This window comes from Ruditapes philippinarum, unplaced genomic scaffold (assembly GCF_026571515.1).
Source record: "Ruditapes philippinarum isolate M1 unplaced genomic scaffold, ASM2657151v2 ctg1262_1_1_1_1, whole genome shotgun sequence".
Classification (NCBI taxonomy): Eukaryota; Metazoa; Mollusca; class Bivalvia; order Venerida; family Veneridae; genus Ruditapes; species Ruditapes philippinarum.
Window position 1 is genome coordinate 350514 of NW_026853407.1, and position 105181 is coordinate 455694.

At 31.6% G+C, this 105181-nt stretch overlaps 1 protein-coding gene and 1 long non-coding RNA gene across 2 annotated transcripts; one reads left to right on the plus strand and one right to left on the minus strand.

Annotated features, from left to right (window-relative positions):
* The first annotated feature begins 22496 nt into the window (after positions 1-22496).
* LOC132736794 (titin homolog) lies at positions 22497-73418 on the plus strand. The gene is made up of 28 exons (XM_060724009.1): positions 22497-23058; positions 25344-25586; positions 26172-26399; positions 26689-26820; positions 28839-28984; positions 29431-29566; positions 30826-30890; positions 32107-32243; positions 32696-32753; positions 33605-33740; positions 36283-36428; positions 38210-38345; positions 39054-39199; positions 39745-39880; positions 41602-41752; positions 44316-44482; positions 45054-45194; positions 55064-55140; positions 55405-55475; positions 55698-55889; positions 62613-62812; positions 66917-67011; positions 67860-67982; positions 68361-68442; positions 68751-68888; positions 69410-69539; positions 69633-70336; positions 71587-73418. Exons 1-28 carry the CDS (start codon positions 22497-22499, stop codon positions 71736-71738), a joined length of 4830 nt encoding a protein of 1609 aa, XP_060579992.1. The 3' UTR covers positions 71739-73418.
* A 14537-nt stretch (positions 73419-87955) lies between these two features.
* Positions 87956-91469, minus strand: LOC132736788 (uncharacterized). Its single transcript, XR_009626629.1, has 2 exons — positions 90517-91469; positions 87956-88201 (listed from the first exon to the last, which is right to left on the minus strand). It is a non-coding gene; the product is annotated as an uncharacterized LOC132736788 (long non-coding RNA).
* Positions 91470-105181: the final 13712 nt, after the last annotated feature.

Consider the following 105181-nt stretch of genomic DNA (forward strand, 5'->3'; position numbering starts at 1 on the left):
AGGGTCCATCCGCCCTTTCAGGCACTAAGAGTACGAACCCCGGACATGTCACCAGTCATGCCCTTAAAATCGAAGGTGATGACCTATTTGATTGAAATTTAGTAATTCACTGAACGAGTCCAAATAGAATGCAAATATTTATATATTTTATATATATTCTGAAATAATGCACGGGAGGCAAATGAGACTATTATGTGCATTATGCTTAGATTGTGAATGTGCCTAAAATAAAGGATCAAGAAGTGGACGTGTAAGGTTTACTGACATAGGCCATACGAAGACATGGACACACAGGCAGGCAATGGTGCTTCGGACAGGTGTTCCTCAGGCATGCATTTTGGACAGACAAGTTCACTCCTTCCAGTTTTCCAGCTCTGCCATTGACCATGGACTGCTTCCCTCATCTGATTGATTTTTTCTCGGTCTTCGAAGATATCTTCTTTGACCTCCCTCGTGATGCCTTCTTTGAGAGTGCGACATGTTTAGGGCTCGGTCTTCTCATCCCCTCAGACTGGTCTTCTTCATCCCGTCATGTTGTTCGTTCAGATCCCCTAAATTTTGAGATAACCTCACAGAACCATCACTCACATAGTGATCCATCTGCCGGAAAGCCATTGCCAATTTAGAAATTTAGATTTTAATAAAAGAATAATAGTCCGAAAAGTATCGGTCGGTCAAATTTTGAGTTTTGTTTTGATATTATATATGGAAGGCCACAGAAACATTGTTTTTAGATAAGACAGATTTTCAAAAAAAAGCCATTCTCAATCCATAATGTGTTATTGCCAAGACTGTCGCTATTTTCGTTGTATATGTTTAAACAATATGGTTACTGGCAGTGTCCTTTACAGTCTGTAAAATAACATTCTTATTATATTTTTAAATAGAATAATGAGAAAATCTAACAATTGTTAGTTCATCAAAGCATAAAGGCCTTGAGGAGTGAATATGATAATTGTTTTTTTTTTGACTGGCTTTATTGGATTGTTCTATTTTGTTCAGTTAGTACATACCTACAGGTATTCTGCTACAGGAATCATCTAATCACTATGTGAATCTAATCATTATTTTCTATTTGTCTGTATTTAAATTCTTAAAAGAATAACCTTTGGTAAAAATGAAAGGTAAAAAATCAAAACTATGCATACATATACTTATGTCCATATATTGAAACTGAGAAAAGATAACATCCTGAAGTTATCATTGGGTTCATTATGTCTAATATATGTTAATGACATGTCTGCAGCCCTAATAAGCTTTTATTATATGCTGATGACTCAGGTATCCTTGTATCTGGTAAAATAAATCTGAAGAAATTCTCTCTGTTGGCATGATAATTTTAGTGATTGGTTTATTGACTATTAATTGTCTTATCACCTTGGCAAGACAACTAAAACTGGGTCCTAGCCTCCAGGTCACACGTAATGGTACTGATATAAAGTACACATCTTCTGTTGAGTATTTACGTGCAAGTCTTTATCAAATATATGTTGGCGCCGCCTTTGATGCTTTGCATCAATGCTTTTCTTGTTAAACATTTATAATAAGCTAGCTGTACAGTTCTTTTCACAAATTAGTTCGGTAATGTATTAATAAGACTAGTTCAGTTTTATTTCAATAAAACAATTTAAGAGTCATTCTATATTTTCGTACATTTTTAGTTTGAATATCTTTGATTTTTAGATGTCCATTGAGGATTAAAATTTTTTTGTGGTGTGATTAGGGATAATTACCAATCATGAAAAGTTATTTTTGCGAGCTTAAAATGTCCTTATTTTGTCAGAAGAGCATTTTCTATGACCTGACTACTTCTCTCATGTCACTCCTGTAACACTATTATATTTAACAGCTAGAAAGAGAATATTGTCTCTACAAACCATAGACATGTATCATTCAACAGGTTTGATATTATTATTTTCAAAGAACAATTCATTCATTCATATTAAAAAGGTACCAAATATCAATTTTAGATGATAAATACACCTTGATTTTTAAAACGTAAATATTTATAGTATTTGAGTTTATATAATTATAAATTAGCACATTTGACGTAATTTTATATTGTCTTAAGATGTAAAGATCACCTAAATGTTATAAACTATTACTTCATTACCATCTGATAAGACATCAGTAAAATACATTTTTATGTGCTGTAACATGAGTGACAGGTACTGTAACAGGAAAGACACTTTTGTTACAGCAGTGACTAAGCATGCATGGTTCTTCGTTATTTTACCAAACTTTTATAGAATTCTACTTTATTTTATCTTAAGATAAAATGTGATCCGAAATCTATTATGTAGTGTTTGATTATCATCTGACAAGACCGTGGTTAAATAATAATGTCATTTACAGTGACATTTTAGTTACATGAAAGACATTTCTGTTACAGCAGTGACAAAAATATGCATGCATGGCCCTTCACAATTTCATCAAACTTGTATTAAATTAATTGATACAAGAAGGTACTAAATGTAAGAAATTCATCTTATGTCAAAATCCAAGTGTACTTTCACAATTATTCTCCCCTAGTTTTAAATTGATAAGTATTTCTTAAATGCTAATAAATGATTGAATGTTTATCAAAATAGATTGCTGGGAAGTTATGTAAACATACATTCATGAATGATGAAAATGTAAACTTGAACACTATTACACAAAACGTTAAGAAATTTATGTGTGTTTCAGCTATAATGAAATACTTAATGTAGAATCTTTACATATTGGTTGGAACCTTATTCACAGGATCTAGTTGCAAATGACATGTGGTTGTGGATTATAACTGTAACTAAAGATTCTTTAACACTTGCAAAAATACATGGATTACGAATACGGAATCGATTATAATTAATATTACAGTGTAATAAATACAGAAACTTGTAAACGATATCTACGGACCTATATATCAATCCGTATTTGACTAGATACAATCCGATACACTCGTAATATACGGAATTTTGAGTACGAAGTTCGTATCTTTACGTAATATACGGAATTTTTATGACAAGTCCGTATATTACTAAAATACGAAATTCCGTATTCGTGCAAATACAGATTCTGTATAAAGAAATAGCGAATGATACCGTCAGTGCACAGAACGTGTAAGAGATCCACCTCTAGCATGCAGACGCGGTATTCTAGCTCAACACCGCTGTGTAATAGCGAATACTTTACAATTGCGATTGACGATTCGATAGTACGTTTTTGTATTTTGCATCTATGGTGAATCATGTTATTTTGTAATTTCTTTTTCATTATCATTATATTAATTTGTAATGATGAGCCAAACATGAGAAAATGATAAATTTGAAATTGTGATGTTCAAAACATGAATTAATTATATTAAAATCGTGAATCTGTGAAGTTGAAATCGTGAAAGTTAAAATAATTGTGAAATCTCGAAGATAAATTCGGGATTGTCCACACATCATTTAAATTTTACGTTAATATATCTCCTACAAAAAAATAGGCTATACATAATATAATACATGTACTTGCATATGTAAATAAAAATCAACAATGATATCTCATTCATTCATTCATTCATTCATTCATTCATTCATTCATTCATTCATTCATTCATTCATTCATTCATTCATCTTCATTAATCATTCATTTATTCGTTCATTCATTCATCCATCCATCATTCATTAATTCATTCACTGAATCAATCAACCAATCATTCATTCATTTATTCATTCATTCATTCATTCATTTATTCATTCATTCATTCATTCATTCATTCATTCTTTCATTCATTCATTCATTCATTCATTCATTCATTCATTCATTCATTCATCCATCCATCCATCCATCCATCCATCCATCCATCATTCATTCATTCATTCATTCATTCATTCATTCATTCATTCGTTCACTGAATCAATCAACCAATCATTCATTCATTTATTCATACATTCATTCATCACTCATTTATTCTTAAATTTATTTATTTATTTATTTATTTATTTATTTAATCTTTGATTTCAGGAAACATATAAAGATTTGCGTTTTGCATAGAAATCTTATGATGTTCCGAATTCCCCAATTTTGATTCTTTCCGCGCGGTCTCATTTATGACATAATATTGTGTAATAGCCACGTGCTGTATTGCGATAATCGAAGCCAATACTGATTAAGCCGGATATTGATCCGGATATTGATCATAAACGCAGCAGGGTATAACGAGTGTCGGTTTTCTCTGATTACGTAAGTTAGCGCAATTGGTGTTGAATGTCTTAACGATATTTTTTACTGTTTATTTCTAACATAATTCATGTACGAAATAAAGGAATTAAATTGTGATCTCATAATCGAGTCTCTATGTGATTTTGTTCCAGATATTATAAAGACTCGAACCTGACATGTTAAAATGAAACAGACATAGCTGCTGTATTCTTTTTAATGTTTTTGCAGCGTCGTGTTGTTGTTGTTGTTGTTGTTATCCTTTTATCTGGCGGAATTCGTCATTTAAACAAGACACAATTAAGATTTATCTTAAAGTAAATTTTGAAGTACCCTGCTGCCAGGTCCAATTATATTTAAGTTAACAAGCTAGAATCAGATGGATGTCACTGGGGTGTATGTACATGTATTGTTGATAGATGATGTCAAATTATTCGAAATAGCATTTCTTGAAAAATATCATCATCATCTCCCGAGTTTTCTCGTCTCCCATCAGCCGTGTTTCTGAATAAACGGTGACTTGAACAGGACAGGGGAACATGGCCGTACTATGTAAATTAACATTTGTAACCTGGTTAAAATAAAATTATGTATCTTTGAAACAGTTTTTGTATGAGTAAATTTCTGTTAAAAAAATTATCGTAGTTTGTTTCAAAAAAATCATGTTAAGAACATACAAAATTATATATTGATAGTAAAATTACTTTTTAAATTGGACTTTCGAATTTTTACCGATACTCCAAATATTCATATACTGATAAAGTTTAATTTCAATTATGAAATCGTCAGATAATGTGAATGGATCTTTATATTTCATTTATGTGTATAAGTAAGTAAGTAAGTAAGTAAGTAAGTAAGTAAGTAAGTAAGTAAGTAAGTAAGTAAGTAAGTAAGTAATTTATTTATTTTAATGACATGTGTAAACTTATTTTACAAATCTTACTTTACAACATATCAAATATACCCGGCCCAATGGGCCTATAAATCACCTCCAATAAACATAAAATATTTACATAAAGTCATAAGTGATTATATTAGCCGTGTCATGACAAAACCAACATAATGGGTTTGCGACTAGCATGGATCCAGACCAGCCTGCGCCTCCGCGCAGTCTGATCAGGATCCATGCTGTTCGCTGTCAGTTTCTCTACATGTAATAGGGTTGGTAAGCGAACAGCATTGATCCTGATCAGACTGCGCGGATGCGCAGGCTGGTCTGGACCCATGCTGGTCGCAAACACATTATGTTGGTTTTTGTCATGACGCGGCTCATTATAAACAAACTCATTTGTAAAAATCGAAGATATAACGTAATAGAAGTATTGTATATAATCATCGTGTAATAAATAGTTCATAAGATATGTGATTTATTCAATAACTGTATCTATAAATGCTTTGTCGTATTTCATAGAGTGAGAGAAATGTGCAGTCTGACTGAAACTTGAACCGGGGACTCCGATTGAGCTATTCGGCCGCTTACAAATCTTTTCCTTAACAGTGGTATAATCCCCTGCTTTATTAAATTCACAGATTTACAAGCAATATGCGAACTAAAACTCTTAAGCTATATGCAGCCATGGTGCTATCCGACCATTTTTCTCCTCTAAATAGTGAACAGTTTCTGAAACCGTGACACATATGTCAATATTGTTTCATGTACTTAAGTCAAAAATAATTACAATTTTTCAATGAGTATTACATTTAATGTATATATGTATATATCAATTATGATAACAGATGCAGAATTACATGTGAATATGTATACATTATTTTGTAAGTTTTAAGATAATACATAATACATGTGAATTTGTGAATGTTATTTTGTTTGTGTTAAGATTGTTATTACTATAACGTCAACATTCTTTGGCAGTGTGTAATCAAATAACGTTGAGTGTAATGTACCTGGTAAGAGACTTGTTAGTTTATATATAATTTTGATATTATATGTGTACCTATGTGAAAAATTTGGCAGGTAGTTTCTTTATTCAATCAAATCGATCATCTCCAAACATTTTATGATTGTCGATATAATGTATATATGTTGAAATCATACACTGTTGGTTATTTTGTATGTTTTGTGTCCTCATTGGCTTTAAAGTCTATTTGAATGAAATAACGTGTCTGCTGCATAATACAAACTGGGATATAATATGAATTAAGTCCCAAACAGGACAGTTATTCCATTAGAGCAGATAATGAATAAAAATGTATCTTTTAATATAAGTACTGAGCTTTCAATACACATACATTTACTTAATTACAGTTGTCAAACTAAAATATATGATAAATTTTACTATTAATAATCAATCCTTTATTAAAGCAATTTAATATTTTAGAATTTTGGCAATTCGACTCAAAAAGAAAAGAAATATAAAAAATACATTCTCTTGAAAAGTTATTTCTTATTATTATCAAAACATACATACATTTATTTAATTATAGTTGTCTAACTAAAATATATGATAAATTTTACTATTATTATTATCATTATTATTATTATTATTATTATTATTATTATTATTATTATTATTATTATTATTATTATTATTATCAAAAAATAAATAACTGATTAAGCATTAGAATTAAAGTTTTGCCTATGAAAAAGTATCAATGCTTATGTTATACATGTATGCAAAGTTATCGTTTATGGATAAATGATATTTCCTATTTGATATTGCATTATTTTGTCTTAGTATGCTGGTTTACGGACCTTAATATAAATCCGTGGCATTATTAATGCTAAATGCTTAATGTACAAACGGTATCCAGGCATATCACGCGTTTTCAAAACAGCCAATGAGTTTAAAGCGTTGGTTTTGTATCACGTGAATCCTATCAACCAATCAGCAATAGCGCGGGCGAAATGAAAAAAGAAAAAACGCGATTGGAAATGGATGGTTAATAAAATTCAGAATATTGCAAAACAAGGTAGGTTAAAAGTTATTTTTTATCGTTGCAATATCAATATGCGATCAATAGAATTGTTGCATTTTGTGAACAACAGCTTATTTCAGGGTTAAACTGATTTGTTTTTAGAAAACTCAGGGTCTTTCAAATAGAATTTGAAAGACCCTGGAAAACTGTAACACTTTTTAATCTGTTTCGCTATTCAATATGGCTGCCGGATTAGAAAATTAAAGCAGGATTATATCCCCAAATTTAGACTCTGAGGTTACGAGTTTGTTTTTGATTTCAAAACTGAATCTTGTTTAATAAATGATTTGTCTGAAAAATGCAAAAACAAAAAAAAGAAAGGTTATTTCGTTAAAAATACGTTTAATCATAACTTCCCTTTAGGGTAAAAAAGACACCACGCTAAAAATTACGACATTTAAACATCGAAGATGTCAAGGTATTACAGCCCCTGGACATGGTACAAAAGGATTAATCAGTGTGTGTGACACGACCTATGTATGCTTGATTGGTCAACTGATCGGACTTTATAATAATCTTGAGCGATCTCAATTATCACTTAAAATCAGGGATGCGAGTCAATGCGCAATCAAGCAAGCTGAAAAGACACACTCAAAATACTATTTGTTTTAATAGTACTTTATGAAATTGATAGCCGAAAAATAGTTTTTTTTATCTATTCAATATAATAACAAAAATTATGAGATTTAACAGATTTACATATTTTAAAAGAAAATTGCTTAGTACTTCTAAAAAATATGTTTATAAATTTTTAGATAAAATCGTCTTTCTCAGTCTTGAGTATTCAACGAGCAGAATACTTGTTTTATATTCACAGTTTTATTATTTTATACAAATCCCCATTATTTGATGCAAATATAAGTCACTTTAAAGACTCCGCTCTTTTCAATTTTTTATTCACTTTTTTTAAGTTTCTGTACACATGTTTCTATATATTTCTTATTTATTTAACTAACTATATAAATTAATACAAATCTGAAAACAAAAAATAGCAAACAAATATTTCTTTTTTCATTTATATCATCATACATTTAGATGAATAAAAAAAGAAAATATTTGTCAGAATTTTTTATTTACATTAATACAAAGAATGACAGATAAATACCCTTGATGTTTAAAGATATGCTTATATTTACATTGATACGAAGCTTAGTGTCGGTGTAAAAATTTTAAAACTCGTGCACATAAAATATAGCAACGAACCAGAAGTTTTTAAACGGTTTTGTTTGTATTGTTATAGCAGAATTAGTAATTAGCAAGATCGAGTTTACTCGCAATTCAGGACAGACAACTCTTTTTTCATTCGATATTCTTGGTTATTTATCTACGTTGTTCAGGATAGCACAAAATTTAAATTGTATATACATGAACTGAGTTTTCAACATTTACATTGGATTTTTTTTTGGACAAATAATTAAATTTAAATATTTTTTTCTTATTATAATTAAAACATTTTGTTTAGTTTTTAAGATAAACATTACGCATAAAGTGATATCGCATGGGTCAGTCACAAACACGCGCCTGTTTGAGGAAACAGTTATTTAATATTTCGTTATACATGAATTAACTGTATAGAGCCTTTGTACATCACATTTTTTTCGACATTCTATATTTTGACTTATATTTCACATAAAGCGATATGGTAACACTCGCACGCACGCACGAACACACAAACATACATAACTACACATGCATATAAAAGTGAACACGTTCCTACAGTATTAACACTTTCGCACATGTGATCACTTATGAAATATCTTCAATGTGCTCTTTATCAGTTTATGATGAAGTTATATTATGATTTTTTTCAGGACAGTGTAACAGCGTGTTTAAATCTTCCAGAAATGCAGCTGTGCCCTCTTAACAGCAATTATAGATGAAGCAAAGTATGGTAGCAAGTAATATAGATGTAAGTTCACGTATATACATTGTTTGTATTTTGTGAATAAAATAAGACAATTAACACGGACGTACTGTCTGTAAAGAAAAGTTACACAGACTCATAATTATATTCCCATCCGTACTGACATTATGTGTTTTAATCTTTCTCAAGGAAAAGTCAAATTTCCTTAATTACACGCATTTATTTTGACATGAATAAATGTGGTTAGTTATAAATACATTGGTTTCTCTTTTATATCTTTGGCGGAATGATGCCATAAAATGATGTCAATTAAGAATTATAATCATTATGCAGCGCGTTGAAAATTCTAAAACATCCCTTGCTGTTTAAATGCAAAATCAAATATATAAAATAATATACAACCCAACACACACAATTTTGATATAAATGCAGCTTTGTGCAGCACTTGTATTCTTATTAAATTAGTTTCTTTTCTTTAACAGATACTTATCAACAGAAATGTTTTCTTCACTAGTTTAATAACTTTTATATAGTTACATTGATAGAGTTTTTATTACTACGTGGCGTAAGCGATAAGACGCGCTTTGATAAGTGTGAGAGCAATTAAAATTTCTTCTTCAGTACACTAAGTAACAAACCTTTTGTCTTAAATAGGTAAACGTGTTTCAGAAGCGATAGTAATAAATAAGGAACAGAACTTGAAATTCCTTGATGGGCAAAGTTAGTAGGTCGTTCGAATGTCATACACATTAAATTTTATCACGAGTTCGAGCCTCACAAGTTGTCTCACTTTTTTGCGTTTTTCTTACCATATATTTCTTTTTAATTTTACATTAGAAAAATGAATTGGAATAGAAAGGTAGTTTTGTTATGATATTTAATAATTTAGATATACGTGCACGGATGATAGTGATTTTTATCCTGTATAGTGTATAGTTTGTAGAAGTCATAGTACTTTTGCAGTGCAGGAGTATTTCGTGCAAACTTAACTATAGTTGAAACAATATGTGTACAGTATCATGCATTCCGTATAAATTTGCACCAACTTGCTAAATAGGGCTAAATATAGCTACATTTAAAACAAAATGAGAAGTTAATAGAAAATAGCACAGCATTTATAATCTTTGCAATAAAAGATACAAAACTTTCTTACTTGATTGATAATTATAAAGCAATACTTTTGGGAAAACTGGATGGTGGACTTGACCACCTCGTCAATTAATTATTATAGTTTATACTAAACGCACAGTACTTGTGCGCACGTGAAACATATCATGATATGGCGTTGATACGTAAATGTTTCACGTGCGCACGTAATACTGTCGCATTCGCAGTACATGTATTAACTAAAATATTTACTATGTTATTTTATGCAATTGTCACATATGATACGTATATTTTATTTTCTGAATTTGATTTCATACTATCAGATTAATGCTATAGGCAAGGGAGGATATTTTGATTTATAATTTTTGTGAGAATTATCACTTTATTTTTAGTGATGGCACACTGTAAGAGATTCTATTGCCAACTTACTAGTAAAACAGTCTTAACAATAAAAAAATATTAATCTACACTATTGTATATTGAAGGTATTCATTCGTTGCTGTGAAGTTGTGAAACAATTGAAACTGAAACAAGCAATAATCCAAATTTGTTAAGATTTGCGTTTTTATATAAATGAGAAGTATAGCTGGGTATTCCGCCTGGATATCATTGTGCAAACACGGATCTACATCTGAGTAGCAAATATCTGTACATTTTAAACCATTTTTTTTTTCAAACGAATTGACTCCTACTAACGATACTAATATACATCGTAAAACGATCAAACACATTATGTCAGCACTTTTTCCCAATGCAATGTTATTTTGTTTACATATATTTTTAATTAATAAAATACTCTTTACATAGAACAAAGATACCATTTTAATTTATATTACAAGTGTGAAATAATATATTCGTAAACGTTTCATAACAAATCATATAACTTATCATCCGTCAAAGATTAATCATTTCATTTAAATCCTGTGTAAATGGTTGCTTATAAATGACATCTTTATCCTTATGATATAAGATAATTTTGAAATTTGCGTAAGAAAAAAATGTATATATGTATACGCTTAAAAAATGCTTGTGTATAGACTTTTTGAAAGTTGCGATAACTATTTCATGACACTATTTAAACAGGATTTTAAACTTTTTTTTTCAGATACACACATGCCGAAGAAGATTGTAATATCTGGAGAAAACATTTCCTACGTCACGAAATAGACACCGCCACACTGGCCTATAGATGATTGATATATTTAAGTGCTTTTAAGAACAGTGTTTGAATGACGAATTTCTGTAAATACTGGTTTTTAATTTTAATGCTTATTATTAAAACTTTCTGTAATTATCAATTTGTGCCATGGACTCATTTTCCTAAAGTAACATGTGATTGTTAACACGAGCAAATGATATGAATATATTTAAAATGTTTTATGGTTGTAATATAAGTGGCTCATATGAATCATTGTTAAGATAAATCGAAAAGGACTTCAAGTTAGCATAGTTTGTTCTAGATTTAAACAACATGCAATTCATAAAGGTTACGACTTGAAAATATCGAAAAATGTACATGTATAATTCGATCTCTGTAGAAAATATCGCGGTGCGGATGTTCTGCATCGTGATACGTAATTCATGACTCTGTATTGCAACATACCGGTATTTCGCCGTTCCGTTGCAACGCTACATTAATGTGTCCCTCTGGAATAAGGCTTACAACAATATATGACTATTGTAGCGAAGACATGTTTATTTTGTTATATATATGCTATACATATTGAATATATGTTTATGAAATAATAAATATTTAAGAGTGACTCGATTTGGTTTTTACTTTATCATTTGAAATACTGAAATTGTGAAGATAAAGTTCTTAAGCTTATGACTTTACAGTTCCAATTCACAATGTGTAATCAAACATGTTCTATTGTTCAAGCCTGCATTTCGGTCATGTATACGTGTTACTTATATGTAAATGCATGCTTTTGATAGTATCTGTACCTTCTTTTATCTCGATAATACAGTTATGTATACCCTGTGTAAAACTAAAAAATGCAATTCCGTATATCCCCTGTATATATTGAAAATACGATTCCGTATATCCCCTGTATATGTAGAAAATACGATTCGTATATCTTCTATATATGTAGAAAATACGACTCCGTATATCATCTGTATATGTGGAAAATACGATTCCGTATATCAGCTGTATATGTGGAAAATACGAGTCCGTATATCATCTGTATATGTAGAATAAACGGTTCCGTATATCCTCTGTATACGTAGAAAATACGAGTCCGTATATCCTCTGTATATGTAGAAAATACGGTCTCGTATATCCTTGGTATATCTATAGTATACTAGGGATAACAACCTTGATAAAGTCCGTATACGGGATTTTATTCTCCGTATACTTCAAACATACGAACAAATATACGTACATGTATATGGTGCAAATACGGATTTCCGTATATGCCTGATGCATATACCGACTTCCCGTATACCCGGTGTTCCCTATACGGACTCGTATACTTGGTCCGTATATTCGACAAATACATCCCGTACACGCCCGTATATGTCAAAAATACGGGACCGTATATTCCCGTATATCAGTATATTTTTCGCAGTGTAAAATAATGGAACAATCACATGACACAAATACTGTCAACCACTCAATGATTATCAAAGCATTCTAAATCTATTTTGTTTTTTTGTTCAAATCATCAACAACCTTAAGATGCTTGGACCCACTTATATTCACTGTCTTTCTCATTCTGATTAAGTAGACAAATAACCTTTAATCACTTTTATAAATTGATCATGTTTCTTTGACTGTCTTACTACTTTCTTGTGCCTTACTTCTTTCTGCTGGCTTACTACTTTCTGCTGACTTACTTTTTTCTTCTGCCTGATAACTTTCTCCTGACTTACTTCTCCTGCCTGACTACTTTCTGCTGCATTATTACTACTTTCTTTTGCCAGACTTCTTTCTGCTGACTCACTACTTTTTTTCTGCCTGACTACTTTCTGCTACCTTACTTTTAATTTATTTTGCCTTACTACTTAATGTTGACTAAATACTTTCTTTAACCTGACTTCTTTCTGCTGTCTTACTTATTCTTTCTGCTGCCTTACTTCTGCTTTCTGCTGACTTTCTGCTCTAATGACAACCTTATGCTGTAATGACCTACTTCTTTCTGCTGGCTTACAACAGCTCAGGTTTTTAATTTATCTTAAGACTTACAACTAATTCCATCTGACTAACTACATTTTCAGACTCACAGCTTAAACTTCTGACATAAATTTGTTACAACTTTCTGATGACTTACTTTTTACTACTGACTCCAGAGTTTCACCTTATTTACATCACCACTTTACCATAGCCTGGGGGCGTGGGCAGTAGCTTGCACTTTAAAGGACCATGCAAGAACATTTTAATCAAACTGAGCCTGCAAAATTTTCAATTTCGCGGATTTAAATATTCTTTAGCAGTTCTATTTCTCAAGACTTCAGTTTATATATGTTATACTTAAAGACAATAGTGTAATTGATAAATTAGGTAAAAAATCTATATTACTCATAAATTATAAAGCAAATGTTTTTAAAAATCTGCAATTATTGTCAAATATTGAACTACAATCATATAGATAAAATTATAATGGCAGAAGATGTTACATTTTCTCCCTAAAAGTATCATTTAGTTTGCAAAATCACTTATTGATACTAAACGCTTATACTGTAACATATTTGTCACTCGTGTAACAATGTTTAAGTCTAGGAGTAGCAAACTAACAAATATATCTGAACAATCAATAAATTAGTTCTAAAAACTTTCATTTAGATAGTTTTACATACAATGGATATTGTCAATTTTGGCCACTTCTCATGATAAGATATCATAATTATAACAATAGTAGTAACTGTAACGCATTTTGTCACTACTGTAACATAAATTATGCAAAATGAGTATCATTTTATATCGTATGATTTAAAAAGTAAACCATTATTTCTAATGTATAATCTGCAAATTCTAAAAGGTTTATACAGTAAATTTCGAGGCCTTTTCTACAAAATACACTTTTAAATTAACTGATAATTGTTCTTAATGTATATTATGTAACTTATTTAGTCACTACTGTTACAAAATTAGCTGTAACAGAAGTGACTGTTACATGAGCGACATATTCAATGTAAATTTCAGTAAAAGTAATAACCATGTATCCCTAATAGATGTGAATCGCTCTTAATGACTTTTACCACATATTTTACAAAATTTTCAGTGGGACTGTAAATGCACAGTACTGACGATTAAAACATACTACCCGTTACAAGAGTGACGGGAATAAAAATTACGCAAGAACTTGCCAACAGAAGTATGCATTTTTCAAAATATACAAACAAGATTATCCCATGTGGCACCTCGAGTGTTACTATTTAGATATTGCTCTTTATATTAGAGGCTATGTTTAATTCTTAATAGCTAGGGATCGGTTATTACCTTTACTGATCATGATTATGTTACAGGAGTGACATAAACGTTAGGGACAGATTTCCAATTTTAAAAAAATAATACAAAAACTGTTGTAAATGTGTGTTTTACATCATAGTTGACTGGCTGAAACATAAAATAATGCAAAACGTGTATGTTTTTGACAGTTAAATTGTCATGAGATTTGTAATATTTTCACAAATGCTGTTATTTTTGTATAGGGACAGCGCTAATTGGCTCTAATTGGCACTTCTGATAATTATTTTAAGGGTTTATATAACCGTTAAAAAACTGGAAACTGTTGAAATTATGAGATTTCAGCTAAATATTTCGTGTCCATTTGCATTTTCAGTAAAATCTCTTAGATATACAAAGTTTTGCCCGTAGGACAGAAAATGCTACGAAAATATAGAATGACTCCTAAACGTCAATGGTAATATACTTTCCAACTGATTTAACAACCACAACCGTTGTAATAGAATATGGAAAATGAAGCAAGATACAGTTGTCCTGTCCAGATTTTGTTAGTCTGTGGCACGCTTGACCAATTTATTTTTGTTAATATGTTTTATTAAACACTTAACTATACTTGATGCATGAAAATTATCCATGGTGATATTAAATGCTCGAACATTTTGCAGAAAATAAGAGATTGTTAAAAAATAAAATTATTCTTGAAATATTTAGAATTTATATGATGATGATGATATATTAATGTACAAATTTATTTTTATCTTAAAAGAAGAAAGATGTATTAATATGAGCTGATAGCTAGTTTATAATATATGCATATTGCTCAAGTTCAATAAATGTCTAGCCAACATCTCGATGTTAGGGTTTTTAGTATTTGATTAATATAACTCGAAACAACAAAACAATATGCGTCAATCGAAAACAAGGATAAGTGCAGGAGCGAAAGGGCGGGGCTATCGGCGACAATTTTCACGTAGTTTAGAAAAATGCTTTTGGTTTTGGTTGAAAAATAATGTTGATCATTAAATAGGTTAACGTTTAATAATACGCATTAAGAAAAGTAAATGAGCTGCATCTCTGGTACACATTAACCAAAGTTATACCTAGCAGAAATTTGAGAAAAAAGCAATGTGATTGGACAAAAAATAATGTTGATCATTAAAAATCAGTTATCTGAATTTTAATACCAACATGTTATACATGTCATGGCCGCGCGACTAATTAAATTTTGAAAATACTTAATAATAAATTTTAACCTACTTTGTGTTTTAAATTATTTTTATAAACAGTCGATTAATTAGACTGATTCACAGTTTGCTGATTTAGTAAAATAAATGAGTTACTATTCATTTATAATACTGTAGTAATATTTGAAAAAAAATATTCTAAACACTAAGTAAATCTATAGCATCGCAATAACTAAATCACACACCAACAAAACGTTCAGAAAAACTTAAATTGGCTTCATTTCATTTACAATGTTTTGATGATTGTAAAGTTAAAAGTTCAACGGCTACACTAACGCTACACACACAAAATAATCATAGAATTAAGTAGCTTTTGGCTACAATATAGTGCTTTCAAACACACATCAAATTTTAACGACTTGAAAGGAATGTTTACAGGACAAAACTAATAAATACACCTCTTGACGTCATAAAAAGCATACTTCTACGCTCAATGTATTTTAATATATTTGTACCAATTATCAGAATGAAAAATAGAAATACATATACTTTTGTGGCATAGATAAATAAAACACGATTAAGCATACGGAATTACTGGGTATATATGGTTATAGTATCGCTCCTCTCATTAAAATTACAGTTTAAGATATAAGAATTAAATTTTATCATTTGTTACATATCACCGTTAAATTGTGAATAAAAATAAAGTAAATAAAAATTGAATATATTATGACATATATATGGTTTGTAGTTATGTCTGATACAAAAAAAAATCGACATAATTATTTATTGTATTACATACATTTCATTATAGACCAATTCACTTATGGGAGGTGCTTGACAAACAGCACTACTAATTATTTTAGGAATGGCTTACTACCGCTGATAATATTAATTATTGTCTATGACACTTAACTTTATACAGTTAATGAATATAAATCTTCTATTAATCAAGCACTAATTTAAAGGACCATACAATAATCTAATTAATATAATTCGAACCCCACATATGTCGATTCATATGATACACAGACTTTTAAAATATGCGTGTCAAATGATACAGTTTGCAAATTGAAAATTGACATGTGAATATTGATCTTAAATTGATAACACACTCTCATATATGTCAAAACTTAATAAAATATTCAGAAAAAAATATGAGTAATGTGGTTGTTCGTTTTAATAGTGAAGGTCTTTCTATTGGAGATCCATTTTCTAACTAATTATATTGTACATAACAACTAATAGACTATTCAATATACATCTTACAAAATACCAATTTACTGATAATTCACTAACGACCAAAAAGCAACAGATGAAAAAAGATGTTTCAGTCAATTGGCAATGAGTAAATTTAGGATATTATAAAAAAGTACACCAAAATTTAAGGCTTTCGAGAAATATAGATAAAATTATTTCTGGGGCATAATGGGCCTTTAAAATAAACATGATGGATACTTTTGTCCTAAACCGGTTAAACAGTGATAGCTATACTATCAAGACGTTTTATTTCTCTTTTAGTTTTATTTCTTTGTTTTTATTATTATCGTACATGCATATATATTTGGTTTTATACAACTCTTCCGTATTAAACTTTTTGTTCTCATTTTACCTTGAGTATTATTGATCTATTTCATATTAATGTATGCTAAAGTCACGTTGACGTTACCGCTTGAACAATAAGATAGTATGCTATTTATTTCGTATCAAAGTCGAAACTACATATAGTTGTATGTGTTGTTTTAAATTTTATTATTATATACATGTTTTTACTCCAATTTAAGATTTAATGACGTCCTAATTATCTAAGTAATATACAAAGAATCTGTAACTTTTGGCTATTACTTCGTTACAATAACTTTTGACTAATACTTCGTCATAAACTTTCTTAATGCAAGTCGATGCAATCACCCTGTTTAACTAATGCTATATCATTATATATTTGTTTCACATAAATGGTTCTAAAGCTGATCTACGCATATTCGTAAAGCGTTAAACTTTATGTATCATAACTTCAGTCAAGTAAATAACTTTTAAATAATTTGCATTAGGTGGTTTACGTTGAAAAAAAAAGACAAATTTTACAAGTGACAAAAATATCTTTTCAACTGTGTCTTGAATATCTAAATTAATTTTGTGATTTTGGAAGCTTTGTTTATGTAAAACACCATTATCATAGAAATTATCTATTCCGAATTTTAAATGATACTATCCTCAGACCTGAAAAAATGATTTTAAATCTATTTGTGTCACTAATATAACTTTACTATTTTTGTTTCGCTTTTTTAATTTCAAAATAAAACGTTCATAACATAATCATATCCTTTTCTACATATAGTTTCTCTTTGAATTTGTAAGATATAATGATATAATGATGTTTTAAATTTTCATTGAAGTCAACAAGAAATAACACGATCTTTAATAAAACGTTTCATGCATCATCAATGCATGGAGGAAGATATTGTTTTTTTACTTCATTGAAATAACATAATACATTAAATTTTTTAGATTGAATAAATATTCAATAAAACCATTTAAGCATCAAAATGTTAAATATAGAAACTTTATGTAAGGTAAATTCATATTGGTAACATTAGTGGCATTACAGTTTTGCGAATACATCGGTACCGTATTTTGTCTAAGGTTCTTACTCTCCGGGTCACGTAAATCAGTGGGCAGAGCGATCCCTTCTATGGCGTAATGCCAATTGCTGCCTTTATGACAAATTACTGCATGTTCAGCGCTGTAATCGTATCTGTATGTAATAAAGATATCAGTACGGTGTAGCTTCTATATTGGGGTAACGTTTTATTTACTCTCTGGAACGAATTTAACGGGTTTAATCGCTAAATCACCGTTATGGAAAAATTGGTGTTCAGAAGTGCAATATGTAAATATGTTAGAATGTGGTAGAGTGTTAGTTTTTCATAATCAAAAGGATTGCACATAAATTGACCAAAAGATTTTGTGATTTTTAGATGCAAATTCAATGTTTTTAATTCAGTTTGTCAGTGAAGGTGAAATAATATTTCTTTACTTTGTAGTGATTGTTTATATCTTATTAGTATTTGTTATAGATGTGGACATCTTGAAAGGCTGGCGGTTAATAAGTTGACTTCTTATGTAATATATTGTTCCATGTATATGTACATCGATTCTCTGTCGATTATCGATTATATTTAGACCAAAATCCAAAATATACCAAAAGAGTTACGTTCTTTTGAAAGGAAAAATAAAAAAAGACCAGAAATAGGTATTGTTTGTTAAGAAAAATGAACAGGATTTAGTAACATTTTCTTTATCTCTGCACATTGTAAGAGAATCGATATTATACCTTTAAAAAACAAAAAAGTTAAAAACACACGATATTATTGAAATATCTAGAATAAAATTATTTAAATGCGTTTTTGCCTGTATCTATATTAGGACATGTGAAGAAAATAATAAATAAATACGCTGAAACACGTATCTTTATATAACATGTTGAAATGATACAAATTAGAGACACGTGTAAAAAATCAAACTAGGTCATGAACTTTTTCTAGCAGATAAATTATAATTGATTTCTCAGTTGACCACCTGTTGCATGAGTCCACCCTTATCTCAGCTGTAATGGATCTTACTAATTTATCAGCTTAAACGATTAAAGCGTTCGATTATAAATAAGCGGGGCCATTTCCATACTGTTTTAATCTTTTACACCTGTATGTTATGCTATAACAGCGGGTTGCAAGATCTCTTCATTTCATCGATTCATTAAAGTATATCGTTTTGCGTGCGTCTGCGTATTTCGTTTGGTAAATCGTGCGTGTAACGTTCGTTCGTATAGCGTGTAACGTGCGTGCGTATCTTCCATAGCGTGCGTTTTACGTGTAAACTGCAACGCTCACCCTACTGTAAGCTATGCAATCATATTATGAGAGTTATTTTCTGGTTTATCTTATTTACATTAAAAGTGTAAACTGCTTTTATTTCATTTCAAACTTTGTGATCAATAAAACAAATGATGAAGGTAATACTTGATTGTATTATTAAATAATTAAAATAATGATAATTCAATATTCGTTTTTAGATAAAGGATTTTTAATCTGTAGAAACAAACTTATAGAAGAAATGAACAAGCTATCATACTATACCTAGATTATATGATGTGAACGATAATGTTATTGATTGCCTGACAAACTTCATGTCATCGTGTTTTCCTTATGTTTCTTGTTTCATTTTTAGCAATTATCAAACATTTCTCGAACAATAGATTGCACTTGTATGGTACCAAAAAAAAAATTAAATAAGCGATCGAGGAAGTTAATTTTTAGATACGCTTTTTTAAATAGTAGAAATAGACTATGTAAAGCTCTCATTAATAAATACTCGTACACGATTTGATTTTATCCATTGAAACTAGTCTGGAAATAGATATTTCGCAATAGGTGAAATATTAAAACTTTCATGTCACATTGTGAAAATTAATCCTACAGAAGCAAACTTGAATTTTCTATTTATTACATACATATTCTCTTGTTCGTCATTAGAATTCGAAAGATTTCCTCTTTAATTGTGTGATTTTGGCTGTCTTTGGAAGAATGTAGTCAAAACGGAAACTAGTGACAAAACGGAAATATGTTTTACTGCTGTGAAAATAAAGTCTGAAAGTAAAAACGGAAAGTAAACTTCTCATTTTTATGTATTACTTAGCAATATTTTTCATTATTTCAGAATTTATATTCAGGAATATATAAGAATATAATAAAACGGGATATCAAGGGATATCTTTTTTCTATATTTACGGGATTATCATTCATAGAGTGATATGATTATAAATCTTTCAACAGTAGACACCGGAAAGTTATAATTATTTTATTATAATTATATAATCCATTAATTATAGAAATATATAAATTAAATAATGAATTTCTGTTTATTACATTATTTTTCTCTGCTTAAAATGATAAATGATTACAGCTATTACATCCCTCTTTTTTGTCTATTTTTAATATGCAAATTGACAAAGAAGTTACGACACCAGTGAACTACGGAAAATATGTTACACTGCAGTAAAAGAAAACTCATACAGAGAAAAATACAAAAAAAACCCACATTTCATTGCATCAATAGTATAGTATAGTATAGTATAGTATAGTATAGTATAGTATAGTATAGTATAGTATAGTATAGTATAGTATAGTGTAGTGTAGTGTAGTGTAGTGTAGTGTAGTGTAAGCATGAGAATTAAGATCAACATGTTTATCGATTTTTTAGCTAACCTGAGGACAATGTCCTCAAGGTGAGCTTTTGTGATGGCCCATTGTCCGTCGTCCATAGTCCGTGCGTGCGTGTGTCAACAATTTTTGTAAACAACTACTCCTCCTTAAGAACTCAGGCAAATTTGTTGAAACTTTGCAGGGATGTACCTTGCATGAAGCTCTACCAAAGTTGTTCAAATGATTAAATTCCATAAAGAAACGAACCCAAGAGTTTTTTACAAAAAAATTAAAAAAGAAATTTTCTTGTAAAAAAATAAAAGAGCTAAGATAGAAACATCTGCTAGTTGATGTCTACCATGTTTGTTGAAATAAAACCCCTAGGGTCAAAATTGGGACCGCCCTCGGGTTCATTGATTTTTCTTGTATGTTATTCAAATCCGGTGTTTTTCGCGATGTTTCCATTTTTGCTTTTTCTTCCGGGATGAAAAAGGACTCCACTTTAACCTATTTCTCAGGTGACCGATCCAGGGCCCAGAGCGGTCCTCTTGTATTAGTTTTCGATTTTACTTAAAGAATCAAACGTGTGCGTTTATTTGATAAACATATTTTTGTTCTTAACGATAAAATGACTTAACAATAAGATGAAATATTTAACAGATAAATGTCATCAGTTTTATATAGCCCATTATTTTTTTATTTATTGTATGTAAATTTATATTGGATTTTTTTCAACTTAAGTATGAAAACATGTATTGAAAAAGTATCGAATATTTTCATTAGTTTTAAACCCTCCTATCTCATATTTAAAAAAAGTATTGACCGTCTACAATCTTTTATAAGGCTTTTGTTATCCACATAAATGACAGTAATATTGACTGGTTTAAAAGTATGAGAGATATTCTTCTAATTAGTATGTGTATTCATCAAATAACCTAGAACAACGATTTCCAACATTATCCCTAGAAAACAAACGCATAAAAGATAGCAGAACGGACAATTACAATGTTCTTCGTCGAAGGTGTAAAACATAGAGGTATTATTTACCTGTGTCAACCAACCAAAGACCCTGTTCTATCTTAATTCTATAAAGCACAATTGATAATTTATAATAAATTTATATATATAAAAGATAGGGCTATTATTCCCCTGTGTCAACCGACCAAAAACCCTGTTCCATTTAATTTTTTCAAAGCAAAATTGATAATTTATAATGAATTTATATTATATGTAGTTTTTAAGATAAATGCATTATTTACACAATACAAATTTCTATTTGTTCACAGTCTTAGAACATTCTATTTGACAGTATATCATTTTATAAATGTCATTTACTGACTTTTCAAATTTTAAGTATAGCTCTTGTTAGATGAGTAAAGTTGATTTCCACAAAAGCTATAGAACTTTAGGGTCAAGAAATGGATTGCAGGTGAGCAACTAAGGAAAACTCTAGTTCACTTGTTATTAGCATTGTAGACTTGACGCGGTAATAAATATATCATTTTTGTTCCTTTCACTTAAATTTAGAAAATTTTTAATATAAAAATAGTTGACATTTGAAAGACATTGTAAGGAAGCAAATATAACTTTATTGTTTTAACCTTTGTAGAATGACAACTTTAGATGAAGAGAGATATTGGAGACATATACTGCTGCTTGGCGAGGGTACTTCGTTTGTATTACAGAGCCTTGTATTGCAAGAAGTAGGCAAATCTGGAAAAACCTTAGAGAATCTGCTTCTTAATAACAAAAATCAATTCAATAGCATAATGAAAAAACAACGAGACATTCTTTACCCAGCACCTTTGACAGCAAATTCAGATTTAACTAAATGGAATTTGTCGCTCCTTCTGCTTGTCGTGAAGAGATTATTCTATCCAAAACTACCAGATGAAATTGTATCACATATTCAGGCATTAAAGGCCTATAGAAATTTTATCCAAGAACATCATCATAAGATGTCAATGGACGACACAGAGTTTTTAACAAGTCAGACACATTTACAAGAACATTTGCGAAACATTGCAGGATACCTCGACCAAACTGATCAAATTGATGACATTATCAGACGAATTGCAACAGGCAATAATGACATTGAATCAGTAGTTCGATATGTCAATGAAATTCACGCAAAACGTAATTCTGTAGAAAGTGCTTTTAAAACTATGAAAGGTACGTAGATTTTATTGAAAAACTTCTATTAATAAAATTTATCAAGCTTCAATCTTTTAAAGCATGACACATTGGAGCTTAAGAGACTTGTACATATATGTTTGCTTGAGTTTTTATGCTCCCCAAAAATTTCGGGGGAGCATATAGTCGGCGCCCTGTCCGTCTGTCCGCCCGTCCGTCTATCGTCCGTTGTCTTGTCCGGAGAATAACTTGAAAACCCTTGGAGATAATTTGTTTAAACTTCATACAGTGGTAGAGGGCATTGAGGGGGAGTGCAGTGTCAAAGAACCATAACTCTATTTTGCCCGGTTTTTGAATTATCTCCCCTGATAGAAAAATCTTGTCCGGGACATAACTTTAAAACTATAAGAGATATCAACATGAAACTTTGTAGGTGAATAGATCTCAATAGGTAGATGTGCAGTGCACAAGAACAATAACTCTTTTTGTCCTTATTTGGAGTTATTGCCCTTTGTTAATTTTAACACCTTGAACTTTGATCGGAACATAACTCTAAAACTATAAGAGATATCAAAATGAAACATTGTAGGTAGATAGATCTTATTGAGACAAAGTGCAGTGCAAAAGAACCATAACTCTGTTAAGCCTCATTTTTGAATTATCTCCCCTTATAGAAAAATCTTGTCCGGGACATAACTCTAAAACTATAAGAGATATCAACATGAAACTTTGTAGGTGGGTAGATGTGCAGTGCATAAGAACAATAACTTGTTTTGTCTTAGTTTTGGAGTTATTGCCCTTTGTTAATTTAAACACTTTGAACTTTGTCCGGAACATTACTCTAAAACCATAAGAGATATCAAAATGAAACATAGTAGGTAGATAGATCTCATTGAGAAGAAATGCAGTGCAAAAGAACCATAACTCTGTTAACCTTCATTTTTGAATTATTTCCTCTTCTAGAAAAATCTTGTCCAGGACATAGCTGTAAAACTTTAAGATATGTCAACAAGAAACTTTGTAGGTTGATAGATCACATTGATTAGAAGTGAAATGCAAAGAACAGTAAATCTCCCATACCTAATTTTGGAATTATTGCACTTTGAACTTTTTCCACGGACATAACTACAAGAGGTGTACTTTCCTGTGTCCAAAACCTATCCGGGGAGCATCACCCGGCTCAAACCGGGCTCTTGTTTTACTAGGCGACTCATGTTCTTTCTTGATCTCGAAAATATTAACTCAAATATTATGATTAGAAATCATAAAATATGTACCAGGAGCATGCCAAAAGTTTGTTATATCTGAACAAACAAAAAACAAAGCAAAAAAAACTTAGCGAGTTAGATTTCTTTATGAGAGTCATTTCCTTCACGCGGGGAAGGTCATTATATTTTGAGTCATAGTAAATATTCTTAACGATATTGACCGGAGACATAAGTCTAATTTACTAAACCACAATATTATTTTTCTCCAACCGTGTGTTTACAGTTTATTGTTTATTTTAAAGCTGCCATCCCACACAAAACGGATCTAAAAATTATCAACATTTTTGTTTACAGTTATTAATTATGCATAAAAGTACAAAGAAATATATTTTTTGTCATATTTGAAATATATTACATAATGCCAATTTAGAAATATATGTTTTGACAGGATGCCAAGATAGGAATTCTCAGACTATTTCCAAAATCCGAAACATGTTCGAACGGAAAATAAAATATGATTTCACAAAAGGTAATGCTCCGTTTATGGATTATGTTGAATGCAAAAACCTATTTTATTCATATAAATTGATGAAAAAATAAAATTAGCCAAACAATAAAAATAACAAAAAACAAACTATTAATAAAGAATGTGTGGAATGTGGTAAGAGTTATATGAATATTGAACTGTTTTGGTCGGCCTGTCTGTCTGCAACTGAATATCATTCAATTTGTATTCCCGCCTGACGCGAGGGAACCCTACGGCGTCATACAGATAGTATTAATATATTTGTTTTCATCAAGTGCAAACTATAATAAACATTCTATTTTAAGAAAAGCAATCTTAAAAGTCCATATATGAAGAAGATTAGAGCAAAAGTAGAAATCGTCAAGTTATTGAAATAAATTGCATTTCGTTTAAAGTACATCAATTTCTTCATAATACTCGATTGTTTGTAGACATGTTGCGATAAATTCTAGTAGTGTGAAAACAGTGCCTGACAATGCTTTTTGTAGATATTTTAAATAGCTCTAATAATTAATAATTAATTTATGTTTGATAATATATACACTATCGTTATGAAATGGTCTTGTTTGTACCTTCCCATCTATTTTCAGAGCTGATAACAATTATACAAGCTGATTGTGAAAATGAGGATCAACACAAGAAAGCAAATTTACTCTTTCATTTTGTAAAGATTATACAAGATCAGAACTCATTTAGCGACGATGAGATTAAAACGATCATATCACAAAAGGTTGAATGGTACGGAGAAAATACATATGAATTAATAGATGACTTGATTGAATGGTTCACTGACATAGAGCCTTCGAATCGTCAGAGTATTTTAGCCTCCTATTGTAAGTATTCAGCATGTATAATTGAAATAGGAACGGAAACATTAATTACTTGTCAAGCTTGTTATAAACGATTTATATGTTAATTTAAAGTTTGCTATCCTTTTCTTTAATTTCTTTTAATTAGTCTAATAACATATCGCAGCAATATTCCGGACAAAATTATGAATAAAGTAATCACATAATGGAAGCTGACAACACTTGCTTTTGTTAACATCATTATCTAAGGATAATTAACGTGTATTAAAATAATGCATAAGTGTGTATAAAAAGGTTTACAACATTTTATTATTGCTGTTTTGGGGCATTCGGTAGCTTTAAAGTTTTTGACATTGTTGGTTTAACCTTATGGTAAAGGTTTCATTATAAATTATGAACTTCGTTACTAGCAAATTCATCACATGACAAAATGTACAGTTACGCTCCTATTGCATTGCATCCTCAATTTCAAATAGTCGTGAAAATTAAATTCAATATTTTTCTTTTGAAATGACTTTAAACACGTGCATGTTGTTTATGATTAATTATTATGAGTAACTTAAATCTGTAAATATCTACAGTACTTTGCTTATTCCTTTTTTTCCCAAGGGGACGACATTGGAACAGAAAGTAGCAAAAAGACGTTGAAGAATTTAGTGGTACCTCATGTCACTGATAAAGAACGGTTGATAAATGCTAGGAAAATGTTCAGGGAACAAGAGAGAAACAGCTACTTGGAAAATGTATCTAGGACACTTTCAGCAATGTTTGATGAAGACATTCGTGTTAGGACATATTTGGTTAAAGATCATATACTAGAAACTGTACAAGAAACAGGTTATATTTATTAATTTATTTGTGATTTCTTCGGGCTTCAAAATAGGATACAAATGGAACATGCAAATGAAACAATCTTAAACCAGTTTAAGTACAAATGTAAGATTGATGTTCGCATGAATGTGATAGATCTTCATTAGCTTAAAACTATTTAAACTGATGTACACATTATTAGATATATCACCAACCAATCAGCTCAATAAATGGAAACATTTCCAATGTGTTAATATATTGTTCGGCTCTAGATAATATGCTGTTTTAAAGGTCATTTATTATTGTTTTTCTTCAGGATTAGTGTCGCATTCTTCCGGCAATATGAACGTACATACTTTAAAGTCGCTTGACTATTCTGCTGACGAAGGGAAATTAGAAGATAAGCAGTGTACGCACCTGAAACTTCCTCAACTACATGACGTTAAAGGTATTAATTCCTTAGATAACTAAACAACAGATTGCAGTCTTATCCGATCAGAATTGTTTCAAAATCGACCCGCTTTACAATTGTTACATGAATGAGTCCCACACTTCATTATGACTAAAGTTCAGCTTTATTCATTTCGTACATATAGATCTAAAAACCACCGTATATGTTTTATATGTTTCGCCCTCATTGTGATTTGGATTTTCCGAGAAAGCTATTTTAGCCATACAATCAATTCGTTCTTTACAGATATGAATAAGACGAAGTGTCAAAGTATCGCTCTCCGTGGGAGTATTTTTGTTATAACAAATGTTTGAAGTATTTTTTTTACAAATCTAGCCAAAAAGAGATCATTTCTGCTTTTGATGAATAGGAAGATTATCCATAAATGGCAAAAATTATAGCGGAACGTCTATTTTCGTAAAAAATGAAACTGTAATTCTAATAAGTTAAAAAGTTGCAAAATAGTCTTAATCCTCACTATCTATCTGTCCGTCCGTCCGTATTTTTGTCCATCACACTTCCGTGTCCTATCTATAACTATCAAGGGAATTCAAAACACAAATGTATGTTATGATAAGACGATGTTTTATGTGAAACACCTGGATCCCTACCTATTCAAGGTCCATGGATGAACTGATTTTGAAAAAAATCTTGGCATTAGTGATTACCATTATGAGACGATGTGCGTGTCATGCGCAAAATTCAGTCGCCCAACTCCATGGCCAAGGTAACACTTAGGGGCCGAAGATAAACATGAAAGAATGTTATTAGACTAATTAAAAGAAAGCCCATTACGGCAAAATTGTAAAATGTTGCAGGCTCGGTTTGATTGAGCCTGTTCATTGACGGTACTGGAAAGTGCAAGTTACGGCCCACGCCCAACACAGATATGATAAAACCTTGTAAAGACATAGATGCTACTGTTTTGGTCAAAATATCCAGGAAATTGACAAGAAAAAATGGTTTTGATGATTCCTAGCTCAGGTCCGAAAATGTGTCAAATGGGGTTGAAATATAGGTCACACTGCCCACATGTGGAAGAAAAAATTCTAAAAATCTCGGGGCTACTGTTTTAGCCCAAATATCCTGGGAAAAGGACGGAAAGGATTTTTTGATGATTTCTACCTCAAGTTTGAATATGGATTTCTTGGGGTAAAAAATAAGGTCACATAGCCATACTATTGAACTACCTTTTTAAAACTCCAGGGGCTGTTTCAGTTAAAAAATCCTGGGAGTGGTCAGAAAGGTCAATTTCCTTATTTCTTGCTCAATATCATAAATGGGTCGCCTGGTGTTCTAGAATCTAGGTCACAAAGCCCTAATATAGATAAACATTGTTAACAGTCTAGGAGCTACTGTTTTAGACCAAACATTCTAGAATTTGTCTAGCTCAAGTTCTAATATGGGACATTGTGGGTAAAACAAACTTACATTCAGTTCAAATATGGAAAAAACTTGTTTACATTCTAGAGGTAATATTATTAGCCAAAATATCTTCAAAATTTGTCAGAAAGGTTTTTCATTTTCTAGTTAAAGTTATAGCTAAGTAATGTTGGTCATCTAGGATCAAATAAAGTCACAAAGACAGAATATGGAAGACTTTTACAGCTACACAGTTTTGCCCTCATATCCTGGATTTTTAACAGTGCTTGTTTGCATGATTTCTAGTTAAAGTTTCCATATGGGTCATCTGGTGTAAAAAAACTAGGTGACAGACGATACAAAAGGCATATATGGAACAAAAACTCTTGTTCTATTTCAGGCGCAGATATGAATGTTATGTATCAGTTTAAGTTTATGACATATCTGCTTTTCTTTCATTGCTAACGATATTAATTCAGAGTCTTGATAATCAAGTGAGCGATAGCAGGACCATCATTACTATTTTACGATTTCCTAGTAGTTGCTGCATTATTCTTGTATTCCTTATATATTTATATGTACCATAATATAATTGGTATCACTTTTCCTGTAATATTATTAACGATCATATAACATTGTATTCTACCATATAGAGGCACCGAAGATTGATCTCATAAGTTTGCCTGCCAATAAGGAAGTTCATGTGATGGTTGGTGAACCACTGAAGCTTGAAATTGGTAATTCAGGATCACCTACACCAAATGTGACATGGTTGAAAGATGGGTACCCTATTGAAAGAGTAAGTAACAATCGATTAAATTCATTTTAAATGGAAGAGGTGACCCTATTTTGCATATTGTAAAAAAATTGTACTTTCTATTGTTCTGGCATCTATTTATTGATGCCTATTTAAACAGTAGAGCTTATTGAATCAATTTGGTCATACTCAAGTGTTGTATGTTTGGATTACAATTTTGTTTTGAAAATTCAGAATTTATTTTTTATTCTCAGCTATTGTTATATTTTCAATGTAGTTTGACAAATGCTGAAAATGTTAATTTTGTTTTAAGATCCTAAGAATTTGGAACTAAAAAGATACAAAGCCAATATAGTATAAGTTTAGTACACAAAAAAAAAGTAAGGCAGCTTTGAATCTTTTATAGCATGAAGTAAAATTTTCACACCAATTTTCATTGAAAACTTATAACATTGCCTAATCATAAATTTTGAATACTGTAATTACAGGCGACAGAATACAATAATGATAATTTGGCTAAATTGGAAATTTCTAAAGCCGAACGTAATGACACAGGAAAATACCAAATTAAAGTGGAAAATGAGATTGGTTCGGACACAGCTGTTATCTCTGTCATTGTTCTTGGTAGGCTATAAGTCATTCACGAATTTAGAATATATATACGTCACCAGTATAGATCGCATGCATATAGTAAGGCCGAACTGATTACTGGCTGATGCTGAATGGCATTTTTTTTAAAGCCCCCAATATTTAGGGGGCCCGGGAAAATTAAACAAGGGAAGTGGGAAAAACCCCCTGAACAGAAATAAAACCCCTTTTATAATACCCAGCAGGGAAAAAAGTTTTAAATTTTGGGTTCGGGGTTTTGGGAAAAGCTTTTAAAATTAAAAAATGCTTCTTTATTTTATTTTTCATTAGGAAATTTTTAAAGTTATACCCCAAAGCAAAAATGCTCTTTGGGGTAAAGCTTTTATCGGTACATAAAATTTGTCTTTTGTTTTTTTGCATAGGGATGTTAATTTTCATTTGGGAAAAATTTAAAAATATAAAAGAGAAATAGCAAAATTCCAAAACTTTTTAAATACCTTTGTGGGCTAAACAAAGAAAAAAAAAATTCATTAAAACGGGAAAGGTACGGGTCCCTTGAGTATGTTCGGGTTTACAGAAACATTTAATATTCTAAATAGGTAACTTCAAAGAGCCAATCTACATTTATGTTTAAAGTATCCCTATCCTGAGGATAAAAATTGGGTCTAGCAAGGTGATGATTTCAAGGACCATAATAAAGTCTCTTAAAGTAATTAGCAAATCAGGAAACTTTTAACTCAAAATTTTTTTATTCAAAGTATTAATTTTTTTTTACCTTTTTAACTATTTAATAAAATACAAATATTATGGGACTTGATTTACAAAACGAGTAGGCCCCCGAATGGATGGATCTTACAAGGTTTTCCTGGAAAGGAAGTCCGTGGTGATGGGGTTTGGTGGCCCATTAAAGAGTGTCATTGGGTAAATTAGATCACCTACAACAACTGTGACAATGGTTTTGAAAAGATGGAAACATATTGGAAAGAGTAAGTAAAAAATTGATTAAATTTATTTGAAAAAGGGAAAGGTTTTTGTTTTTTTTTTTCTAATAAACAATTTGGGAAGTAAATCGTAATTTAATGTTGTTCTGACATCTGCGTATCCAGGTTATTTTCAAACAGTGTAGAGCTTGCACATCAGTTTCGGGTCATACCTTAAGTGTTTTTTTGGTTAGATTCAAACTTTTGTGTTTGTGAAGAATTAAGAAAAATTTTTTAATTATTCTCAATTAGTGTGTTAAACTTACAATGTAAGTTTGACAAAAAGCTGGAAAATTTATCAATTTTGCTTTTTAGATCCTAAGCAAATTTGTAAAAAGCGCAACAGATCCTACGGCCAAAAGGTGGATACAGAAGTTTGGGTAAAACAATAAAAGAGAGAAAAAGTAGCGGCGAAGACTTGAATCCTTAAATTGTAATCGTGTAACATTGCCTGTCAGATACATCATAACAGTTTACTGTAATAGGTTTTTTTAACAACAAATCAGCTTATGAGCACACTGAAGTGTTATCCAGATTTCAATGATAACAAAATTTCATTTATAAATCTGGTTGCTGAGGGAGTAAAAATGTTTTTAAAATTGTAAAAGGGGCAAAGTTTTTAAAGTTTAAGGAAAATATCCGATTTTTTGAGAGATTTTACACCCGGTTTTAAGGGGAGAAAAAGGCAAATATTTTGTATGGGCCCGTTTTTTTATGTTTTTTTGGGAAAAAGAGAATTTTTTTGGGTTGGGGGGAAGCGAGTTTTGTTGATTTGTTGAATTTGGTTTGGGAATGTTTTTTGGTGACTTAATTGATCGGGGGTTTTTTGGGGTTTAATTAGTTTTTTGGTTTTTTGAGTTTATTTTCGGGGTTTGTAAAGATTTTAATTGGGTTTTTGATTTTTTGGGGGAAAATTTTTGGTCTGGTCAATTTTATATTAGTTAAAATGCTTTGTTTTAAAAGGGATAATGTAAATATTTGGGTGCCTTTAAGTTTTATGTTTAGGTTTTTTGATGCCTGATTAGAAAGGGGTGAAGTTAATATTATTGGAAATGAATATTTGTTTTACTGTTATCTTGAGTTGTAAAAATATTCATTTTTGTGTTCTTCATTTTGTGGTGATTTTATTGTTTTTTGCTTGGTCATAGGTTGTTTAGAGCTTGGGCTGGCAGGGTTCTAGTTTTTTGTTTTCGTATAGAAGACGTATACGTGAAAAAGATTTTCGGTTAAGTGGTTTGATAAATGACGTGTGTTTTGTTTTGGGTTTAATAATGATCAGAGTTCTTTGTTTTGGGTGTAAATAATAATCAGAGTTTGTTGTTTAAATGTATATGTGGATTTGAGATAGAAAAAGATACAATTCCTAAAAAAATAATGTTAACTATACAAGTACATGCTAGTTTTCCAACTGAGAATATTTCAATTTTATGTCAGGCGGTGCTGCCCAGCCCCTATATCTTGGAAATTGGTTCTAGTATTTATTACTAAATCTTTCCTTAGATTAAATAACACCAAGGCAGTCATTTCTCCTGACATTGCCTTTAACCTAAACAGTAAATATAACATTGATAATAATTTTAGATATTGTAATTACAGGCAACATTATCCATTAATGATGGTGTGGCCAAATTGGAAATTCGAAAAGCAGAACGTAGTGACACAGGAAAATACCAAATTAAAGTGGAAAATGAGATTGGTTCAGACACAGTTGACATTTCTATAACTTGTACTTGGTAGGGTTTATTAAGTGATTTTGCATGAATGGGAAAATAGATCAATGTCACCAGTATGGAGCACATGTAAATAGTTAGGCTGAACTGAGTACTGGCTGATGCTAAATGTCTTTATTTTCATGCAGCAATCACTTTATACTTCACCAAAGAGCATATTAAATTTATTAAAAGTATCTTATCCTTGTTGCAAATTGTAGCAATGTGAGTGATTTCAGGGCCATAATGGCTCTCTAGTGTTATCAAGATAGGACTTTTAATATCAAATTAATTATTCCAATATGTAATTCAATGTTTATAATTTAATTTTTCATTCTTTTAATTACAAGCATATTACATTGTATTCTACCAAACAGAGGCCCCGAAGATGGATCTTACAAGTTTGCCTGACAAGGAAGTCCGTTTTTTTGTGGTTGGGTGAACCCATTAAAAAAGCTGATCTTGGGATATCAAAGGATCACCTACACCAATTGTGACCCCTGGTTTTTAAAAAATGGTAAACGTATTGAAAGAGTACGTAAAAATCGTTTAAAATCATTTGAAATGTAAGAGATGTCTTTGTTTTGCATCTAATAAACCACTTGTACTCTGTATTGTTCTGGCTTCTGTGTATCGAGGTCTATTCAAGCAATATAGAGCTAAACAAATCAATTTGATCATACTCAAATGTTTTATGTATAGGTTACCAATTTTGTTTTGAGAATTCAGACAATTTCTTTTTATGCCCCAACAAAGTGGGAGCATATACCGTTGCACTTGTCCGTCCGTCCGTACGTCCCGAAATCATGTGAACGCAACTCCTCTTAAACCGGATGGCAGATTTTGCTTAAACTTCCAGGGATGAACAACCCTAATGTGTAGATGGTAGTAAAGGAAGTAATTTTCGCTGCGACCAAATTTAACAGCATAATGGCCCTTTGTTGATTTTTTCACTATTTACTATGTAGAAAATTTGTGAACGTAACTCCTCTTAAACCGGATGGCAGATTTTGCTTAAATTTCCAGGGATGAACAACCTTTATGTGTAGATGGTAGTTAAGGAAGGAATTTTTGCTGCGACCAAATTTAACAGAATTATGGCCGTTTGTTGATTTTTAGTTTTCAACTTTTGGCACTTGTAGTCCAAAAAATATTTGACCTAGAGTCATAAGATTGACAGAACAGTGGCGTGTGGGGGCATCCGTGTCCTATGGACACATTTCTTGTTTTGTTCTCATCTATGTTAAACATATCATGTAGTTTTACAAATGCTGAAAATATCAATTTGCTTTTAGATACTAAGAATTTGCAAATGAACAGATCCAAAGCCAATATAGTATAAGTTTAGTACACAAAAAGAGAAATTTTAGATATTGTAATTACAGGCAACACAATCCATTAATGATGGTGTGGCCAAATTGGAAATTCGAAAAGCAGAACGTAGTGACACAGGAAAATACCATATTAAAGTGGAAAATGAGATTGGTTCAGACACAGTTGACATTTCTGTAATTGTTCTTGGTAGGTTATAAGTATTTCATGAATTGAGAATATATCAATGTCACCAGTATAGAGCACATGTATATAGTTAGGCCGAACTGATTACTGCCTGATACCAAATGTCTTTATTTTCATGCAGCAATCTCTTTACACTTCACCAAAGAGCATATTAAATTTAGTAAAAGTATCCTATCCTGTTGCAAATTGAAGCAAGGTGAGTGATTTCAGGGCCATAATGGCTCTCTAGGTTATTAAGATAGGACTTTTAATATCAAATTTATTATGTTTCATTCTATTAATTACAATCATATTACATTGTATTCTACCAAACAGAGGCCCCGAAGATGGATCATACAAGTTTGCCTGACAAAAAGGAAGTCCGTGTGATGGTTGGTGACCCATTAGAGCTGATCATTGGTATATCAGGATCACCTACACCAATTGTGACATGGTTGAAAGATGGTAAACGTATTGAAAGAGTACGTAAAAAATGTTTAAGTTCATTTGAAATATAAGAGATGTCTATGTTTTACATCTAGTAATCAACTTGTACTGTCGATTGTTCTTGTTTTGTATCCGGGCTTCAAACAGTTAAACTTAGCAAAAAGAATTTGGGCTACTCAAAAGTTTTATTAAGGTTAAAATTTTGTTTGGAATTGAAAATTTCTTTTTTTTCTAATTTAAATTTTAAAATTTATAAAAAATTTTAAAAATTAATTTTAATTTTAAATAACAGGCAAAAAAATCCATTAATCTGGGATGGGGCCAAACCCTTTAAAATTTGAAAAAACTGAATGTAGTTTCACAGAAAAAAAACCAAAAATTAAAAATGAAAAAAAGGTTGGTTCAGACACAGTTGACATTTCTGTCACTGTTCTTGGTAGGTTATAAATAATTCATGAATTGAGAATAGATCAATGTCACCAGTATAAAGCACATGTATATTGTTAGGTCGAACTGATTACTGGCTGATGCTAATTGTCATTATTTTCATGCAGCAATCACTTTATGTCCCCAATTTAACAATTGAGTCGAAAAATTCTAATGCTTTTCTATAATATCATTTTTCAGATAATATTTTCACACAAAGTACTCAATGGTGGGCTTTTATTGTACTATTGCCCTTCCATTAGTAAAAAATTCCAATTTTCAACTTGTGTCGCACGTAACTAAACAAGTATTTGACCTAGAGTCATGAAACCTTACAGGAATGTTGCTCAGCATGTGTAGTTGTGCACCTTGGTATTATCATGTGGATATTATAAGTATTTTTAGAGTAATTGCCCTTGACTTAGTAACAATTTCCAATTTTCAACTTGTGTTGCACGTAACTAAAACAGAATTTGACCTAGAGTCATGAAACCTTAATAGAATGTTGCTCAGCATGTGTAGTTGTGCACCTGGGTAATTTCGTGTGGATATTTTTAATATTTTTAGAGTTATTGCCCTTGATTTAGTAACTATTTCCAATTTTCAACTTGTGTTGCCCTTGATTTAGTAACAATTTCCAATGTTTAACTTGTGTTGCACTTAACTCAAAAATTATTTGACTTAGAGTCATGAAACATAACAGGAATGTTGATCAGCATGTGTAGTTGTTCACCTGGGTATTTTTGTGTGGATATATTTAGCATTTTTAGAGTTATTGCCCTTGAATTAGTAAAAAAATATTTTCAACTTGTGTCGCACGTAATTAAAAACGTATTTGACCTAGAGTCATGATACCTTACAGGAATGTTGCTCAGCATGTGTAGTTGTGCACCTGGGTAATTTCGTGTGGATTTTTTTAGTATTTCTAGAGTTATTGCCCTTGAGTTAGTAAAAATTTACAATATCAAACTTGTGTTGCACGTAACTCGAAAAGTTTATGACCTTGTTGGCCTGAAAGTTTACAAGAATGTTCGTCAGCATGTGTACTTATGCACCTTGTGGATTTTTTTCAGTATTTGTAGTATTTGCCTTTTTCTTTATAAAAGATATTTAGTTTTCAACTTGGGCACTTGTAGCCAAAACATATTTGACCCAGCGACATAAGATTGACAAATCGGTGGAGTGTGGGGGCACCCATGTCCTATGGACACATTTCTAGTTTCAGTTATTATTTTAAAGTTATAACCCTTCTAAGCACAAAATACTCAATGGTTAGCTTTTATCGTACATCAAAATGTCTGTTGTTTGTTGTCCATATGCATAACTTATTATCCATTTCTGAAAATTAAATATCAAGAGTATAGCTATTCCTCAAGTTAAATACCTTGTGGTGCTCAACAAAAGTAAAGTAAATCATTTTTATTTGAGGTACAGTGCTTGAGTATGTTCTGGTACAGAAACATGCTAAGTATGCTTATATAGAACTTCAAAGAGCATACTAAATGTAGTAAAAATATCCAATCCTTGATGCAAATTGTAGCAAAATTGGTGATTTCAGGGCCTAAATGCCTCTCTATGTTATTTAGATAGGACTTTTAACATCAAATTAGTTATTCCCCTATGTAATTAGAAGTATATGATTTTATTGTTAACTATTATTTACAATCACATTACATTATATTCTACCAAATAGAGGCCCCAAAGATTGATCATACAAATTTGGCTGACAACAAGGAAGTCCGTGTGATGGTTGGTGAACAATTGAAACTGGTCATTTGTATATCAGGATCACCTACACCAACTGTGACATGGTTGAAAGATGGTAAACGTATTGAAAGAGTAAGTAAAAACGATTATATTCATTTGAAAAGGAAAAGGTGTCATACTCAAGTGTTGTATGTTTAGGTTCCAAATTTTGTTTCAAGAATGAAGAAAATTTTCTTTTTATTCACAACTACGTTGTACATACACTGTAGTTTGACAAATGCTGAAAATGTCAATTTTGTTTTAAGATCCTAAGAATTCGCAATTGAACAATAGTATCAATTTAATTCCGAAAAAGAGAAAAGTAAGGCAGACTTGAATCTTATATAGCATATAGTAAACTTTTGCCACCAATTTATATTAAAAAATAGTAACATTGACCTAAAACTAAACAGAAAATATAACATTGATAATAATTTTGGAAATTACAGGCAACAAAATCCATTAATGCTGGTATGGCCAAACTTAAAATTAGAAAAGCTGAATGTAGTGACACAGGAAAATACCAAATTAAAGTGGAAAATGAGATTGGTTCAGACACAGTTGACATTTCTGTCACTGTTCTTGGTAGGTTATAAATAATTCATGAATTGAGAAAAGATCAATGTCACCAGTATAGAGCACATGTATATTGCTATTACGAACTGGTAACTGGCTGATGCTAAATGTCATTATTTTCATGCAGCACTTCATGTCCCTAATTAAAAAATGGAGTCCGAAAATTCTAATCAGAACAAGGTCCTTTCAAAATATCAGCATGGAAAAAGCTTTATTGATTCAGTTAGGTGAAATGCTATGATTGTCTATATCATTTTTCAGGTAATAATTCCACACAAAGTGCTCAAGGGTGAGCTTTTATCATACATGAAAATGTCTGTTGCTTGTGGTCCATACGCATTATGTCATCTTCCTTTCTGAATATCAAGAGCATAGCTATTCATATTAAATACCTTTTTCGTGCTCAACAAAAGTAAAGTTATTCATTGAACTTGAGGTACCGTGCTTAAGTATGTTCTGGTACAGAAATATGCTAAGTATGCTTATATAGTACTTCAAAGAGCATACTTAATTTAGCAAAGGTATCCTATCATTTTTTTTTTCAAATTGTAGCAAGTTTTAGTTTTTCCAATATGTTATTCAAAGTACATAATTTTATGTTTAACTACTATTTACAATCATATTACATTGTATTCTACCAAACAGAGACCCCGAAGATGGATCTTACAAATTTGTCTGACAACAAGGAAAGTCCGTGTGTTTGGTTTTGGTTTAAAAAAATTGAAGCTGGTCTTGGTAATCGGGGATCCCCTACCCCAAAACTGTGCCCAGGGTTGAAAGATTGGTAAACAAAATCAAAAAGAGTAAGAAAAAACGTTAAATTTTCCCTTTAAAATGGGGAAGAGTTTGTCTAGGGTTTTACATCTAGTTATCAACTTGTATTCTCTTTTGTTCTGGCTTTTGTGTATCCAGGTCTATTCAAACAGTAGAGCTTATAGAATCAATTTGGTACTCAAGTGTTGTATGATTATCAAGTGTTGTATGATTAGGTTACAAAATTTGTTTTGAGAATTCAGAATATTTCTTTTTATTCTTAACTAGGTTATACATCTGGTGTAATTTGACAAATGCTGAAAATATCAATGTCGCTTTTCGATCCTATGAATTCGCAATTGAACAGAAACAAAGCCAATATTGTATAAGTTCAGAACCCCAAAAGAGAAAAGAAAGGCAGAGTTAAATCTTGTTTAGCATAAAGTAAGATATTCACATCAATTTATATTGAAAAATTGTAACATTGCCTTATAACTCAACAGTAAGTATAACATTGATAATAATTTTAGATATTGAAATTACAGGCGCAAGAATCCAATGATGATGATGTGGCTAAATTGGAAATTCCAAAAACAGAACTAAGTGACACAGGAAAATACCAAATTAAAGTGGAAAATGAGATTGGATCAGCCACAGCTGACATTTCTGTCATTGTTCTTGGTAGGTTGAAAGTTATTCATGAATTAAGAATTTATATACATCACCAGTATAGAGCGAATGCATGCTGATTACTGGCTGATGCTAAATGTCAGTATTTTCATGCAGCAATCACTTTATGTCCCTAATTAAACAATGGAGTCGGAAAATTCTTATCAGAATAAAGTCCTTTCAATATATCAGCATTGAAAAGCATTATTGGTTCAGTTAGGTGAAATGCTATAGTTACATTATGTTTCTCTATTTTATGTTTTCAGTTAGTTTTTTCAAGTTATAACCCTTCTAAGCAGAAAATGCTCAATAGTGAGCTTTTATCGTACATCAAAATGTATGTTGTCTGTTGTCCATAGGCATAATTTATTATTCATTTCCGAAATTAATTGATGAAGAGTATAGCTATTCCGCATGTTAAATACCTTGTGGTGCTAATCAAATGTAAAATAAATCGTTCAACTGGAGGTACAATGCTTGAGTATATTCTGGTACATAAACATGTTAAGTATGCTTATATAGTACTTAAAAGAGTATACTGAATTTAATAAATGTATCCTATCCTTGATGCAAATTGTAGCAAGGTGAGTGATTTCAGGGCCATAATGGTTCTCTAAGTAATTAAGATTGGACTTTTAACATCAAATTTTTTATTCAAACTATATGATTTTATCCTTTACTTTTATTTACAATCATATTACATTGTGTTCTACCTAACAGAGGCCCCGAAGATTGATCATACAAATTTGCCTGCCAACAAGGAAGTTCATGTAATGGTTGGTAAACCATTAGAGCTGGTCATTGGTATATCAGGATCACCTACACCAACTGTGGCATGGTTGAAAGATGGTAAACGTATTGAAAGAGTAAGTATAACTTGATTAAATTCATTTGAAATAGAAGAGATGTCTTTGTTTGGCAACTAGTAAACAACTTGTACTCTCTATTGTTCTGGCTTCTGTGTATCTAGGTTTTTTCAAACAGTATAGAACTTAGCAAATCAATTTGGCCAAACTCAAGTCTTGCATTGTCTAGCTTAACAATTTTGTTTTGAGAACTAAAAAAATTTCTTTCTATTATCAAGTACGTTGTACATACAATGTAGTTTGACAAATACTCAAAATATCAATTTTGTTTTAAGATCCAAAGAATTTGCAATTTAACAAATCCAAAAAATAGAGAAAACAGAATGTAGAAAAACATTTAACAGAGCAAAATTGAAAATGTAACGAAGCCAAATATAGTATACGTTTTGTATACACAAGGAGGAAAGTAAGACAGACTTGAATCTTATATAGCATAAAGTGAAATATTTGCATCAGTTTATATTGAAAAATTCTAACATTGCCTTTAAACTTAACAGTTAAATTTAATATAACATTGATAATTATTTAAGATATTGTAATTACAGGCGAAAAGTTTGAAAAATGATGGTGTGGCTAAATTGGAAATTCAAATAGCAGAATGTAGTGACACAGGAAAATACCAAATTAAAGTGGAAAATGAGTTTGGTTCAGAGACAGTTAACATTTCTGTCATTGTTTTTGGTAGGTTATAAATAATCATGAATTGAGAATAGATCAATGTCACCAGTATGGAGCACATGTATATTGTTAGGTCGAACCGATTACTGGCTGATTCTAAATGTCATTATTTTCATGCAGCAATCACTTTATGTCCCGAATTTAACGATAGAGTCGGAAAATTCAAATTAGAACAAGGTCCTTTCATAATATCAGCATGAAAAAAGCTTTATTGGTCCAGTATGGTGAAATGCAACAATTGTATAATACTTTTCTATTACATTTTTTTCAGATAATATTTTCACACAAAGTACTCAATGGTGGACTTTTATTGTACATCAAATTGTCTTTTGTTTGTTGTCCATAAACATTATTTAATCTTCATTTTCGAAAATGAAATATCAGGTGCAAAGCCGGTACCGTGCTTGAGTATGTTCTGATACAGGAACAAGTAAAGTATGTAATTTAGTACTTAATACCTCTAGAGCATACTACATTTAGTAAAAGAACCCTATCCTTGTTGCACATTGTAGCAATGTGAGTGATTTAAGGACAATTATGGCTCTCTTGGATATTTAGAAAACTGGATTTGTTTTTTAAACAACAATTACCTTCACCTTGTTCACAGACACCTGGGTAACAATTCCGAGTTGCGTCTTGATATTGCTGTATCTTAGTCATAGTCACCTGGGTATTTATCCCCAGTAGCGTCTTGATATAATCTACCCACACACAAAGATTTGTATCACAGACATCTGGTTAGCAATCCTAAGATGCCTCTTGATATAAGCTACCCATACACCAAGTTTAGTGTCAATAGGCCAAAGCAAACTCAAGTTATTGAGCTTAAACTGAATTTTTATCTTTAGTAACATTGGCCTTGGTCACAGACGTCTGGATAGCAATCCCAAGCTGCCTCTTGATATAAGATACCCATACACCAAGTTTATTGTCAGCAGGCCAAAGAAAACTAAAGTTAAAGCGGGAACTGAAATTCAATCTTTAGAAACAGTGACCTTGACCTTGATCACAAATACCTTGGTAGCAACCACAAGCTGTCTCTTAAAATAAGCTACGCATACACCAAGTTTGGTGTCAATAGGTCAAAGCAAACTCCAGTTATTGAGCTGAAACTGAATTTTTATTTAAGTAACAGTGACTTTGACCTTGACCACTGACACCTAGGTAGCAATGCCAAGTTGCCTTTTGATATAAACTACTTACAAACCAAGTTTGGTATCAGTACATTGAAAACCTTGTTAATTAAAACTTTTCTACAGAAATTATACTGATAATGAGATGTTTTGCAGAACAAAATTTCGGTCTCTCTGCCCCCGTCCTTGGAATTAATTGATTTATATAGACTTATGAAGGAGTTTTCGTGTCTGGTCTATATCTTTTAACCGGTGTAAGGAAATTGGAACAACTTGGTAGTAATGTTAATCATAATAAGACGACGTGCAGATCGCAGGTTTGACTTTTCACCAAGATCACAGTAAGTCATTTGGTATCAATTTCACAATGTTGTGTCCGCTCTGTACATTTTGAACCTATTGAAAGAAATAAAAACTATTTGGCAGGAATCTTACTTATATTAAAAAGCTGTGCAGAACATGGGTGTGGGCTTCTTGAGATCAAAATTGGCCCTGCCCCTACCATTGGATATTTTTAAAGATGTTTATTTAAAACATAAATTTCAAGTTTCAATTTTATAGCCATCAAATTACCTTGATTACTTTTTTTAGACAAGCCAGGAGCACCAGGTGTACCTAAATGTAAGACAACCACAGAGAACAGTATAACTTTTTCGTGGACACCACCCAATAGAGACGGAGGTAGCCCTGTCACTAGATATGTCCTGGAGTGGAGAGAGAAGGGTGATGATATATGGGAAACGTAAGTTTGAAGTTTGGGTTTAAGTGAAAACATAATATACAAAACATTTACTTTTAGTTTGACTATCATATTTTTATGTCTTAAATAAATGCTAATATGATTCTTTGTTTTGACATAAGAATATATTGATTTATTCAAGTCAAGATTTTTTACACAGCTTTGAAGAAATCGTTTAACATACAATGCTATAGTTTGTATATCAGTTATATTTTCTTTGAATGAATGTAGTGATATTTCATAGATGTAATGCAATACATTTTGTCTGATTGTGAATTTTCTTGATTACTTCCATTTGTTTGAAATAAAAATCCCAATTACTTGAAATGGACATGTTAAGATCGAATTTTAGAAGAAAATGATTCAAATCTACTCACACGGGCGTCCTGGTAGCACTGGTCAATATTTTATGTGCATATTTTGTACAGAATTATATGTTATCAACCGTTCAAAATATTTGCTTGTAACTTCACTTAGTTATTTGAGAACATTAAAAAGATGTCACTATCAATGGACAATTATTTTAGCAAGGATGTTTTACTTAATTTAGGACTTTTATGATCACAGAAAGTTTCATGCACAACCTTTATAATTGCTGAAGGTTTTCACTTGAAACTTAAAATGTGTTTTAGGGATAGTAATTGGAGAATACCATCAACGGCCATCAATCTAATATAGATTTTAGCTCGATTATTCAAAAAAGTAAAGTTTTTGCAGAATAGTAAGGTTATCCTCGTCGTTGCAGTGTTGGCATGGACGTAACACTTTGGCTGACGTTTTGCATGCAACATTCTATATCATCAACCACTGTAACTTTACACACTTATTTAAAGTTCTTCACTCTCAGAGGCATATATCATTTGCAATTGCCTTTCCATGGCAACCATTGACTTCCATAGCAAGCAGTGACATCCTTAGGAACCATTGACTTCCATAGCAACCAGTTATTTTCCAAAGCATTCAGTGATTTCCATAGCGACCAGGTATTTCCAATAGCAACCAATGGGTCACATGGTATCCAGTGACTTCCATAGTGACCATGGACTTCTTTAACACTAAATTACTTTCAATAGCTGCCAGTGACTTTTCTTACCAAAAGTCGACGTCTATAAAAACTAGTGACTCACATAACAACCATTGACTTTTGGTTGCAACCATTGACTACTAAGCACCCATTATCATTCTGTAACATCTAGTGACTTTCCATACCAACCATTTCCTTTCTATGGCAACCCATTGGCTTTCCATAGCAACCAGTGACTTCCTTGCCAATTATTCACTTTCTATAGCAACCATTGATTTCCATTGCAGCCAGTGACTTTCCATAGCATCCAGCGACTTCCATGGCAACCACTGACTTCTCATAGCAAACGGTGACATCACATAGTAACCATTAACTTTCCATAGCAATCAGTGATTTCCTTACCAACTTTTGATATTCCATAGCAACAATTTATTTCCATAGAATCCAGTGACTTCCATAGCAACCAGTGACTTCCCATAGCAAACAGTGACTTCTTTATCAGTAAATAATTGCCATAGTAACCATTGACTTACAAAAGCAACCAAAGTCTTCCATTACAACCTGTGACTTTCCATGGCAAGCAAACTTCCATGGCAACCAGTGGCTTCCAATAGCAACCAGTGACTTCCATAGCAACCATTGACTTCTAAAGCAACCACAGAAGTTCCATAGCAACCGTAGACTTTCAACAGCAACCATTGACTTACATAGTAAACATTAACTTAAAATAGCAATTACTGACTCTCATAGTAACTACTGACTTTCCACAGCAACCATTGACTCTCTGTAAGAACCATTGACTTTCCGTAGCAACTGCTTGCTTTCCATAACAACCATTGACTTCTATAGCAAACAGTGACTTCATAGCAACCACTAACTTTTTTTTAGCAAACTGTAAATTTCCATGGCAACTAGTGACTTACATAGCAAACATATACTTTATACATAGCAACCAGTGATTGCTATAGCAAACATTTTATTTTCTTAGCAATGAGTGAATCTACCATTGAATTTCATAGCAACCAGTGCCTTCTTTAGCAAAGCAACCAGCAATGTTTTTACACATGCACTATTTCAGATAAATATTTCAATTTTATGATATCAGTTAAAGATTTAGATGTTATATGCTTTCGCTGATAGTTCACAATATTGCTTGTTCCTTGTCATTAAAACGAGTATTTATATTCAGGTGAGGGATATAAGAACAATCATGGCCCTCTTGTTATACTTTTGGCTTATAATGTTATGCACCTGGTCATCCGTCCGTCCATCTGTTAGTAATGTTTGTTTCCTGTCTTGAACCGGTGAAAGAAATTACATATACATGGCACAATTTTAACAATAATGTGGCGATGTGAATAGCGCAGGTTTGACTTTTTTAGGTCAATTTAGGTCACATTTAGTAATTTTGTATCAATTTTAAAAAATTGTGTACGCTATGTATAACACTTGAATCCAATTGCATATGGTGAGATGTCTTAAATATCCATTTTTCCTTTATGTTATGTCAGTACTATATCTTTTGTTCATTTTGTTACACAGAAGCAGTTGTTCTGTCAACCTACTCAGTGTCAACCAAGTCACTGAGTTCACAGTAAAGGGTTTGCAAGAGGGTAAAGAATATGAGTTCCGTGTTGCAGCCTGCAATAATGCCGGGACTGGAGAGTTCAGTAACTGTTCTGAACTAATCAAAGTTCAGTCACCACAAGGTATGATTATTTCATCTTCCTAAATTTTATATCTAAGAATGCATGTGATTTAAAAATATATATTTGGAAGCAGATTGTGATGTTGCAGTGCACAATTCATGAAGGCCTTCTATCATATCACAATAAAAATGTGCGTGATAACACTGATAGTTTTTTCGACATAATTTAGTACGTCCTATTCAAATTGGTTTCAGAAAGTATTTCTTTACTTTTATGAAATTATCTCCCCTTTTCTTTTACAAAGTGGCTATAGCTTTGTTATTTACGAATAAATGGCGCTCATAAATGGAGACAACAGTCCTTGGAGATAGACCTTCATGTTGATTAGAGTGACATCGATCTTGATTCATAAATGACCTTTAATTTTTAGGTCCAGTTATAATAATATATTTTAATTTATCATGGAATGAATACTGATGTATCCTGCTAATTTTTAAAAAGTAGATGCTTTATACACGTATATGCTATTATTTAAGACTAATTTTAGTGCAATAATCATGATAAAACATGCTTTGTACATAACACATTAAAACAAAATGTTCAAATGAACGTTAGTCATATTTCTGTTTAGATGCAAAAAGGAACATGCAGGATTCCTGTTTATTTGATGGTCGATTGATACTTATCGATAGCAACCAGATAAAAATGTTGGAGGAATCATTAGATAAAGAGGCCATAGGAAAAGGTCGAATTGGTACAGTTTACCGTTGCAGTAAGTATATATCGTGTTTGTCATTTGAGAGTTTATATCTTCCGCATTTAATTTTGAACGCATCGACAGATGTTTCTAAATTCAAAATGTTAAAATTTCACTGTCGTTGTGTTTGAATGTTAAATTCTGCTTACTAATCTGGTGCTAGCGAGTGGACAGTAACTTGCATTTTTCAATAACGATCAAGAACAGGCTTTATCAAGCCGGGCGTGCAATATTTTCAGTTTTGTCGCTTTTGGTCTGTTTTTAGCTCACCGGAACCGAAGGCTCAGGGTGAGCTATTAGGATCAAAAAGGGATGCTTCGGCATCCCTTGTCAGGAGTCAACAATTGTCTTCTCTGAAATTGCTGGGCAGATTTACTTCAAATATGGTCTGTAGCATCCTTGTGACAGTCACACTTGAATTTGCTCAAGTCATTTCAATAGGCCCCATTTAGGGATCAACAGAGCTAAAAATAGAAAAAAACCTTTGAACATCTGCTTAAGAACGAATTTCTGGATGATCACTACTCTTTGTCTATAGCATTCTTGGGAAGTCTGTTTTCAAGTTTGCTCATATTAATTCGATTGGCCCCTTTTAGGGCTAAAAATGAAAAAACCTTTTAACAGCTTCTTCTACAGAACAAATTAATGGATGATCACCAAACTTTTTCTGTAGCATTCTTGGGTAGTCTTTTATCAAGTTTGCTCATATTAATTTGATTGGTCCCTTCTAGGGGCCGCATAAGCTAAAACTAGAAAAACCTTTAAACGTCTCTTTCTACAGAACTAATTCCTGGGTGATCACCAAACTTTGTCGGTAGCATTCTTGGGTAGTCTTTTATCAAGTTTGCTCATATAAATTTGATTGGCCCCTTTTAGGGGTAGCTAAAGCTAAAAATAGAAAAATCCTTTAAACATCTTCTTCTAGAGAACTAATTGATGGGTGATAACCAAACTTTGTCTGTAGCATTCTTAGGTACTCTATTATCAAGTTTGCTCATATTAATTTGATTGGCCCCTTATAGGGGCCACTAAAGGGAAAGAAAGAAAAACCTTTGAACATCATTTCCTACTGAAATAATTGATAGATGATCACTAAACGTCGCTTCGTAGCATTCTTAGGTAGTCTTTTATCAAGTTTGCTCATATTGATTTGATTTGCCCTGTTTAAGCTAAAGTTTAGATGCCCCATGTCATGGAATTTCTTCAAATCATGTTTAAACATATTCTATGCTCAAATTTGATATTAGAAAATATTGGCAATGGATAATTTCCAACACTGAAAAGCAGTTGTTTCTGGTGAGCGACTCATTGCCCCCTTGTTTCACTGGTTATATAAAGAGTAACAATCATTAGAAATGTATAGTTTTTTTTCATTTTTTGCTCGACATTTAAAAAAAGTGAACAGGGTATTGTTAAGTCACATCAGCATTGCTGTTGACATATCATGGGCTTAGCGCAAAATGGTTGTAACTCTCTTTTTTCTACAAAATAACATTTTTAACATTTTCAATGTATTTTGTGGTTATGCATATCCTCAGTAAGTATTTTAAATGGATTCTGTAAATTAACAAGTTAAATCAATATTTGTCAAAAGGTTAATTTTCAGCGCAAAATGGTTGTATCTCAAGTTACAACCTTTTTGCGCTGAAATTCTGATAGTGCAATGAAAGTAAATTAGCATTCTGTTTGTTTTATTTGAATCATCACATGAAAAGGAGGATATAAAGACAGTAGAAAAGATTTGTTATGATATATCTAAATAAACCTTAAATATTGGTAAAAAACCAAACTAAATTGTGATTCTATATGATCACATATATGATATTATCTTCATGAAATATATTTAGATGTATATAACAGTATTGTTCAATCTCATTAATTGATTCCAATAAATGAAAAAGATCCAATGCCATAATCAGCAATTTTTTGATATTAAGTAAAAGAAATAACTTTCAAATATTGAAGGACAAATGTCCATATCCCCCAAGCTACCCCAATATACATTTTATAAAATGACAAGGTGGACAGATTTAGCCCCTCATGGATCGAAAATTAGCGCCACACTTATTTTTCACAGGGCAGACAAACGTTTCCATATTTTGAAAAATAAGGCAAGTACATATAGATCTAATTCAGAATATCTTCAATTTATGCTCATAGTAGCAAAACTTAAATTGTTGCAGGCACAAAGTCTGTTCATGGAAAATCTAAGTCTAGGCCACCTAGCTCAGACCCATAACTCTTCAGAAATGCTTTTATTTTTATTTCTCAAAAGCTTCTAAATTTAAGTGTTCTTATCAAGAAAGTTACTCATTGCAAATTACCTGAACTATCTTTTTCATCTTTTGCAATTTTACAGTTACACTGAATAAATAATTTCTTTGTGGAAATCAATACTGCCAGTGCTTTGATCACATTTTGTTACTTTTATGACAAAATTATTTTATATTACATTTGTCACCATTTTCTTCATGATACAAGCATCTTACATTCTCAAAAACCATAATATTATTGTGAATGGCTTAGAAAACTACTATAGTATATCATAAAGGTATGATTAAAAATAAAAGAACGGAAGAGGATATGGGACCAAATTGAAGAGAGGGAGGTGGGGGTGTAATCTCCAACTTTACAGACTAAAGACACACTTTGAAATACAATGAGGAAAAACTGAGAAGGGAATGGACAAAGTGGAAGGAACCAAGACCATTGTTAAAATCCCCAAACAAACCATTGAAGGAAATGACATACTTAAAAAGGAACCATAGAATGACAATGCCTTGAAGCATTGAAATAGCAAAAACTTAGCTTAAGATTTTATAATATGAAGCCTTTTAATAGCTTCTTTCCATATACAATGTAGAATTTGCCTAAAAGAAGTACATATTAAACTCTATATCACAAATTCTGGGTAAGACCAAATTTGAAGAGGACCATGTTTAAATATTATAAACATCCAGTTTTAATTCCGTAATTAGTTTGTTATGCCAATCTATGAAGTCTTTAACCCATGACATTTTGGAACAAAAAATGGTCGGTTCTTGCCACAAGTATAGATCCAGGCCAGCCTGAACACCTGTGCATTCAGTTCAGGTTCTGTACTGTGGACAGCTAAATTTTAGTACCTGTATATTGATTGATTGATTGATTTGATTGACTTTTCCAAAACAAAGCTGGGCAAATCCATTACAGACATTCAGCAGTTTATTTTTATACCTGAACGACAGACAGGGGTATGTTTTTTTCCCAACAATATTGACCATGCATCCTTCATTTGACACTATAGCCAGTAAATTCGGTACTGTTGATCTACTTTTAAATTTTTATGAATGTTTATGATACTGCACGTTTGTAACGTCGCTTAGCATTGGAAAATCATGACGTTTATACAGTTTTATATACACGTCTGCTGTCGATTCATTAAAACATCTAACTTTTTTCTCTAAAAAATAATGCTTGCTTTATTATAAATTCGTTATAAAGATTGTTGACAGGTAATAGTGCAGTATATAAACGGCTGTTTGCAATATAACCCTCGCCTAGCGGCTAGGGTTAAATTTACAAATAGCGGTTTATATAGGGCCATATAACCTGTCAACAATCTTTATAACTAATAATATAACCAGTTGTTAAATGGTCTTAATTGAGAATCCCTCTTAGCGCAACCATTAATTAAGACATTGCCTAAAGACAATATAGACATTAAAAACTCGTAGGTTCGAATCCTGGTTCAGCCAATTTGTTTCTTTTAATTTTAAAATTGCCCTTCTCTAAAAATTCGTTCAAATCATTTTTTGTGTGTATACTATCTGTTTACTTTTATATTAACTTCATCTGTAGTGTGTATTAAAACAATTTCAAATTAATTCAATTCTTGCAGTAATTAAGTAAAAAAACAAAAACACAAGAAGTGTGACTTCATAACGCAGTGTTGGTTAGGAATCAAACCAGAGACCTTCAGATCAGTAGCCCGGCAACTACACAAATATACCTCACCTTACTGACATGTGAAGATAACAAATATATCAATATATTTGTTTGATACAAGTGTTTATTCAATGACCTTTATGAATGTTAATGAAGATCAAGGACAATATTGTTGGACAATATAACCAACCAAAATATTCCCAGAAGTAAAAGAATTTTTTTTTGGATATAGAATGTACAACTGCAGATTTAATGTGAACTGGTCAGTGGGCTGAGGTAATTTAAAGGTATTCTAAGATTTTATGAACTTCCTAGGACAAAGTACATGTAATTGATATTATAACTGAAATTGAAAGGTATAACAAGTAGAAGTTGATTTATCAGCACCCATCAATTTTAAGCTGTGGTCTCCCTTACTCCTGGCAGAGCCCGGGACCAACCCGGTAAGTTACCAGGATGATCCGGGACAATCCGTGGTGTAATTATTGTTGCGGTCACACTAACCCTGGCAGCACTACGGTAATTCCCAACTAACCAACTAGGATGCGTTCCGGACCATCCAGGCAGAGCCCAGGTTAAGCTACAGTTAATGCAGGTACTTCCCTGGTCAATTCAGGTAGACCCCTGGTAGATTGAAAATGCGCGAAAATGATAACATTAAAACATAATTTTTATTTAATTTAATATCTATTGTTCCAGAACAGTAATTCATGATGATTTTCTGAAACATCCTTATGCCATACTGGATAGCAGGGAATAGGAAGGGTTTTAATACAAACAAGTGCAATCATCGCAAATTGTCATGATTCTTTTGAAATGAATTGGGCTTTGCCGGGGCTCTACCTGGATCAACCGTACCTCCATCGTCATCCTCCGAGGCTCTGCCGGCATCCTCCAGGGCTCTACCGGCATCCTCCAGGGCTCTACCGGCATTTACCGGGGCTCTGCCAGCATTCACAAGGGCTCTACCATAGCTCTACTGGCTATATCATACCCCAGATATCCCCGGTTTGTGCCAGCAGAGATTCGGTGTTCCCCAGTGTAACCCCGGCCGTTCCCGGCAGAGCTTAGGATATTGCCTGCAAAGCTTTACTTCCCGGATTATTCCAGACCATCCTGGTGATATTAAATATTATATTCCATCCAGGTTCGAATGCTGGATGTTCCCGGATCTTCCCAAACGTTGCCAGCAGAGTAACGGATGTAACCCGGTTGTTCCCGGTAGAGCTCGGGATCACACCGGACGTCTACTGGGGCTCTGCCGGGATGTCAGTGAGATGGTAGCTTTAAGTCAAGACACATTATGAGGACCTTGTTGTCACAGTTGTTATGGTGTCTCTGTCACATTTCCAAACAAATATTTTTCAAATGTTACAGCTTAAACTCTAAACCTGCTAATGGTGTCACACATTCTATCATGCACCAGTAAAGATCAGAGCCAGCGTAATTATTATTTATACCATTCTATAGAAGAGCATATGAATTTATAATTAACCATCAAAAATAATTTTAGCTTTATCCCTTTATATATTTTTAAATAAAGTGGTATAGCGGCTATATTATTCTCTATTGAGGACATTCATTCTTTTCAAACGTATCACTGATTATTCTTACTTTCATTATTTTCATAATTCAAAACATGACTTGCACTTATTTTATAATCTTATTTTATAATGGCTATATATATTTTATGTGACTAAGATGTAATGTTTTATTTCATCCAATTATTAAATCCTATAAAAAAGATATGAGCTTGAGATTCTTCTGTTTTGCACAAAGAAAATAATTAAATTTGCTCAAAATTTGTGCGGAAAACAGTTGTAACTTGAGATACTACCCTTTTGCACAAAAAAAATATGTAACAAAATATCAAAATTTTATTTGTAAAACGGTTGTAACTTGAACTTATTCAAATATCTTTTAAAAAAAATAATTTGCTTCCTTTTATTATTCTGTTTCTTATTCCTTAACTAAAATGTATATTTTCCTAAAATAAAACATTTTCATTCATTAACAAAAGTTTTAAAAAGTTTTTCATGCTCATGTAAATTTGCTTAAATTGAGTTACAACCGTTTTGCGCTAAGCCCGCGATATTCTGTTGCCGTCCGCAAACCTGTATTTTGATCATAACCTTTTAAGTTATTGGTGTAATGTCTTCAAACTTTGCCACAAAAGCCATTAGGATAAGACCTTTAAGTAGACCACTAAGCTTGCCCTTCATTCATGACTTTGAACTTCCAGGTCAAATTATGCTGTTTTTTTTTGGCTGATTTGTGCTATTAGTGGCTATAACTTGAGTTTTGTTATTTTTGAATGGATTGTCTTCAAACTTGAAATAAGAAAATTAAAAAAAAGAAAAAACACACAATAATTAAAAAGAAAAAACAAGGGATCCGATAAAAATAACTCACAATCAAAACAATTGCCAAAAAAAGGTTAAAAAAAATACTTTTTTATACACACCCGAAAAAAAAAAAAAAAAAAAAAAAATAATATATTAATCGCCTGGTGTCGTCGGCGGTTTCATCGGTCGGTAACAGCGGTCCGTTGCATTTTCCTTGTCTGGACCATAACTTGAAAACTAATAGTTGGAATTCAATACAACTTCATAAAATGGTCAAGCACATTGAGAGGAAGTGCAGTGCACAAGCACCATAACTCCATCTTCACTAATTACAGAGTTATTACCTTTGTTACTTTCCCTTGTCCGGAGCATAACTTAAAAACTACTGGTTGGAATTCAAAACCACTTCATATAATGTTCAAGCACAATAAGGGAAAGTGCAGTGCACAAGAACCATAATTGTATCTAAATTAATAACAGAGTTATTGCCCTTTGTTACTTTTCCATTGATTTCTTTTTTTCCGGACCATAACTTGAAGACTAATGGTTGAAATTCAATATAACTCCATACAATGGTCAAGCACATTGAGAGGAAGTGCAGTGCACAAGAACCATTACTCCATCTTCACCAATTACAGAGTTATTGCCCTTTGTTACTTTTCTTTGTCCGGAGAATAATTTGAAAACTACTGGTTGGAATTTAAAACAACTTCATACGATGACCAGGCACAATAAGAAGTGCAGTGAAGAAGACAACTCTAACTCTGTCCAAAGTAATAATAGAGTGATTGCCCTTTGTTACTTTTCTATTACTTTTTTCTTGTCCAGAGCATAACTTAAAAACTTCTTGTTGGAATTCAATACAATTTCATTCCATGGTCAAGTATATTGAGAGGAAGTACAATGCACAGAAACCATAACTCTTACTTGACTCATAAAAGAGTTTTTGCCCTTTACTACTTTTTATTGTCCAGTGCATATCTTGAAAATTAATTGAAACTTCATACAATGGTCATGGACAGTGAGATGAAGTGCAGTGCACAAGAACCATTACCATAAAGAGTTTGCACTAATTACAGTTATTGCCCTTTGTTACTTTTTGTCCAGTGCATAACTCCATCTTCGGTATTTGTAGAGTTATTGCCCTTTGTTCCATGTCCGGTGCATAACTCAAAAACTTTTGTTTAGAATATAAACTATTGTTAGAATTAAATGCAACTTCATACAATGGTGAAGCACAATGAGAGGAAGTGCATTGCTCAAGAAGCATAACTCTTTCTGGATTTATTACACAGTAATTCAATAAAACTTTATCAATGGGCAACCACATTTAAAGGAAATGCAACATACAAGAAGCACAACTATTTTTAATTACACACAACCATAAGTCGATTTCAAGTCTTTAACAAGGTATTCTATTACTTGTAAGTTCCTCATTTCGGAAACGTCTTGCGAGGGTATTAATCACATTTAGTGATAGTTCTAGTTATTTAATTAAAATGCTTTTGATATACACATTTCAAGTGTAATATGGTGTAACAAATTTCCTGTAAGTAAGGTGGCCTACATGATTTATTTAATTTATGCATTTATTTGGTAAGATTTGTGATAACTTTGTCATACAATTGCTACACACAACCTTTACGGTCACAATGACCTAGTGACTAGTCATGGCCAGTAGATTACCTCTATTGATTGTTTGGTCACTAGGTCAGAAGTCATTCACAATAACCTGGCTGAAGGTATACATGTTTTACAAACATATCTTGTCTAGGCAATTAATAAATATATAACTTATTAACTTATTGACCTTAACTGTCAATGTCAAATTAATGCAAATTTTGTTTTTGTTGTTGTTTTTTTAACTGGCTATTACTTTTTTTATAATGGATTAACTTCATATTTAGACACATTATATTTTGGATCAGGACCATCGTGTACATCAAACTCAAATTGACAATGACTCATGTTTGACCTTGATCTTGAAGGTCAAAATATTCTATTTTCAGTAATTATTGCTATAATTGGCTGTAACTTTGTAATTAATCAAAACAACCTTTTGGCAAGACATTTTAAAGGTTGAAATGACGTTGACCTTGTGCTTTTAATGGCCTTGGCCATCAAGGTCACAGTATTTAATGTTGATTATGTTGTCATAATTTTGCTATTTATGTATGGATTTGAATCAAATGAAAAAAACTCAAACAATTGTGACCTCACAGACATATGGAATAATTTTGACCTTGACCTTTAAATGACCTTGACAATTTGCTTATAATTTGATAACATTTTCATTTATTTATGGAAAGGATTCGTACATGTACTTACACTCGTGGCACAAAAAATATTTGACCATAAGTCATAAGATTGACAAAACAGTGGAGTGTGTGGGCACCCGTTTCCTATGGACACATTTTTAGTTATACTAGGTAAACAAACATTTAAGATTCTTTACAACTAGCAAAATATGCCAAAACAGCCAGTGATGTATCACAGTATATTCCAAGCTGACTAGTTAAAAGTTTGGTTAAATTCATGGAAAATCCATATCACTCAAATTATATCACTCACAAATTAGGTTAACCGCTCTTTGTTTGCGTATGTTTTAAATTATAATTTGAAGGATTCCATAAATTTGTAAATGGAAAGCAATTTTTTTCTTATCACATCCTTATAGATTCATATATCATTACGTCCCTAAAATAGTTAAAAGTGACACCACTAAGATTACCTTTTGTGTTCGCAGCTTCCGTGCAGCCATTGAATGTCGCATGTCCCCATTCATGTGCTTCTGTTGTCTGTTCTTCAATGAAGACAGTCAAACATTACTGCCTTTTTACTTATCATGCATAAAATGAAAGAAAATTTGTTTGTTTAATTGTATATGCTAAATATCACACATGGAAGTATGAAAATATTCACGTTTGTACTTGCATTTTATGCCTTTCATAAAAATATTGCGATTTCTCCACTTCTTGGTGTGATAATACAGCATATTCCCTCAAACCAAACAAATATTATCTTTAAAGTGAAACTTGAAACTTTTAATAAAGGAATTTGATTCTTAAGTTAACATCTAAGACCGCCTCAGTGGTCGAGGGGTTAGAGTCGATGACTTCGAAGTCACCTTTCTGGGGTGGGTTCGATCCTAAGGAGATGCTTTGGTAGTTTAGCGCGGAGGAAGGTAGTCTAGTACTGATGTAACTCTCCAGGAACGATGGTTAGGAAACTACCCGCCTATATGACTGAAATACTGTTGGAAAAAGGCGTAAAATGAAACAAACAAACAAAATCTTTCCACATTTTCTTGTAGTGTTTGTTAAAAGCACAACATTCATTTTTGAATACTGGTTTTCTATTTGTGCATAATTGTTTGGGTGAAATTTGGTCTGCAACTCTCAACACTAGTTATGAACACATAACAAACTGCAGTGTCAAAAATCACAAAAATGTATTCATAATATTTCAAATACAAGCATTAAAAATTACAATTCAAATACATGTAAAAATCAGAGTCATGTATTTATTTCTTTTGAACTGATGAAGCAAACTATACATGTATGTTAGAAGTCTCTATGACGGTTTTAACAATTTCTTACGGTCTTTGTGTAGACAATCAGGACATATTTGGTATTACTGTTGCTGTGAAGAAGATAAAAACTGAGGAACACGCAAACCAAATCAGAAGGGTAACTCATTATTTCTGTGCACATACATTGATCGCAATATCAAATGTCATCAAATAACAAAACACAGAAGTTTTAATTGTCCCTTTTTTTAATGAGTGTTACAGCACCTTCTGGCTTTAATTTTATTATCAATAACAACAACTCTGTATGCCTATGTGCTTTTGTTAAAATTTTCATATTTACTCTTTTGTTTTAACCTGATTGATTACAATATTACCCGTTTACGTTAAAATATTTATACTGATTAAATTCTGTTCATTTCAGGAGAAGATTGTGTCCAGACTCATGAACCCATTTTTACTTCCGCTGTTAGCTGTTATTGAAAAGTCTGATGAGTAAGCTGCAATATTACTGTATTTTTGTAAAGTTTTGATCAGTTGATAATGCTCTATTGATGAAAGAGAAATTAACAATAGTTCTTAAAATTAAGTATAAAACAGTCGACAACAATTATCATTTTCAAAGCATTTGCGTTTTAATGCTGCTTAAATTCGATAGATAATATTTCTAATTATGACATATTTAAAGCTTTGCTTGCTATTTTGTCATTCCGTCAGAGAATGTTGGTTTATATCTCCTTATTGCGAAAACGGTGACCTCTATGAGGCTATAAAAAAGGGTAAAAAGGAGAAAGATGAAAAGAACAAGACAGACAAGATCAACATAAACAATCAGGCTACAAGAGTGAAGATTTTACTGCAAATTGCACTAGCGATAGAGAATATTCACACTGAAGTCCCAAACGTCAGGTATCTGCTTCCATTAAAAAATATTACCTTTCGACAAATATGACAGTCTTTTCCCATGACAGTCTTTTCCCTGGCCTATTTATGCAAAATTTTAGTTTTTTATAGACATTATTACATTTTTAGCTCACAAGAACCAGGTAAAGGGTGAGCTATTAGTATCAAAGGGGTATGCTCCGGTGTCCGTCGTCATGCGTAAACAATTGTCTTCTTCTCTGAAACTGCGGGGCAGATTTACTTAAAATTTATTCTGTTGCATCTTTGTGTCAGTCACACTTGAATTTGCTCATGTTATTTCAATTGCCTTTTATTGGTCAACAGAGCTAAAAATAGAAAAACCTTTAAACATGTTCTACTACAGAACTAATCGATGGATGATCCCCAAACTTTGTCTGTAGCATTCTTTGGAAGTCTTTGATCAAGTTTGCTCATATTAAATTGATTAGCCCCTTTTATGGGTCTCTAGGGCTGAAAATAGAAAAAAAAACCTTTAAACACCTTCTTCTAGAGAACAAATGGATGGATGATCACCAAATTTTGTCTGACGCATTCTTGGGTAGTCTTTTATCAAGTTTGCTCATATAAATTTGATACTCTTCTAGGGGCTGCTTAAGCTAAATATAGAAATACCTTTAAGCGTCTATTTCTACAGAACTAATTGATAGATGATCACCAAACTTTGCCTGTAGCATTTTTGGGTAGTCTTTTATCAAGTTTGCTCATATTAATTTGATTGGCCCCTTTTAGGGGCAGCTAAATATAAAAATACCTTTAAACGTCTATTTCTACTGAACTAATTGAAGGATGATCACCAAACTGTGTCTGTAGCATTCTTAGGTAGTCTTTTATCAAGTTTGCTCATATTAATTTAAATGACCCTTTTTAGGGGTCTCAAGAGCTAAAAATAGAAAATACTTTAGACATTTTCTTCTACAGAACTAATTGATGGATGATCACCAAATTTGGCGGTAGCATTCTTGGGTACTCTTTTATCAAGTTTGCTTAGCCCCTTTTATGAGCCACTTAAGCCAAAAATAGAAAAACCTTTGAACACCATTTCCTACTGAAATATTTGATGGTTTATCACCAAACTGTGTAGCATTATTAGGTAAGTCTTTTATCAAATAGATATATATTAATTTGATTGGCTTCGTTTAAGCTAAAGCTTAAATGCCCCAGGTCATGGCATTTCTTCAAATTATTGTTTAAACATATTCTATGCTCAAATTTATTTTAGAAAATATTGACAATGGATACTTTCGAACACTGAAAAGCTGTTGTTCCTGGTGAACGACTCAGACCCATCATGGCCCTCATATTTGGAGGTGATGTGTAGTTCATACTTTGCATTAATGTGTTTGATGAATCCACATATCTTATATCTTATTTTACTTAGTTTAATTACCGTATTTGAGAAAGATTATAATAGATAAGATACACAAATATATTAATCAAAATTCAGTACCTCTGCTAGGCCAGTAACTTAGTTCGCAACATTTTAAGTATCTGCAATAAATTACTAACATGTTCTAGATTTAATTACTTCATTGTCATTTTATCACTGTTTGTTTCGTGTGACAGCCGCAAAATCACCACACATCCATGTAACCAGGTCTCATGGTTAAGGCCATCCAAACAGCCAACAATATTTTTTCTGAGGCCACTACCGCTCATGAATTAACAAATATAAAAGTGAGAAAGTCATAACCAGGAAATTATACAGCTACTTTATACCACTGTTGGCGAGATTTTTATATCTTCTATTATAGTTGATCACTGCAGTTTTGTGTGTTTGTGATAATGTTTCCTTTTTATTAGCTCGACTATACGAAGTATAATGAGAGCTGTTCTACTCGCCCCGGCGTCGGCGTCCACGTCCAGATTTCAGATTAAAGTTTTGGTGCATTAAAATATTTTTCACTATAACTTTGTCATTTCTTAAGGTATCAACTTCAAACTTCAAATATATGTTCCTAATCATCAACCACATCTTCTGTGACAAGGTTCATAACTCTAGCAGCAATATTTTCAGATTTATCTTCCCTTGAACTTAGAATTTTCCTTCACAAATACTATTTTTACTGTAACTTCTTTATTTCTTAACCCATTACTTCATGAGCATTTTGTGAAAAATGGCTTTTTTCATTGAAAAGTCTCCCGTTACAAGTTCAAATTGCTATAATACTATAAAAACTGCTTCAACACTAATCAAACTTGGCACAAATGTTGACTGGACCATTGTCCTTGAAACAACATGCTCAGGCTAAAATTTTCTGTTACCATGGCAACGAGGGGACATCTCAAAATTGCCAAAAATCACTATTTTGCGTTGATTTTTTCCATCAAAATTGATTTCAAAGTGCTGCAACTTCTCAATGGATTGAGATAAAGTCAAATGCTTTTCAGCGTTGGTTACACGTTACCTTATGATCAATCTGGGGTCATTTATAGCCTCTCACAAGTCCAAAATTTTCTTGGCGATGAGGGCGACTCCGCCCCCTTCAAACCCCCCAAACAGAAGGGGGCACATCCCCCTTCTGGCAACCCTCTGATGTATCTTTTGGTTGGGGGGCCGCGCCGAAAAAGTGGTCACTTTTTCAAAGAACATTTCTCAAACAAAAACAAGTGTTGGGAACCTAAAAGAGGCATTTTTTCACCATTAGAGGCAGCAAAAGGGGGGAGGGGGTGAAAAAGGCGTTAAAAGGCGTGTATATGACGTAATGGGTTAACAGAAAATGATGAAAATACTTGAAATTACCCAAAATCGCGTTTTTCCATGTTTCAACATGGCCTGTCATATAAATTTGAAGAAAATTGATGTTTTGTAGATTTTTTGATTTTTTTCATTAACCCATTACTTCATGAGCATTTTGTGAAAAATGGCTTTTTTCATTGAAAAGTCTCCCGTTACAAGTTCAAATTGCTATAATACTATAAAAACTGCTTCAACACTAATCAAACTTGGCACAAATGTTGACTGGACCATTGTCCTTGAATCAACATGCTCAGGCTAAAATTTTCTGTTACCATGGCAACGAGGGGACATCTCAAAATTGCCAAAAATCACTATTTTGCGTTGATTTTTTCCATCAAAATTGATTTCAAAGTGCTGCAACTTCCCAATGGATTGAGATAAAGTCAAATGCTTTTCAGCGTTGGTTACACGTTACCTTATGATCAATCTGGGGTCATTTATAGCCTCCCACAAGTCCAAAATTTCCTTCTCGATGAGGGCGACTCCGCCCCCCTTCAAACCCCCCAAACAGAAAGGGGCACATCCCCCTTCTGGCAACCCCCTGATGTATCTTTTGATTGGGGGGCCGCGCCGAAAAAGTGGTCACTTTTTTAAACAACATTTCTCAAACAAAAACAAGTGTTGGGGGCCTAAATAAGGCATTTTTTCACCATTAGAGGCAGCAAAAAGGGGTGGGGGTGAAAAAGGCGTTAAAAGGCGTGTATATGACGTAATGGGTTAAGGGATTATCTTCATACCTCTAATATGTGTTTCTTATCATTAACCACATCTTATGCGACAAGGTTCATAACTCTAGCACCAATATAGATTTATCTCCCATTGAACTTAGAATTCCTTTAAAATACTATATTTTACTGTGACTTCTCTTTCGTAAGGGATCACTTCATACTTCAAATATATGTACATCGTCATCAACCACATTTAATGTGACAAGGTTCATAACTCTAGCACCAATATTTTTAGATTTATCTCCCGTTAAACTTAGAATTTTCCTTAAAACTGTTACTTATTTATTTCTTAAGGGATCAACTTTATAATCCCAAATATATGTACCTTTTCATTAACCACATGTTATGTGACAATGTTCATAACTCTAGCGCCAATATAGCAAAGATTATCTCCCCCATAAACTTAGATTTTCTTACTTAAAAAATGTTACTTTTTACTATAACTTTTTTAGTTTTAAAAGTATTTACCTCAAACTTCAAATACTTAACCCTTATCATCCATTATATTTTATGTGACAAGGTTCATAACTCCTGAAGCAATATTTACAGATTTATATTTTTTTGAACTTAGGATTTTCTATAAGAAATATTATAACTTCTTTACTTTTTAAGGTATCTTCTTAAAACTTCAAATATATATTTCTTATCATTACACACATGTTATGTGACAAGGTTCATAACTCTAGCTTGACTTTTTCTCGAATTATTTCCCTTGATCTTTAAATTGATGCTAATTGATGTTATTTTTTTACTATATCTTAAAACATAATTATACATAATTAGCTCACCAGAGCCGAAGGCTCAGGGTGAGCTATTAGTATCAAAGGGGGATGCTCCGGCGTCCGTCGTCCGTCGTCATGCGTCAACGATCGTCTTCTTCTCTGAAACTACTAAGCCGATTTACTTCAAATTTGGTCTGTAGCATCCTTGTGACAGTCACACTTGAATTTGCTCATGTCATTCCAATTGGCCCCTTTTAGGGGTCAGCACAGCTAAAAATAGAAAAACCTTTAAACATCTTCTTCTACAGAACTAATTGATGGATGATAACCAAACTTTGTCTGGAGCATTCTTTGGTAGTCTTTTATCAAGTTTGCGCATATAAATTTGATTGGCCCCTTTTAGGGGTCTCTACGGCTAAAAATAGAAAAACTTTAAAACACTTTCTTCTACAGAACTAATGAATGGATGATCACTGAACTTTGTCTGTAGCATTCTTGGGTAGTCTTTTATCAAGTTTGCTCATATGAATTTGATTGACCCCTTTTAGGGGCCACTAAAGGTAAAGATAGAAAAACCTTTGAACATCATTTCATACTGAAATAATTGATAGATGATCACTAAACGTCGCTTCGTAGCATTCTTGGGTAGTCTTTTATCAAGTTTGCTAACTTGCTAAAGCTAAAAATAGAAAACTTCTATTATTACTGAACTAATTGATGGATGATCACCAAACCTTGTCTGTAGCATTCTCAGGTAGTCTTTTTTTTAGTCAAGTTTGCTATTATTATTTTGATTGGCTCCTTTTAGGGGCCTCAAGGACTTAAAATAGAAAAACCTTTAGACATCTTCTTCTACAGAACTAATAGATGGATGATCACCAAACTTTGTCTGTAGCATTTTTGGGTAGTCTTTTATCAAGTTTGCTCATATTAATTTGATTGGCCCCTTATAGGGGCCGCTAAAGCTAAAAATAGAAAAACCTTTAATCGTGTGCTTCTATAGAACTAATGGATGGGTGATCACCAAACATTGACTGAAGCATTCTTGGGTAGTCTATTATCAAGTTTACACATATTAATTTCATTTGCCCCTTTCAGGGATCTCTAATGCTAAAAATAGAAATACCTTTAAATGTCATATTCTACAGCACTAGATGATGGATGATCACCAAACTTTGTCTGTAGCATTCTAAGGTAGTCTTTTATCAAGTTTGCTCAAATTAATTTTATTGGCCCGTTTTAGGGGCCGTTAAAGCTGAAAATAGAAATACCTTTAAACGTCTCCTTCTACAGAACTAATCGATGGATGATCACCAAACTTTGTCTTTAGCATTCTTGGGTAGTCTTTTATCAGGTTTGATCATATTCATTAAAGCAGGGAAAAAAATAGGCCTTAAGAAATATTAAAATTGTTTCTCCAGTACCTTTTTAACAAAAATGAGTTTGTATGCTTTTTTTGTTATTGAATTTTGTTAAAAATTGTATTTTTTTGTTGGATTGGATTTAAATTTGGAAAAAGCACATTTCAGTAAATTTTGGGACAGACTGGAACCTGAGTTTCATGTGCATAATTGAATTTTGGTATCAGTGGAACTGTTTTTGATATTTTTGAAACCATTGTACATTCTTTCTTGTTTTTGATGTACAGAGACTTGAAATTTGGAATGATGTATAGAGACATGAAATTTGGACCAGGAATGTAATTTCTGATGCGAAACGAATTAAGATATCAATTGACTACTGAATGGGTTTAATTTCTGATCCTGAATTGATATGAATTTTGATATGAACTGGCCTACTTTTGATATATTTGATATCGCTTTACCTACTTTCTTTGTCTTTTATGTACAGACTTGAAGGTGTAATTTGTGTAAGTTTTGATGTTGAACTCAATTTTGATACCAGCTGACCTACTTTAGGTATTATTGTCACCATTTGAACTACTTTTTTGTATTTTGACATTCAGATTTTTAATTTGGACCAGGTTTGTAAATTCTGATGCCGAAATGAATTTTGATATCAACTGAACTACTTTTGATATTTTTATTATAATTTGACCTTTATTCTTGTGTTTTATGACATACAGACTTGAAATTTGGACTAGGGGTGTAATTTCTGATGCTGAATTGAATTTTGATATCGACTGGCCTACTTTTCATATTTCTTTCAATGTTTGACCTATTGTCTTTTTTTTAGGTACAGTTATGTTGCCATACAGAATGAATAAAAAAATTTGTTGTCCCAAACAGTAAACTTCAAACATCTACACCTTACATGTTTTGCATGTGACATTTTGTGTTTTCATTCAAAAAAGTTATAAAAAAAATTGTCCATTTAAAATTAATGCTGCTCTAGTGGTTATTTATTCTTCATTTATTCTACATAGTCTCATAGGAACACACTTGCAACATACATATTTTTAACAAAGCCTGTCCAAAATATTAGGGCAAAATATTTCAATTTATATTGTGAATAATGAAATAATAATTTTTATTAATGAGTATTTTTATATTTTATGCAGAGGTCCGATTCTTCATAAAGACATTGCGTCTAAAAATGTTGTGCTCGATAAATATCTAAATGCACGCCTTACTGACTTCGGATTGGCCAGAGAAAAGGATGACGATATGTCGACCTTGGGAGGAAGAAAACATTATGATCATCCTAAAGTAGGGACTGGATGTGATGAAGACTATTTTGATTTTTATAGCTTTGGAGTCAGTAAGTTTTACAACTTATACAATATAACCTAATTTTAATCAATTTGTCATAATGTGTTAAATTTCGGCACAGTTGACATAGTTTTATGATTATATTTAACATTAACATAATGCATCTAATATGTATGTTACTCACCTGTCTTGAAAATAAACAAATGAGTTATCTTTGCTTGGTAGAAACATTTATAGGCATCAAAACTTAAACAGTATTCTTTACTTTCAATGACATTGGACAAAAGTGTTATAGTTTCCTTTTTGCAAAGGAAATAATAAAGCATTGTGACAGTCATGTTCCGGTTTTTGGCCTCAGTGTTTGAGCATCTATGCTTATGGAAATAGTTTTGTAACAATATTAGAACCAATGCTTCTGGGATCAGTGTAACTAGTTACAAACTATTCACAGAAAGACACACAAAACGTTTGATATGTGTCGAGTTTTCCACACAAAAAAACGACTTTGACCAACTATCTTTTTCAAAACTAGTGCAGGCACTGTTTTCACAAAGTAGGAGATATTAAAATACGTGAAACGAGGGAATAATGCGATGTCAATCGGTTAATGACAGCACCAACTTACATACAATTTTTACTGTTTGCTTTTAGTAAAATGTTCTATTTTAATTTCTAAGTAATATAAATCACATTTAAAATGTGGACAGTCCATATGCAGCTTTTGCAAATTTTGCGTACATTTTAAATATTAATGCATTACACGGATTTGGAGGGATATGAACATCAAAAGCATTACGTTTATTTCACATGGCTATGCATAATTAAACAATTAAATGTACAATGCACTAGTTCTAAGGTCTAATCTAGATTTTTTTGTGATTTAAAGCTTATGTTGCAAACATTCTTTCTTTTGTCAAAATAAGTAATAGAAAGATGATTAATTTGAAAGAGTGGAATGTAGTCCATGGCTAAAATCAGATACCCGAGTGTTTCAATGTTTTTAATGTTTATTGTCTTTTGTGTCATATTCAAACGGTACAACAGTTGTCCCTGCTGCTAAAATATGTTAACCGCAAATTGTAGTATACTAGCAAGTTAACATACATGCAAGAATTTTATCTCTTCATTTATAGAGAATAACATGCTACTGTCTTTTGATATCAATTTCGTCAGGTGAGGCTGATATGGGCTAGAAAGGGGCGAGGGTTTTCTATTTATCATGTAATACATAAAAACTGTCAAAATTACAAAATAATCTACTTTTAAATAGCCAATTCCGTAGAAAGGGGCATTTTTGTTCAAAGAAATAATTCTGGAAAACAAATTCCTCTGCCCCTGAAACATAAAATTTGTAAATGGCGGCCATTTTTTCTTTCGACTCGAGATTATTTCCTGTGATAAAAGATACAACTGAATGTAACACATAAGATTCTTACCTTTAGGCATCGATCCAAAAAAATCCCTAAGAATCACATAAACTGCATTTTTTTCCTTGAATTGTCAAATTCAAAAGTTCACGATATTTCCAATCAAAGAAAAGTAAAATCGGCAATCAAACACAAGCTACACAAACATGCGTCTTGTTAGCTCACCTGTCACAAAGTGACAGGGTGAGCTTTTGTGATCGCTTTTCGTCCGGCGTCCGTCCGTCCGTCGTCCGTCCGTCCGTCGTCCGTCCGTCGTCCGTCCGTAAACTTTTACTTTAGACATCTCCGCATAAACCACTACGCCAATTTCATCCAAACTTCACAGGAATGTTCCTCTGGTGGTCACCTTTAAAAATTGTTCAAAGAATTTAATTCCATGCAGAACTCTGGTTGCCATGTCAACCGAAAGAAAAAACTTTAAATATCTTCTTTTAAAAAACCATAAGAGCTAGAGCTTAGATATTTGGCATGAAACATCTTCTAGTGAGTGTCTACCGACTTTGTTCAAATAAAAACCCTTGGGTCAAAATTGGCCCCGCCCCGGGGGGTCATTGATTTTCCCTACATGCATATAGTAAAAACTTAAAACATCTTCTTTTAAAGAACCCAAAGAGCTAGAGCTAAGATATTTAGCATGAAACATTTTCTAATAGGTGTCTACCAAGTTTGTTCAAATAAAAGCCCTGGGGTCAAAATTGGCCCCGCCCCGGGGGGTCATTGATTTCCCCTATATGCATATAGTAAAAACTTAAAAAATCTTCTTTTAAAGAACTCAAAGAGCTAGAGCTTAGATATTTGGCATGAAACATGTTCTAGTGAGTGTCTACCAAGTTTGTTCAAATAAAAGCCCTGGGGTCAAAATTGGCCCGGCCCCAGGGGGTCATTGATTTTCCTATATGCATATAGTAAAAACTTAAAAAATCTTCTTTTAAAGAACTCAAAGAGCTAGAGCTTAGATATTTGGCATGAAACATCTTCTAGTGAGTGTCTACCAAGTTTGTTCAAATAAAAGCCCTGGGGTCAAAATTGGCCCGGCCCCAGGGGGTCATTGATTTTCCCTATATGCATATAGTAAAAACTTAAAAAATCTTCTTTTAAAGAACCCAAAGAGTTAGAGCTAAGATATTTAGCATGAAACATGTTCTAATGGGTGTCTACCAAGTTTGTTCAAATAAAGCCCTGGGGTCATAATTGGCCCCGCCCCGGGGGGTCATTGATTTTCCCTATATGCATATAGTAAAAACCTAAAAAAATCTTCTTTTAAAGAACTCAAAGAGCTATGGCGAAGATATTGAGCATCAAACATGTTCTAATAGGTGTCTACCAAGTTTGTTCAAATAAAAGCCCTGGGGTCAAAATTGGCACTGCCCCGGGGGTCATTGATTTTCCTTATATGTGTATAGCAAAAACTTAAAAATCTTCTTTGAAAAAACCCAAACAGCTAGAGTTAAGATATTAAGCATGAAACATCTTTTAGTGAGTGTCTACAAAATTTGTTCAAATAAAAGACCTGGGGTCAAAATTGGCCCCGCCCCGGGGGTCATTGATTTTCTTTATATGTGTTTAGCAAAAACTTTAAATCTTCTTTGAAAAAAACCCAAATAGCTAGAGTTTAGATATTAAGCATGAAACATCTTCTAGTAAGTGTCTACAAAGTTTGTTCAAATAAAAGCCCTGGGGTCAAAACTGGCCCGGCCCCAGGGGTGTCATTGTTTTTAACTATATGTGTATAGTAAAAACTTAAAAAAAATCTTCTTTTAAAAAGCCCAATGAGCTAGAGCTTAGATGTTTAGCATGAAACATCTTCTTATGGGTGTCTACCAAGTTTGTGCAAATAAAAGCCCTTGGGTTAAATTGGCCCTGCAACGTTGGGGGGGGGGTGGTTGTGGGGGTTTGGGGGCCTATATACAGGTGAGCGACCTCAGGGCCATCATGGCCCACTTGTTTTTTAACAAAACAATTTGTTCACTTATTAAATAATAATCCTGCGAAATAAAGTAAACGTTAAATTACAAGTTCTCAAAGAAAATCGTCTAGCCTGTTTGTTATGTTTACAAGTAGAAAAAGACGCGGACATCGATGATGTCATTTGCAATATAAATTATGACGTCACTTCATTTAGTTGGTGCTTAACTTTATTCGTAATTGAATCGAAATAGAAATAAGAAATAAATAAATATTTTGATTCAAACCTTGTAAGGATATGAGATAAAATTGTTCAATTCACATGTTGATAAAAAATGAGAATATAAGCAGTTGAAAAAAGTCCTTCAATGGGCGGGGCTTATTTTTGATATCAGATTACAGACCTGATATCAAAAATAATTATCAGGCAAGTGTTATCGGGCGGTTACCATAGCAGTTGCATGATAAAATTAATTTAGTAGACTTCAGATAATTTTGATGAATCTGAATAAGATCATGTTTAAGCTGCTATTATTGGTTTTTTACACCGGTGTGCTGGTATATTTTCCCATATATGTAGTCTCCAGGTTTTTCCCTCCATACACATTTCAAATGAAAAGGTCGCTGACATATGACACAATACATATTGAAATGTTTCATTTAAAATTAAAAAAAAACAGACACAAATGCCAGATATTCACTGTTCAAACATGGGCTTATAGCTCAACTTTAATTTATTGCATGCATTAAATGATGTGTATTTTGAACCCTGCATACTATTCAATTTACACCCGTCTGTTTTTGTTTTTTTATCTTACAAGTTATTCGAGAAATGTTGACTAGCCTGGGACCGGAAGGTGAAAAAAATCATTTCTTAAAGAAAATGAACAGCAATCAGATTGCGGAAAGACTGGATGTAAGTAATTCAACCAGATATTACTTTGTCAATGCCCTTTAAATTATTTTGATGTATTTCATTTAAGTTACAATTATTTCGGTTCTTTTGTTTTCGACGACATAAATAAGGCTACTTTTAGAGTACATTGATGTTCATTCAGAAACTTTATCAGTATTGTATTTTATGACTTATAATATGCCAAGAACTATGCATGAGCAAATGAAATGTATGTCGATTCTTGATATATAATAGCATATCAATGAGACTTCAAAGTCATATGCAAAAATATTAAGCAATAAATTCAAAAGTAAACTTTGCTTTGTTCTGCATTAAAAGACAAGAGTAATGAAAAAATACTTCTAGTAGTTTTAAAAGAAGTATTCCATGTTAAATGCGAAACTCCGACGAAACTCGCATTTTGATCCATTCTATACATCAGTTCTAACTTAAGAAAATGGCCATCTGACAGACTTTTTAACATGCTCTGTCGGGTCTGTCTTAATGAGTTTCAAGAAATTGGCTTTAACTATATTATCATTCCTCAGAGTTTATGATTTTATAGATAAATTTCATGAATATACAGAGTTTGAAAATGTTTTAATAAAGGGTTGAAAGCTATATGCTACAATGTTGTGACAGAATTAACTGCACCATTGGTGTAAACTATGAAGTCATAAGAACGATTGTGTTTAATTATATATTCATTTTCTTCGTGCATTTCGAGATTTGGAAGGAAGAGGTCTTGGAGCGGGTAGTTATTGGAAAGTAAGGAGTAAGACCCATGAGGGTTTAAAATTGTTTTTAAGTTGATACACACAGTCACTCATTTATATTAAAATAGTTTAATTTCTTTTAATTTATAACAGAAAAATGTTTGGAAATGTAAGGAAACATCAGACAAGTTAAAAGAATTGTCACAGAAGTGCTTGAAGGATGATGCTGCATGGACTATCAAAGATTTTAAATCCAATGTGGTTGATAAATTACGGGTATATTTATAAATTTTTTATCAGATAATTGTAGGAAGTTACAATCCAATTCTGAGAATTCTCAAAAGTATTCTTTTGATTATGAAGCTTTAAGAACTTGATGTTATCAATATTGAGAGTTAATTGTTGGGGGGGGGGGTAATTTTTTGTCTTCTTGTTGTCTTTGTTTACTTTTTCAAGGGTAAGGGACATGTTTAAGTAGTAAAAATTCAAAATGATATGAGAAAAATATAACAACTTCTAATTGATCTTTTATTTCTTAAAGTCATTCTGTGTTAAAAATAGAATATAAAATCATTTGTATTCTATAAAGTTAAATTTATTGAATAATGCACAAACAGAAGCGGTTCGGGACTGTTATTTTTAAGTTCCTTTCAGGATATATTTTTGGAATTCCGTGATGAAATATTTGAAAATGGAGGGGAAAGTACGTGTCATCAATGCATAATCAATCCAATCGGTAATTTGTTATTAAACTAACTAAGTTAAATTGTATAATTTGTTCCTATAATTGATTTGTTATAGTGATATTTTAAGACTACAATTTCATTTGATAAATAAACGATTTGAATTCATGTTTTGGAGATATTAAAAAAAAATTAGGCTTTATCATGCTTAAATTTACCCGAAGTCGGTATCAGGTTTTAGTCAAACAAAGGCCAGTTGTGTTTAGATATTTTAGATATATTGTTGATGCAAATTAAATATTTTTAATTAAAAAAGAAAGACATATTTTGTCTTCATTTATCCCTATATACATTGCTGCAGTTTCAGCTGATAAATCCTCCTTGATAAATGATTATGCCAACTGCCGTCAAAAGATACAAGTGTGCATGGCTTGCGAGAAAAATAGTTTCCTCAATCCAATAACCTGCTATTGTGGTGCCAAATTGAAAAGTGCAATAGGTATAAATGTATAGTTTCTTAATTTTAATCATATCAAAATTGCATATTTATAATTATACTTGTATTTGATATTGTTAGTGTAAATCATCTTTACTGAAGCTGCATGTTCCTACAGCTGGTTCCCGTTTTTCTACTTTGAAAATATTTATACACTTTAGCTAGGTATTTAAAAGATATTTGTCTGCACGTTTTACGAAGGAAGCATCATTTCTAGACAATTTTATCTCTCGAAGCTCGAATTCAACATACATATTGTTTGATATATATATATATATAACAAATAATTAAATAAGTTAACTCATGGACTGTGTTTTTTGTTTTAATTATATGTGACTTTTTTCCGGCACTTGTTTTCATTTTTTGTATATATATATATGTTTTAGTTTGTGGTACATATACTTAAATCAATGATCCATCTGCCCTGACAATACCCGCTTACCAAGCACTTCAAAACCCTAAAAAAGATTTTAAATGTAAGATTAAATTTCATTATTTCATTTTCCTTTTTTCCTTGTTTAAAGGCAGTAATTGGGGAGCATTACTTGTCGCTGGTGATGATGATAATCCAGCTAAAGCTGCAGTCATGAAGAAAGAAATACTAGAGTTGGAGAGATTAGTTACGTCACAGGCACCACGCATTATTGGAATAAGGTACTTTAAAATTTATTTTTTTTACTTCACTTCTTAACTTATTACATTTTTATTTGGAATAAATTAATAAAATATTAATTTATGTTATTGTAGGCAGCATAATGTGAAGACGGTTGTACCCAGTGAAAACGATATAGAGAAACTGTCAGCATGGACACAAATTAAAAAGCATATTAAAGCATTCAGTGAAGATAAAGAGATCGATACATTATTGATATACTTCTCATGTCATGGGGAAAGCTCTGTCGAAGGGAATATGTTTCATCTTGGGAAGAAGGAGTATATATCATCAGATGACTTTCAAAAGGAGTTAGACAAATTGAATAAAATTGATGAATTGATTATTTTCCTCGACCGCTGTTTTCCTCCAATGGTGAAATTTACAGATAGAAAGTTTATTCAGATAAATGCATGCAGTGATAAAGATGCGGCTGTTCTAAAAGAAGAAGGCAGCTTGTTTACCAAGTATGTTATTCAAGGACTGAAAGCTAGATCAGAAGAAAGAGAATGTTCCAAGGACTGTCAGCATTGTGTCGACTATTGGAAGCCGAAAACAGAATACATCTCAGTCTTTGCTTTGTTTGATTATGTTAACAACCACTTAGAACGAAAAGCCAATAAACCACATTGGCAAGGCAAAGGTGTTGGGAAAAATATAGCTTTCTTCACGGGGGAAAAAGTAGAAATAAAATTTACCTCAAAAGATGAAAAAAGTGAGAAAAGACATGCCCCTCTGCCACTCAGCTATCTTAAACACTTTGATGAATTAAGAGAACGACTTTTTAAGGCTTTCGAAGGTAATGTTTCTCTTCACCTATTACATTTTGAAAATAACTTGCAAGAGTTTTAAGTAAAGTTATGGCTAAATTTAATTAAAATAGACTTAATTTAAATACCAGAAACACGAAACATCAAACTATGATAACCAGACAAGACTTTTGAGAATTTAGTGAAATTGAATCATTTCTGAATCATCACACGTCTTTCCTATTAACACAGAAATACAATGCTAAAGACTTTCCTCATTTATTTAAAAAAATGTTGTTTGGCAAAATTTATCTGATACTCATTAAATTTCGGACACTATTTCGTTATTTTCAGTATATATTTACGATTTCTTTATTTACTTTATTTTATAGTAACGTCTTTATGGCCTAGTGGTAAGTATGAAAGCATGGCAATCTTAAAGTTGCAAGTGCAAATCCTCAACAAACCTTTTTTGTTCAGATAGCTTTAATTGCCTTTTTTGTAATTATATTCGGTATTAGTGGAACAATCATTTCTTGTAATTTTGGTGTCTTTCCCTAAAGAGCATAACTTTGATATACAGATATATATGTAAATTTTCATAATTTTAACCTGTACAGTCGTTCAATGGGTGATTGGCATGTCAAAAACTTATAATTAGTAGTTAAGTTTAACAAAATATAATATTTTCTATAAAAAAATAAACAAATATAAAAAAATGTTTTTAATGTATAAAAGCAATGTTTCAATTAACATTCCAACCTACAATCTTCATCATTTGAAAGTAAATGTCTTAATTACTTATTACTTAGGCAAGTTAAGCAAATGTTGTTTCGGTAACTTAAGTTATACACATGCCATATGTATACCGTTATGCTATACTTTAAAATCCCTTCTTCGGAATCCGATAATTACCGACAAAAGGTCATTGAATATTCAAATGTCTCAGATCAATATTGCCAAACAATATGATATCGTACATTGTTACATTAATTAAGACTTGTGATACAGAATGTCATTTACTAAGTTACTAAGAGAATAAATAGAGGTTATCCCTTGTCATGTAGATGGCATTTTCAGTTATTCATAAACTACTTAAACTACTTATTAACCTATGAAGTATTACGAGTCTATCATATAAAAACTGATGTATGCCTACTCTGAAGAATGCATGCGGATTCATTTACAATTATGTTCATTGATTGTTAGAAAAGTAAAGAAGTTTGAGAGTTATGATGACTATTTCTTATTTTATACTGAAAATATAATGTTTTGCATTTACCTTGTTTTCAATTTTCAGTTGATCAGAGAACGCACGTAGTCAAAATACAAAAAGAAACATTCAGACAGGATCAACCATACGACGAATGTGACACGTTAAAAAAGGTGATGCAGGCCTGGCTTCAAAGGCTTCCACTCGTGGTTACTTTCACCGCTAAAGGCATTAATTAAAAACAATGAAGATTTGTTGAAATAAGACGTGCTTTAGAGACGTCTTCACACAGAGCTTTTGAGCAGAGACAAGAACATGTTTTATACCTTATAACATTTGTACTATACTTTTTGGTTGTTTATTTGTTTTGTTTTTGTTGTTTTATTTTCAGAGATTGAAGCAGTTTTTTTTATTTCTGGCTGTTATTTTAATCAGAACTCGGCTTTATAGAAGAGCCACAGCTAAGCGGGGCAACGTTTAATTTATTTTACTTTCTTTAAAACACTTGTTGTTTGTTCAAAGTCATAGTCATGTCAATAATATTGGATGATCAATTTTACACCTGAATCTGTGTACATTGTCTTAATTTCATAGTTTTACATCAACGGACAAGAAAGTATGTCACTTCTTCAAACTATCTCGATCAGATGATACAAAGTTCAATTCTACGTCTTAAACAGAGATAATGGTCCGAATTTCATAGCTATACATCAGGTGATAAGAATGTAGTTCACTTAGTAAAAATCAAGGTCAGCTGATGTCTAAAACTAATTTTACATCTGGAATTGGGCATTTACATCAAAGGCCAAGAAAGGTTACTTCGTCAAACAATCTAGGTCAGCTGATATCAAAGGTCAGTTCTTGGACATGATCTTAATTTCATAGCTGTGCATGAAAGTGCAAGAAAGTAGGTCATTTCGTCAATTATCTAGGTCCGCCGATATCAAAGTTCCATTTTTTTCATCTTAAAACAGCGCACATAGTCCGCATGTCATTGCTATAGGGAAAAGGAGAATTTCATTAATTCGACCTTGACGGTAAGGTCACTTAAAGGAAAGATCACATCAACCTTACATTTTCAATGTTTGTTTAATCGGAAGTCTTGTTTGGCCCAATTATAAATCAAGTCCGTACATATATAACAAAATTATTGCAATTTAAGGGATACTCAGGCAAATTAATGAGAAAAATATCAAAATGATCTAAAATACTCAAATCACCCTAAATTGGCATTTTTTTAAAAAGTCTCAACATGAATTTTTGAATAAGTTCTAAAAGTTTTGGTTAGAAGCGTAAATATATTTATATATCTTAAAAGAAATTAAGTCATGTGACTTGAACAAACCCTGGAAGTAACCGTTACAGATATTGTGGATATTTATCTTATTAAAACAAGTATAAGTCATTCAGTTGACATGATTTTTAACGTTGCCAGAGTTCACTGTGACAACTATTTTGAAATCGTAATGCTCTATCCTGACCCACGTGGGTCAAGTTAGGATACCACCGTTTTATTCTTCATAAGGAAAAAAGTTTTGTTCATGTGACTGCCAAGTGTATTCATTTATAGGACACTTGCAGAATAATGAATGAAAAAATCAAAACAAAGAAATGAAACATCCTTCTGTGTTTCCCTTTAACCAAAATTCAATAATTTGACTTTGACTGTCAGTGTAAAGTAAAGCACTAGGCCATCGTCATTTTAGCATTAAAAGACTTTGTCCAAATGTTGCTTTGTCCAAGAATGTAGATAATCCATTTATTAATGACAAAAAAATTAGCATTTTAAACCAAAAATCAGTGAAAACTCATAATTTAATCTTTAAGGTAAAGTTATAAAAAAGCCAAATTAAAATGTGTGATTTAAATATTTCCTTTTCAAATGTGTTAAACTGATGGCATCCTTTCATATCACAAAATAAGATATTTTGTTTCTTTCACCGTTCGGTAAGCTCAAATAGGTAGAGCGTTGGGCTGATCATGAAATCTCTCCACTGGTCCTTTGTTTCTGCATATACAGAAGTTATCTGTCCTTGCGAAAGTGGAGGCAACTAGTACTGGTAAACTGCTTGACAGCATGCCCAGGAATTGAGCTCTGGTAAAGTAAATGTGGCTAACTGCCGTGATCTTGAGTGAAAACTACAAACACCAAATTGAATATAAATATAGGATGTTCATTTACCAAGTATGGTAAATTAGGTTAGCTTTACTTTTTTCATTCAAAGATTTCGCTTGAAGCAATAAGTTTCACTTTTTAATTTACTCTCCCTAGTATGTTTTAATATTATGAAATATGCACACCTTTCGTACTTAGCATATGTAATGATCATTGTAGGCCTATTTCATATATTGTACGTTACTTAACTTTCTAAGAACATTTCTTGTTTAAGTAAATTCACAGGGGGAGGGGGGGGGGCTGTTACACAAAGGATGGAGTTTTATGATATTAAACTTGTCAGGAGTTTTTGTGATAAATGTCACTGAGTTCGTATATACTACAAAAACACTTTTCAAAAATGATAATTTTAATCTTAAATAAAGGTGAGTTTTAGTTGATAAATTAAACTTTAATGACCACCAAGCTTGCCTTACACCTTGTATTATCTTTTTAAAAAGTATTTCATATGCCATTTTTTATAACATTTGATAGTTTTTAGTAAAACTTTCATATTATTTTCCAATTTGCACGTATTGACCTGTTTATTTCTAGTCTTCATCCTTGCCGTACATAATTACCTAATTATAAGGCAAAATTGGAAACAAAGCCTTGGCTAAAAAATTTATAATGATTTTTCAAATGTCCTGGAGTCCTTATGATAACTCTAAAGATGTCCTAGGTAGAGTTCTTATGATAACTTTTGTTAGTGCCACTGTTAGCACGGCACGTTTTAATAGCGTTATTTATTATTATACCCCACACAACAAAGTTGTAAGGGGGGTATACTGGAATCAGCTTCTCCGTCCGTCCGTCCGTCCGGCTGTCTGGCCGTCCGTCGGTTTTTTCTTGTCCGCCCAATAACTTAAGATTCCTTTGACCCTTAGTCTTCATATTTGGCATGGAGGTTAGTCATGATTAGTAGATGACCCCTATTGACTTTGAGGTCACCAGGTCAAAGGTCAAGGTCACAGGGGCCTTGACTTCAAAAAGCTTGTCCGCCCTATAACTTAAGATTCCTTTGACCCACAGTCTTCATATTTGGCATGGAGGTTAGTCATGATTAGTAGATAACCCCTATTGACTTTAAGGTCAAAGGTCAAGGTCACAGGGGCCTTGACTTCAAAAAGCTTGTCCGCCCAATAACTTTAGATTCCTTTGACCACAGTCTTAATATTTGGCATGTATGTTAGTCATGATTAGTAGATGACCCCTATTGATTTTGAAGGTCACCAGGATCAAAGGTCAAGGTCATAGGGACTTTGACTTCAAAAAGTTTGTCCACCCATTAACTTAAGACCCTTTGACCCACAGTCTTCATATTTGGCATGGATGTTGATCATGACTATAAGGTGACCCCTATTGATTTTGAGGTCACTGGGTCAAAAGTCAAGGTCACAGGGACCTTGACAAAAAAAGCTTTTCTTCTTAATTGCTCAAGAATGTCCTTTCCGCATTGTATTGATTTTGACATTTTCACATTTGAAGCATGTAGAATACATAACTGAGCAATGCACTGGCTTAGTAACCTCAGATTTGGCAGGGAGGTTGTCCTTGAGCTCTAAATGGCCACTGTTGATTCTGACAAAGTTATATGCGGGGGTATTCACGCCATGATAGTGGCAGTTCTAGTTCAATAAGGTTATGAATCATTATGAAATGTAGTGTACAAAAAATGAAGATATGTAATGTTGGTTTAAAGTGTATTTTAGTTTCTTACCCCCGTTTCTTGTGCAATGTTTCATTTTAAGTATTTTGCTTAACCAGATTTTGTAGACTGGAAATAGGATGGATGTAGATCATATTTGTAAATGAAAATTATATAACGATATTTATTTCCTTAAAGGAACGTTTGTCAGCAATAGTTAAATGGAATAGTTGTTATTGTTTTATGATGCTCTATATATTGTTCAATGTATTTAAAAAAATTAGATTTCATTTTCATCAAAGCTTTATGTATGAAATTAATATTTCATGAATTTTATTGCATGTTTCAGAATTTATTAGAAGGTCAGTTTTTTTTTGATATCGGACAACTTTAAACATACTCATTTAATGCTCAATTGTGAAACAAGTTCTTGCAACTTTATTCTAACATAGGATGATGTATAAAATAGGGTTCAGATTTGGCTTTATAATAAATAATAACTCTGAGTATTTAGTGTAATACATAAATTAGGAACTAGATATTGCTGTCTTAGTTTATTTAGTTACTGGTCCGTAATTAGTATTACTGTGAAACTATAATGGTATAACAAACTTGAATAGATGTTCAAGTTCTTTGGATATTTTGACACATGGATGCTATCAGAGAGATTAATCTAAGTAGTTTATGCTTGTTCATTCAACAGGAACCAGGTTGTTTACTGACAGGGAATACTGGGACGTCCAATCTCACCAGGTCAAACACCACTATAGTTTGGTTAAGGCAATGGCCACTACACTATACATTTTTTTTAATTTAATATAATTGGTTTTTCATATTCAGTCCACTGTGACAAATGCTTTTAATCAATCATCAGGTTTGTCTTTAAAATTATGTTGCAATTCAGTTACTTACTAAATAGTGGTTAACAAGGATTCGGATTTGTGCCCCGGGCTTTCAGTGCTGCTGTTCTTGGACAAAATGATTGGTCCCTTTCCCTTGTTATTTGTTTTGAATTTCCGGGTTAAATATAATGAAAACTCCTGGATCCACTTACAGTCATGCAATTGTTCTTTAAACAATGCATTAAATTAGATAATAATTTCATGCCTATTTGTTCATCGTCAGCTTTGGATATAGTTATTTATAGAATAGACAAAAATAGATATCAATGAAATGTGATTTTTCAAAGAATGTTTGGACATATGTAATTCAAAAACTTAAGTCCGCCAAGATTTTGGAAAATGATTTTTCAAATTTCCAATCTACTGCACTTTTTGAATCTTTTGAACACGAAATTATTGATAAATTTATCAATACTGTTATATTCGAAACCAAATGGACAATATGGAAATATCGTAACAATTGTAAGCATAATTATTCATATCAACCAATACCTATTTTGTTAAGAAATTTGTTTAATGATATTTAATACCAATTTGAATACAAATGTAGAAATAAAGACGATTCAGTGACAGATTTTTTAAAATACTTGTAATTTGTATGAATATTACCTTTAATGTATGAGACGCAACTCAATTGAAATTACAGATTTAATTCATAATGAGGTAACTCGCTTTTCAACCTTGTCATTCAAGTAAATGATACCTTTACGAATTATATATTTTTCACATTATCTGTACTGCTTCTTATTTTGTAAGAAATCAAATATATACTTGTATTATTGTAAGGCTGATAGGAGGATGCTCCTCGACCCCTAATATGCCAATGATGGGGGAAATAAATGGGGTTACCCCTTAACTGGTCGCCCGAAACTGAAAAAAAAAGAAAAAAAGATATCAATTATACGCTTATGTTAAAACAAAGACTGCATGATCAGTACTTACAAAAATGAATTGATAAAAATATTAAATGATGAATCAGTTCAAGTTATACTGCTATAAGAATAAATATTTGAATATTATCATAAAGAATACTTGTTTTGCTTTAAGCTTTTTTTTATCACATTGATATAGCAATTGGAAGTTTTGCTTGTACTTATAAAAACCTACGAGTATGTTAACTTAAAGAACTTTGTTCACTTAATGTTGAATCTAACTATTATTTCTTGTCATGTTGTCCACTCTATAGAAATCTGTAACAAAATGAATTGTAAAATATCTATTTCATTGTATTAAAAATATAAATGCTTAAGTATTTATGTATTTTTGCTATTGTGATATCTTAGTCATCTTTTTATGTTGTAAATTTGTATATGCCGGTATGCCAATAAACTAAACAGTTTATTTCCTCAAAGTATGTATCTTTATTTAAGAATATTGTGATTAATTTGTGATTATTATTATGTGATATAAATTTTGTTGTAGTAAAAAAAAACAAATTCCATTTAGATTTTTCATTTTCACAAAATAAAGTATTTTGTCTATCAAATTTAAATCTCTGTTATTCATATCACATAAGTCATTTAGCATAGCGCATACATGTAAATGGTATATAAGTAGTAGAAAGGGCATCGAGGGGGAGTACCCAAGAGTATAAATCGAATTGCCGAGTGTTTTGATGTTCTTTCTCTTTTGTATCATAGTTAAAAATAAAAACACGTTCCCTTAGCACGATATGACACCCCAGACAAAAGTAACCAATGAACGAGCACCCGAATACGATATTTCTATCGCGGGTAACTAATACCTGCACCCCAGTTAACCCACTGTGCATGCATATGTATACGATTTAATTCTGACACATTTTTAACAGAAAGGTCCCCAAACTATGATGCCACAATTTAATGGACTTACCTTCGTAGAAGGAAAGGCGAAGTTTGATCTTAATTTTATCCTACGCAAACTCCCTCAGGGCCCACGCAGCTAGCAGCGGTTCGGATACATTTATATCTTAGAACTTACATCATGTAGTTATGATAAAAATTGAAATATAGTTACAGACGGGTGGTTGTGGATGGGTGTTTGAGACCCAGGGAGTTTGTGAAGGTTAAATATATGATCAAGCGTTTCCTGCTACGAAGCCTGCTACGAAGGTAGGTCTAGCTTAATCATGCAATTTTATTTAATACATCACTCCCTCATTGGCACATGTGAATGGTATATAATAGTTTCATTACAGTTTTTACGATAACAACGCTTGTTGAAACGGAAGAATATAAAGAAAGAACACGACAATACCAGAGTAATATATAATTGTATTAAGAACCATTTTACATTTGATTCTTCAACAGGATAAAACAATTCTTGGTTTAGGCAGAAGTCACTTTTACATGGACAAGGTCATACATGTGTTTTAAGAGTTATCAAATGCGTGACAGTTACTTGTCCAGAGAGTAATTGTCGTTGGATTTAGATGACAATTTCACGTAGTACTATGGATCAGTGAGAGGAAGTGCTGTGTTCATGAACTATAGTTCCCAAGCCCTACTATGCGAAGCATATGATAATCTGTCCTACACTATTGTAGATAAAGTTAATGGGTACTAATAGAACGTCTTTATTGTTTAAAGATCCTGTAACACAATTTTAAATGTTTTTTTTATCATAAATCAGAATTTACATTTCATGTATATAAAGGGAGATAATTAGAAATTAATTTTTAATAAAGTCTATGCATTTTTTTAATAAGAAAAAGAATCAATAGATTTTAACGTTTACTTATAATGCTATTAAACATTTGCAGTACATATTTAACATATTCTTGGATGTTCCGAAATTGTTTAGGAGAATAATTATATACATATATAAAATTTCACTTAAGTGTTGTTACATCCTTAATTAAAACATAAAGTATCTTTAAGGACGTTTCAAAATCATCGTTCGTAATATTGAAAAATGTTATGTATAATTTATTTTCTAATATTACGTATGATAAGCTGTATGCAATGTCCGAATAATTCGATAGAATAGACGAATCCATGCAGAGCCAAAGTTTTATCTTGTTACTCTACGATTGATGACATGTTTATATTACATAGAATATTCACAGAATATTAACACAGCATGGTGCAGAGCATTATTTTTATACACCTGAAACGAAATTTGGGGGATATAGAAAAGTCAACCGGTGGTCGGTCGGTTGGTTTATCGGTTGGTCCAGCGGTGCGATGCATTTTCCTTGTCCGTAGCATAACTTGAAGACTAATGGTTGAAATTCAATACAACTCCATACAATGGTCAAGCACATTGAGAGGAAGTACAGTGCACAAGAACCATAACTCCATCTTCACTAATTACAGAGTAATTGCCCTTTTATATTTTTTTCCTGTCCGGAGCATCACTTGAAAACTACTGGTTGGAATTCAAAACAACCTCATACAATGGTCAAACACAATAAGAGGAAGTGCAGGGCACAAGAACCATAACTCTGTCTAAAAGAATTATAAAGTTATTGCCCTGTGTTTCTTTTCCATTGATTTCTTTGTCCGGAACATAACTTGAAGACTAATGGTTGGAATTCAATACAATATGATAAACAAGATCAACAAGGAAAGGCGGCGTTCAATGCAACGCAACCTCCACCCGACCCAGTAACAAGAGCCAGTGGCAAGGAGCCCAGGAGGACCCCAAACAAAAACAGGACAGGGCACAAGGCATAGCAGTCATACAATGATCAAGCACATTAAGAGGTCCAGCGGTGCGATGCATTTTCCTTGTCCGTAGCATAACTTGAAGACTAATGGTTGAAATTCAATTCAACTCCATACAATGGTCAAGCACATTGAGAGGAAGTACACTGCACAAGAACCATAACTCCATCTGGACTAAGTGCAGAGTTATTGCCCTTTGATACTTTTCCTTGTCCGGAGCATAACTTGAAAAGTACTGGTTGGAATTCAAAACATCTTCATACGATGGTCAAGCATAATAAGAGGAAGTGCCGTGCACAAGAACCATATCGCTGTCCAGAGTAATTATTGGTTAATTGCCCTTTGTTTCTTTTCCATTGCTTTTTTCTTGTCCATAGCATAATTTGAAAACTACTTGTTTGAATTCAATACAATTTCATACAATAGTCAAGTATATTGAAAGGAAAGGCAGTGCACAGAAACCATAACTTTTTCTTGACTCATTTAAGAGTGTTTGCCCTTTGTTAATTTTTATTGTCCAGTGCATAACTTGAAAATTAATGGTTGGAACTCAATGAAACTTCATACAATGGTCAAGGGCAGTGAGATGAAGTGCAGTGCACAAGAACCATAACTGTTTAAACTAGTTACAGTTATTGCCATTTGTTACTTCTTTTTTGTCCAGTGCATAACTTGAAAACTAGTTGTTGGAATTCAATACAACTTCATGTAATGGTCAAGCACAATGAGAGGAAGTGCAGCGTACAATAACAATTACTCCATCTTCAGTATTTGTAGATTTATTGCCCTTTGTTCATTTTCCTTGTCAAGTGCATAAATTAAAAACTAATGTTTAGAATTCAATGCAACTTCATACAATGGTCAAGCGCAATGAGAGGAAGTGCATTGCTCAAGAAGCGTAACTCTTTCTTGATTTATTACAGAGTAATTCAATGAAACTTCATCAATGGTCAACCACATTGAAAGGAAATGCAACATACAATAATCACAATTATCTTTAATTGCCCACAACCATATCTCTATTTCAATTATTTTACAAGGTATTCTGTTAGTACATGTAGTAACTTCCTCATTTCCGAAGTAGTCTTGCGGTGGTATTAATCACATTTAGTGATAGTTCTTGTTAAATCAGTTGAGAGATTTTGTCATCTGTATAACTATCGATTGAATAACTGGAAGTATTTCATAGTGTTACAAGGGAAATAATTCTTACTGAAGCGATAGTGAGTTTTGCAAATGGTTATTTACCATGTCGTGGATATTGTGTTACAAGCCTAATATTATTATTGCATTAAAATTAAATCAGTTGTGTAAAAACGAAAAAAAAAATCATCAAAAAATTCTTATGCGCATGACATGCAAATTGAAGTTTTTGTTAAATCAACACTTTTACTTCCTTATTACAATACAATACTTTTGTAATGAATGAAATCGCTTTCCGATATTGAAATACAGAATTTATTTATACTTTATGCAGAACAATCCTAAATATACTACAGAAATCATGCGTGTTATATATAACATAACCTTATATAACAATTCTTTCAATAAAATGAAGCGAAAACTTAATTTTGTTAACAGGTAAACAATAACTTTTCTTTTATTTTATTTCAACTGTGTACTTCTTCATGTAAAGATATGCCATCAATCAGTTAATTAAAAAAAATGTTCAATATAGCTAAACTGAATTAAATACCTTTTACATTGTACTTCCTATTAAGATAAGACATTATTAAACGGTTTTTCTAAAAGAACAACATTTGATAAAGCTTGTTTACGAAACAGTTACCGCAGATTAACCAAATATTAGTCGAACACGAAAACGTTTTTATCATTTGATGGTACCATTATGATATACATTGTAATTGGTTGTGCAAGTTATTTAACTTAAAGTTTACATGTTTGGCCAGGTTGCACATCTGCAAACCTGGGTTGGAGTATGGTGAATGATGGACGGCGGGCGGGTAAAAATTTTCGTAACAGTTTTCTCAGCAACTACTTATCACAGACTCTGGATACTTAGCATACAACATTGACACATGGTCCCAGATTTCAGGTCTGTTGCTCATCCACTTCCTGATAACCGGCTTAGTTAAATTTTCAACATTAATGGTGATTGGTAGGCAATTTTCGTAACGGTTTTCTTAGCAACCCTTTATTGCAGCCTCTTGATATTTGGTATACAGTATTCAGACGTGGCCCCATACCGTGGGATTTCATTTCAGGTCTGTCGCTCTTCCACTTCCTATTTACCGATTTAGTTAAATTTTCGACATTAATGGTCAATGATTGGAAATTTTCGTAACAGTTTTCTCAGCAATTACTTATCACAGCCTCTTGATATTTGGCATATAACACATAAACTAGTGGTCCCATTCTTTGGGATTCAATTTCAGGTCTGTCACTCACTTCCTGTTTACCGACTTAGTTGAATTTACGACACTAATGGTCCATGTTAGGAAATTTTCGTAACAGTTTTTTCAGCAACTACTTATAACAGCCTCTAGATATTTGGCATTCAACATTAGCATGTGGTCCCATACTGTGGGATTCGATTTCAAATCTGTCGCTCATCCACTTCCTGTTTATCGACATAGTTAAATTTTCGGCATTTATGGTCAATGGAAATACATTTTTGTAACAATTTTCTCAGCAACTACTTATCATTGGCATACAGCATAAACTAGTGGTCCCATACCGTGGGATTTACTACAATGATAAACAGTTTGCCCATTTACCAAAGTAAATATGTTACAATTAATTTGAAATACTGCAAACCTATTGGACCAAAAAAAAAAAAATAAAATACTCAATAACGTTTTCTCGGTGACGTCATTTTCTGCATTATGTTTGTTTTCTCATGGGGCGGCCCAGATGATAACAGAAGACACTTGTCAAGTTTTAAATATTTCCAAAAACTTAAAAATCGTCCTCATAAAATGGTAAATCAGCACACTGTTAGTCAGTCTAGTAAATCGACGGATTATTACAATAATAAACTTAATCTCGAACATAGGCAAACTAATTTATGCATCTATAATCATTACCCTTACTTTTTTGTAATTTCAATTTCCCATAAGCCAGTGAGAGTTAGTCCTGCTAATTTATGTATACTATGAGACTAAATAATGTATTTTGTAATATTATCCCTCAATTTTTGTGTAATGTTAATTTCTCATAGGTCACTGGGTGTTATTTATACTGTTAAAGGGAGACAAAGGCAAAATTGTATTTCATCGTTATGATTTTTGTCATTCATTATTATGTAAATGTCCTCAAGATCAATACACTAGGCAGTCACAGGAACCATTTTTTTCACCCGCAAAAAAAATTAAAAAATCAAAGGCCATAAACCGCTGAACATTGCGGAAACGTAAGCATGTGAATAAGGAAACTCATCGATTTTGGGGTTCAAAACTTTATCTATATAACATGCAGGCGGTTTCAATGTTGACAATGATGACATAATTTATCTCTCTGATGAACGCATTCATTTTGAATGAAAGTGAATTCTGTCCGATGCGATACACAAGGCCAAGCAAATATTTTCAATAGTTTCATAATTTCAATGTGAACATACATTTAATTTCAATAAGATCTATTTATAATTCAATGTGTTCATTAATTTGTCTGTTCGTTACACTTAAATGCCGTATTAGTCAGATACACTTACTCGTATTTTCTTCAAAAGTGTCTTCATACAGACGTAAAGACAGTTCGCTTCGCTTCGGACAATTTGTTGTTTCTCCATCTTCCGTCTGTAAGAAGACACCTTTGAAGAAAAGCGCACACTGTATCCATTACATGTTTTCCTCCGGATACAATTTTTTACCGTTACTTAATATGTTATTTATACATTGTATTCTTAACCTTATGCATTATAGACATGCAATGTATACAAATAAGACAGTGATTTAACATAACAATATATTCATGTATACTGTTTTGTGCTATCACTTCTTTAAGTTTTTATAAGAACCAATACAAGCGGTCAAATATTTAGCATTTCACTATATGTAAGACATAATCAAATTGAACATAATGGCGCAGATATGATAAGCAATCGTTTATGATATAGTCAGAATATCATATATTATCTTTATTACTGTCATAAAGATAAAGAAACTGTGACTCATTCAAAAAGGTAACGCATTCTTTACACAAATGAACGCGTATCTATTTTAACTATGTACAATTTTTGAACATGAGTATATACATGTATATCTCATTCACATAATATAAACTGTGCATTCTAATATAAAATTTAGTCCTTTATTTGTTGGGTTTTACGTGTAGGTCATAATAAAAAAAATATGCATGAATGAAAATATACAGTACTGTTTTTTTTAAATAAATCTAAATTTAACTAATATCATATAGTTCTAATACAATGTAATAGCATGCACGAGTATTAACCGATACTCGTGCATGTGGTTCTAATAATATATATTAAGTTACAATAAGTTATGCATAAGTCTTGCATTTTCTACCATATTCCCTTTTTTATTTTAAACTCTTTACCTGAATAAAAAAAAATAATCTATGGAAATTAATGTCATTACACCCGTTATTATTGTCTTACAACAGTATGGTGGCTGCTTTGTGCCATTCGTGTTTTCGTCCCGCGACCCCGCCAAGCGAAATGTCGAAAATCAACAAGTTAAAATAGCGGGGGCGCAGAGCGAAAACACACTCATTAGCGAGCGCGCGGGGCGAAGTTTAATAAATAAAACTTCGCCACGCGGGGGCGCGAGGCGATATTTAAGAAAATTAACGGCGGCTGGGCGCGGAACGAAAACATGCTTATAAGCCCCCGCTAATTAGCGTGTTGTCGCTCCGCGCTCCCGCCATTTTAACTTGATATTTATCGACTTTTCGCATGGCAGGGTCGCGGGACGAAAACACACTAACTATAGCGCGGGTGCGCGACAAAGTTTTATTTATTTCACTTCGCCCCGCGTCCCGCTTATTATCGTGTCTTCGTCCCGCGACCCCGCCGTTTTATATCTTTAATTTCGCTCCGCGCTCTTGCGGGGCGAAGTTTTATTTATTTAACTTCGCCCCGCGTCCTCGCTAATTAGCGTGCTTTTGCTGCGCGCCCCCGCCATTTTAACATGTTAATTTTCGACATTTCGCTTGGCGGAGTCGCGGGACGAAAACACGCTTATTAGCGAGGGCGTGCAACGAAATTTATTTATTTCACTTCGCCCCGCGCCCCCGCTAATTAGCGTGTTTTCGTCCCGCAACCCCCCCCCCGTTTTTATTTCTTAAATCTCTCTCTGCGCCACCGCGCGACGAAGTTTTATTTATTTTACTTCGCCCCGCGCCCCCGCTAATTATCGTGTTTTCGTCCCGCAAAACGGCCGTTTTATATCTTAAATTTCGCTCCGCGCTCTCGCGGCGCCAAAGTTTTATTTATTTAACTCCCCCGCGCCCTCGCTAGTAAGCGTGTTTTCGCTGCGCGCCCCCGCCATTGTAACATGTTTATTATCGACTTTTCGCTTGGCGGGGTCGCTGGACCAAAACACGAATGGCACAAGTCAGTCACCATACAACAGCGTATGAAATTACAACTTCATTCATAACGGTAAAATTACGCCATCCTAACACGCGAATCTGCATGCCAGCATGGGTAAAACTAACGGAAACGCCAGTCTGATATATAAGAAAATATTATTCCGAAAGTCTAGATCACGTCCGAATATCCGTTAAATCTGCATGATTTTTTTTGCAATGTTATGAGCCAGTAGTACTGATATTTACACAAAACGCGTGACACTGACATGAGCATATAAATTTATATTGACCACAATAAGATAATTGATAAATATAAATTAGAATTTATGAGACACCAAAAGCAAATAATAATTAGGCCAAATTTTCAATTAAGCGTCCGAGACAAGACACAGCTACACATTTTGTCAGATTGCCTTTTTTGCATTACATAAGGTCATTATTGATAAACTTAAATATATTTTAGATTCAGTGTTGCTCTCGTGACTGTTTATTATCATTTATTATCACAAATGTATTTGTCTTACGTTTTTGTAGTGCAAATATGCAAACTGGGATATATTCATGCACTTGCAACTTGAACTTCCGATGACTGTATCATTAATTGCAAGTTTTATTTAATTCAACTTGTATCATTTATTGCGAGCACAGCGCTTACCATCTTGTCTATTGAAAATAGTAATAAGTATTTATAAACATTTTTCTAAGATCGAGACATAGTAAAAAGGATCTGATGCCATACTAATATTTCAGCAGAGTACAATAGAAAAGCCGAGATACAGATGTTAATTGCAACATGAATCATACCTGTAGTAGACTAGATTTGCTGGAATGACTGGTTGATAACTAGTGCCACTCTGGTGGATTAATTTAAACCGGGAGGTTTTTACAAAAACATTTTATAATATTGTCGTCTTATTTAATACATGTATGTTAAAATAGCGATACACGTATATTATATTGATTGTAACCGAAACCGCAGCAATTATTTGGCTCTCATTCAAGTTTCCATTGTTTGAGAAGGCGTTTTTTGTCATAAAAATTAAACTGTAATTTGTCATAAAAATCAAATTGTAATAGTTGTTTATTAGGATTTAAACATAATGCGTTCCAGAATAAAAAAGGAAATTCCAGATGTCCCTTTTCTGGGGGTCGACCTCAACGCGCTTTTTCAGCAACAATTTTACATGCATAGATACAGACAGTACAGAGCTGACTTAGGGGAATAATTCCCCTAACTTTTTAACCTCAGACGAAACGCATGGTACCCGTTCGTTCTGCGGATATATGATACCACTATCATTTTAAATGGGTTTATTTTCCAAGAATAAAGTTGGAAATGGTTGTTCGGAAATATTTCATGAATACACACATCTTACTTTCAAATGGGTTAATATAACAGTAATTTACGCAGATTACAAAAACCTTTTAATTGTAGACGGTCAATATTATTTAGATATGAAATAGAAGGCATGGGTTAAAAAAACCACAAATGTCTGATCATTTCTAGATTCGTGTTTTTATACTTGTTTGAGAATATAGAGTAGAGAGAAAAGAATACATCCGATATTAATTTGTATACAAGAAAAATATAATAACGGGCTATATAACATATCACATTTATCTGTACATTATTCATCTTACTGTTAAGAAAATAAATATATTTATAAAATAACTTACCGTACTTATTCAAGTAAAATATAAAACTTTTAAAAAATCGATAGGCATATGTTGTACTTAATACTTATGTATAAATGTAGTATTAAATATATGTTTTAATCATTATGCATTTTCGAAAAAAATATTAAGAAGAATTGATGAAATTAAATGCTCTTTTTCATTTTCCATATTTTTCTATGTATAAGTTTACTTTTACTACAATGTAGCATATTATCCGTACTTATCACTGGTGTCGTAACTACTTTCGTCAATATACATATTAAAATAAACAAAAAAATAAATAATCATTTTTAAACAGAGAAAACTATAATGAACAGGCAAATCAATATTTTTCCAAAAACTGATTATTATCAAAATATTTTATCTAATATGTGTCTACAACAACTGGTGAAATATTTATTTCTATATCACCCGATGAAATAAAACACGCAATTACAGATAAAACTTCATATCCTCTTTTCATTATATTCTTGAATATTCTTAATATAAATTCAGAAATATTGAAAAAAATATTTATTTCATAAATATGAGTGGTTCCGTTTAATTTATTTTTCACTGCAGTGAAATTATTTCCATATTGTCATTGTTGTCTTGTCGGATTATATTCTTCTAAGTCAGCCAAATCAAATAATTATAATGTAGTCAAATTTTAATGCGGAACAAAAGAAAAACGTATACAATAAACAGAAAATTCAAGTTCTTTTTTTTCTATAAAAATTAATACAGGATTAATTTTCACATTGTGGCATGAAAGTTCTGATATATTTTACTTGTCTCGAAATATTTATTTTCATACTAGTTTCAATAGATGAAAACAAATCTGTATTTATTGAAAAAAAACTCAAACATCATCTATTAAATCATGTATTATCTTCTTTTTAGCGTTTTGGAAAAAAAAATGAAAATTCGGTCCTCTCTTATTTTTTATTTTTAATTCGTACATGGTACCATACTTGTGGAATCTATTGTTCAATATATATTTGTTAATTGATAAAAATAAAACAACAAAAATAAATAAATAAGCAAAACATAATGAAATGAAAGTTGTCAGACAATCAATACAATTATCGTTCAAATTCTTAAATCCAGGTACTGTGTGATATCTTGTTGATTTCGTCTATCACGTCTGTTGTTTTGTGTTGTTTGTTTCACATATCTGAAATCAAATATCGAAACAACATTAAATTGTTTTATGATACAACTTGGTTTTACGGTGGTCATCATTTATAGTATTGATCACAAGCATTAAAATGAAATAAAAGAATACAGTTTGGAATTATGAAAGCCCTTTTAACAATATTGTTAAATCAGATTATGTATGAATGTTCATGAAAAGCGTAAAATGTAAATGTAAATAAGATAACTAGAAGAAAATAACTTAATAAGAAAATTGTCATAGCTCGTTTATTTCATTCATATAATAATTATAATGCATATCTTCTACACATTTTCACTGTAAAATGGCCTTTGCTTAAAGTATTTTTATCTATCCTTTCTTTAATGAAATGAATCGATAAAATGAACAGACCCTGTAACCCTCTGTAATAGCATAGTATAAAGGTGGTATATAATTAAAACAGTAAGGAAATAACCCCGCCTATTTATAATCAAACGCTTGAATCTGTCTAACTGATCCATAACATTACAGCTGAGATAAGGGTGAACTCACGCCATAATCAATCCAGTCCTACACATTAACCCAATATTTCCAGTTTCGTCCAAAATTTCCTATCTCTGGTCAGTGATGAGCATTGAATTGTAATTACACGGCTTGTCACTGTATCACTGACAGCAGTACCATTGAATGTTTTATGATCCTATCATGTTTTAAGAATGTATAGTTAAAGCTGGAGGATGTAGAGAACATTTTAGAATTAATTGAAAACAAGTTCAAGGGGGGGGGGGAATAATTCTGTAAATATTCATGCTACAGTTATGAATCTTATCACACATGAAAAGGATCATAAATTTTAAGTTAGAAGTAGATACCTTAAGAAATAAAAAAATAACATTTTTTTGAGAAAAAAGAAAAGTTCATGGGGAGAAAATTCTATAAAAATGGTGCAAGAGTTAAATAAATTTCTAATATGATGTAGTTGATGATAAGGAACATATGTTTGAAGTTTAATGTCAATCCTTATTTTTTGAAATGAAGATATTAGAGTAAAATATAACATTATTTTAAGGAAAATTATATGTTCAAGGGGATATAGTTCTGGAAATACTGTGGTTTTAGAGTTTTGCACCTTATCACATAATTTGGATGATAATCAGGAATATATATTTGAAAATGATACCTTACGAAATAAGAAGAGCTGTCACCCAAGTGACGAATGCCCCTGAAAAGGTTTCAGGCATGCAGGTATTATGAAAAGAAAAGAGAATGAAAGTAACTATTGCTTCATATTGTTCTTTGTATTATTGTACCTGTGATATATAAATGTGATAGCATGAACCTTCAAGATATAAGTGTGACCTTGACCATTGACCTTTAACTATTTAACTTTATTTTTTATGAATTTAAAAATTTATCGTGTGTTATAAAGTATATATACAAATAATTGCTAAGTTTCACGATTCAATTAAGCTGCAGACCCGGTTGAAAAAGAATGAAGAAAAAAAAAACATTGATAAATTTAGTAAGTGTATCTTCTACAGAAATTTGACCCTTCAATTTTAGGGCCATTAGATAATAATACAGAGGGCCAATTAATAATAACAAAACTCTCAACTCAGTGGACGTGTTAATGTGAGACGTACAGTTGATAGTGATTTACTAGCTGATAAGCCCTTACTGAGATTCAGCAGGCTGGAAGGGTTAATGCGTAGGACTGTATCGGCTAGTCGAAGTTCATGAACTCTTGTGTATTATTATACAGTGTCTGCAATTTGTATTAATTTCAACAAGGCATATAAGATTTAAAGATACGAGTTTCAGGGTACTGGTACTCACATATTATTTTCTTCACATGTCCTTTACAGATAGATACAAGAGAATATGTATTTAGATATTTTTATTCGAAATGTTCAAATAATATCGTTTAAATTATCTCATCCATATGTTTATATCATTCTTTTTGTATCTAAATGTATTAAAATGAATTTTCTAACAATGTGCAAAGATAAAGAAAATGTTACTTAATTAATATGTTCTTAAAAAAAAAAAAAAAAAAAAAAAAAAAAACCAGTTCTGCTCATTTTTCATTTTTCTTGCTTCCAAAGAAACTAACCTTCTTTGCTTATTTGGGTGTCAATATAGTCGAGAATCGACAAAGAAGTGATGTGCAATTTACATGTTTATTTAACAATATATTGCATAAGAAGGATCTTTATTAACCACCATCCCTTAAAATTTTCACATCATATTCTCAATTTATATCAAATACTAATAAGAATGAAAATATAAACAATCACTACATGACAATGATACATATGTATGCTTCTGAACTGAGAAAAAACTGAAAAAATTACCTTAAATTTGCATCTGATGATCGCATAACTTTTTGCTCAGTTTAAGTGCAATCCTTTTGATGATAAAACAATAACACTCTGCCACATTCTTACAAATGTACAAATTGTACTTCTGAACATCAATTCTTCCATGACGGTGAGATAGCGATAAAGCCCGCTAAATTCGTTCCAGATTTTATTACACACATAATTAAACGAATACCGCGCTGACCGCATTAAGGTAGCAAATCCTCCTGTCCACCGACAGAAGAATATTTCAACGATAGAGTAATGTAGGAAGGGAAATGTAACAAAAAAGAATACACATAGTTGCAGATTGCCTAGATGATATATGGCAAATGTGTTTTGCTATCAAATCTGTCACAAGATACCAAAAACTAGACATTTTTTAAATAAAAATGGTAGCATTTCTCATGCAAAAGTACTTATTGCAGGTGTTATGTATTTATGCGTATATATCTAGATTAGATTTTACGGCACTCTGAAGTTCTATCTTTACAAATGTTATTATTTACTCAGTATACAAAACACGTCACTATGAATTAAAATAGCAGCTTGTATAAACATTAAATGAAAAAATGAATAACAGATAATTACACCTATTTTCTTTCTAGATTGTCTAAGATGATAGTTTTTATACACCACATTGTTAGTAAGATCAGCAATTACTTTTTGATACTGATTTACTGATACTTTTAAAAAATAGATTGATATTTCTTTAAGTAGGAAAAGTTAAACATTTTGATAATAATGTAAATTTTGTCTATATTCTTGTTGTCTAGAGTGCATTTTTTTTCTATTCATAGGAACTGTAAGGTAACTCATTCGCGAGCGATAAGAAATGTCAAGATAACAGACAGTACCGCGCAAAGATATGGAGGCATCCATCTGCAAATTAAACGTTACGTTTTTGTTTCGCCGTTTTTACATTCATTAAAGACATTGGATATACAAATAGAACTTTAAAACAACGAGTTACGCATTTCAAACTATAAGAGTGGTTCAAGCAGTACTATATCCATAGATTTAACCATCAACCGTTGCTAACCCTATTTACCTTACATGCACCATGAATTTATAAATACAATAAATAAGTTGCTCAAAACTTCGCTTGTGCCCAAGATACGCATAAATGAGCGGTTTGTTTAACGATGACATTATATATTCAGATGAAAAAATATCTCAAAATTAATTTAGACATTGAATATTATGACAGTTTATAAGATATTCTGTAACTTGTAAAATAAGTCTTTTTTCTGATGAAATTAATTTACGGAAACAATCTTATGCAGATTATTTCAAAGTAATTGACCTTCTCTCCGCTGAAGTAATTAAATGTAAAGTTTATAACTTTTTTTACGAATATATGTTTATGTCAAAGAGTCGACATGTGTGCGTCTTTAATTATCATGTGCTCACGAAACACTAAGTTGGGCGAACGAGATACTATGTCGTGACAACCTGTTACTTTTTCGTGCGCTAGAGATATTTAAGTGGGGCCCACAATATACTATGTCTTGGCCACGAGTTACTAAGCTGTGCTTACGAGGTAATTAAGTCGTGCCCGGGAGATAATTAACCAATCAGATAAAATTATATAATTATGAATGTTTTAAACTTTAAAAAATTCTGGTTAAAATTTTACATGCAACGTTAATCTATTACACTACTTAGGATATCCACTTAAAACATTATACATGAATAAAGGATCATAAGAATAGGTCACTATCCAAGACCAATAAATCAGATTTTAATCTTTACTAAGTTTTGCTCTTTGTGGGGAACATTATGTGATAGGATTGATCAGTATGTACGTACTAATTGCCTGTTGACCTTTTCCATACCATAACTTGAGAAGAAATTAGCCCCGGTTTATTTTATTTAGTAATTCGTGGCCACGACTTAGTAACTCATGGATATGACATGATATCTCGTGCGCACCACTTAATTATTTCATGCGCACGACTTAGTAACTCGTGCCCACGACATAGTATATCGTGCGCACGAGACAAATAAAACATACACACACGTCACCTTTTTGCCACCGCACGTAAATCAGCTTACGAACCAATTCTGTGAAGAAATATATATTTATATAGCATTTATTGTAAGGGATGAATGCATCGATTTCTTTAATAGCATAACAGACTTCATACATGTTTCCAAAGCGAGGTATAAGCCAAAATGACCTATCCTTTGTGTATAACTTAAAGAATAAGAAAGCCAATTAATCTATAAATGGAGTAAATAATTCAAAACAACACATTCTATTCATTTCGTCTTTGAAACGAAATAAATACATTCAAATATTACCGTTTAAGCGGTAACGGAAACGTGACATTAAAGTATAAATATAGATCAATGATTCTATGTATAAAATATGCATATTTTTTCAATAAAGAAAAGTTGTAGTGCATCAAATATATTTACATGTACGATAAATAGACAAGATAAGTAATAAAACTAATAGAAAAATAACGTCTTTGTTCAACAGTATAAATAGTAATGAATGTACACAAAGTGTTTCTTGCCAAAAGAAAATTAGTACTGTGAAAAGGCAAGCAAGTGAACATCTGGGAAAACAATACGAAATTGTAATTCTTTTAAATACCCATTTTGCCTCAGAAATGCTTTAATCTTTAGCATTTCACAAGCTTCTTCATTTTGGTATACTTTAATAGTATCCTAAAATTTTCTCATTGGCTAATTACCTGGAACATATTTTTAATTTGATTATTGCAGGTCATTAGTAAAAGTATAGTTAATTATTATTTTGTATAATGTGCCTTTAACAATCTATTCCTGTTGATATGTTAAATATCAATAGGAAGAAAACGATAATGGTTCTTCTGTAGAATGAGCTTCACTATTAAAATGAACAGCCACATAACTTGAATTATTGGAACGCTATATTGTTCAAAACTTGCGGCTGTTCATCCCTCTCGTGTTTGTTCAATTTATTGTATTTTACACTTTTACGTGTCTAATTAAAACAGAACAGAACAGATATTTTATTCAAAAAAAGAATATCCAAAGCCATTACAATATGTGACGCAATATTCATATATCATGCTATAATTTCCCCCTTTCTGAATTATATATGTAGATTTTACTAAAACAACGTATCATAAGTCAGCAGGATGTCTGATGGTTATGTCAAGAAATAGATGTGTGGTGCAGCTAAATTTTTATTACAATTCCAATCTTTATTCAAATATCATTCATAAACACAATATGTGAAAGAGCATTCATTCCAATATATATCTCCATAAAAGAATGATCATGTTTTATATGTAAGAGAGCTCGTAATCAGTTATAGATCAATATACACGTGTCAAAATGCGTTATTTGATTCGTTACTTCTTTTTGTTTGTTTGTTGTTGTTGTTGTTTTGACACGCGTATTGCAATTCTGTGTATTATCTGTGCTTATTATATTTATATTCTGACATATGTGGGGTGGAACTGTTAATAAGATAATTTTGTGGTCGAATAAATAAGTGCAGAATTATTATAACGTTTATTGTCTTAAACTTATTAACAATATAATGTAAATCACTAATAAGCTTTTCTTAAGTTAATTATGTTCTAATCGTCGACTCTCCAGTTTATTTTTAGTAAATGTCTACACGTTCATTACTTTTTTAAAATATCTCCATGTATTTCTGTGTAATTTTGATTATAACTGTATATTCCAAACTCATCATTTATGAATCACTATCCTGTTGACTTGTGACATATACAAAAATCGCATAACGCTAATTAAATTATGCATGCTTAAACTTTAATGATTATTGTAACTAAGTATAACATTAAAGGTCATTGACTAATTACCATTATTATTAATATTTACAGGATTAAGCAAAATATAATTAAATTTTGCAAATTCATATACAAAACTACAAATTTGAATAAAATAAAGACTTGAATCATTATTTATTCAAAAACCTAGAGACGTGTGTTTTAATGTTTTGTTTTTGTTTGTTTGTTGTTTGATTTTTGTTGTTGCCTTTCTTCTTCTTCCTTTTTAAGGGGGTCATTTTAAAAAAGAAGAAAAATAACTAGTGGACACATTTTGTGCTGTGGAAGCCTGAACATGTTGCCCATAAAGATCAAACATACAGATAAATCAGAAAGGGGTTATAAAACATTTAAACCAGGAACTAATAACTTACATTGCGAAACAGGGGGAAAAAACATTCATTGGTTCCAGCCTAAGATGAGCACATTTTTCATTTGTATCACTGAAAGTCCGTGCGGTAATTTGGCACCACAGTAGAGGTTATCTCTAGGGTAATTATCAATTCTCCCGTTATTTGTGTTATAAACTCGATTTGACCCCTAATTTAATGTTACAACGGTATGGTAATAATACACGTGGATAAAGGTTATTTGATTTTTTTTTTGGGGGGGGGGTGGTAGGCTATTGTGTTTTTCTTATTTATCTTTTTACTATTTACAATGTTGTTTTTTTTAAATAACTTTCATTGATGCTCTGTCTTTATTTGTTTAACATTTCATTCTTTATATATTTATAAATATTGTAAGGTTTTTATTTCGGTAGTGTTCATAATATTTATTTGATCTTTCATACAGCCTACCTCAAAGATTTAAACTTGAATTGCAGATTAGAAAACAGAATAAGTCACTCTTTGTGTGATTCACTCAAGAAGTTTTATATATTTTCCATCAAAGTTTGTAATGATATATTGTGGCACAGTGAGTGTTATTTATAATTAAATTACTTAAGTAAAAAAGATATGTTAACGCTGTATTCACGTAGAACTATCATTCCGCTCCTTACACTTGTAAAATCATAAATAAAAATAACGATAATGCATTCAGACTGTTTTGAATATTGTAATGAAAGTAATACTTAATACCAGAGCCTGCAAGAATATACATTTATGCTCAAAGTGGACAATTATCTCGCATATCATGTAACGCCAAATTAATATATTTAAAAAGGATATGAAAACACTCATTTTATGTAAAGCGAAGACAAAAACGAATGTCATTTCATATTGAGACAAAAGGAGGTGCTTAACAAAACAAGACCACTTCTAATTACCTAAGGAATGATTTACTAATGATTTGCCGATAATAACAATAAACATTTTACAGACCGTTTTAAAACTCTACAGGTGTGCTCTGTGCAACTTTTAATCGGAATTCAGCAATGATTATTTTCTTGACTCTCGGTGTATTTCGAACTTTGTGGTGGTAAATCATATACATGATAAATGTACGAATGAAAAATGGTATCCAATTTATAAAAACATTTCTAAATCACAAAAAAATGAAAGGCGATGATATAATGGTGATTTACATTATTATAAAATGGTCTGCAAACATGTATATTTCAATATAAGAATAGAAAGGGTGAGTTTTACCAGTCTTCTCTTTTACGAAGGTCTCAAAAAGTACTTATCGTTCAAAAAAAATATATGTTTAAGGGAACAAAGATTTTATTTACATCGACTATACGCCGTGAGATCCGCAAAGCCTGTTGCAAAACTATTTAGTAAAGTATTTTCTAAAGTTCGTTCTTATTCTGGATTTGATTATAAAAAGTGTATTTTTAACATGATAATCCTTCGCAGCCTTTAAATATTGAGGGCAAATGTGTTTTGTCAGTCCAGTGTTGGATATAATTCATAAAACATTGATCAATATAAAACACATCCTAGGTTCTAACTTAACTTTGTGTCAGCGGGCCTAAAACCTTTGATGTGTGGCGTATTAATTAAGGTATTATTGAAAGTCGTCCTGCACGACATTATTGTTGTGAGTGCACTTGTTTGGTACTTTAAAGTCCTTCTAATTTGTTGATTTCTTAGTCGGGTTGTTACAATTAATATACCTAACTTAAATAATGTTGAATCACCCTTAGTATAAGTTGCCTGCTTTCTATTTTTATTTTGTAACAGCTTATCTATGTTATGCAGCCTTCATAACCTTACATCCCCCGTTTATCATAGAACTTTCAATAGGACAATTAAGTGCAATTTCATGAAAACCGGCATATGGCCCAGGTAAAAAGTGCGTGTGCACTTAAGGAGACAACAATGGACGGGACTGAATAAAATTGAATTTTTAAGGGGGATGTAAGGTTATGAAGGCTCAATATTAACATAGATAAGCTGTCACAAGACAAAGTTAGAAAGTAGGCAATTTATACTAAGGGTGATTCAACATGATTTAAGTGAGGTATATTGGAACAACCCACCTAGGAAAACAACAAATTAGAAAGACTTTAAAGTTGCATTTAGCGAAACGCGTCAATAATAGTGTAGACGCGTTTAAATAAAATACTTTGTTGAACTTTTTACGTGTAAATAAGGTATAAATCATAATGCACAAATATTTTGTTACTTTGAAATAAAAAAAAAACGATATAAATGAATAGAAATATTGATATTTTTATCAACAAAATCAAAATGAAAGCTGTTGTTTTTAATGTGACTATTCAATTATATTAAAACAAATATGCTTGTGAAAATAATCCTCGAAAGAAAAGTGGTAAAATAAAGATAGGCTGTATGGTATAAACAAGGGTCAAGAGAGGGTCAAAATGGCCTAAATGAAGATAGCAAAACGAGATATTACCCAAACTTGTCTTTGATTCAAAAGTGTACCAGTTTATGTAAAATGTTAAATTCTGCTTAAGCCGGTGTTAGGGGGCATGGATGGTAACTTGCACTTTCCAGTACCGTCCATGAAAAGGCTCAATCAAACCGAGCCGTGTTGGGCTTACTTTAGGGATTCTGTTTTTCTCTATTTCACCATCGTTTTCTATACTTGTAGTGTAAATGCGTAACTTATATACACCTCTCCATCACGATCATGACACATGAATAATTTGCTGATAATGTCTAATATTCAATAATAGTAGATTGGAGCATTTTCTTCAAAACCAAGCTTTTGCACAATACTGTTTTATTATTGGAATGGAGTCCTGCATTAAAGCAAAGCTTATTGCATTGTAAATAAAACGTTTTTTGCTACAAAAAAAGATAAATATTCTCTTTTAATTCAAAATATGAAAGGCCGAGTTTGACTAAAAATCTGCACTGAGCGAGTCTCGTTACCGCCCAATGGGCGGGTCACCTCGGGACGGATATTCCGATCCGAACCGCAAAATATGACAGATATTATTAATCTTTCTAAAGTAGTACAAAAACCACCATAAAACTGTAAACATAAAAATTGCTAGGTTTTATTGTACACTATTTGATTGATGAAATATTTGCATAAGAAGCCGATATGATAAGGAAAAAGGTTCGTGGGAGAAACGTATTTGTCTGCTGTTCGTGCAAACAGATAAACGACAATGTGAAAATAATATTCTGTTGTTATAGAAAAAGCAAAACCGAATGATACAGAGCATAATCGACAAAGGGATACACTTAATATAATTGAATATGAAAACATGCCATATTTCTTTATGTAGTAGATGCAGGTGCATATGACTAATACTCGAATTTTGAAAACCATAATATATTATCAAAAGACGTGCACACTATTGTAATGTAACACGATAACGCCAAAAATTAGCTTTATTTTTGTTTTAGTATCTTGTTAAATATACTTATTTTTCAGCATATTTCAAGACATTAAATAAGGTTATACAGGTACTCATCAATAAGTTATGTTATGTACGTAAAGATCTTTGAAAATTACAAAAATTCAATTAAACAGTTTTTCCTTGAAATGAGCACAATACCGGTATTTCGATAAAAAGGCGTTAAACTTAAGATGATGTTTCGTATACACTTTTATTAATGTATTTCCTAGTTATAAATAGCTCACACGAAAAGTTGTTTTACCATGTCATAATTAAAATTCATTATTATCTTGATAAAATAAACATTCTTTTTGTGCTAAATTAATGACAAGAATTTTGTCTAATTATTCCAAGTTTCTTTAGATTAAAATTGCTTACAGACCGATAAAAATTATACGACTGTGCTATGGTATTTTTATGTTTTGAACAGATTCAGCATTCATATAATGGCAGATTTAACCAAAGTATGACCGTAGGGTTATGCAACATCAGAAGAGAGAATCGGCCCAGTCGGTTCAAATAGAAACTAGTTTTGGGGAATAGTACAAAAGTGTTATGTAAAATGTATAAGTGTGTGTACTAAAACAACGAAATGTAACACTTAATGACAGTGATGATTCGAATTAGCAAGCAAAACATTACAAACAATGGCTATTGAAACTTCAAGGAAGAATTAATCGAGAGGTAATCGAGTGGTGCTGGGAAATTCGTTAATTAATCAGGTATTCATATACTCACCATTTCCATGTTTTGTATACATTGATTTTAATATTTTCCTGTTTGTATTTGTATTAACATCACATAATTATTACCTTTATTCCATAAGATTTTAATTAAGATTCTAAACTATTGTTTTAGCTTAGGTACATCTCTTTCATTGCCATGCATTTTAATAAAAGAATCATAACGATAGCTGAAATTGTTGTAATTCAACTTCTCGAACCTTATATTATTACAATTTTACATTTATTGTACTTTACACAAATAATCTTAACACTTTAACAAGCATAATAATTTTACGCATGTTATAAGACTTAATAAATTATTTCTAATAATTACATGTATATCCATATGCTTTTTATTGTTAATGTTTGTTATTCTTGCATATAATGATCTTTAAATGTTGTTTTGACTCGTTCGTCCATTTGTCCATGAATAAAAAGTAACATAATAAAATTATAAGTACATTGCATTAATCCTTGCAATAAATCAAATAAATAAAATGATATCTACTTGAAAACCCCGTTATGCTTAAAGTGTAAGTCACATGTATTTCTAAGACCTATATCACACACACATCAGAGGGTAAAAAAATGAATATATTTCAGATTGAGTATGTGATACATGCACATTTTGTCAGTCCTTTATTGAGTGATAAGTTTCCAATTAAATACATACAGTCATGTGTTTCATTTGTGTCAAGCAATTTGATCGTTTTAAAACTTTTGAATAAATGTATGACTTATTTTATTACTTTAAAGAAATGAGAAAAAATGCAATGAAATTGTTCATTTTATTTTTCAGATTTAAGAAGAAAGAAACAGTGATTTGACATTAAACAATCAATAAGATGATACTGGATATTAATATAAAAAGGCGTCAAATAAGGAATAACCATAAAATACGGATAAAACGGATAAAAGACAAGTGATGCATTGGAAAAAACGCGAATAATTTTGAATGCGCGCTGAAGACATCAGGCATAAACATTTAACTTTGAAGTTGCTGAAGTGATTTTAGTATTCTCAATTCATTATGTTTCAACTAAAGTTTTTTTTGTTTTTCTATTTTTTTAAGAATCAAACTTGTTACTAGTATTTGATTCACAACTAAAATATAATTCCGGGAAATGTATAAATAATATGTCTTATCAGTGCTTTGAGTTTTTATGTAATATAATATTGCGCAATATTAAAATATTTGATAAGTATGGATTTCTGAGACATATTGTGCCATAAACTTCTGTTTGTTCATTATCTTTGATATTAAATACTTAAAGGCACGTCATGCCTCAAAAATGCTGTTAGTTTCATTTATGTTTGGTATCTTGTAACCGTTTTATAAAAAATAGTACGCACTCATTGTCCATATAGAACAATTTTGTGATTGATATATTTTGGGACATATTGTGCCTTTAACCTTTTTAAAATTTTGATACTAGCTTTAAACATCCAATATCTTTCTTTGATAAACATCTTTTCTTAATATGTTAATATGTTTCAATGTTCAAATTGATTTTTATTTTTGTTTCTGATTTTCGATATCAGTTAGGAAATTAGACATGAGATCAGAAATCTCCATAAATAATTTATTAGTTATTATCATTACATTTGATGAATGTTCAGTAACCTCAACTTTGTCTTATTTTTAGTTTGTTTAAATAACAATGCAAAAGATTTTATGATGAAAATTGAAACTTTAAGCACTTTCTATGCTATGGATAAATTTTATTGCAAGTTAAATGTTGTTTTTGTTTTAATCCAAATAAATAAACACAGGAAAAACACACAAACAACATGGCGAAAAACGATCTAATAAAACATATCACTGAACATACGTTTGAATATATTTAGGACTATAGTTGTAATAACAAGGCAGCATGGCTTAAAATGGCCGAACATTTTTAACATACTTTTGTTGTTAGATCAAATTAATAGTTTAGTTTCATTTTCAGTTATGTATCCATATTGTTTCTTTTGTTTGTTTTTATTTAAGTTTAACTTGTGTTACATAATTGTTATCATAAAATAAGTAATATATATTTTATTATATTATTTCTAAAACGCATTCTTTTAAATGAAATACCTGAAGATAGTGTAGAACTTCTCACAAATTGTGTTATTAATCAATTTAATGTTTAAATTTTATTATGTCTGCGTAGTGCGTAATGGACTATTAGTGCTAGCATTTCTCAGGGCAGTGTATTTATTGACTTCTAGCTTAAATGATTAATGTAAAATCGACTGTCAGTTTTACAACTAGAGATTGTACGATTAGCCTAGAATGAAAGCTTATTAGTTTTACAATTTCTTTGAGTAAAGATATTTAAGAACATTGAATTGTCACTTTTAGAACATACATGGATAACAAAACAGTTACATTTTAAATGTCCGCATAATCTTGAATATTATTTCACAATTATTAGCAGTTGAAGACGTGTCATATTACCATAAAATCTTTTAAAATAAAACGTTGGTTGAATGAGCTCTGTCTTCTTTCTGAACCGGTTTATATAATTATGATATTTACTCATCATTAAAACAAAAGATTTTCATGACACCAAACTCACATCATCGCATATACAATTAATATTGATATACCGCATTTTTTACTACATTTTAACCATTTGATGTTTTTTTTTTTCACTTTTCAAGCACTTTGTATTACATCAATAATTTATGTATTTATTTATTTTAACTAATTAATTAATTAATTTATTAATTGATTTTGTTTTAATTTATTTATGTTATCTTTATTTCTTCATTTTATTTATTCATCATTAATAAATTGATTTATTTATTTACTTAATTATTTATTCATTTATTTATTTACTAGTTTTCATATAGTTATACATGTATTTACTTATATTTACTTATCTATTCATCCCTTTATTTATTTATGAATAATTAAAAAAAGGATAAAGTAAAAATCTTCCTATCATGAAATGATATATAAACTGCTTTAAAAAACATGTACTTTACGAGTAAATTGCCTGCTCATTTTGTTAAACGTTAGAAAGCAAAGGAGCTTATCTTTCACCTATTTGCCACTTCAAACAACTTTTCTATGTCCTTCCTGAATTAATGGGTATTTTGGAAAAACACATACCGGTAAATATAACAGTTATATTGTTAAAGCACAATATTTAAGACTTCTAAGCATAGTTACTATATATATAATAGTAAAATGAGAAAAAATAGTATAATATTAAACTAAAAATAACTGACAATTTTTTTTTAATTTTAATATCATTATTATTATTATAATTTGTTAATTTGTGTTATCATTATTATTTTATTTATTATCTAAATAAATAGAGGATATTCAAGATTTTTCTATAAATACATGATTTATTTTCATCGAGTGGTATGAAAATAAATATTTCATGAGTGGCGGTAGCCACGAGTGAAATAATGTAATTTTCATGCTAAATCATGTATTTATAGAAAAAACCTGAATTTTCTGTTAATTATATGCATTTTTCTCTTTTTGACATTAAAATTTCCCTTAAATTTTGTGTACTGGCAGAATTTAAAAGAAAGTAGTCCGGAAAGACACCAGTGAAAATAAGGAAAATATGTTTCACTGCTGTGAAAAATAGATTTTTATAGTTAAAATACGGAAAATGAAAATACGCATTTTATTACATGAATATTTTTCAATATTTCATTTATAAGTACATGTATATAATAAATTTTATATATTTGCGCTAGTTTTTTTCCTAAAAAAGGTGATAATTAATGTAAATAATGATTACACTTTAGGTAAATGGATAAGTATTTTGTATAAACAGATAGCTGATTGACAATTATATGTTATTACTAGCTTGAAAAATATAATATTAATATCAGTTTTTGATAGCTTTTAAATATTTGTTCTTATATATGTTTTATTTACTACATATTCTCACTGTAACAATATGATGCATGTTGGAAAATGTTAAATAAAGTAACGATTTGTCACAAAAATAAAACAAATGCTTGCCTTATATTATTACCCTCCATTTTGTCATTGATCATACCATCTTTATTAAAACGGGGATAAACCATATATCATAAAAATTTTCATCTACATAAATAACAATTACAGGCAAAGAACATACTAACGCATGAGGAATGCAATGAAAAAGGCATCATGTATTGAACAGAATTATACCATATGCGAGACACCCATACTGATTTCGGAGAATGAACTGCATAAATGACAGTATTACTTACCCATTTCAAAAAGTATAAGAAATATAACATACATGTATTCTTCTATGTATACGTATATGTGTTCATCAAATAACTCCGAACAACGATTTCCAACATTATCCTAGAAATTAAACCCATATGAAAAGATAGAGGAATATCATCCGCATAACGGACAGGTACAATGCGTTTGAGGTTTAAAAGATAGGGGAATTATTCCCCTAACTCTATCTCTCGTTTCTGCATGTAAATTTGTTGCTGAAAAAGTGCATAGAGGTAGACCCCCGGAAAAAGGACATCTGGAATTTCCTTTTTTATTCTGGAACGCATTACATATTTTTTAACATGGAAGGTAAGTAAAATTTTAAATTTTAATTATTAACCAATACTTAACATAACTAGAAATATATTTTATGTCTACTTTGAAAGTAAGTTGTACTTAATTTTCTAAAACATTTCAAAATTTCAACGTAGATTATAACAAAATTAACAGTGAACACCTGATATATAAGTCTTGTTTTTATTATGAAAAAGAGTAATGGTTATAATCATGTCACCGTACACCTATCCGTTTGCCGTTGCCACGCACGCTGCCGTTGCCTCGTGCCGTTGCCGTCCGCAAACTTTAACATTGATCAGAGTTTTTATTTTTTATTTCTTGAACTAGACCTTTAAAAACACCAGCCTTACCTTCACTTCTATCATAAATGTCATTGACCTTGAAGGTAAAAATTTCGGAATTCGGTTGATTTTTGCTGTATGTAGCTATAACTAAATTATCTTTATATAAATTATTTTCAAACTTGATTTCTACACTATTTAGGGATAGTCCTACAAGATTACTAGACATACCTTGACATTCATTCATAAATGGCATTGACCTTGAAGGTCAAATTAGAGACATTTTCTTCTTTTTTCGCTATAATTGACTATAGCTTTGTTATATATAAATTGATTGACGTTATATTTAGATACAACATTCTTTAGGATGCCTTATTATTTAAACAAAAATTTGATTTTGGCTCATTTAATGATTGGACAGGGAAGGTTAAATATATTTTTCCCGTTTCTTGAAAAATTGACTATATTTTTCATTTAAAAAAAGGGGTTCCTATTTTGGACGAAAAACTTTTTATTTAGCAAGAAAATCTGAAGGTGAATGATTTGATTTTTAAAAAGAATTGACTGCGGGACAATTACTGAATTTTGCTAAAATTTCTGATTTTTTTATGTTTGTAGGATTTATTTATATATTGAAAAAAAGATTTAAATTTTAGATGTGGTTGGGGCCCTTAAATTAAACCCTTGCCCTAAAACGTCCTTTAATAAAATTCTTTTTTTTTTTTCTTTTTTTTTCCCTATAAATGTAACCTTTTGCACGTTTTTATGAAAAATTTGACCTATATCTCTGCCCTGTTTTTTAAAATGTGGTGATTTTTTTTTGGTTTAGTTTACACTTAGCTATGACATATTGAGCGCTTAGGGGTCAGCCCAATGTCTCATTTCCCTCATGCTTATATAGATACAAATTACTTTAGGATAACACTTCATTTATAACAAACTCAAATTGACATTGACTCATGTATGACATTGAGCTTGAGGTCAACTTATTACATTTTCACTGAAGGTTTGCTAAATTTGGATGTAACTTCATACTTATACAAACTATCTCCTTTTGACAAATCCTTTAAAAAGTTGAACTGACCTTTACATTGAGCTTTAAATAATCTTGACCATTAGCGTAAATAATTGAATTTTGTCAGTAATTTAGTTATTTATTTACGGATTTAATTCATAAGTGGACATAACAACACTTATGGCTATAAACGGACATGTTTTGATTAATTTAGATGTGACCGTGACCTTTTTATGACTTTTACCGCCAATGTCAAATGATTGTCTTTTTATATTAAAATGATTCGTGCTCTAACAAAACTACGAGCGTGGCTGAATTGACATATTTACCTATTTATAAAAGGAATAAAAATTTAAAAATATTTTTTAAAGATTTGTTTAAACATTTTATTTGTTTGGTTTCAGAAAAGTAAAATAAGTCGAGCGTTGTCCCCGCACGTCGATGTTTTTTATGTTTTGTTTTAATTAAATAAGATAATATTTTTAGAACAATATTGTAACAACAATCCATTTGCTCCAAAGCTCACTAGAGATGATGCTGAAATTTTTTT

Coding starts and splice junctions, on each gene's coding strand:
- LOC132736794 (XM_060724009.1), top strand. CDS start 22,497: ATGACAACTTTAGATGAAGAGAGATATTGGAGACATATACTGCTGCTT. Junction 26,821..28,838: donor TCAACTACATGACGTTAAAG/GTATTAATTCCT, acceptor TCTACCATATAG/AGGCACCGAAGATTGATCTC. Junction 41,753..44,315: donor GGTGATGATATATGGGAAAC/GTAAGTTTGAAG, acceptor TTTGTTACACAG/AAGCAGTTGTTCTGTCAACC.